At 50.6% G+C, this 141618-nt stretch overlaps 2 protein-coding genes across 2 annotated transcripts; both read left to right on the top strand.

Annotated features, from left to right (window-relative positions):
- The first annotated feature begins 48546 nt into the window (after positions 1-48546).
- ELN (elastin) lies at positions 48547-91180 on the top strand. Its single transcript, XM_031967940.1, has 34 exons — positions 48547-48921; positions 50608-50709; positions 51376-51408; positions 54318-54347; positions 57224-57244; positions 58856-58945; positions 59167-59268; positions 59374-59448; positions 61129-61176; positions 62694-62765; positions 63799-63828; positions 64421-64492; positions 66723-66764; positions 67260-67328; positions 67797-67841; positions 69640-69720; positions 71350-71403; positions 72145-72285; positions 73322-73375; positions 73494-73631; positions 73821-73871; positions 75218-75334; positions 79342-79401; positions 80386-80604; positions 80715-80771; positions 81051-81137; positions 81480-81518; positions 83995-84117; positions 84762-84821; positions 85209-85340; positions 85982-86035; positions 86463-86555; positions 89290-89334; positions 90571-91180. The coding sequence occupies exons 1-34, from the start codon at positions 48834-48836 to the stop codon at positions 90606-90608; spliced, it is 2562 nt and encodes an 853-aa protein (XP_031823800.1). The 5' UTR covers positions 48547-48833; the 3' UTR covers positions 90609-91180.
- Positions 91181-119641: 28461 nt separating this feature from the next.
- Positions 119642-141019, top strand: LIMK1 (LIM domain kinase 1). The gene is made up of 15 exons (XM_031968747.1): positions 119642-119888; positions 124286-124424; positions 125244-125353; positions 126140-126346; positions 128902-129007; positions 129116-129303; positions 130117-130300; positions 130783-130989; positions 133567-133667; positions 134450-134699; positions 134930-134995; positions 136373-136529; positions 137480-137535; positions 137921-138078; positions 138195-141019. The coding sequence occupies exons 1-15, from the start codon at positions 119842-119844 to the stop codon at positions 138355-138357; spliced, it is 2139 nt and encodes a 712-aa protein (XP_031824607.1). The 5' UTR covers positions 119642-119841; the 3' UTR covers positions 138358-141019.
- Positions 141020-141618: the final 599 nt, after the last annotated feature.

The following is a 141618-nucleotide window of genomic DNA, read 5'->3' as shown; positions in this document are numbered from 1 at the left end:
AGTGCCCCCAGCTCTGAATTAATGATCCCTCTCTGAAAAGATGGGAAGAGCAGACTTGAGGCACTCAGAGTCTGGAGCCTCGCCACCCGGGGACAGGTGGTCAGCTAACGGGAGGGAGAACCAGATGGTTCTTCTCTGGCTAAAGTTAGAAAGTGTTAACAGTGTGGAGTGGACAGTGTTGGGCTTGGAGTCAGGAAGGCTTGGACTGGAACCACCCACCCCACCCAACCCTCTTGGAAACATTGGCCATGTTGTCTGGGTCTCCGTTCCCTCTTGTTAACCTGAGGGAGGTTGGGCCGGGTGAGTGGCCATGTTGTCTGGGTCTCCGTTCCCTTGTATTAACCTGAGAGAAGTGGGCCCAGTGAGTAGCCATGTTGTCTGGGTCTCCATTCCCTGTTGTTAACCTGAGGGAGGTTGGGCCGGGTGAGTGGCCATATTGTCTGGGTCTCTGTTTCCTTGTATTAACCTGAGAGAGGTTGGGCTGGGAGATCTTTACGGTCTTTCTCACGAGCCTAGGATCAGCCCGGGGTCCAAAGTCCCAGATCTGCCCCCAACCATCTCAGGGATTTAAGCAGGAGTCACTTTCCCAGGCTACGTCCTAGTTTGAGACATGTCTCAATGTCTCAGAGAGCTTATGGAAGCAGGAGTCGGGGGTCCCTCCTAGCTAAGCGCCAAAAGGGCCTCCTCCATCAGACACTCCTTCCTCCATCTTTCCTCCTAACTCTCCCCGTTGCAGAGACGAGATGAAGGACACCAACCTGTGAGGAGGTGACCCAGATCCAACCCTGGGGGGGGGGGGAGGGCAGCCTCCTCAGCACATTAAACGGGGAACTCCTGGAGGAAGTTAAGGCGGCCTTTTCTACCCCTGGTTCAGAATCAACCCCTCAGCAGACAAGCATTTACTAAGTACCTGCTTCCTGATGAAAGGAAGACAAAAGTAAAGGCGCTTGTGTATGTGTATGTGTGTGCACATGTACGTGGACTGCTAATTCTCAATGAGCACAAGGTTCGGTATACAGAGGTCACTTAATATATGTTTAATAGAATTTGTGAAATCATAATGTATAAGATATTGTTGGTGGAGTTGTGAACGAATCCAACCATTCTGGAGAGTGATTTGGAACTATGCTCAAAAAGCTATCAAACTGTGCATATCCTTTGATCCAGCAGTGTCTCTACTGGGCTTATAACCCAAAGAGATCATAAAGAAGGGAAAGGGACCTGTATGTGCACGAATGTTTGTGGCAGCCCTTTTTGTAGTGGCCAGAAGCTGGAAAATGAATGGATGCCCATCATTTGGAGAATGGCTGAATAAATTGTGGTATATGAATGTTATGGAATATTACTGTTCTGTAAGAAATGACCAACAGCATGATTTCAGAAAGGCCTGGAGAGACTTACACGAACTGATGCTGAGTGAAACGAGCAGGACCAGGAGATCATTATATACTTCAACAACAATACTATATGATGACCAATTCTGACAGACCTGGCCATCCTCAGCAATGAGATCAACCAAATCAGTTCCAATGGAGCAGGAATAAACTGAACCAGCTACGCCCAGAGAAAGAACTCTGGGAGATGACTAAGAACCATTACATCCCTCTATTTTTGCCCACCTGCATTTTGGATTTCCTTCACAAGCTAATTGTACAATATTTCAGAGTCTGATTCTTTTTGTACAGCAAAATAACGGTTTGGTCATGTATACTTATTGTGTATCTAATTTATATTTTAATATATTTAACATCTACTGGTCATCCTGCCATCTAGGGACGGGGGTGGGGGGAAGGAAGCGAAAAATTGGAACAAGAGGTTTGGCGATTGTCAATGCTGTAAAGTTACCCATGCATATAACCTGTAAATAAAAGGCTATTAAATAAAAAAAATAATAAATAATAAAAAAAGAAATCATAATGTAAATAGTATGCTTGAAGAAGAGACTTTTTTCACCTTCAGTTTACTGTACGTGTGTTATTTGTGTGTACATGCATGTCCACCTCTCCATACACGTGTATGTCGGGGAATACATCGTGCTGTAAGGACAGATAGAAATAGAGATCGAGACAGAGACTTATGGTGACAAAAAAATCTCTCAGGTTCCTGCATCTAGAGTCAGAAGGCATCTCAAAACTCATCTAGTTTGATCTCCCTCCAACCCCATTGTACAAATAAAGAAGCAGAAACCCAAGCAATTGACTTTGCCCAAAAGTTTATATTTGTTCATGGTAATAGGGAGCCACTGATGTGTACTGAGTGGGTGAGAAGAGGTGACCAGAACTTTCCTTTAAGGAAATCACAGGGCAGTTAGGTGGTATGGTGGATAGAACACCAGCACTAAAGTCAGGAGGACCCGAGTTCAAATCTGGTCTCAGACACCTGCAAGTGTGAATCTGGTTTTCTGCTTCTGTCTGGGATCCAGATCCGGATCCATGGATGGGCAGGTTTCTTCCCTCCAAGCAGAGGGATTAGCAGCGAGATGTCAGCAGGGGCCACTGGCCCTGGGCAGGACTGAAGGGGCCAAGATTCCCTGATTCTTTGGGCCCGATGGAGTGCTGGGCAGCAGTCCTTACACACATGAACTCTGCCACCCGTCGTAGCGTCAGAGGTGCCCGTTGCTCCGGGGCTCTTCTGGGTATATTGGGGAACAGGAGGGGGCCGGGGAGGGCTGCCATCTAGGAGAGGGACTGGCCGAACTGGGAACTCTGGGTGCAAGCAACCAAGAGACAGCGTCTAGCTTCATTATGAAGAATGACCGACTAATGATAGAAGCAGTCCCCAAAGCAGAACAACAGCCTTATGAGGTAGTGAGCTCCCTGTCCATGAGGGTATACAAGCAGAGGCTGGCTACCTCTGCCAGGGGATGTCCTAGAAGAGGCACCTGTATTGTATGGAAGTTGCATTAGGTGACCTTGGGGAGATTCTGTGGTTCCGAGACACGGAGCACAAGGCCTGGTGCCCAGTAGTTATTTAATAAATGTTTCATTAAATTTGTGGAATTATAAATAATAAATGTGTAATTAAATTTGTGAAATTATAATGTAAATTAGGCACTTGAAGAAGACAGAGACTTTTTTTCATCTTCAACCTTGCCTACCCTGAGCCTCAAATTACGTTTTGCTCTTAGTAGGTGCTTAATAAATGCTTGTTGAATTAAATCAAGATAGTTCTGGGAAGGAGAATACATAAAGACTATTAGAAAAGCTTTAATATGTGGGAGTTCCTCAGATCTTCCCAGCCACCATTTGCATGACATGTCAAACATATTACATACATTATAATTTTTGATCTTCATTGTAAGTGCTATTATTATCCCCATTTTACAGATGAGGAAACTGAGAAAGACAGAGGTCAAGTGGCTTGCTTATGGTCATGTAGCTAGTAAATGCCTGAAGCAGGCAGGATTCAAATTCAGGTCTCCCCCGCCCAAGCCCAGTATTCTCTCTAGGCCATCATCTTAAAGAGGTCAAGTGACTTGGTCCCAGTGTCAGTGAGGATGTAAGGCTTGAATCTAGCCCTTCCTAACTCCAGTTTTCTCCCCGTTCTGTATCGCTTCCTCTCTTGCAGATGGCCACAGAGAACAGATGTTACCCAGATGTGTGAGAGTGTGAGGGGAGTGATGGTCACAGCCACCCAGGAAGAGAGGGAAAGCCTGGGTGAGAGACCCTGAGAAGCTGGGGGGGATGGTGGGAGGAGGTGAAAGGCTTGGGGTCGCCATTTTGCTTCGGGCCCCCTTTCCAAAAGGGGAGAAGGCTCTAGCTCACCTCCAAACGCTGAGCTGGGAAGTCCAGGAAAGCTGTCATAGAGGTCAAAGGCCCTTGAGCCCAGAGGGAGTCATGGTCAGCCTCTTGATCTGGGTCATAAAGCAAGTCAAGCAGGGCTTGCAAAGTGGCAAAATACAACCCCTGCCCCCAGGGAGCTTACGCACTACAGGGCAGCCAGCAAAGCTTTCCAACCAAGTCGTACCAAGGAGAAATAGGAGACAATTCGTAGAGATCCCAGAATGGGGAGGGGCTGGGAAAGGCTTCTCACCTAACAGGAGATTGTGGCTGAGACTGGGAGGAAGTCAGGGAGGTCGATCAGCGGAGGCGAGAAGGGGGGACGTTGTGGATGTGGGGGGCAGCCAGAGAGAACGTCCAGAATGGAGGGTCTTGTGGGTGGGACAGACAAGGGAAGGAGCCCTAACCCTGGAGCTGGGAAGGCACCTCAGGACCAGCCCTTCATTTTACAGAGAAGTGGAGGTCCAAGGGAAAGGGGGAAAACTTGGCCAAGGAAACTCAGATTGTGATTGGAGCCCTATCCATGATCCCAGTTGTTTGCTTCCATTGCATCAAGCCACCATTTTCCCTGAAGGCGAGTCAAGCCGCCATTTTCCCTGAGGGCCCTCATTCTCTACCTCTGTCAGATGAGAGAGTTAGGACTCTCTTCCTGACCATGGACTAGTCTCCCCTGGTGACAGGTGTGTCCTGTGGGGGCAGCCCGGCTCTCCCCTGTTCTGGGGGTCTGCCGAGGGCAGAGTCGGGGAGGACGGGGAAGGGGGAGCCGCCCGGGGCTCCCTCTGAGGTAGGAATCCATGTTGCTGCAGGAATGTCTCTCCGGAGAGCCAGCCCCCCAGCCGGCGTGGGAGACAGATACTAGTCTCCCCAATCCACCCCGATCTGCCAAGTCGCCCCTCCGCCATGGGCCCCCTCCTTTCCTCCCGCGGCCGTGGAGGAGCCAAGGTCAACAAGGCCCTTTCTCGCCGCCCCCCGGCCCCCCCACCTGCCAGCATTTGCTTTGGCCTGACAGGCTCTCCGACTTTACAAGCCTTGTGAGCCGTGCCCCAGAGCTGTGTTTGGCCGGGATACAGCCACATCCGACAGTCGTCTAAACATAGGCCGGGAGGAACTGAGAGACCCGGTGAAAGGGCCCAGGGGGGAACCAAAATAACATCTGAGTCACCCATCCCCGGCCCCTCCTGCCCCGTCTCCCTGAAGAAATCACCTCCTGCCTCCTCACCCCTCCTCCACCCTTGCCCTGGGGAGAGCCTGGACCCGCCAGGGGAAGGAGCGAGTGCCCAGATGTTCCAGACGGCTGTCGGGCCGCATCCCAGGGCATCCTCCGGGTCAGGTCACCCCGGCGGGCTGGAGATGTCTTCCTTGGCAAGCTGGGCTTGTGGGAAGGAGAGCAGAGGAGGGAGAGATGAGCAGACACTAGTGTCTCTATTTAGGGATGAACTGGTGCTCCGAAGTCAGCCAAGAGCAGGGGGGCTGCTGCAAGCGGGGACAGGAGGAGGCAGCGGGAGGGCAGCCGGGGGAGCCTCCCGGAGCGCACGGTCCTTTCCCTTGGGAAACTTCGGTGGAAGGAGGCAGCCATGACCTCAGAGGATCCCAGTTTGATCGGAGTGACACCCTTTGTAGCTGTGGGGAACCCCTTCTGATGGGGAAGACATTGCTCTTGCATTCAATCTGATAAGGGAGACCCACTTCTATCTATGGGGAGCCATGGGGAACATAGGTCGTTCCCTCACGGAACCATTGCTTTGATGAGACACATTCTTAACCACAAAGTGCCAGCTGGGCAGGGGAGGACGGCCCGGTCTTTAACACGCTGCCGTCCCTGTCACAGAGGCTCTGACTCCATGGCAGAGACTGTCGTCCCCAGTTCTGTCTGACGGAACCCTTAGGGAAGCTCCAGGATTATAAGGGCACATGTCCTCTTGGGAAATTCTTGAGAACGTTTGGGAAATCACCCAAGGGTCCCCTGAAAATGAAGAAGAAAGGGACACAGCATGAAGGATGCTGGAAAACTGATAGGCTGATCCCAGAAGCCTAGAATCCCCAGAAGGCATCTCAGAGTCCATCTAGGCTCGACTACTAGGTAGCACAGGGCAGAGAGCAGTGAGTGGGCTTAGAGATCCCGAGTTCAAATTTAGCTTCACTTGGGTAAGTTACTCTGCTTCAGTTTTCTCATCCATCAAATGAGATGGAGAAAGAAATGGCAAATGAGTCTAGTGTTTTACCAAGAAAATTCCAAAATGGGGGCATGGAAGGTCAACACAAGTGAAATAACTCACCAATCCCATCCTCGACCCCCATCTTGCAGATACCCCCAAAATTTCGTGGGTCACATACGTGGGATCACAGGTTTAGCGCACGGCCACCCAGTCTAACCCACTCATTTCCCAGAAGAAGAAATCAAGGCCTAAGGGATTCAGTGGCTCACCCATGTTCCAGGGGTAGTCATGGCAAACTTCCTGGAAGGGATGATCCGAAGCCGGGGCTCTGTGTGTCAAGCGGAGAGAAAGGCCCATAAATGGCGGAAAGCCAGCTGTTGGGAGTGGGAGGGGTGTTAGGGGCCCTACTTTGGCCTGGGGTGGCCGGAGTAGAGATCAGTGACTGACCCCCTCGGAGGGTTTCCCCACAGAGCCAATAGATAAGCTCTGGGCCTTCATGTCTGGTCATAGCCGAACTCTGCCCCTTGGGAGGCAGCTATTGAAATCTAGAGCTCATGGGAGTTAATGAACATTTACGATTGGTGGGCATCCTACCCACCCACATCTTACAGAAGAGGAGACCAAATTCCAGAGAATTGGGGATACGTCGAAGGCACATGACCCGGAAGCGGCAGAAGTGACATTTCCCACCCACCCCCGTCCTCCACACCCTGCTCCCTTCCTCTTCTCCCTCAGCTCTGCAGCCCACTCTGAATCCAGCTCCTGAACAGCTCTTCTGATAATGTTCTGCTTTCCTCGCCATCCAATACAACCTGTGCCCCTCAATATGCCCAAGCCATTCCTCACCCACTGGTGGCAAGGCCGGCTCTGAGGGGTAGTGGAGTCTCCAGCATCGAGCTACCCACCACCTCTTGCCCAGCCCCCCCAAGTGGGATCTGAGACATTTGTGAGGTTTTTGGTCAAGAGCTGGAAAGGACCCCGAAGACCATCCCCTTTATTTTACAGAGGAGGAAACTGAGTTCCAGTGAGCCAAAATGGGAGCTTTATTCTAGGAATAAAGATCCCAGAAGGCAGGATTTGAACTAAGTCTGTTTTCTCTCCATCACACCGTCCTGATCGTCAAAGTTGGCTCTCACGGTGTGGCCAGAGCGAGGGGTTTGTCTGTGACCAGGGATGGGGAAGGGGCCTGTGGCCAAAGTTGGGTCCTGACCCCTGTAACCCCGAGGCGATTAGTCTCTCATTCTCCTCGCTGAGATCACCCACAGCCCAGAGCCATTTGTGAAGCCTTTCTTTAACCTCTTAAGGTTTCATCCGCCTCTGTGATCTCATTCTCCCCTCTTCACCCCTGTGGGCTGGGGAGGGCTGGGGAGAGGATTTGGATCCCTAAGGCATGCAATCTGTCGACTTCTTAATCCTATAGCTTTCCTGAAAATAGCTCTTATGTTCTTGGCTCGGGTTCCCAGCCTGAGCCTGGCACGGAGCTGGGCCCAGGACTTGGCACTCAAAAGTGATGTGAGTTCTTGGATGGGGCCCAGAGCAATGGGAATGATTCAAAGTCGGGATGGGGGGGGGGGAATAACCCCCGGGAGGGGAAGGACTGAGGACACGATTCCTTAGATAAAGGAGAAGAGAGGAAGCTCACAAGTACTCAGAGATTGGATGGGCCGAGAATGGAAACTTGTAGAATTCTCAAGCCTGTTGGGTGGTTGAGATCAAGTGGATGCTCGGGATACTTGTGAATCAACAGCGAGATTTTAAAAAGATATGAAAAGTCGTTTGGGGCCAGGCCTGCCTTGGGCTGATCCGGTGGTTCAAGTTCAGGATTAGAACAAAACAAGACGTTCACAGACCATATGGTCATTTAGCAAAAGTTGACTTCACGGCTCTCCTCACATTTGCCAAGGTGTCTCACTCAGTCAGATTGGTGGGGGCCTTCTCGGGTCTTCAGGGATATGGTTGTGGATCGTCAGGACCTGATGAATTGTTGATCAGTGAATTTACTGATGAATTTTCCTTTAAAAAAATCAAATCTATGTTTTAAGAGACGGCCCTCTGAGAGAGGAAGGAGAGGGAGATACTTTGGGAAATATAAGTAAAGTAAAAACAAAATATATGAATGGAAATTTAGTTTTAAAAAATCAAAGCTTTGAGAGGAGAGATTTGCCTTGAATTTTCTCCCATCTCACCTCCTCCGCTTCCACACTTCCTTCAAAACTCAGTTCAAAAACTGCCCTTTCCTGTTCTCCCCCGACACCGATTCCTCCCCTTGACCATATTAATAAAACTTTGCCATTTCACCTGGCCCTGCAATAAAAATGCATTATTCCCGGGACAGGATGGCACAATGGAGAGAGCCGGGGATTTGGGTTCAGACGCCCTGGATTCATATTCCAGCGCTGATTTCTAGCTATGTGACTCAATCTCCCCGACCTCGGTTAGCTCATTTCTAAAAGGGCAGTAACAGCAAGCACTGCGGTACGTACCACCCAGTGTTATTAAACTCTAAGGAGGCGACGAACATCTGGCACTTTGCAAAGTCGGGAGGAAACTAGAAACATCAGCGATGATGGCGGCCCTAAAAGCTGTGACTTCCTGGGGTTCATTAAAACAGACAGGTCTTCCAGGAACGGGGGGAGTGACTGACCCGCTGTACTCAGCCAGGCTCAGGCCACATGCAAAGGACCGTTTCTGGCTCCCAGCCTCACGTTTGAGAAAGTACATCCTCCTTTAAAGAATCTCCTTCCTGAAAAAGGTGGGACTAATCCTTCCCAATTCCTGGAAATGAGGTCTCTTCTACAGGGACATGAGAGCTCTCTCCAAGCCGGAGAAAGCTGTTAGGTAGGGAAGGGTTAGCATTTCACTGCTTGTCCCTAGAGCTCAGAACCAAACGGCAAGGGAAAGTTCTAGGAGTTTCAATGTAGGGGGAAAGAGCCTCTTAAGTCGATCCATCCAAAGGTGTCAAAGGCCGCCCAGCTGAGGCTAAATAAGCCCTGGGAGATGTAGGTCAGATTCTTTTTGTTATTATTTTATTTTTCCTAGTTCTACATGTATATTAACTTTTTAAATACATATTTCTTTATGAATCATGTTGGGGGAGAGAAAAATCAGAACAAAAGGAAAATATCACGAGAGAGAAAAAAAAACAGAGAAAAGAAATGAATTTTTTGTGTTGATTTACATTCAACCTCCATCTTTCTCTTTCTGGATGCAGATGGCGGTTTGTATGCAAAGCTCACTGGGATTGCCTTGGACCATTGAAGCCCTGAGAAGAACAAGTCTTTCCTAGCTGATCCCTGCGCAATCTTGCCATTTCTGTGCACCCCGGTTCTGCTCCTTTCACTCAGCATCATGTAAATCTTTCCAGGCCTTTCTAAAAGCAGCTTGTTCTCTCTCATTTTTTATAAAACTATAAGATCCCATTACCTTCACAACTTGTTCAACTATTCCCCAATTGATGGGCGTCTCCCCGTTTTCCAATTCTTTGTTGCCACCAAAAGAGCTGTGTGGGCAGGATTCTCCCTCAATTATGGGTCGTTTCATGATCAAAGAGAACTAGTTCTAGTTACTGGCCACCAGCGAGGGAAAATACAACTTTCGGGGGCTTGAGCCAATGGGAGTAGAGAAGAGATACTCCCAAACCCTTTGAAGTACCCTGAGAACCCAGGAAAGCAGACACAGCCATCTCACTGTAAGATCCTGAGCCCATACTCACCTGCCAACAAATATAAATCTTTCAATATGCAAAGAATAGAAAGGAGGATAATACAGGAAGCTATTAGCTTTGTTTCCACACAGTTTGAACAAACCCAGCTCTTCACACGATGATTGACCTTTAATAACAGTAGCTGCTAATTGAAGGACTTCTTCCAATAGAACAGAAGTTCCTTGACAAAAGAGACCATTTTCATTTCACTTTTTGTGCCAGACACAGAATCTGGCACGGAACTGCTGTTTGATATATTTGCCTGCTGGATAATTGATTTATTTCTTCACTGATATTAGAAAGAGACTTTTTATTGGAGTAGATGATGGACCAAGAGATGGGGGTCCAAAGTTTACCTACTGAAGGGCTAAGATGTATATATAATACATAAGTTTTATATTTTATATTTATATATATTATGCATAATATATATAAATATAATTATTATAGGTAAGCAAAACAGTGATAATTACAGTCATATCATTAAAAGGATCCCTCTTTAACAGATTTATTGAACTAGAGTTGGGCAATGACCCTGTCACGGGCAGAGGAGCCACGGAGAATGAGAGCCAAAAGCTTTCATGTCGATAGCATCCAATGCCAGTCGGGAGCGTGATGGAGAAAGCCCCTTCCCCGCAGTAAGTACTGCAGGTGTAACAAAAGCAGGGCTTGCCTTCTGCTGCTGAAGCAGCCAAGAGATGCTCCTTCTGGGGTCCTTAGGCCAGGGAGGTGGGGTCCTTGTCTCACGGGGCCCAGCTGGGCTGCAGGATGTGGAGGTGGCTGAGCCTGGGTGATGACACAATAAGGTGGGAACTTGGGAAGCAGGAAGCCGGTGTGTAGGTGTGGTTCCTGGAGCAACTGCTTCTAATCCCTTCCCAGAGCTGGGAATTGGAACCAGGCCGATAGAAGACAATGTCGGAGCTCCTTCTGAAGCTGGTGCCCTTCGCACAAGCATCTCGGTTCTGAGTATTGGCGTAGATCCTGTGCAGGGATCGTGGGCCAGGTGTGGGCCCTTCCCTGCCGAGAGCACACCGGGACACATCCCTCCCCATCTCCACCTGCCTTGGGCCTGGAAAAGTTAAAGCTCCATGAGGTGCTCGCGAAGTAGGAAAGGAAGAACGGGAGCCAAAGCTGGGGAACTTCTGCCTTGTTGGTGGTCTTGCATTCCCACCGTGACTCACACTTGTGCATCCTTTCTTAGGACTCCCTTACACAGATACCAGAGACCAGCGAACAGTCTGTCCGTTGCTTCCACAAAAGCAAGTGTTCTTCACGAAAGACTTGTCCTGTTGATCCACAGACCATGGATGCGAATCAAACCCCTCAGATCATGGGGGACCCCGTTGTGACACAAGCAAACTGGACTTTTCCACGCCACATGTGCTCAGAAGGGTCAGTTTGTTCCACTTCCTCCCTTTCTCACAGAAGAAGAAGGATGGTTCAGGGGGCAGAGCTCTGGACCCGGAGTCAGGATCTTCCCCCTACTCCTACGGCTGTGTGACCCCGCTAAGGCACTTAGCTCCTGGGCTTTGGTTTCTTCCTGTGCAAAATGATGGCGCTGGACTTGGTGCCTTCCGAGGTCCATTTAAGGCTAAATTCTGTGATCTTCTGAGCAGGTGTCCTGGGTAGCCATCTATTACTCCAGGACCAAATAGAAAACTCTCGGATATTTAAGGTCCTTCACAAACTCACCCCTTCCCATGGCTTTGCTTTCCTTCGACTTGGGATCCCTCCACGGATGCTCCGGCTGCACCACGAAGCTGCCATCATCACCCGACCTGGCCCCTCTTCTCCGGCTGCCCCTGGCACCTCAAAGGCTCCCCCGTCTCACCTCCTCCATCCCTCACTTCCTTCAAAACTCAGTTCAGACCTGCCCTTTCCTGCTCTCCCCCACTTTACCAATTCCTTCCCTTGACAGTCGTGTCCATCTTGCACACACGTGGCTATTGTTGTTGTTTGTCCTTAGTTCTGGAACAGGACCGTGACCTCAGGGAGAGATGCTTGGACTGAAGTGGGGGAGGGCAAGGTCACCTGCCTCGCTCTCCCCTCCAGACCATCTGGTGCAAGTGCCAGATGTCCCCGGTCATGGAGACATGGCTATTTACACATCGTCTCCCTCAATAGAACGTAAGCTTTCTGAGGGCAGGAAGTCACTTTTTATCTTTTTGGCCAGTAGCACTGGCACATAGGAATCACTTAATAAAAACGGGTTGACTGTCTGACCCATGGCAGACCGTATGACCAAAGGCAAGTCATTTCCCTTTTTCCTGGGTCTCCAGGATTAATAATGGGATTAATAAGACTTTATCACTTCACACGGCCCTGCAAGAAGCATGAATTAAATGTCAACTATGCGCCAAGTTCTGTGGCGTGGGATGGGGATGCAACTTGTCTGTCAGGACTTTATGACCTGAAAAGTTTGGTTTTTAGAGCAGAGATATCATTCCATTTGCATATGAAACTTCCGGACTCGGAGGGTGGCTCTTTATATGCTATACTGTGCACAGATGCCTTATTCAATGGATGCGTCTGACTCGTCATGGCTCCATTTGAGGTTTCCTTGGCAATGATCATGGAGCCATTTGCCGTTTCTTTCTCCAGATCATTTTACAGGTAAGGAAACTGAGGCAAACAAGTGACTTGTCCAGAGTCACACAACTAGTAAGAGTCTAAGGCTGGATTTGAATTCAGGTCCTTCTGACTCCAGACTCAGTGCTCTAGCCACTAAGCCATCTACCTACTCAATTCAATGGACAAAAGGAAGTAAATCATTAAAAAAGGCTGAGCTTATCATCTTTTCTCCGAAATATGTTCTTATCCCTCATTCTGCTTCTTTTTCTGGTCTTAGGATCCTCAATCTAGAGCTGAAAGGAAGCCCAGAAGTCCTTGAGCTCAGCGCCACATGTTAGAGAGAGAAAACTGAGACTCAGAATGATAAATGATGTGGGATTTGAACTCAGGTCCTACAACTCTCTGCTGTTCTACTATAGAATGTTCATGTCCTGGCCAACTTCTCAGGAAGCCTGAGAAGAGACTTTGCTCTATGACCCCATTCACCAAGTCCTTGAAGGATTCTACCTTCCCAGCATCCCTCACATCCATCCCACTTACAGAACAAGACCAGGACCTCTCACCTGGAGATTGCAAAGGATCCTTAACTGAGCAACCCATTGCACACACCCTTCTAAAGTCATTCTAAGGATTTTTCACTTTGGAATTTCCATATTCAGTGCTTAGCATGGTCTGTGGTTCATTGTAAATGCTTAATAAAGACTTCTTGCTCGGTAAATTACTAAGTCCTACCAGACTCCTTCCTCATTCAAATACCTTTGGTGGCTCCCCATCGCCAATGCAGTGAAGTCCAAATTCCTTACCTTGGCAGTCAGGGCTCCTCATAATTGTCTCCTTCAGCCTTCCCAGTCTTAGTTGTCCTTTATTCTCTGCTCCAGCCAAATGGAACTACTTCATTGTCCCTTCGATGTATTAAATCAGTAAATGTTTACTAAGCCCCTACTCCGCAGGCGACTGATGATATAAAAAAAGAAAGCTCCGAGGATGGAGAGTCCGCTCTCAGGGAGCTGACATTCAGTTCTGGGAATCAACTCATACACATAAAAATATAATATAAGCGAGGATATGACAAAGGAGCAAAAAGAGGACCCAGAGGACGTATTTTAGAAGGATGTAAATCGGAGAGAACACTTTCCTTCAAGACAATCTGAGAAGGCTTTCTGGAGGAGGTCACACCAAAAATGGGGCTTGAAGGAGGAAAGGGATCCCGAAAGGCTGGAGTAAGGAGAGAATGGCCCAGGAATGGGTCAGGGTTGGGGAGGAACATTTAAGTGAACTCCCAGAGGCAAGAGGGGACAGGAAAAGTACAAGAAACAATCAATATTCTAGAGTGACGGGGACAATGTGAAAGGGAAACAATAGGAAATGAATCTGGAAAAGTACATCAGAGCCAGATTGAAAAGAGACAGTATTTTATCCTGGTAGCAATAGGGAACCATTTCAGATTTTTAAGGAGGGTAGTAATGTCTTGAGATGATTATTCTGGCAGTTGGGGAGTGGATAAATGGTGGAGAATGGAGGCAGAGAGCTCGAGGAGAGAAAGGAGAAAGGTTAGGGTAGCAACCATGTGATGGAGAGAAGGGGACAAAGAGGCAAAAGAGGATGTGGAGGTGCAATTGACTAGATTTGCAACCGACTACGAGGCAAGTAAGAAAGGGAAAAGTCTAGAACAGGAATGCTCCCCCTTTGTGTCCTGGATCCCTTTGGCAGCATCTGGTAAAGCTTATGAACTCTTTTTCAGGATCGTGTTGGTAAATGGATAAAATAAATTTCAAAGGAAATTGATTCTACTGAAATACAATTATCAAAATATTTTATTACATATGTTTATGTATATATACATACGGGAGTACATGTGTGTAGATATATATGTATATGCATAGATATATAATAAAATATATATGACATAATTTATATTTTGTATATTTATGTAACATTTTCTATAATACAGATATACACACGTGTGTGTGTAATAAAGGTAAAAATGTAGCCCAACCTGTTTCCCAAAGAGATCATAAAAAAGAGAAAAGAATCGACATGTATAAAAATGCTCATGGCGGCCCTTTTCGTAGTGGCAAGGAACTGGAAACTGAGCGGATGCCCGTCAGGTCAGGGATGACTGAGTAAGTTCTGGTACATGAATGTTATGGAATAGTATTGTTCTGTAAGAAATGACAGGATGATTTCAAAGAGGCCCAGAGAGACTGACATGAACTGATGCTGAGGGAAGTGAGCAGAATCAGGAGATTGCTGTACACGGCAAAGTCGGTATTATACAATGATCAATTCTGGTGGACGTGGCTCTTTTCAGCCATGAAGTAATTCAGTCTCCACTGATGTGGAGAGAGCCATCTGCACTTAGGAGAGAGCACTGTGAGGACTCAATGTGAATCACAATGTAGTTTTTTCACTTTTTTGTTGTTGTTTGCTTGCTTTTTGTTTGGTTTTTCTCATTGTTTTTCCTTTTTGATCTGATCTGTTTTGGACATTTTGAACTATGTATAGGAGAATTACCTGTTTAAGATATATTGAATTACTTGCTGTCTAAGGGATGGGTTGGGGGAAGTAAAGAAAAAATTGGAACACAAAGTTGCAATGGATGAATATTGAAAACGATCTATGCAAGTATTTTGAAAATAAAAAGCTTTAATAAAAAAAAAAAAAAAAGAAAGAAAAAAGAAAGAAAGAATCAAAGTGCCCAGAGGGGAAAAAATTGTAGCCCAAGAAGTGAAAGAGAGTGACCTTGTCTCCTTCACTCAGATTTCATTCTAACTCAAATTCATTTTGAGTTCATATTAAGACTGATATGTGCTTTGTAGTTTCTAGATTTCCTGTGAATTTTCTTGGGAATATCCCCCTGAAAGGGTTTTGAGAACATCAGGATCTCAAAAAGAGGAACAATTACTCAACAAGCATTTATTAATCACTTATTATGTTCTCCATGCTGTGCACTGAGAAGACAAAGTAAAAGTAAAAATAATCTTGCCTACAGAGAGCTTACATTTCAAAGAAGCAGCAAAACATAAATCAGAAAATATAAGATAAATTGGATTTTTAGATGAAAGGTAACCTTAGGGGAAAACATGGAGCTGAGAAATCAAGAAAAGATTTCCTAGAGAAGCTGGTACTTGAGCTTAGTCTTAAAAAAACAAACTAACAAACAAACAAAAACATGAATTTTAAGAGATGGATGCTACCTACACAAGAGTGTCAAGGAATTTCTAATATTAAATCAGAGAGTTGTCTGGAGAAATGACAGTGACTCAGCCCCAGAAACAAGGAGTTCAGAAAAAAAAGGGGAGGGGGTGTAAAAAAAAAAGGGGGGGGGTAATCTTAGCTTGGAAGCATTCTCCTGGAGCTTTGTTAACACCTTCGTTGAATATAGTGTCTTATAGTCTCAGACCAGGATTCAAGTGCCATCATCTTGCTCTTATTAAATGTCTGATGTTAGCAAAAGAAAAACTAAATGAAAATAAAAATAAAACAAAAAACCCTTGATTTGGTGCTGTATTTTGTCTAGCAAGAAGAAAACAACCATTTCCCAATATGTCCCTGTGCTCCAACAGCTTAGAGTCTACTCAGGTTGGGGTGAGGGGCAGGATGCTCGTGCACATGAATAATGAAATAAAGGGTGATTTGAAGGAGAGACTTCCTCATGGCCTCCTTGGGAAGCTAAGCACTAATTCCAGAAATGTCACCATTGCTCACTTATTGCAGAATCTTTTTGCGGAACTGCCCCTGACTCCAGTTCCCGAGCCACATAAGGAGCTCAAAGCCTTTCCTTCAGAGTCTCACTCATCGCTCCCACTGTGTCAATCTATTTGTTCCATTTCATCCAGTAACAGTCATTTTCGAGTCTTAAAAGATTTGACACAATGTGAAAAAATGTGTCTTCAATGTCCAAAAGGAATGTCCCACAAATGTCCCCTGGATAATAGAACTTAAGAGTCGGAAGGATCTTTCTCAGCAATTCAGAGCTGGATGACCGGGGTCAAATCCCTTGACTGACGGAGGACTCAGTTTCTTCATTTGTAAAATAGGAGAGATGGACCTGATAATCTGGGATGTTCCTTCTAGCCATGACCTCTGACCCCGATTTCCCGAGGATGCAGGTGAGGCTGCCCAGGATGTGCTTTGGATATGCTCTTGTTTGGTATAAAAGCAGACTCATTATCTTATCAGCACACCTTGTGTATTAAAAAACAAAAACAAAAGTCACTTTCCTGCTGCTGGAGCACTGGGAGATTAGAAGGGAACTCTGTCCCTTACCAGGGAAGGATCTCACCGGCCATCCCCAGCTCTCATCTTTCTCGTGACCCGCAGCATGTACGAGATGGCCAGCGGGGCTTTGGAGTAGGTCTGGGTTTGGGATTAGAGGCCAGTCTGTGACCGGGTTTGGGGCCCAGCCCGTGGCCAAGGCATCCATAGGAGTTTGCCCAGGGCTGCGTCTAGAAACCATTAAATAAAGATCCTTGTCCCCAGCTCACTCTCTCATGCTCTGATTGTGCCCCAGGCCAAGCGGCCTCTGGTGCATTGTGGATCTGGGTAGGCTCAATACATAAATGTGCGCGAAATAAGATACGGCATGAGCTCAGTTCTGTGGCTTCTTTGATTTGCTTTCCTCCCCTTGTTTCCTCAATCCTATATCTTCTTGCCAGCTCACGGCCTCCTCCCTCCTCCTGCCTCCATTCCTTTTCCCACACCTGGCTTGGTTTTCCAACACACCCAGGTCGACAAGATCCTGCCAAGCCCTCCCTCCCCGGGGCCCTCCCCCCCCCCCCTTCAAGTCAGCAGCCACTTTCAATCCCCCCTTTCCTCCAGGTTGGGGTGCTTCCCTTCCTTCCACCCCCCATACATTCTCTTGACATCTTTTTTCCTTCTGTTTGACTAACTGAGCTCAGCATTACTGGAGCAAGCTGACTACCGCAGGGGCTCCAGGAATCCTAACCCGCTCAGGAATCCAAAATCCCCCTTTTAGAGAAGCATCTGACTTTATCAGAGACAGTGTATACAGTTGGAACAGTTCTCTCCACTCTCTTTCTCTACTCCCCCCCCCCAACTCTGTCTCTCTCTCTCTCTCTCTCTCTCTCTCTCTCTCTCTCTCTCTCTCTTTCTCTCTCTCTTTCCTGTGCTTGGGTTTCCAGTAAGAGGGAAGGGAGGATAGATGAAGAACTGGGATCACAAGAATATGTCCCACAGAAGACCATCCCCTGTGCCCAAATCCATGGAAGATGCTCCAGTTTAGGAGATGGCAGAGGTGCTCCTGATCAATCCCATTACAAAGAGATAAAATAGTCTGCAAACTTTAAAGCCGGGTGAGCGGACAGCTCCCTTAACCTCTCAACACATTGTTTTCCTCATTTGTCGAGTGAGGAGGCTGATCTCCAAGTTCCCTTCTGGTTCCCAATCTCTAAAAAAGCGCTATAGGAATGGTGGCTATTGCTGTCACCCCACCCTGAAAGGCAGTTGTGGGCAGACAGTCTCTGACCTGATTTGAGTATCCCCGAAAAAGTCAAAGCAGCTAGAGCAGCTGAATTCAGTGTGTCAACAGAGGGTCTCAGTAAATATATATGCACATATATGTTTGATTGTGCACATGTTTATATGGGATGGAAGGAGGAGTGCGACTTTAGCAGCCCCAGGCTGACCTTGCCCTTGCTGGTCATAAATCAGAGCCCAGCAAGGAGAAGCAGCTTCCTCCCAGAATCCCCAAGCAGAGATAGATGCCTGATACCAAACCGAATGCTCCTCCACCCCCTGGAGTGTGTTTCCTCCTCCCTGGAGGAGCAATCCTGGCAGATGAGCTCACTCTCATGTACTTAACTCTGTGTAAACAACTTGATAACAAATTTCTTCATTAGAAATTCTCCTTCCCCAGAGGGGATGTTCTCAGAAAGCAGCATCCCTGCTGAGTGTGTCCCTCAGTCCTTGCAGAGCACAGACATGTCGGGGAAATCTTCCCTTCCTTCCTATTCTCCATGAATCACACCCTTTCACACCCTGCAGAGCAAACTGCTGTCTGCATTGGCTCATTATTTTTTTTTTTTATGAACCAATGATTTCATTGATTTTGGGAATTCCAGGTGAGAAAACTTCCTCAACCATCAAGGACAGACAACTTAATAGTCTTAAAGAGTTCTTTTGAGAATCGAAGGGTTCTCATCGAAGTCAGAGGCAAGACTTGAACACAGATCGTGTGGCTATAAAGCTCTCTATTCACTCTATTAGTCTTTATATAAATCTCCCACCAAATATAACAAGGGTCTTTTATCAATAAGCCTTTCCAATGTCATTGCCCCATTGTTCTTTACTCCCCATGAATAGCAATGGAGAGGGGGAGGAGAGGGAACAAGAATTTATGTGACATCTATTATCAAGCGTCAAGGACTGGGCTAAGGGCTAAGATAGTCTTATTGGATCCTCACAACAATGCTGTGGAGTAGGTCTTACTATTATCCCATTTTACAGATGAGGAAATTGAGGCAGGCAAAGTTTAAATGACTTGTCCTAACCCTACTATTGAGTGTCTAAGGTCAGAATCGAATTCAGATCTTCAGACACCATGGCTAGCACTCTGAGCACTATGGCGCCCTCTAGCTGCATCCTTTTCTGGTGACATCTTAGTGGAAAGGACAAATTATTTGGACTCTGAGGAACTGGATTCAAATTTGTAACTCTTTTATTTATGACATTAAGCAAGTAAAATTAGGCAAATGGCTTCACCTCCATGGATCTTACTTTCTTCCCCTGTTAGCTGGATATGGGCTTCCAAGGAAAGCCCATAATCCGATGACCCTAAGATTCTTGCACTTATGTCATGGCTGATTCTCAGCTGCAACCTGTTCACATTAACCTGCAACTGAACGAAAAAGGGGTTTATTAAACAATAATTATAGGTGAGACCCTAGGCAAGCCTCCATTGCCCCTTGAAAATCCGCCATGTTGATTCCTCAGAGATGATGGGGGTTTTGTTCCATTAATCATAGTTTTGCCATCTTCCCAGAAGGACAGTGCTGTTGGAGGACAGAGGGATTTTATTTGTTTCCGAGAGAAAATTGGGGGATTTTCTGAAAGCAATCTAGACTGTGACTTTCTTCCTTTTAATATTTAGGTCCAAAAAAAATTTTAAAAAAAATATTTAGGTCCAACTCTGCAGTGTCTAGTAGATAAATAGATAGATAGATAGTAAGAAAGTTAGAGAGAGAGTATTAGTGAAGCATTATGTGCCAGATACTGTAATAGTAATAATTATAGAATTATCAAACAGATTTAATCTCTGTACTTGTATCTAAGAAGAAATTTTCTTTATCTTATCATTTGCATGGGTGACATCATGATAGAAGAGAGGTTTTAAAGTTTGTTTTGTACCGAGTCAAATCCTTTTTTAAATTAGCAAACAATAAATAGGATATAATCTTACATTCTCAACATCTTAGTCAATTATGTCAAGATAAAGACAATCTACTGTGGAATACGACTACAAAAGATTGTGTGTTCCTTTTAAATTTTAGCCAAGAATACCCTCTAGCAATTGATCAACAAGTAAAGAGCCTACAGATACTAGGAATTCAAAGACAAAAATGGTTTTTTAAGAGTTTACATTCCATCAAATTGATGCATTGATCATTTTCATAAGGATTTTATAGGAGAGAGAAAATAAGTACATAGGTAGGTCATTATTAATGCTCTATTTCTTTTTTTTAGGAATGATAGTATCCATGGTTTTTTCCCCAATTATTTATTTTCTCCTCTTTCAGAAATCTTGAGAATGAATCCCTCAAATACCCTCAAAATTGTGTAATCTACATCAAGCATTTCCTCTGTGTCTCCTTGTCTAGTTTACTTGTTATTTCTGTCTTCATTTTCTTTTGTGTCATTTCAACTTTCTCATCAGGAACTGAGCTGGTAATGTCCAGATGCAATGAATGGATCCACTGTCATTGATGAAGAAGACAGTTTGTTATACAAATGCTCGTAGATCTCTTCCATTTTGACATCTATTTGTTGTCTTCCAGTTTCACCTATAAATTCTCTTAAGATGAGCTAACTTAATTAAGTCTTATGCCAAGTTTTATCCAAACTCATTTTTCTTTGACTGCTGTTGGCTGTTTTATGAGGTGATAACTGTTCATAATCTTCCACCATTCTCCTCTCCAAGATTTTGCCATAAACCTATAAACTGATATTTTCTTTCCATTTAGCAAAGAGATCAACTGTCTGCTGACTGAACTGGTTTCTGGACTCTTATGGCCTCTCCATTGTGGTGATTGCATTACAATGGTTATAGAACAACCATGTATTAAGCACCACTATATCCTAGGTTAGAGTTCCACGCCTGAAATCAGGAAGACTTATTTTCCCGAGTTCAAATCTGGCCTCAGACCCTTATAACTTGGGTGACCTTGGACAAATTATATAATCCTGTTTGCCTCAGTTTTCTCATCTGTCAAATGATCTGGAGAAGGAAATGGCAAACCACTTCAACATCTTTGCCAAGAAAACCCCAAACAGGATCACAAGGACTTGGGTGTGACTGAAATGACTTAACAACAAATATGTTATTAAGGACTACTTTGGTTCTAATGTTAAGAAAATCAATCCCAATTCCTCAAAAGCTTACTAAAGAAATAAGAATAAACACAGGAAAGTTAAATTTAAAAAAAGGTAGGAGACACAAGCAGTTGGAAAGAGGTTTGGTATAAAAGGCAAAGCGTGTTTTGCATGATTGTACCTGTATGCTGATTATCTCAAGGAAGGGAGGGAAGAGAGGAGGAGGAAGAGGGAGGAAGAAAGGGAGAGAGATTTTAGATTCAACAAAATTTTTTAAATGTTGAAAATTGTTTTTACATGAAATTGGGAAAATGTAATGTTATTAAAAGGCAATGTTTTGTGATAGTCTGAGTCAATGTTGGTTCCTTTTTCCATTTCCCATTTTTTGCTAATAGTATAGATTGAGTGGAATGATTTCAACTGGATATCATGTCTTCTTTTTGTCTCTTCTAATTTGATACTAATTCTGATCTTTGTCCTATCCAGTCCATGATCTGACTATGCACAGACAGCTGATTTAGACAGTAGCCAGTGATTTTCTGACTTTTAAAAAAAGATATAGTCCATTTCTTATTGAGAATATGACATGTGATATTCTTCAATACTCACCATGTATAGAAGCTTCCAAATCACATCTCGAAGAAAGGATTTATGACATGTAGGTATGAGATTTCTTTGTTTAGTAAAAAGCTCTTAGACTCTTATTTTTGGCTCCTGAACCATATTTTACAACACATCTTTTGCCATCCTTTTTCTATGTTCACATTTGTACTGGTGCACTAAAGTATGTATCGATTTAATTTGAAAAATCATTTTGAATTTTGGGGGGGAAAGTCTCTGCTTCTTTGCCTTCTACAACTGAAGGTACATAACTCGAAATTATTCTTATGCTGATCTGTTTTCTTGTCCTCATCACAAATACTGAAGGCAGGATAACTAAATGAGCAATGAAATGATACTGATTGCCTTTGGATGCACAATGAAAACAGCTCCAGCAATTCCTCCATCTGCCTCTCTGAGGAGGTCCTGAGATCCATCTTTTCATTTACAGTGAAAATGTCAATAACGGAATGATTCAATTCCTCTGGGATGTCTTTGGTCATTGGACAAGGATCTCATATTCAGAGTAACAAAGTTAAGTGGACATTTATAGGTGAATGTCCCAATCTCTTGCAGCTGCTCTAAGGAACTTGGAGGTTTTCACAGAAGAAGCAGATTAGCCAATGAATGCTAGAAGCAATAGTTCTTGGTCTGGCACATTTGTAGCTCCCAAAAGGGAAGGCAAAAAAGAGTCAGTCTGAGATACCCCAGCAATAAAAAGGGAGCTGAAAAATGGTATCAGTGTTCTAAAACTGGAAGGGACCTCATCTAGTCCAACCCCTTCATTTTACAGATAGGGAAACTAAGGCATGTGACGATTAAATGACAATATCATAGGAACATAGATGATGAGTTACAAGGGACCTCAGAGGTTATTTAATAAACCTCCTCATTTTACAGATACAGGAACAGGAAGGTTAAGCTCCTTAAGGGTAGAGATCATTTAAATCTTTTTATTTATAATGCCAGCTCCAACACACTGTTGTGGTTGAGTCATTTCTGTATTTAACTCTTCATGACCCCCTAGGGAGTCATAGGAACATAGATGATGAGTTACAAGGGACCTCAGAGGTTATTTAATAAACCTCCTCATTTTACAGATACAGGAACAGGAAGGTTAAGCTCCTTAAGGGTAGAGATCATTTAAATCTTTTTATTTATAATGCCAGCTCCAACACACTGTTGTGGTTGAGTCATTTCTGTATTTAACTCTTCATGACCCCCTAGGGAGTTTTCTTGCCATTACCTCCTCCAACTCATTTTACAGATGAGGAAACTGAGGCAGACAGGGTAAAGTGATTTGCCCAGGTTCTAGTAAAAGGTCAAATTTGAATTCAAATGTTCCTGACTCAGGGCCCTGGTGCTCTATCCACTGCTCCCAGCTCCAACAAATTTGCTGTTTAGTCATTTCAGTATGTTCAAGCTTTTGAGGGTTCTCTTGGCAAAGTTTAATAAATGCCTGCTGATTGATTGATTACTCAAGCTCACACAGGTAATAAATAAGGGAGCCAGGATTCCTGACTCCAAGTTCAGCTCTTTCCATTAGCCCATCCTGCTTCCCTTGATCTTAAAGAGGCAAAATTTTTTTTAATTACCCATAAAAACCAGGGTTTTTTTTTCAAACTACCTCAGTGTTCTAGACAGTTTCTTGGTACTCTCTGCCTCCCATCACTTCACAGGACTGACAGGCTAGCTACCAGCTTATAAACTCTTAGTCCGTGGCAGCCCAAGGAATCCACTGAATGTTGTTCTGTGGCCATCAGAGTGACTTCCCCGAAATCACCCCGCTAGCCCCAGGTGCTGGCTTATCCCCCCCGCTTTCCCGTTGCCAGCACCAGCTCTTCCCCCTGCATCTTGGCCAGCAGCAGCAGCTCCGTCCACTCTCATTAGCCCCCTGCTTGGGCCAAAGGCTGACTCCGTGCCTGAGATTTGCCGGGAAAGATGAAGTGGGGAAGGGAGGGAGGCAAGAATGAATGAAAGCTCAGGGCAGGTGGTCCCTGGGGAGAGGCCGAGCGTGGTGTGGAGGGGGATACTGAGATCAAGCTTCAGGCAGTAGCTGCACTCCCCCCAGCATTCCCAGGCCTTCACAGCCCTTGGAAAGATTCAGGAGCACGGACAGTTCGGGAACAGATAAGGGTGGAGCTGCACAGCTGTTTGGCAAGACCCAGGGAGCTTGCAGGAGTGTGTGGGGAGCCTGACAGCATTCCGAGGGAGTGGGGAGGGGCCTCCAGGTGGGCCTCCCTTCTTGGCCCCATGAACCTGAGGGACTTTGGGATCCTCCCCCCATGAGGGAGGATCCTTCAAGCCCATTCTGGGTAAGTAGCCCCTTTTGCCAGGGATGGGGGCAGAAAGAAAGCAGGTGATGTCCCTGCCCTCAGGAGGCTTCCAATCTGATGGAACTGGAATGGGACCTTAGAGATCCCTAGTCCAACTCCTCATTTGATAAAGGTAAAAACTAAGGCCTGATCTTGTGATGGAGAGAGCCATCTGCCCCCAGCGAGGACTGTGGGAACTGTGTGGATCACAACATAGCATTTTCACTCTTTTTGTTGTTTGCTTGCATTTTGTTTTCTTGGTTTTTTTTTTTCCTTTTTGATCTGATTTTTCTTCTGCAGCAAGAGAATTGTAGAAATATGCATAGAAAAATTGCACATGTGTAACATATATGAGATTACTTGCCATCTAGGGGAGGGGATGGGAGAAGGGGGGAAATTGGAACACAAGGTTTTGCAAGGATGAGTGTTGAAAAATTGTCCATGCAGATGTTTGAAAATAAAAAGCTTTAATAAAAAATAATACTAAAATGGGAAAAATTAAGACCTGAAGTGGTTAAAGGCACTTGTTTGCATCACCACTCATGAAGTAACCAAGTCAGGTGGTGGAAAGGCCTATGGACTTGTTGTTACAATGCCCGCTCTCCAAATTAAGCCTGGCTCATCTTCAGCAGGTGCGCCATACGACGGATAAATCGGCCCTGGACTCAGAATTGGGGCCTCAGACACTTAAGTTTCCTGATCCTGGCTTGAGAACATCCAAGGTTCCTTAGTCCCTGTGAGTTTATACTCCTTCCCAACATAGGCTCCATTTGCCTCGATAGGCCTCGTCTCGGAATACCCGGTCTACCACGTCAAGGCGAGATATGGATGAAGGCTTGAGGAGGAAAGATTTGAGCTGGGCCTTGAAAGACAGGATTTATATGAAGGAACATGGAATTGGAGGGAAGCAGCGAAAAGGGGAGAGAATATTGTATATATGAATAATAGCATGGAGACAAGTGCTGAGAGTGAGGGGAACTTGTGGAGCTTATTTGGGGTCCCAAGAAGAAATAAAGCTGCTAAATGAGGAACAGGAGTGAGGTGACTTCCTGTATCATGCATGGAGAAAGGGGGAGAAAGCTGCAAGGGGTCACGGGCCTGGGCCGCACTTGGTGGGGGAAGGAAGGAGCCTTCCAAGATGGCGGGAGCCCCCCAGATCGTCCTTCCAGCTGCCACAACCCTGCCGTCAGCAGATCCTCGTCTCTCCTCTGTACTGCTGACGGGTCCCTTCCCCTTCTGCCTCCACCGCCCCATCTCCATTCGATTACAGGGCAGGTTCCTGGTCTGGCTCAGGGGTCGGCCTTTGACCAGAAGTTGGATTCGGTAACTAATAAGGCTCTGGCTGGTCCCTCCAGAATCAGAATCAGACGTACTTGTCTCGTTAAAGCTCTTTTATTACACAATTGAGTGGAAACCTCAGGAGGGTCAGCAGCCCTTGGAGGTCATCTTGAGTCTGCTGTCCATCTTCTAGAAAGTGGGGTGTTTGGACAAAGGGGTCCCTAAGCCCCGAAGCCTGCACTCAAATGCTCCCTTCTGATGGGGCCTTTCCTGCCCGTCCCCCCCACCAATAACCTCAGATCTAATTCATACAGAGAAAGAAAGGAAAGGTTAGGAGCTGGAATGAGGAGATCATCTACTTCAAGCCTTGTTTTACACTTGATGTCCCCCAAGATCACATAGGATAAATGACCGCCTAAATTCTGCTCATAGCTTATATCAAGACAAGGCCAGCCTGAGATTGTAATTAGCATTAGGGCCGGGGAAGATTCCCAGCTCACATTCCCACGCGGCCCACGCTGGCGAATATGTCCCATTCACCCCGGCTCCACAACTTCCACCTCTGGCTTGGGGCCCAGTAGTCAAACCAACCGGTCCCATAATTGTTTCTGGAACGGGCATGGGACGGACCCCCAGCTGCCGTTGACCCCTACCAAGGCTGCCACACTCCCCCACAGAGAACTCTCCTCCCCATGAGAAGGGGGCATCCCAAAGGCAGGGGTCTCGCCTCATCTCCCCGGAGCTGAGTGTGGTTGTTGGTGCTGGCGTAAATTGTTCTGTCTTTGTGACCCCTTCAGGGTTGGCAAAGATACAGGTATGGCTTGCCTTTTCCTTCTCCAGGCCATTTTGCAGAAGAGGAAACTGAGATAAGCAGAGTTAAGTGAGTGTCTGAGGCTGGATTTGAACTCAGGTCCTCCTGCCTCAGAGCTGGCGCTCTATCCCCTAATGCTGGGGGTGTGAGTCACACCCTATAATTGAGCCTAAGGAGTTGCCAGGAGAAGGCCGAGAAGGTTCTTGGCCCTATGCGACCTTCAAGCTGACTCTAGTCCGGCCCATTGTGGGAACTTAATCTGGCCGAGTCCTGGGGGACCGAGCCCCTGAAATCCTGGGTCATGTTATTTGGATTCATATTCTGCATCTCCAAGGAACCGTAACCAATGGCCATGTTTTGCATAATTCTAACTTTAAATAGCCCCATTCTCAGGCTTCCTTGTTCACACCAATCCGATTGTGGCTATAAATGGCTTTTTTATATCTACTCGTTCCCTTCTTCCAGGACAGATGCAGGATTTGAACACAGCTCCTCTCGTTTCAAATCTCACTTTCCTTCTAGAGTAGCCATCATAATGACAACAGCATTCTATGGATCAGTCGGACATGCAAAGCGCATCACAAGTATCTTCTCCTGTGACTCTCACAGCTCTCGGAGGGCAGTGCCATTCTTACCCCCATTGTATAGATGAGGAAATCGAGGCAGAATGCAGGAACACCCAGGCCCCTGGGCCCCTGAGATGGAAGGGGAGTAAGGCAGGGAGAGTCCCAGAAAAAGGGAGGCAGGAAGAAAAAACACAAACTGTCTGCACGCTGCTTCGGTCTCCAGCCAGCTCTGCCCACGTGTGCCCCAGCTGTGGCGCCCCCCGCTCCACACACAGACGGGCAGGGGCCCATGCTCGGGATGGTGACGTGTCTGAGGATGAGGGCGAGTGCGCGCGGGAACAGAGAACAAGGAGGGCTCTGTGCGGGTGAGCGTGAGTGTGGGTGTGTGGGTGAGTGTGTGTGTGAGAGTGTGTATGTGGGGGGGAGATTTGGGTGTGAGTGTGTATCTGTGTATGTGTGTGTGAGTGAATGTGAGTGTGTGTCCACTCCCTCCCTCGAGTCCTCTGGGCCTGAGCTCTCCCAGCGCCTGAGTTCACACCTTGCTGCAGTTCCTCCCCCGTCCCCCTGATGGCTTCAGTTTCCCCATCTGAAGAAGGACAGGCTGGGCAGGACGACCTTTGGGCTCCTTGTGACCCCCACGCAGTTCCGGTCCTTGGCCCCAAACCTGTGACTTGGGTCCGGCCCACGTGGCCTCGGAGGCGACGCCTCCCCAGGACCCACCAGCTTTCTGCTTCTGGGAGCCTTCTTTAGGGTCTGTGGTCAGGGCAGCCTGACCTGAGGAGATCCCAGGGAAGAGCCAGCTCCCCCATCCTCACGGTCCTCCCCGGGCCTCCCGCTTCCCCCGTTACAACGTACCTGGGGCAAGAAGATGCCTCTGATAGAGAGGAGAGCACAAATGGAGCCCCCCATGGGGGCTCGGGCAGGAGGGCCTGGGGGATTCAAGGGACCCTCGTTCCACTAGGTGGCGCTACAGTGGATAGAGCGTAACCCTGAAGTCCGGAGGGCCCGAGTTCAAAACTAGCCTCAGAACAAGCACTTGATAGCCGTGTGACCCTGGGCATTTGGCCCCATTTGTCCTGCAAAAAAAATAAATAAACGAACAAATAAACAAATAAATGAAATCTAAAACCTCAAAATTAGGAGGCAGCTTAATGGGGCCGATAAGTCTGTGGCCCAAATCAGGGCGGCCCTAGTTCAAATTCTGCTTCAGACCCTTCCTAGTGGGTCAGGCTGCCTGCCCAGCTTCTGTTTCCGGCCGGCCTGGTTGTCACCGTCCCCCACATTCACTTCACTTCGGGGGCCCCGAAGGGAGCCAAAGCCGCCAGGTTTATTCGGCACAATAAGTGTGGGAGCTGCAGTTGTTACTTGGGTCCCCCAGACTCTCCATGCTGGGAGGGGTCTCTCCTCTGCACCAGCTCAGAGCGCAGGGACCGGAGGGAGAAAAGGGGGCCGGGAGCCTCCGGGAAGCAGAGGGGCTGCCCCTGGGCCCGGCCCCCAAGCCAAGCAGACTGCGACCGGCCCCTCCACCCAGCCTCCAGGAGTCCTGGAATCAATAAGCGCAGCCCTGATTGTGGTTTGCAAGCCTGTCAGCCTGTTCCTGCTCTCGGCGGCCAACAAAGCCAGGGCCCTCTCCCTCTTCCAGCGCTAACTCATTTTCCCCTCTTCCTGTTTTCCCTTCTCGACAATCCCCTAACCTTTATCCCAGGAGAGGGGCCAGGGGGAACATGTCTGCAGAGACAGGGAAGGAAAGAGCAGAGGAATTCGTGAATCCTCCAGCCTCTGCAGTACCTGAGGGCCTCCCTCTCATCCCCAGCCCTCCGTCCTCGGCCCTACCTCCACCCCTTACATGGAGCCTCCATTTCAGCCTCCACCCCCCCCCCCCCATCCCTGCTCTGGGGCTCCATTCTTCACGCTGAGCCCCTCTCTCCATCTTGAATCCCCAGCGCTGAAACAGCTCCATTTTTAATCTAGGCTCCTTTCCAGCACTGAGTCCCCTAAACTCTCCCATTCCCAGCCCTGCCCCTAGACATGCAGAGTCTATCTCTCTGTCTCTCTCTCTGTCTCTGTCTCTGTCTCTCTGTCTCTCTCTCTGTCTCTGTCTCTCTCTCTCCCTCCTCCTTCTCTCTCTCTTTCTTTCCCCATATATGTACATATACATACATACTTATGTATATATATATATGTGTGTGTGTGTGTAAATATATATATACTTTTTGAAGATGGCTGGACTCAATAATCTCTTCCAGTTCTCAAACCCCATAAATCTTTCTTTCTGTCTTAACTCACAACCAATCAGTCAAAGAACGTAGCAGTTCCCATCTCTGGAACTCAATGTTTACAACATCCCTCTCCTCCAACCACCCCATGAACCTCAGCAGAACGAGGCTTATCGCCTCCATTTGACAGGTGAGGAAACTGAGACTGAGAACTTCATGGCTCACGATGTGACTTGGCTGAAGTTGAGTGAAGCTGCTTCCCAAGCACCTGAGGCCGGGGGGGCAAAAGCCCGGCCTTCCTCCTTGGGATGCTAGAAGTCTCACCTCGGAGATAGGTCAGAGATACAGTAAAGGAAAAAAGCAATCCGGGGGATCAGGGATGAATGGGGGGCTGGGCATGGGCTCCAAAATGAGAGAGCACCCCCCGGGATGACTTACTCAATGTCTAGGAAAGGCTTCTTGTTGGAGTGGAAGCTTCCTGAGGGCAGGATCTGTTTGCTCTTCTTCTGGACCCTGGCACATAGTAGGCTCTTAATAAATGCTCAAGGACTGGTTCCTGGAGGATTGTGGGACTTGAGATGGACTTCGAAGGAATGGGTTTCATGTTTCCTCGATCGGGCTGGATCATATTATGTCATTTCCCAGCCGAATGCCAGGAGAGCAGCTCCATCACGGTCACTGTCGTCTCCCCTTGGAGAGTCGCCCAGGACGAGACCCTCTGATGGACGCCCCCCCCCCTGAGAATTAGCAGTCGGGGGTCTGGGGAGGGACAGGGGAGCAGGGATGGTTTTCTTCTCTGAGGTTCTAGGTCTTCTTCATGACCTGCATGAAAGGGCCCAAGCACTGGCCAGTCCCTTCCCCGTTAACAGATGGGGCTGAGCCAGAGTGAGGGTTCCTAGCTCCCCAATGGGGACCTGACACCCCCAAGGCTCTGCTGGTGCTGGTGGCCTGGGGCTTTGGGGGCCTGGGGGTTTGGGGGCCTGGGGCTTTGGGGGGGCCTGGGGCTCTGAGGGCCTGAGGCTTTGGGGCCTGGGGCTTTGGGGGAGGGCCTGGGGCTCTGGGGGCCCCTGAGGCTTTGGGGGCCTGAGGCTTTGGGGGCCTGGGGGTTTGGGAGCCTGGGGGTTTGGGGGCCTGGGGGTTTGGTGGCCTAGGGGTTTGGGAGTCTGGGACTTTGGGGGCCTGGGGTTCTGGGGGCCTGGGACTTTGGGGGCCTGGAGGTTTACCGGCCCTGAGCCTGCCTCACACCGGCCCGGGCACTTGGGCCCCAGAAAGAGCGAGCACCCTATGGGGGGGGGGTCTCACAGAACCATAGCCGGAGGCGGCTCAGAAGAGACCCTGCTTCCTTCAGACGGGGACACTGAGGCCCGGGGGTCACACCGCCCTCCCAGGGGCCCCGCCCCCCCAGCCCGGCTGCTCAGGGATGGCCCTGGGACCCGTTTCTCCAGAACAACAGCTGGGGCTCCTGCCAGGCCCGGGCGGGGGCGGGAGGGAACAGGCTGCTTTCCCCTCAGAACCGGCTCCGAGGACAGTTTTCTGCACCACAGGGGCGCCCCCTCCTGGCGCAGGAGGGAACGGCGGCCGGGCTGGGAGCTGAGCTGGGGCTGCTGCCGGGGGGTCGGGGGCAGGAACTGGGGGGGCCGGGGCCGCTCAGCTGGGGACCAGGTGGGCCCGCGCCCGCACGGAGGGCTGGGCCTCCTCCCCAGGATGTGGTTTTGCTTCCTCCCCAGACGCTGAGGTTGGGATCCTGCCCGAGAGAGCCAGAGGGAAGCTCAGAGACCCCCCGGTGTACCCCATTTTACAGGGGAAAAAACTGAGGCACGGGGAGGCTGCTTGCTGAAGGCCACACAGCTGGCAAGGGCAGGGGTGGGATTTGAACTCGGTGCTCTTCTCACTGGGTTTTGCTCCCCAACCTACGAGAGGGAACCAAAGGACTCTGGTCTGGCTTTGCAGCCCATCACCTGCTGTCTGGACCCTGAAAGGGCAGGTCAGTCGCTGATGCTCTGCAGAAGCACTAAGCAGGGAGGGAATGAGCACTGGCTCTGCAGGGAGGGGACGGGTTCCAATCCCACCCCGAGATTCGGTGTCTGGGTGACCTTCCCTTGTGTGCCTCAGTTTCCTCTTCTGTAAAAACGAAAGACCTCAGACCCCTCCCCTTCTTGGAGCTGGTGGGTCTGAGTTTGGACCAGAATCCCTTGAGCACAGTCATGGGGCAGGCCCCGGGGCCCGGCTTTCCCGGGCACACCGGTTACAGGCTTCTCTCCCCGGACCCCGCTCCGCGCCCTCGTGCTCGGGCCCCCAGCAGAGGGGTCAGCCGTGCAAAGGACCCTGGGGAGGGGGAGCAGGGAACAGGCCGGAGAAAGGATGTCCTCCCCCAGACACACAGGTAGCGAGTCGGATTCAGAGCCGTGTTCTCTGAGTCACAGACACTGTCCCCGCGTTTTCTCATGGCGCTGGGTGGCAAACGGGACCCTGAGCTTCCCTCTCCCAAGGTCCCCCCACCTCAGGGTCCCGCTGTTCCCGGGCCCCACCCGAAAGCCCCTCCCCAGCCAGGACCAGGAGGCGGGAGCGAGGCGAGATGAGCCAGAGTGAGGAGGGGGCTGGGAGGGGGTGGCAAGGGGGGCCCGGGGCAGCTGGCCCTTGTCCCCAGGCTCTAGGCTCGGGGCCCAGTTGGGGCGGGGCGGGGCAGGGTGGGGCGGGCGCTGGGGCCTGGCCATCACGGGGCTCGGCTAGAGCCAGGGATTTTTGGCAAGGACGAGAGCCCTCCCCTTTCCTCTCGCTGAAGGCTGTTTTGGCAGCGTCCCCCCCCCCCCCCCTCCTGCTGCTTTCTGGCAGGCCCTGGACAGGGCTGGAGAGAACAGCAAGAGAGAAAGGGGGGAGCAAAGCAGGGAGAAAAAACCCACACAGTCCAGTCTGGGGAGGCTTGTGTGTTGCCCTTTTAAAATGTGTTCCTGAGCTTCCCCCCCCCCTCTCCCCCGGCCCGGCCCCTCCCCCTTTTTTCTTCCTCCTCTTTTCCCTCACATCCTTTGGAAGAATTAAGATTGAGGATAAAACAACAGCCAAGAGGCATGAGGCTTTTCTCCCCGAGATGGGAGGGACAGCCTTTCCCTCCGAGAGGAGTTTTCCTTCCTCCCTCCTCCTTCCATCCTTCAGCCACGAGGAAGGAGGTAAGCCCTGAGGGTGGCCGGTCCGCCTGCCCGCCACCCCTCCCATTGCCTCCGGGCCCCTGTTCGGCCCCGGCCCCCCCTGGCCCATCCCACTTCCCCCTTAGGGCCGGGGGCCCCTCAGAGAGTCCCCATGACAGATTCCGTTTCTAGGAAGGAAGGGACAGGTGGGAAGGGGGGAAGAGAAGAAGTGAGAGATAATAGAATAGAGAAGAAGGATAAGAAAAGATAGAAATAGAGAAAGAAATAGAAGAGAGAAGAAGAGATAAAGAAGAAAATAGAGAAAGAGACGGAGAGAAAAGAAGAGAAAGAAAGAGAAGAGAAGAGACAGAGACAAAGAGAAAGGAGAGAAAAAGAGAGAAGAGAAAAAGAAGAGAGAGAGAGAGAGAAGAGAGAGAAGGAGGAGAGAGAGAGAAGGGGAGAAGAGAAGATAATAGAAAAGGAAGTGGATAGAGAACAGAAAAGAGAAGGGAAAAGGGAAAGGAAGAAGAGAGGAGGGGAGAAAGAGAGCGAAAAGGCAGGGAAAAAGGAGAAGGAAGGGGATGAGAAAGAGTGAAAGGAAGGGGAAAAAAACCCAGGAAGGGACCGGAGAAATAGAGAAGAGGAAAAGGGGGGACCAAGGCGGGGGAGGAAGCGGGAAAGGGAGAAAGGGGGGGGCGGACGCAGGACAGGCAGAGGGCGGGAAAGGGAGAAAGGGAGGGGGGGAAGGGAAACAGGCGGCAATAACCTGGGACCTCAAGGCGCTCCCGGTTCCCTTGAGCCCAGCCAGGGGCCCCAGTAAGAAGAGGGAGGGGCAGTTGTGGGAGGGAAGCCCGCTGGGAGCCCCTCCCCTTTGGGCCAGAAAGGGAGGGGCGGGAAGCCCACCCTGGGGCAGGCGCCGAGTTTGTTAGAAGGACCTTCCCCCCTCCCTCCCTGGGGCCCCCACTGAGCCAAGCCCCAGTCTGGGAGGGAAGGTCCCGGGAAGGTGCAGCCTGGGGCTCTGGACTCCTGGACTCGGTCAGGGCCAGCCCTCAGACTCTGAGAGTGGGGAAAGCTGGGGGCCGCACTGCCCCTCCCGGGCCGTGTTCGGGGGAGGTGAAAAGCGCTTGCTCCCGTTAGTGCGTGTCTGAGCAAAGGGTCCCGGCTCTGGGTGTGTCCCGGGCACCTGCGAGCGGGGCACATGTGTGGGCATGTCTGTTGGCGGCTAATCCACCGGAGAAGGGGAGGGTGGGGCGAGGGGGACAGGCCGGTCCCACCCTGGCACGCTGTGTGACCTTCAGCACGGGCTCCGCTGCCCAGGTTGCCCATCTGAGAGAGGAACGGATGGCAGGGTGGCCCCAGGTACCTGAAGCCCCAGGGCGGGCATGTGTGTGGCCCAGGGAATGCTGCTGGGCAGGAAGGCGGGGTCATGTGCCCCTGGGCAGATTGTGTGCCAGGTGGCAGTGGGGAAGGCCGAAGGGCGGTTCAGGGCACGGCAGGGACCGGAGTTGTGTAGACAGGACCAAGTTGCGCCCCCGGGTAGATGTCTGTCGATGAGGGGCTGAGCATATTTCCGTGCGTGTGTGTCCGTGTTCTTGGGCACATGCCCGGGGGAGCGGGCACGCCGTGGGGACGCATGCCCGTGTGGGTTCTGGCCCAGACTGTGCCCATGGCGGAGCAAATGCAGAACATGGAAGGTGTCCTTGTCCATCACATGGGCTGCTTGGCCATGGAGGCCGGTCTGGCAGGGGACGGAACAACCACTGATGGTGATGGGCAGGGAGGGAGGGAGACCGGCGGAGGCTCAGCCTCTAAGGGGCAGGGGAGCCACATCTGGCGCCCAGAAAGTGTGAGCTATAAATGTCCAAAGCGCATCACATGCCCACGGGGTGGGTCTGGGGGCCAGCCTCCTGCTGGGGGGCAGAGGGGGGCCCTCCCATTGGTTCCGTGGGCAAGGTCAGGAAGGAAGCAGAGATGCCCACAGGGAGACAAGGAGACGGCAGAAGAGCCGTTCTCGGGGCGGTGGCCAGATGGGGAGGAGGGGGACCTGAGGGGAGATTGGGAAGAGTCATAAGGACTTAGGGATCCTGAGCAAGAGGGGGCCGAGAGGGGGCCGAGAGGGGGCCGAGAAGGGGCCGGCTGAACCCGGCTCCCGACACATCCTGTTGGCGGCAAAGTCCTTAGGAGCGGGAGGAAGGGTGCCCAGCTGGGGCCCAGCTGGGCTCCAGGAAGAAAAGAAAGGCCGGGGTGTCCCTCGGCCCCGCTGTGGGCTCCTTTTCTGGCTCCCTCTGCCCTTGCCCCAGTCAGCAAGAGCCCTGGCCGAGGTCTCTGTTCCTGGGGCTGCGGCTCTGGGGTACGGGAGGAGGTCCCCAACACAGGGATGACAGAACGAGTGGAAGCAACGGGCCGGGAACAGGAGGGGAAGGGGGGCTGAGGTGGGGGGGAATTTGAGGAGAGAGGAGGGAAGGAATGGGGGGGGGAGATAGGGAGCAAGTGTTTTGGAGATTGGAGTGATGGGGGTTATGCAAACTTTCCTGGAGAGTGAGTTTGTTGAGGGACCCGGAAAGGCCAGGCCCACTAAGTGCCCCCGCCCCTTCCCCTAGCCCTCGTTTCCCCAGTGTTGAGCCCCCAGCCCCAGCCCCAAGGAGGGAAGGGTTTGGGGGGGGGAAAGGGTTGCTTAATTCCCCTTCTTCCCTTTAGGTGGGAGGAGGGGACCCCTGGGGGGGGGTGAATGGATTGGGGGGGAATAGGGGAGAGACCAGTCCCTCCTTCCCCCTCCCCTCCTCCCTTTCCTCCCTTGAGAGTGGTTTTCTTGGGGGAGACCCAATCCCTCCCTGTTTTGCACAGATCCCCCAGACCAGAGACTGTGGTTCCCTTCAGGGGTTGTCCAGGAGAGGTTGTCCTCCCGGTTTTCCTTGGGTTTTCCCGGAGAAATTTTGCCCCATCCCAGTTAAGCCCCACCCTGTGCCCCCGCCTGTCCCCAAGAAGCCCAGTGCCCTTTTTGGGTTTGGGGGGTGGAAGTTTGGGGTTTCCCCTTTTTAGTGTCTTATCATTGAGAAACAAGTCAGTCTTTTTCCATCTGTAAAAAAATAGGGGTATCCTCAATGGTGGGTAATGCATTTGACAGATAAACAGATTTTATAAATGTATATATACACTAATATAGATACATATACTCGTAAATATATTTATATATAAACACACACATCTATATAAGTATATATAATAGATATAAATAGTAGCAATATATAGACACAGGTTACATATAGATACACAGAGAAATAGAGATATATACACACACAGAGATACATATACACAGAGACATATATATGTACGAAGAAATAGATACATCTACACACACAGATAAACACAGATATAAATGCATATGTACATGCATATATATACATTTATATGTGTATACACAGAAAGTATACATAGAGAAATAGACAATAACAACATATATACACAGAGAGAAATATAGATACATATACACTGATATAAATACATATATGTACTGAGAAATATATATATACACAAAGATAATATACATACATAGATATAAATACATATATGCATACATATACATGCATATATTTATATATTTATATGTGTATATGCAGAAAGTATATATAATAATAGACATATAGATAATAGCACAGATATATATTACAAAGAAATATAGATACATATACACACACAGATAAATACATATATACAGATATAAATACATATATATGCATATATATGTATATACACAGAAAGTAAACGTATAGATAATAGACATATATATAACAGCAATATATACACACAGAGAGAAATATAGATACATATACACACTGATATAAATACATACAAATTAAAAATGGAAAAAATATAGAACATATATAAAAAATATAATACATAGATATAAATATATATTAATTTAATATAATTTTATGTATGCAGAAAGTATATATAGTAATAGACATATAGATAATAAGAAATATATATATATTAAAACAAATAGATAATAACAACAGATAAATAATATATACAAATAAATAATATAATATATATATACATTTATATGTATATACACAGAAAGTAAACGTATAGATAATAGACATATAGATAATAGCAATATATACACACAGAGAGAAATATAGATACATATACACACTAATATAAATACATATACACACATATATGTACGGAAAAATATAGATACATATATACACAAAGATAAATATACATACATAGATATAAATACAAATATATATACATGCATATATTTATACATTTATATGTGTATATGCAGAAAGTATATATAATAATAGACATATAGATAATAGCACAGATATATATATTACAAAGCAATATAGATACATATACACACAGATAAATACATATACACAGATATAAATACATATATACATACATATACATGCATATATATACATTTATATGTATATACACAGAAAGTATATATATAATAGACATATATATAATAGCAATATATACACAGAGAGAGAAATATAGATATGTAAGGCTCCTGGAGCCGTCTCAGTGGCTTTCCCCATCCCACCACACTGGGCTCTCCTAAATGGTCTTTAAGGCTCCGTGGAACGCTAACATTCCCTAAGTAAGTAGCCCTATCACTGACCCCTGTGCTGGGAAATGAGGTCAGAGAAGGGAAGAGATCAGGACCTGCTGGTCCTCCAACTTCAGGTAGAGTTGGAGTGGACAGGAAAAGAAAGAGGCTCCAAGGAGGGGAGAGCTGGTAAGCAGAGGCATGGAGGTAGAAACTGGGGAAAATGGCAGCGGATTGTTTCTCCAGAAAGAAACGCCCCTTTGCTTTAGTCTTTCTTCCTGAGCCGTCCAAGTCAAGGCTCCTTGTCCTCTCTTCCTGGGAAGCTTCTGGAATCAATCTCTGGGGCCAGAAACACAAAACTTCTACCAGGATAGGAAGCTGGACAATGGGCATGTGGAAGCTAATTAAGAATAATTAATATTAAGAATATTAATAATTAAGAATAAGCATTATTGGGTAAACAATAACAATGATAATGAGCATTTATAAAGCTTTTTAAGGTATATAAATCACCTTGCCAACCTCATCCCTATCACCACTTAGGAGGTAAGTACCATTATTATTCCCAAGTTAAAGATAAGGTAAACTGAGGCTCAGCACACAGCTAGGAAGCTAGGAAGAGCTGAAGCCAGATCTGAGCCCAGTTTTCTCCTGACTCCAAACCTCTCTCTCTTTCAACACGTCCATGTCACCTCCCCAATATGGTCATGGCAATGACATCACTTTTTATAGCTCTAAACCAATAATCCTGGGATCCCATAGTTTTATGAACCTCGCTCCTCAGAACCCTATGAGACAAACAGTGCAAAAAGGGAGACCTCCATTTTACAGGTAGGGAAAGTCAGGTCTCGCAGCTAAGAAGTGGCTGAACTGGCCCCTGAGCTCTCATTCCAAGTCTGAAGCTCTTTCCATTAAAGTGCATTGTGTCCTGGTAATGGGCACAAGGAAGGAAAAGCAATCCCAGAGTCCCACTACAGGCTCATTTCTGCCGTCCAGAAAGGGTGGGGTGTGCCAGTGGGGTGTGCCAGTCCCTTGAGGGAATTAGGCATCCGCCCGCCTCGTCTTACAACTCCCGCCCCTCTCCATCCTGAAAGAAAAACTCAGAAGAAAAATGTATTTTCATCCTTTTAGGAAGTAGCTGAGCTCTTGAGGAGCTGTGGGTAGGCTGGAGAATCATGGAACCAGGGGATGTTAGAAAAAGCAGAGAACCCAGAGATTACCCAGGCTAATTTCTCCCAGAATCACCTAGTCGAGAATTGGTCATCTCGTCCAACCTGTATCCCCAAAGAAATCCCCATTGTACCACCAAACCAGGGCTCTTCCCTGCCCCTTCTCAAAGACCTCCAAAGCAGGGGAGCCCACTTCACACAGCAACCTCCCATAGCATCCCTTCCACTTAGGGATAGCTCTGATTTTTAGGTGGTGTAGAGTAGCTGGCCTAGAATCAGGAAAACCTGAAGTCAAATCCACTCACTTATTAGAATTGTGACCCTAAGAAAGTCACGTGATCTTGTTTGTCTCAGTTTCCTTATCTGTAAAATGACCTGCAGAGGAAAACAGCAAGTCAATTTAGTATCTTTGCCAAGAAAACCCAAATGGGGTCCTAATAGTTCTTCCTCAAGACAGCCTTTCAAACACTTGCGGAGGAATCTCTCCCTGACCGCACCCTCAAGTCTTTTTTTGAACCTAAACATCCCCAGTTCTTTCAACCATATGATATGGACTCAAGACTTTTGATCATCCCACTTGCCTTTCACTTGAAATTTTCCAGCTGAAAAGCCTTTTAACTGTGGCATCCAGAATGGAAGGCCAGATGGAGTCTAGTACAAAGGAACTATCATCACTTTATTCCTCTTTTTATATGGCCCAAGATCAAATTAACTTGTCTGCTACATCCCATTGCCAACACTGACTGAGCCTGCAGCTCTCTAAAATTCACAGATTTCTTTTCAGGCAAATTCCCCAAATAAACTAACAATGTTGGGGTTTTGAACCCAACTGGAAGGCTTTACATTTCTTTCCTTTCCTTCAATTAAGAATCTTTTTTATAAAGCATCAACTTTATGCCAAGTACTGTGCTCGGTGCTGAAAGTATAAAAACAAAAGTGTAGGTCTTGGCCCCCAAGGAGCTTCTTTTGTCTTCTTAGTGGATTTGCCCTGTGCTCTCAAAGGGTCTTGATCCCTTTGAGAGTCTCATACCTGGGTGTAGGGGTCATGAAATTGCAATTAATTATCGGTAGATGTTTGATTTTCCAGCTTAATTCATATACCCATATACCCATATACTCAGAGTCATGTACAAATTTCTCAGAAAAGAGTCGTGAGTAGAAAATGTTTAAGAAACCCTGCAATCTAACCCATAAATATTTCTTTCTTGCCTGATCTTTTGTGTCATCGGTGAATTGGATCAGCTTTTCTTTCGTGCTTTTATCCAAGACACCACTGGAAAACTCTTGGCAAGTTGACCTCAATGACTATTAATTAATGGCATTAAGGATGACATTAATTGCTATCCAACCTGTACTGGATCCATCAAATTATATCAATATTAATAATAACAATATTAATAGCTTTCATGTAGCATTTTAAATTTGAAAAGAGCTTTACACATGCTATTTCATTTGATTCTCACAACCCTCATTTGTTGTGGTGGTGGTTGCTGTTGTTACTGTTGTTTAGTCATTTCAGTCATATCTGACTTTTTCTGATCCCAATCTGAGGCTTTCTTGGCAAAGATACTGGAGTGGTTTGTCATTACCTTTTCCGTTTCATTTGACAGATGAGGAAACTGAGGCAAACAGGGTTCAATAACTTAAATACAGTCACACAGCCAGCAAAATGTCTGAGGCAGGATCTGAACTCAGGTTTTCCTGAGTCCAAGAGCCATTTATTGCCTAAGCTATCTCTATTGTCTCCTAGATAATTGTATGAAATACTTTATCAAACACTTTGCTAATATCTAGGTAAAGTATTCTTCTCTCCTAATTTACAATAATAATTTCCAAGAAATTAATTAACATGAGTCTAGTATAACCAGTCCCTTGATGAAGCCATGATCACTGCTTCCTTTTCTAGATATCCATTAACCATTTCTTTAATGTTTCATTCTAGAATTTTTCTTAGGAACTAAAGTCAGATTCCCTTGTGTTTATTTCAAAGATCTCTAGTGGAATGTCCCAAGGAATCTGTGTTTGGCCCTGCCTGTTTTTTTAGCATTTTTATACTCAATGACTTAAATAAGGCATAAATTCTGTGCGCACCAAACTTGCTGGATGACACAAAGGCTAGAAAGATGGAAGGAGTCCATAATGCTCTCTTGTCCTTTTTTTAATTTTAAGATTACATTTGCCTTGCTCTAATCCAGGAATCTCTCTCTAGTTTTATATTACCTGTCAAATGTTATGGAACTATATGCCTTCTTTATATATAGGGGAGCTCATATGGGTTTCTAAAGTACATATAGGGGAGCCATAGGTCCTATAGGAGACATATAGATGCTAATTCTCAATCTCTTGACATAAGTTAGATTTTTGTAACTGAAAACTCTGTTTCCAATTCAAAAGATTTGTTAAATAACTATTTAACACAAGGCAGAGTGCTTGGTACTAGATGCTACTAGGTACTAAGGATAAAAACACAAAAATGGAGTCATTCCTCTAGAAACTCAAATTCTATGCCATAGCATTTCAATTTATGGAATAAGGACTAGACTCTGTAACTAGACCTATTGAGCACATTTGGAATCAATGGAACTTCCCCAAATTTAGAATTGTGCTGCCTTTTGAACACAGTGAGGCTCTATCCCTGGCTGGAGAGGCATTTCAGCTGGAGATTTTCAACTGGTAATTCTTTCTCCCTATTCTACTTTCGTCTCTATCCCTAAAAAAGAAAAGTATGTATTCCAAAACCAAGTAATAAATAACTTAGATTTTTCTTAGTTTAGGACTATGTATGTTAATGCTCCTATGCCATTGGAATGAATGGTTTTAAACAAAATTCAGAAGGTTAGTCAATTAATTTAATTGATCAAATGTATAAGCATTTACTATGTGCCAGGAATGGTGCTAAGCTCTGAGGATATGAAGAAGGGCAAAAACAAAGACAAAACATGGTCCCCACTCTCAAAAAGCTTGAATTTAATGGAGGAGAATGCATACAAAAATGTATATACAATGAAGGTAGGTTTGGAGAGCTCTCACAAGATTCCCTGAGAGGATAAAATTCAGGACTCAGTGAAATCCACAGGGTCCCCATCTTCTTTGCCCTCAAAGCTTGAAGTCAGAAGAAATATTAGATATAATACAGATCAACCTCTCACTTTACTAATAAGGAAACTGAAGCTTAAAGAAGTAACATGTATGAGGTTGGACTAGATAGTCTAATAACAATGATAGCAGCTAAGATTTATATGGTGCCTACTACTGGCTAGGCACTGAGTTAAGTGCTTTACAAATATTACCTCATTCCATTCTCACAACAACCCTGAAAGGTAGGTCTTATTATTATCCCCATTTTACAGTTAAGAAAACTGAGGTTAATAGAGGTCAAGTGACTTGCCAAAAGTCACACAGCTAGTAAGTGTCTGAGTGAGATTGGATTTGAATTTGGATCTTCCTTACTTCCTTACTGCACCACTTAGATGAAAATTAAAAGTGTTTGACAAGATGACCAGTGAGGGTTCTTCCATCTTGATGATTTGCTGAGGTTCCAGGAGATCCTTTTTTTTTTCTGCTGAAAGTATCAAGAATTTCTTAGGATAATGCAAATGCCCCAGGAGGGGTTTAGATAAACTAATACCCTTATGAACCATCACCTCAATAGATAAATAAAGCAGAAAAAGGTAGTATTGTGAGAAAATGGAAGGCAAGGTATAGCAGTACTTAGTTGTGTCAATAACAGGCTTTTAGAAACCTTCTGGCAAAGTTTGGGGGGCAAAAAGGATGCTGAAGTGACAATTTGCTAATTACAAATTTGAGAAGGAACAGCCTCATCATAGAGTCACAGGGATTTCCCTTGGCCCAAGGAGATCCAATATTTTTATCATTGATTTTGAATGAAATATAAAAGGTGTTCTAGTCAACTTTGCAGATTACAGGAAACTGGGAGGAATAGCTAACACATTGGAAGAGAGAGTCCTTATCCGAAAATAGCTTGGTAGGTCAAAGCATTAAGCTGAATTGAAGACAATGAAACTTTAGCTAGAATCAATGTAAAGTCTTAGCTTTGGGATCAAAAAATCAATTTCATAATTATAAAACAATGATATGTCTAGCCAATATCTCTTTAAAACATACAAACTAGGGTTTTAAGAGCACTACCAGCTAAATATAGATAAGTGTGATGTGACAATAAAAAAAGTGAATGTACCCCTAGACCATGTTAAGAAAACTGTAGTATCTGTCCACTATGCTCTTCTCTGGTCAGATAACATTGCATTCAGGTCTGAGCATCGCATTTTAGGAAAGACATTGACAAAGAAGCAAGAGACCAGGATGGTGAGAGAAGCATAGAACCAATTATACGTTATAGGAACTGGGATGGGGGGGAAAAAAAAAAAAACATTTGGCCAGAGGAGAACATGACAGCTGTTTTCAAGTCTATAAAGGGCTAGTCTTTGGGGAAAAGGATTAGCCCCACTAAAAACAACGGATCATAGTTTCAGAGAAGTATATTTAAATTAATGCCAAAAAAAAAAAAAAGTGTCCTAAGGGGAAGAGCTCTTCCATGATGGAAGGAGCTGCCCTCCAAAGGCAATCAGTTTCCCTCATTGAAGGTCTTGAAACCTTCAATGTTCAAATGAAATCTATTCAGGGATGCTGTTGAGAAGTTTCTTGTTCTTTCTAATTCTGATCTTTGTTTTAAGAGAGACCTCAGAGATCTTCTAGTTGTCCAAGCCCCCATTTTACAGATGGACAAACTGAGGCTGAGAAAAGTCAAGCGATTTAGGTTGTATGATATCTTCTGGCTTACCTAAAGTTACATAGGTTGTAAATCACAGATTTCAAGAGTCAAACCCTGACTGTACAGATGACAATTCTGGACCCCTCACCCAGAACAACTACAAAATAGTATCAGCCATCCAGATATCAGCCTCTCTTTTCTTCGACCCTACCCATGCCTTCAATTTTCTTGATCCTTCTCTTCCCTGAGGAAACTCTCCCTTCTTACCGTGTACGTGTCTACTCTGAGCCCACTTCGTCTCTCCCTATCATCTGTACCACCTGAGCCCATATAAATCTGCCCCCCACCAAGGTTTGATTTAGAAACTCAAAATCCTGCCAGCAGCTCTCGACAGTGGTTAGAACGACAGAGGAAAATGGAAACGTGGAAAAGTGTAATAGGAAGGTGTAAATTCCTAACCGCTCTGTATGAATGAGCTTATCAGACCATGTCCTTGTGGGCTAGATCGAGCATGAAGCCAAGTTCCCCTATCTGAAGGGTGGTCCATTACAAGAGACAGCTCTGGAGGGCAGCACTAGTGCTGACGGGTGGCAGGTTTTAGTTTGGTATGAAGTGCTTTCAGTCAATTAGAGGAGGAAGTGAGCTCCCTGTCCTAGGAAGGGTTAGAAGCTAGATGGCCCCTTGGCAAGGACACTCTAGGGAGGATTCCTCCTTGGGGAAGATGAAGGAGAGGAAGAGAAAGAAGTTGCCCTAGAGAATCTCCAGATTGCCTCCCCATTAAAAGGAAGATGAAGGAAGAAAAAGGACATGGGCTCCCAGAATCCTAGAGCTCTCCAATCCCCTTCTGGCAATGGAGACGTCAGCACCCCTCTAGCTCAAACTAATTGGGGTCAAGGTCAGTTTTATTTCTGGAATACTATTTTATTATTTTCAAGTACAGAGAGTGTGTCGCACACTCATTCCTAACATAGTGTTTTCAAGTACAAGCTCTGCTGGACCCATTTAACAATGAAGAGATAAGCTTCTTTGTAATTAACCGCAGCTTTTGGAATATAAACAATCTCTCAAATGCCTTGGAGATAGTTTAGTCTCAGAGCAGGTTAAACATTCCCCTTAAATCTCAGATGAATCCCTTATTTGCTTAGCTGGGTTTGGTTTGTTTTTTTGTTTTTTTTTTTTTTTTTTAAAGGAAGGGAGGGGAAAGGGAAATGCTGGCTCCTCTCCGGTCTGGGTTAACAAGGTTAGTTGGATCTCAATTCTGGTCTGCCAGAAACGACTTAGCAACAGTCATTTGGCAAGACATTAAAGAGCAGAACTTCACCCTCCCGTCCCAAGACTCTAGCGTGCTGACCCCCTCGATTATTTCGGTTGACTTCAGATGGGTAAATGTTCCAGGGATCTTCAAGCTCTGGTTCAGATCTCTGAGGGAGCTTGTGACGGTCCAAGATCATTTGGAGGATGACTGTCAGAGGTGAAATTTGAACCCAGGCCCTCTGATTCCAGAGCCAAGCATCTCCCTTTCATTTGTCCCTTTAATGTGGACTGTCCCAAAGCTTGGGAAATAAGGCCGATCCACGGCATCTAGAGTCTGACAAACATCAGTCTAGAGACTACAAAGGAGGGTCAAAGTGGGGAGGGACGGAACTCCTCACAATAGATCCTCCATAATCATGGAGGCAGTTTTTTAAAGGACTTGGGTTCAAACCCGGACTTTTACTGTTTAACTTTGCCAGATCCCTTTACTTCTTTGAGTTTTGCCTCGGCTCTCTTAAATGACTCCAAGTCCCTTCAAATCGAAGGCTCTGATTCCATGATCCTTGCTGGGTCCCCTCCTCCAGTCACCTTAAAGTAGAATGTGCTCAGGAAACACTAATTAAGTTAAATATCAGCCCAGCCCCACCCTCAGCCTCCAAGAAACAAAGGATTGGGCTCCTTGGGGGTTATCTGTGAGGCCGCCATCTTTGGTCTTCTCCATTTGGCTCCCACCATTTCCATGAGCTCTGCCTTTGACCTCCTTCCTCTTCCTCAGTGGAAAGTTACCAGCTTTTAAGCCGCCCAGGCTGAGCCAGGAGATGACCGCCCTCTTTCTTCATCCATTCATCAGAAGAGACCTCCTCGAGCCCTCCCCTTGGCAGAGAACGCCGCCCCGGCTTCGTTGGCAGGGCCCACACTGATCCGATGGCCTTTCTTAGAAGAGGCCTAGAAATCAGGCTCTCCCGGGTCCTGGTTCCCTTCCCTAGGTGCGCTTCAGCAGAAAAGGCTCAGGAAGTCAGGGGCTGAGTCCGGCTGCCTCAGTTTCCATCTCTGTAACCTCAGGGATTTGGACTGTATGTTCCCTTCCAGCCCCACATCTACTATCCCATGACCTCTCTGAGTCTTGTTCTCTGTTCATAATTAAGTGGAATTAGGGGGTTTGGTTATCTCTGTTTTGATCCCCATGGCAACAGCGCTGGCTAGATGCTGTGGACCAGGGCTAGCCCCAGGGAGAGAGCTGGAAGCAGGGCCTCTGTCTCTCGCTGGATTTGGCCCTCGAGTTCAAAGGCTCACAGAGTTAAAGCCGGACAGGGATTGAGGGATCAGTTAGACCTGGAGAGCTTTCAGAGGCTCCAGGGGGGAGAGTGCAGCTTAACACTCCAAGTGAAACTTAGCGTTTCCTTCTTTTAAAGAAGCCATTGTTCTTTGGAAACCCCCAAGACCTCACCAAAGTATCAGAGGGTTTATGACGAAAAATCCAGAGCCCCTGGTCTGGGTTAAGTTACTTGTTTTATAGACTGACATGACTTCAGGTCACCCAGCAAGTGGGAGGCAGCAAGATTCGAACCCAGATCTGGATCCTGTGGTTCCCCATTCGGGCTCATTCCATAAATCACAGGGACCCTGAATCCAAAGCCAAGGGGAAGGAGGATGGGGGCGGCTAGAACCACAGCGTGGGGGGAGTCACTGGCTGGTGTTCCTAGAACCAGGAGGGGTAAGGAGCAATAGCAAGCCCAGATCTTGGGGACAGAGCGCTTCCTGGGTCACAAAATCATGGGAGAGTCCCCCAGAGAGCAGGTGAGGTACATCAAGTGCTCATGGACAGAGGCCCATTAACTGGCCACTCGTTTCATAACCGCTAAGTGGGCGATGGAGCACAGTGCTGCCCTCCGAGGCAGGAAAACCTCGGTCCAAGTCTGGCCGTGCACCCTTACCAGTGGCTACTAGTGGATAAAGAACTCTGAGACTCGGTTCCCTCATCTATATAATGGGGACAATCTTAATATTTATCCAAAGGTTTCTGTACAGATCAAATGGGTGTTTTGTAAGCCTCAGAGCACTTTCATAAATGAGCTACTATCGTTAGTTGTAGGGGCCTGGGGAGAGGAGAGTCACGTTCTATGTATGTGCCCCGGACGTGGTGGGCGCTGGTCCAGGAGGAGGCAAAATTATCCAAGTGTGGAAGGATGAGGGTGACGGAGAGCGGAGGGAGGAGGAAAGGGTGCTCCCCAGCTGGGGGGGGGGTGGCTAATAAAAGCTGGGAGGCGGGAAAATGCAAAAGAAAAAGTGAGTGTGTGAGTGTGAGTGGGGGGGAGAAGAGGGGATATGGAGGGAAGAAGAGTGGGAGAAGTAAATCGGCGCCAAATCAGAGAAGGCCCTGAATGCCAGGGGAGGACTTTGCTCTTCAGCTAACACAGCTGAAGGGGTCATGGGGCCCTCAGATGCTCCGAGCGGCTCCCCCTTACCTATAGCCGTGGCAGCCAGAGAAGGACGTGCTGAAAGCCCTGCTCCGGGACACTGGTCTGATGGATTATAGGGAGGAGAAGAGGGGCAGGGAGGCAGAGAGGCCAGCCTAGGAAGGAGGCCCAGAGTCCGGCCCTGACCAGTCAGGCTGGGAGGACGGACTCGCTTGGACTTGGAGAGGGAGAACGGGCTCTGGAGACCCGGCTGTTTCTGGAAATCCTCTGGCCCGTCTTGGAGTTGGAGGTGGGGGGAGGGGAGCTTCCATCTCTGAGCAGGGAGCCCCCTGAGGCAGGGAGGGGGAGACATGGGACAGAAGGCTGCCCCAGACTTGCCTCGGACTGGCCTTGGGGTGTCTGGGGTCCCAGGCCCCGGGCAGCCAAGGGGGCTTCTGGGAGACGCTTGACCTCAGGCTCGTTATCTCCAGGGATGGTGGTCCCCTGGCCAGGTGACAACACACACACACACACACACACACACACACACCCGGCACAAAGGGAGTCCTGGGCCCAGAGGACTTGGTTTGGGGAGCCAGAATGGAAGAGAGGTGGGAAGGGGAAACTGAGGCCTCTGTGCACATGTTCTGGCCTGGAACAGGCAGCTTGGGAGGGAGAGGAGGGAAGGGGAGGGAGGTGAGCCAGAGAGCCAGAGATGGCAGCAAGAGCCCTGCTGAACCATACGGAGCTTTTGGCTGCAGAAGACAGAGAAGGGGCCGCTTCCCAGCAAGCCAGGCCCGGAGGGAGAGGGCCTGCAGCCCAGGCTGGGCTTCAGAGAGGCCGCGGGGTACCCAGGGGCAAGGGGAGGGGGACTGGCCCACCTCGGGACTGGGGGCTGCCTGCCCCTGCCTCCCTCCTCAACCTTCGGCACCCCCCCCATATTCCCACTTCTCAAGGGGACTTGTGGGCCGGGGTGGGGGAGACCCCGAGTCCACCCTAAGCAGGAGCGGGAGGAGGCAGGGGCTTCTGATCTGGGTGGACGAGGTGGATCTCAGATGCTCCAAGGTGATGATGGGCGGCAGCTGATGGAGACCCTGGTTAGCCATCCAGATGTGCTGGCTCTGGCTGGTGGAGAGCAGATGTGGCTCCCACCTCTCCTCTCTGTCCCTGCCAGCCCATCTCTGTCTCTCTTTCAGTCCCTGTCTCTCTGTCTCTAGATCTCAGTCCCTGTCTCTCTGTCTTTGGATCTATCTCTCTGTCTCTCCCTCCTCTCTGTCTCTGTCTCTCCCTCCTCTCTGTCTCTGTCTCTCCCTCTTCTCTCTGTCTCTCCCTCCTCTCTGTCTCTGTCTCTCCCTCCTCTCTGTCTCTGTCTCTCCCTCCTCTCTATCTCTCAGTCTCTGTCTCTAGCTCTGTGGATCAGTATGAATCTCTGTCCAGCCCTGAAGTGAAGGCTGAAACGCCCTCCCCTCATTGGCTGCTGGGTCCCCTGAGAGGACGCTTCTGACCCAGACTCGGTTGCCCGGGGCTGCCCACGAGGGGCAGTTGATGCACCTGAGACTCTCAACCTCATTCACCCAGAAACTCCTAAGACCAACAGCCCTTGTCTGTGAAGGCCTGTGAGGGACTGAGGGGTCAGTCTGTGACCTTGACAAGGGGGTCAATCTGTGGTCAAGGGTCAATCCATACACCATAGAATCCTGCCGATTGGCTGGGAGAGCTTTAAGTCCATCAGGTCCAGCCTTACCCCCTCCCCACCTCCCCTGTAGGCTCCTGAGTGACTGGGGCAGAATCCCAATGTGCCTCCATCAGACCCCGCTGTCTCGGGGGTCACGGTCAGGCTTGGGGGCCAGCACTGGGTGAAGGGTCTCTGTGCCAGGCTCAGGGGTCGACCTATGACATCTTGAGCTCAGCCAGGGGCCGGGACTGGAGCTCTGTCTGTGGCTGGAACTGTTGTGACAGCAGGGAGAGACTGGGCTGGAGCTGGAAGCTTCCTTCTCGTCTGTGGGAAGCCAACTGACCCACAAAGGGATGGGGCCCCTGACCTCGTCCTCTGGATGGAGCCGCTGGCTCGGGGCCCTGCCCACCCAGGAGGAACCGGGGCTGGGGGACCCCACGTGCAGGGGCCGTACCTGGGCGCCCCCCGCTCGTCCCCGGTGTCTCCCTGGGAGCCCCAGCGCTGGGCCGGGCCTTTCACCAGCCCCGCTCTGTTCCCAGAGCCGGACTCTCTCCTCTGTTCCTGGCCGTCGTCCCGCACGAGCTGGGCCGAGGACAGTGACCTCATGCTCGGCCCTATCAGTGTGAGAACAAGAGTATTTTCTCTGGAAAGTCCACCAGGGTGACCTCATTGCTTAATCATTAATGGACCGGGATCCCAGAGAGGCCAGAAGTTTCTTAAGTTCTTTCTGTGGGCTCAGGGCTGCCTTGGGGGGAGGACGGTGGAGGAAAGGGGAGGGAGCACGTTGGCTCTGGAGCCCAGTAGGTGGAATAAGGGAGCTTTCCACAGAGAGGGACTCTGGGCCTTCTGACTGAGCACAGCGTGACCTCTGTCCCGTCCCGGAGGCCCCAGCCTTGGGCAGAGAGCCCTCCTCACCCTGCTCTCGACCTCTGACCCCCCTGCACCAGACTGACCGCTCCCCCAGCACGAGAGCATCCCTGACCTGAGAGAGGGAAGGGCCGTGTCCCCCACAGGCCTTGCTTCCTTCTTCTTACAGCCTGGGAAACTGAGGCCTCGAGCCAGACTCTCAGGTTGGCTGATTCTAAATCTGGATTAGTTCTTTACTTCCTCTCAGCTCAGAATCTCATGGCTTTAGTCACAGGGATAAAGTGAGGAGACCAGAGGCTGGAGGAGCAGCTGCCAGTGTGGCCTCCTCATCGGCTGTGGGAGAGGCAGGGTCTGGGCGGGGGGACGGGGTTTCTTCCTCACCCCCTCCCCCCAAGACCCCAGAGCAGAAGCTCACTGACTCAGGCTCGGTGTGCACTGGGGCTTCCTGGTCATCTCCATCAGCACCAGCACAGGCCGGGGCTCCCAGCTGCCCAGAGGCCAGCCTGATGGTGACTAACAGCGCGCTCCCTCTTTCCTTTGTAGGGGTCCCAGGGGCTGTTCCTGGGGCTGTTCCTGGAGGGGTCTATTATCCAGGTAAGGCGCCCATGCTTCCTCCTCTCCCCCTGTGCTCTACCCATTGCCCCACCCAGCTGCCTTATTATTATTGCCTCTTATCCCCTAAATCAACCAACAGGCCTTTATTAAGGGCTTCTGGGAAAACACAAAAGTTTTTAAGAGTCTCCTATTCTACATAAGGGGAAAACCTCCTAATGGCTCTTGTTTTGAAGTGCCTTTTGTTGGGGGGGAGGGGGCAATCCCAGTTAAGTGACCTACCCAGAATCCCACAGGTGGTCAAGTGTTAAGGGTCTGAGGTCTGATTTGAACTCGGGCCCTCTTGACTCCACTACCCCTGATGCACTCTTACACAGCACTTCCAGAAAGAGATTTAACTCGCAATCCCGGGAGACTATTGTCATCCCGGCTTTAGAGATGAGGGAGCTGGAGCCCATAGCAAGTCTGCTCGCTCACTACATTGTATACAGGTGTATGGAGCAGAGAGATTATGGAATTACACACAAGGTAGATCGGGCAGCTTCCTGTCCGCGGTACTTTGAGCAGAATCTCAAGAAAAAAAGACGTGATTTTTCCCTTTTCTTCTGATTTTTCTCTCCCAATATGATTCATAAAGAAATGTGTATTTTTTAAAGTTAATACACATTTATAACCAGAAAAAAACAATTAAAATAAAAAGAAAGAAAGAGAGGATCTCTTTGAGGGGCAGATAAGGAGGGAGTAAATTCCAGGCATTTAAACAAAATAAATATATAGAAACAGGGGGATGGAGGTGGGAATAATCCAGAAAGGAAGAGGAAGCATTTGGACTTGGACTTAGTTCTCTCAGTACTCCATCACCACCGTAAACACTCCAGAACCGAGAAAGCGGAAGCTGGAAGGAGTCTTAGAGTGATGCTGACCCTCCTCATTTCACAGAAGGGAAATGACTCATCCAAAGTCACACAGTTAAGATCAGAAACCAGTATAATTCTTCTCAATATGCCCCTAACCCTGCCTTAGTTCTCCTAGTGCTAAGTGGTTGGAGGGAGGGGGAGAATGACAGAAAAGAAAGAAAAGAAGGGACTTGTTTTCTCCAGGAAGCCCTCTCTGTTCTGGAATCTCCCCTTTCCTCTGCTCTCCCAGCCTTGAGAGACAGTGAGTGATGATGGGTAAATTAGCTCCCCTTTTCCTGGGGAACATAAGTGTCACTGTCCAGCGACCATGATTCCAGGGGAGCGACGCATGCTGCCCATGTCCTGACAGAAAGGTGATGGACTCAAGATGTAGGACGTGTGGTTTTTTGGACACGGCCAATCAGACGTTGTTTTATTTGACCGTGCTTCTTTTTCCCCGGGGAAAGGAGAGGAAACAAATCCTCGTTCACTGAGAAAACACAAAACTAAATTTTCCCCAAAATATACAAAAGCATCTTTTATGGGGAAGGGCTGAAGGTGGGATTTTAAGGGGAGAAAGTTTAAGAGAGAGACCTCTGATCACCTTGTATGGGGCCATGTATTTGGGGCTTGGTCAAAATCAATCCAACCGCTCCCACAAGGTTTCTGATGTTTGGTGGGCGGCCATTTCCTCCCACTGAGAAGGGCTAGAACTCCTTCCGGTCCAGAGGTCGGGACTGAGTCTAGTTTGTGCAGAAGGAGAGATGGCAGCAATTGCACTAGGGCTCATGGAAAGGGAGCTAACAGAAACTTTCCTTCTGCTTGGTTGTAGGAGCTGGCGGTCTTGGAGGCCTTGGAGCTGGAGGCCTTGGAGCTGGGGGTCTTGGAGCTGGGGGTCTTGGAGCTGGGGGTCTTGGAGGCCTTGGAGCTGGAGGTGAGGTTGAGAACCATGTTATATGCAGGGGAGCAAGAGAGCCAGATCTCTGGTAGCCACGCTCACGGCCAGGGAGAAATATGCTATCGAGTGTTTTCTATTCTAAACACTTTCCCAGACCTAGATGGGAGCTGGATTTCCTCCATTATCCAGTAAGAGATAGAAAGGAAGTTAAAATCATTTTGTTTCAATCTGTTAATTTTACAAATGAGGAGAATGAGACCCATCGACGTCAAGTGCCTTGCTCAAGATCACAAGGCAAGATACTAGAATAAGCCAAATTTCTAGTTTGTTCTCCAGATGAACGCTATGTTCTCCAGATGACATTGGGGTTCTCAGAGGGACAAGGCAAGACAGAGACTAGAATAACCCAGACTTCTAGACACCCTTGTCCAGTATTATGTTCTTCAGATGACTTTGGGGTTCTCCGAGGGAGAAGTCTAAGGTTGAGTTTCTGTCCTGTAGGAAAATGGAGGAAGGGAGTTTGGGGGTTGGGGACAAGGTCAGTGGCCCTCCCTTTGGGAATGCAATAGCCATTTTTGTCCCTCAAAGAGCAGACACGATATTCCCCACGGTAGAAATGAGGACCACGGTCTAATAAATAGGACTCTCTCTTGGAGAACTTAGCACCAGGGTAGAGTTGATACATTTTTCTTCCTTCTCCAGGACTTGGCGCCGGAGGCAAACCACCCAAACCAGGTAAGATAGTCTCCCTTCTAACCCTCTCAGACTGCCATCTTTGACTGCATTTAAGGGCCAAAGATGTGATGGGGTGAGAAGGAAGGCTGGCCGTTGGGGTGGGGGCAGGGACGGTTGGGAAAAAGGGAAAGTCCAAAGGGGAAAGTGGAGCAGATGGAGGATTCCAAGGAGGGCAACAAAAAATGTCTGGCTAGAAAGCTGCCTCTTCTCTGCAAGACCATTAAGGCTGGAAGAATAAAGAGACAGATGAGCAGTTAGAAGAGGATTAGGAGGCTGTGGGTCTCTGAGGCTTCCTCAGGGAGGATTCCAGAATGCATCCTTAACTTGGGGAAATGACGCATCTGGAAATTCTCTGCAGACTGAAGTCATTACTGTCTGTAGAATCTTTGATCAAAATGGTGCAATTATATAGCACTTTATGCATTCCATAGCGGAGATTTAGGATGAAAGGGCCTTCTGGGGCTGGGGCCCAGAGCGGGAGAGCGCTTTACCCAAGATCCCACAGGCCTTAAGCAGTACTGCCTCCATTTGGATTTCAGCTCTCCGATTTCAAGTTCAGTTGCGGCACAGAGCAACAACAAGGATAGAAAGAGCATTTTTAGGGTGCTTTCAGGTTTGCAAAGTGCTTTGTAAATGTTATCTCCTTTTATCCTCACAACAATCCTGCAAGGTAGAGGCTCCCATTATCCCCATTTTACAAATGAAACTGAGCTAAAGTGACTTGCTTAAGGTCATCCAGCTGGTGAGTGGCTGAGGCTGAACTTGAGCTTTCTGATAAAAAAGGAAAGAGCAGGGTCCAAGTCAGGGAGGAGGGATGGGAGCTGAGGCCCCACTGGCCCTCCTCTGGAGGCTGCCGTCATTGGAGACCTTCTCCACACGGGCTTCGGTGCCTCCTCGGCGCTCAGCATCCGTACCTGTCTCAGAGACACACGTCCGAGGTGGCTCCGGCTCCCAGAGAACGTCAGGGGGAGCCCAGTGCCAGAATCCTTTGAAAAAACACCTGGATTCAGTTCTCAAAAATCCCTCTGGGCTCAGCCATTCAGGGCCAGGGGGGCTAGAAGAGGGTAAGGTTTCTTTGGGACCTGAGGAGAAAGGGGAGGACCAGCCCTTGCCAAACCTCCAGAACCAGGTTCATAAACCCAACCCCCTCATTTTACAGATGGGGAAATTGAGGACTGAGAAAGGGAATGAATTTCTCAAGGTCACACATGCTCTAAGCTTATAGAATTCTAGTTCTAGAAGCCATCTAGTCCAATTCCCTCGTCTTACAGATGGGGAAACTGAGGCCCAAGAAGGAAATGAGTTTTTCAAGATCACAAATTTTTTTCTAAGTTTATATCTTAGATCTGGAAGCCATCTAGTCCAATTCCCTCACTTTATAAATGGGGAAACTGAGGCCTAGGGAAGAGAGTGATTTTTTCAAGGTCACACATGCTCTAAGTTTATAGGATCCTAGATCTAGAAGCCATCAAATCCACAACCCCTTTGCTTTTAAAGAGGAGAAAATCATACAGATGAGAAAACTAGCCTGACTTCCTAAGTGCTGGCCCCTGGGCGGCAGCAGGCATCAGATACTGTTAGCCCAGGTATTGCTAATAATAATAATAATTGTTAATAATAATAATAATTGTTAATAATGTGCTGTGAAGGAGCACAGAGCTGAGACACCCTGCCCAAGTCACATACATTGCGTTAATTCCCCAGGGTGCAGACTTTCTGACTCCATGGGGTAGACCCTGGATGTCGAAAATAGAAGGGACAACAGAAATATATACATGTACAGTTTATAGCATAAATGTGCAGTCCAGCACGGCTTCCAGGCAGAGAGAGAGAGACACCACGGCTTCCCGAGGTTGTCTGTATAGAGCACTGCTGTGAGAGGGAGGGATCTGAGTTCAAATCCTGCCTTTGAATGGTGTGACCTTGAGCAAAGACCTTGTTGGTTTCCTCCTCTGTAAAACGAGACGTTGGGATCCCTCCAAGCTCCATATCTGGGCTCCTCTGATCCTTTTAGCCCGAGGATTAGCGGTCTGGGAGCCGAAGTGGTAACATTTGGGTGAGCTTGCTTTCTGGAGGCCTTCCTGGGGCTGGGCCGCATGTTTGGGACTTGGGAACAACTAATCCCCTGGCTCAGGGGGAGAGGGAGGAGAGAAGCACAGCTGCCTCAGCTCCACTGACGGCCTCCTCCTCCGCCCCCCCACACAGACCTGTGCCAGGGATCCCCAGCAGGCGCCCACTGAGGAGCCAAGCTGCCACCCGGCACAAGCCCCCACCCCCAGGGGCACGGCGGGAGGCCCGGGCAGCTGAGAGCCTGGGTGACTGGGGGCTGGGGAGCGGGCATCTGGCCTCCAGCATCCTACACACAGGGAAGCGGGGGGAGAGGGACAAGGGGGCGCAGGGAAAGAGACAAAGATAGAGACGGGGACAGAGGCAGGAGGAAGAAGAGGAGGACATGGAAATAGAATCAGCCAGAGAGACAAGCAGATATGGAGACAAAAAACAGAGATGAAAACTGGAAAGAAGAAAAGAGATGATTAGGGGGAGAGAGAGCGAGACAGAGACAGAGACAGGGACAAAGGCAGAAAGAGACAGAGAGAAAAAAAAGAAAGAAAAGAAAGAAAGAGAAAGAAGGAAAGAAAGAAAGTGAGAGAGAGAGAAAGCGAGAAAGAGAAAGGGAGAGAGAAAGAAAGAGAGGGAGCAAGGGAGGAAGGAAGGAAGGAAGGAAGGAAGGAAGGGAGGGAGGGAGGAAGGAAGAAAGGGAGGGAGGGAGGAAGGAACTTAGGCATCCCTTGTCCATGATTTCAGTCTTGTCTGATTTCAGTTGGGGGATGGGGAGGGTCCTGCTGGCCATCCTCCTCTCCTCCCCTCCCCTCCCTGGCCCAGGTCACTCAGTCCTTGTCCTCTTTCAGGTATCGGCGGTCTTGCTGGACTTGGGGGAGGTAAGTCTGAGACCCTTCCAGACTGTGACTTTCTATGTGCTGAGGTTGGAGGGCGCACTAGTGAGGACTATTGGGGGCCCAGAGCTCCTCCTGCTCCTCCCTGGGGTGGGGGGGTAAAAGAGCAGGCTTAGCCCTCTCCCTCTCAGGTACATCCCCCCACGAGGAAGGCAGGGCAGCCTCTAGCCTTACCCAGGGACACCCCATCCTCTCCCTACCCCACAGATGGCCCATTGACAAACCCTAAGAGGTGCCGGTGCGGATGGGCCCTCCAGAAGCTGGAATGGTCACCCATAAAGAACCCTAGACAAACCCTGGACTAGACCTTTTCAATCCCCCGGGAGCTTAGATGATCTGCTCTCTTTTAAGGGAAATCTTTCCTTTCATTTCCAAAGGCCTCAGGTCCAGTGAAACCCTAAAAGGACATGGGCCCTCAGCCGGTCCAGAGCCATTTCCCCAAAGGCAGAAATGAGACCTCACTCCCATAATACACTTGACTTTTCCCCTCAAACTTTCCCCCACCTTTCATTATTTATTGTCTCATCACCAAAAGCCAAGACAGTGGACATTAGGACTGCTCTTTTACGATTAAGGAAACTGAGGCTCAGAGGCCTGTTGCCCAGGGACACATAGGTAGGAAGGATCAGTGGCGGGATTTTTACCCAGGTCCTCCCACTCCAAAGCTCGGACCTGGGAAAGTCTCCCACTGTTTCTCGGACACCATTGACCTCCCAGTCGGGGGAAGCTACAGAGAGAGAAAAAACGTCCTACATGAACTATCCAAAAGGAGAAGGGACTGTTCTAACCAGGAGTGAGCTCCCCGTCATTGAAAGTTTCCAAAGTCTGGCTCTTTATGGGCAGCTTTCCTCTTAGTCAGGGACTTCTGAGATGACTTCCAACTCTGGATTGTGATTACTCGAAAGAAAAAGAGACTGAAGGTCAGAGATGAGTCTCTTTCTCAAGAGACTGGTCAGAGAGAGGGTCGGAGAGGCCATCCATTTATGTCTTTATCCTTAATGGCTAGAAGGAGGTCTGGAACCCAGATGGGGTTCTCCCCGAGTCCAATCCCGATCTTCCTACTTTGTCCTTTGTCCTTTGACTTCCATCAGAGGTCATCGACACGGCCCTTTTGGTCACAAATCCAAAGGTTTCTTTTCCATCCTTAACCCTTCTGTGGCATTCAACACTGTGGCCCCTCCCCCTTGGCTTCTGTGACACTGATCCCACCATGGCCATCCCCTTAATTCTTCTTTAACTGTTTCCTTTCTCTTCCTCTTGGGATCAGGACAACAAATCAGCTAGTTTTGAGGCAACTCAGCCTTGTAGATGGCGTGGCAGATTTGAAGTCAGAAAGATTCATGAGCTGTGTGACTCTGGGCAAGTCACTTAACTGCTCAGTCATGTTCTCAGAGCCTCAGTTTCCCCATCTGTAAAAAATTGAGGAGTTGAACCCAATGGCATCTTCCCACTCTAGAGCCATGACCTTCTAATCCCTTTCTTGAGCTTTTCCCACGTACCCAGCCCTGTGTTGTGAGAAAGGCACCAAAAGATTGGAGAAACAAAGACCCACATATATCACATAGTAAATTAACAAGCATTTTTAAAGCACCTACTATGTGCCATCTGTGAGGTTAGGTGGTGGGAATGCAAAGACAGAAATGAATCAGACCCTTGCCCTCCAAGAGCTTACACATGGATAAAAAGCATGGCAATGGTAAGTGCTAGGTGGTCTGCCTCCGAGCACTCCGAGATCACAGCTGCTCTAGAGGAATCCAGGCAGGCTTCCTGGTGGAGGTGACAGTGGACCTCCCCAGCTCCCCAGACATGGCCAGTGGGCTCTGTAGCCTCTCCTAATGGCCGACCCTGTCCCATTAGTGCTGTGATTCCCTCTCCTGGTAGAGAGACAGAAGGCTCAAACAAAGCCTGTGTGCCCCAGTGGGTCCCAAGATTCTTTCTTCCCATAATTCCCCTTCCACATGAGTCAAGGAGAACCTGGGCCCCATTCCCGAAGGGCCGTGCAGCAGCCAGGTGTTCTGGGATTCGTTCTTCCCCTGCTCTCTCTCACCCCCTCACTCCAGTCTGACCCAGCCACCCTCTGCCATTCACGAGAAAGGGTCCGAGCCTATCGGGTCTCTTGTTGAGTGGCCCCCTGGGGCTCAGCAGCCCCAGGCTTTATGTTTCCCGTTTGTGGAAAGAAAAACAAAGAGCGTCCTTCCATAATTGAAAACAAACTCTGTACAGTTGTGAACTCCCATTGCCCATCAGCTCCTCTAGCCAAGGGCAGTGGAATTTCTGCCTGGAGCAGGGAAAGAGGGAATGATTAGCCCCAGATGTTGGAAGGGGAAAGGAGACCGGAGCCAGAGGGACCCATTCCACCCCTCATAAACATTTCCGTTTCAATCTGCTCATGGATAGACTCCCCAAGCGAAAGGCCCGCAGGAAAGAGTGCAGGAAGGAGAAAGACTGCAGGGTTTGGGAGGGATGGCCAAGCAAAGGCAGGGAATGAGGGAGGTCAGAACGGAGCAGGGAGACATGGGCGGGAAGGAAAGGAGGCAGACGGAGGCAGATGGTGCAGAGGGACCAGAACAAGGCCTCAGCTCAGCTACTGGGGATTCTGAGAGCCCGAGCCCTAGCTTCGAAGCCTACCTTTCGTTCTGATGACCACTTTGCTGGGCCTCAGTTTCCCCCTCTGTAGCACAAAGAGGTTGGGTTTCATGGCCTCAGAGATCCATTTCAACCCCACCTCTGGGATCCTTTCTCAGTCCCCCCACAAAGAATGCAAGAGAAGGCAAGTTACTGCTGGGGGAGGCGGGAGATGGGGGGAGAAATGGGGTGGGGGGGTCCTGTCCTATGCTCACTTCATCTCTTCCTCTCTCCAGGCCCTGGAGGACTTGGAGCAGGTGAGTATGAAAAACATGGCCCAGAGACGGCTCCATCTGGAGCTGTCGGATTTCATCTTAAGCAAAATGAATCTGAGCAATTAACCAAGGGTGGATTATGTCAGATCTCATTCCCAAATCATAGAAATCTGATCCCGGAGGATCCCAAAGGATCCAGTATACAGAAGGTCAATTCATCAGCAAGCGCTGATTAAGCCTCCCTGTGGGCCAGGCACTGGGAAACAAATAGGAAATAATCCAAGGGAGGCTATGTGGAGGAGATTTATGTGTGCATCCGCATGTAGAATATAAAACCACTTATGTAAAGCTATATGTTTGTGCATATATACACACATGCATATATATATACATTATATATACATGTATTTGGAAATTTATTTATGAAGATTTTCTAATAGAGGAAAAAGAGAGAGAGAGAGAGAGTTAGAGAGGGAGAGACAGAGACAGAGACAGAGAAGACAGATGGAAAGAAAGAGAAAAAAAGACACAGAGAGATAGAGAGTCAGAGACAGACACAGAGAGAAAGACAGAGAAGAAAGAACTCTTCATTTCCTCCCTTAAACAAGGAAAATTGAGACCAGGACAGAAAACAACTACCTGAGTTCAAAATTGCCTCCCTAGTGACCCCCGGGCACCTGCCTCCCAGATCTTCCTCAGATCTCCTTTTCTTCTTTTGTTCAGCCCATTCTGTGATTTCTCTGGTGTGGGGAATTCCTAGACAAGGAACTCCGCTCTTACCAGGGCAGACGAGCCCCTGTGTGCAGCTCACACTCTCACAAAGCTGTCCAGGACCCTGGGACTTGCCCACGATCCCATAGACGGGATGTGTCAGAGCCAAGTCTTGCACTGCATCTACTATCACTGCCTTCTATATACCACTCTGCCCTTCCGAATTTGTTCAGATCATTTAGTCATACTAAATTTTCCCAGAATCCAATGGGAGAGATACAAGACAATGTTCCCAGCCTCCACATGGAGAGAAAAGACCAAAGTATCATTACAGAACTGGGTGAATTTGCACGTCACCTTCCCTCTCTGAGCCTCACTTCTCCCCACAGCAAATGAAGAAGATGGCCTAGATCAGGGGTCCTTCATCCTTTTTGTGTCACAGACCCTTTGGGCCATCTTGTAAAAACCTACAGACCCCTTCAATGGCCCCCTCCATTCATGGGCGAATGCAATGCTCAATATCAGAGATTAATGAAAATTAAAATGTAATTTTTTTCTCACCCAAGTTCAACGTCTCCCCAAAATTTCCCACGGACCCTAGGAGGACCTGGACTAGCCCAGAGCTCCCTTTGGCTTTAACAGCCAGAAGAGAGAAGGAGATAAGACAGTCCAGGATTAGCTTCCAAAGCGAGTGCCCCTTCCCCACAAGCCCCCACAAGGAAGGGGGAGGGGAGGAGAGGCTGCCTAGAGGAGTGGGCTTTCAGGCTGGGCAGGATTCGAATGGGGGGAGGACCATGGAGTTTGGGATTCTCTGGACAAGGCGAAGGCCTGACAGACAAGGGCATGATTCCCAAGCATCTCCCGGCTCTCATTAAGGGCAGACAGGATCCTGGGTGAGATCCCTGCCTCCAGGGAGAGTGACTCACTGCTTCTCTCCTGCAGGGCTGGGCGGCTTCCCAGGGGGAGGCTACCCAGGGGGACTGCTGACGGGCCCCGCCGCAGGGGCAGCTTACAAAGCAGCTGCCAAGGCTGGTGAGTATTTCCCCCTCAAAGGAAGGAAGCACATCCCTCCCTCCGTGGCCACTCTGGGGAGCCTGCTCCTGCTCATCTCCGACAGGCCTCACAGAACCCGATTTACACATGGGGAAACTGAGGCTCAGAGAGATGCTCTGACGTGTCCATGATCGTGTGGCTGATGAGGGCAGAGCCAGGATCGGCTTCTCTGACCCCACCTTTCTCTTCTGATCCCTCAGGTCTTGGGGCCGGTGGCGTTGGAGGCGTCGGAGGCGTCGGAGGGGTTGGCGGTGTTGGAGGGGTCGGAGGCGTCGGAGGGGTCGGCGGAGGAGTGTCCACAGGTAAAGTCCCTCTGTCTGTCTGCATCTTCACCGAGGACCCTCCGTGCCCAGGAGGCCTCCCCCGGAGTCGGCTCTGATGGGCCGCCCTCCTCTTCCTCCCCTCAGGTGCCGGGTTGCCCCAGACTGGGGCCGGAGTCGGGGCTGGAGTCGGGGCCGGAGGGAAGCCAGGGAAAGTTCCAGGTCAGTCCTGAGGTCTACACTGGACACGGAAGACGAGGTCAGCTCGCGGGATCCAGGGAGGGCAGGAGGGTTTGGGCCTGGCTTCCAGTCCCAACTCTGCCATTCAGCCCCGGCCCTGATAAACCTGCTAAATTTCCCCTGGGTCTCAATTTCCTCCTCCATAAAATACAAAGTTTGGATTAAATGGTCTATAAGTCTCCTCCTTGCTCCAAAGTTATGATTCTGTGCTTTCTATAAGTCAAATGGGACCATGATTCCATTCACCAAAGCTTCCCGGCCCAGCTATAAAAATCAATAAAATCTGCTCGTTTAATCCAACTCTGTCATTTTACAGAGGAAGAAACCAAGACCCAGGGAAAGAGGGGAATTGGTCCAAAATTCACACCGTAAGTGGTAGGCCTGGGAGGAGGACCCCGCCCCCGTGGTGTTTTGTGACTATGCAATCAAGCAATGGGCATCTATTAAGCGCCTACTGTATGCCAGACACTGAGATCATTCTGTCTGATTCGCCTCCCCCAAGCTCATGGGAGGTGATTTTAGGACAGAAAGCCCTACTTTGCTTATCGGGGAGCCAACATCTGGAACTCGTCATTGGGGGAGGGGGGACAGACTGGAAATAGAAACATGTTTCAGAAGGCTTTGGGTAAACTCATGGACAATGGATCCCTAACAGGTCATTTAGGGAAGGGGGGGGGAATCTTGAGGAGGGAGTGGGGCTGAAGGGTATGGAATCTATCTGTGACCTGGGAGAAGGATATCAGAGGGGACAATTGCAGCCTTCTGAACATCACTGAGACAGAGACAGAGACACATGGAGGAGAGACAGAGATGGGTGGAGACAGACAGAGACATTCAGAGATAGAGAGAGACAGAAATAGAGAGAGATTCAGAGAGACAGAGACAAGTGGAGACAGAGACATGCAGAGAGAGAGAGGGACAGAGATAAAGAGGAACAGAGAAAGAGTCAGATGGAGACAGAGACATTCAGAGATAGATACAGAGATAAAGAGAAAGAGACAGAGTCATTCAGAGATGGAGAGAGACAGCGATAAAGAGAAACAGAGAAAGAGACAGATGGAGACAGAGACATTCAGAGATGGAGAGAGACAGAGATAGAGAAAGAAATTCAGAGAGGGAGACACGTGGAGACAGACAGACAGAGACAGAGATAGAAACAGGCACAGAGAGAGATAGGGGAAAAGGGACAGAGACAGAGAGAGACAGAGATAGATACAGATAAGCAGAGACAAAAAAGAGACAGGTGGAGACAGAAACATTGGAGATAGAGACAGAGAGACTCAGACAAATGGAGATAGACAGAGACAGATATAGATGGAGACAGACAGAAGCAGATACAGAGAGAGATAGGGAAGAAGGGACAGAGACAGAGACAGAGAGACAGGTAGAGACAGAGAGACAGAGATAGGTACAGACAGACAAACAGGCAAAGACAGACAGACACAGACACAGAGAGAGATAGGGAAGGAGGGACAGATTCAGAGACAGAGAAAGTTAAAGAAACCAAGGAAGGACCAGCCTGAGAAAATGGGGCAGCAAAGGTATATTTGGGATGAATGGGAGATTCCGGGCCTTTCTCAGGGCCAAAACTCCTCCCAGTGGCTGTTGCTTCTCTCTTTGGGCCCAGCTACTCACTCTTCGCCCTCGTTTACTTCTTTGTAGGTGTGGGCCTTCCAGGAGTGTATCCAGGTGGCGTTCTTCCAGGAGCAGGTAAGAACAAGGCCGGGAAGCAAGAAGGGTTTGGGGAGGGAGGCGGGGCCTTGCCCACGGGTCAGGGACAAGACGCCAGGGCCCCCAACCCCACCCCAGAGCCGAGTCTTCAGGAAATTTTCCCTCCAGGATTTGAGGATGAGGCTAATGGAAAAAGGTCACAGGGCTTCTTTTCCTATTTCTTAGAATCAAAAAATATAGATAAATGAAAGCTTCATAAATGATAGCTAGGGAAGAGAAAGACAGAAAGAAAGAGAAACAGAGACAAAGACAGAGAGAGACAGAAAAAGAGAGAAGGGAGAGAGAGACAAAGAGAGGAGAGAGAGAGACAGAGATAGACAGAGACATAAAGACAGAGACAGAGAGAGACAGAGAGAGAAAATAATTGAATGGATGGATGGGTGGATGGAGGTCAGGGAAGTCGGATGGATAATTTGGTAAGAGCTTCCTGTGTGCTGAGGCCTGTGCTAAGATTAGGGATCTAAAGGCAATTGCCTGCCCTCAAGGAACTTCCATCCCAAAAGGGGAAGACAAGGGATGCAGGAGTATTAGAAATGAAGAGAGGCCGGGGACGGCTGGAAGTGGAATGGAGACCTGGCTCTGGGCAAGACAGGCCACAGCCCCCCACCTCCCACAGCCTGGCCCCCCACTCAGGGGGCTGGCGCGGGGGGAAGGGGAGAGTGATGGCGGGCGAGGACTCAGCCTGCTGGGAGATGGCCGTCCCTAGGGTGTTGGGTCCTGAAGCACAGCAGCTTCTCCCAAAGGCAGCTGGGACGGCGGTGGGGGAGGAATGTGGATGGCCCAGCACCACTCGTCCCCACTTTAGGGGACGCGCCCCGAGCCCTTGTCCCCCTTCGGGTGTCAGAAGCCAATGTTTCCGCTTGAAGGATAACACGCTTCTGGTTCTGGGTGTGGGGGGATGGCGAGAAGCCACGTCCTCTCCTCCCTCTCCCACATCTGAAATCCCCTAAAACCCCTGTTCTCAGACAGTTTGAAAAGGCGTCCCGAGGAGAAAGCCCCTCTGCCTCGTCTCTCCCAGGGACTCTCCCCCCCACAGGGCGCCCGGCTGAGGGGACGTGCTGAAGGGCGGACCATGATCCCTGCCCCCAAGCAGCTTCCCTGGGGGGATGATAACAATAATAGCTAATACATGGCACTTTTTAAAATACTCATGTGACCCTCACAACAACCATGGGAGGGAGGAGTTCTCTATTGTCCCCATTTTACAGATGAGGAAACTGAGGCGAGCAGAAGTGAAGGTCAGGGCCATAGGGCTGGTCAGGGTCTGAAGTCACAGCTGAGTTCCAGTGCCGAATCTGCCTAATTGATACTGGCAAGAGTGACCAAGAGGAGGGAGAAATCATTGTCGGCTCCTGCGGTCACTCCTGGCTCCCCTTCCCAAGGGGTGAAGCTCAGGGGCTGCCGAGCCAAAGCAGGACCGCGCCAGACCAAGGGGAGTTCTGGGTTGGGGAGCGGGAGGACTCACTCTCAGTGACTGGGTCTCCTTTCGCTTTCAGGAGGACGGTTCCCCGGCGTCGGGGTCCTGCCAGGTGTGCCGACGGGGACCGGAGTCAAGCCCAAAGCCCCAGGTACGGTTCTAATTGCAAAGCCCTGGGACCCGTCACTCAGAGGCCCTCGTCCCAAAGCTCCGGCCATTCCTGGAGAGCTTGTGATCTTCCCAGGGGATAGAAAGGAGATGATTCTCCCTCTATCGTAGCACTTAAAGGCCAAAATCATTAAAGGACCTTGGGATCCCAAGCAAAGTAACGAGTCTCTCAGTGGCGGAAATTGAGGCATCGGAGGAGCATCCGAAGGCTCTTGGTGGGAGGATGGGGGGGGGGGGAGAGAGATAGCACACTTCTATACTTGCGTCACCTCCCCTATCCCAGAGGCGCCCAGAATCCTTTCCCACTGAACATCAGGAGAAATACCCACCTCTCAGCCCTCGAAAGAAAGCTCTCTTTGTTTCTCTGCTTTCCCCAAAGCCTCCATATTCCTGGTTTTCCAGAGCCCCCAATAATTCTCAAAGAGCAGGGCACGGTTTTTAGCTCTGATTTTGCCCCTAGAGGTAAAATAACTTGGCCAAGGTCACGCAGCAAGGGTGGCAGAGGCAGGTGTCCCAGAAGTGCAGTGTTCCTCCCTCCCCTGAGAGCGAGAGCCCACGTTTGGTCTGACTGGGGTTCTCCCAGACGGACGCCTCAGCCCGCTCGGGGTCAAACCCGTAGAAAGGAAACTTCATGGGGTCCCACTTGGGACAGGATGTGTTTATGGCCCCCAAATAGCCAAATATCTGGATATTTTCAATAATCCGAGGTGGGTTAACTCACACAAGGTCTCCTAAGTGGGAAATGATAAAGGGAGGATCTGAATGCAGGTCTCCTTGCTTCAAAGTCAGCCTGCTTTCCATCGCTCCAGATGGGAGCCGTGCCTACATGGTACCCAATGTCAGCGATCCCGATGAGAAATCCCCTTTCTGAGCTAAGCCCCTCTCCCCCTCCCGGAGCTTCAGCTTCCTCCTCCGTAATATGAGACTGGGACTAAATGAGCCCTTTCAGCTCTGATGTCCCAGGATGCTAGGACATCCTCGGCCCCAGGTAGCCACTCGCTTCTCTTTTGTTGCAGGAGGAGGCGGAGCTTTTGCAGGAATTCCAGGTGAGAGAGCTGCTGCCACCCGTCCCAGCCTCCCCAAGCTAGGGGTTCAGGCGCCCCGGGGTAGACAAGGCAGGAGTGGGGCTCCCAGCCTCCTTGGGATCTGGGTCCCTGTGACAGAGAAAGGATAAGAGAACTCTCAAATCTAGCTCAACAGTCACTGACCGAGGGCCTGCCATGTAGCACAATGCTGGGCACTCTGGGGGGAGTAAGAGACGCACTCTGCTCACTGGGGAGCCGGGATTCTGACCCATGAAAATAAAAAGAAGTCATCCTAGTCATAAATACAAAAATTAGGTAATGCTGGGTGTCCAAAGAGAGGGGGGCTGGGGTAGTGAGGGAAGGCTTTTTGGGGTGGTTGGGATCTGTGGGGCTCCAAGAATAAGTCTGATTTGGAGAGGGGCCGGGGAGGGAAAGGGCACGGCAGGAGGCAGGGCAAGCTCTGGAGGCCGAACAAGGAAGCCAGCCTGGCCTGAGGGTAGTTCTGGGTATGGACAGTGGTGATGGGCACAGGTCATGGAGAGCTAATCGGGCCTTTCTAGAATGGGCCAGGAGGGTCGGAGAGGGGGGTTTCATGGTTCTCTCTCATGTGTAGGAGTTGGACCTTTCGGAGGTCAGCAGCCAGGAGTTCCCTTGGGCTACCCTATCAAGGCTCCCAAGCTCCCAGGTGAGCCACTATCTAACTAATCGGGGTTAGGGTGGAGTCGACATTAAACATGGAAAATGCTTTAAGGTTTACACTCACAATGTCTCTATGAAGTCTTAAAATGCACCAAAAGTTTGGTTCTGGGGGGGTTGTCTGCAAACCCATTTTACAGATGAGTTAAAGTGAATTGCCCATAGTCATACAACCAGGGTCAGGGGACAGTTTGTACCGGAGTGTTCCTGAATTTGAACCTGCCAGAGGTCAGATTTAGGAGCTACACCCCCATGTGCTCCCAGGAGGCCTTGAGCTGGAGAAAGAAAGCAGAGGAGATACCGGTAGGTCACAAAATAGATATCTCTTGGCCATGAAAGGTAGGGCTTAGAGCGTTAGCAATATGTACGTTTATAAGAAGTCGGGTTAAAAAGTACCCTCTGGGAGTAGCTAAATGGCACAGTGGATAGAGCACCAGTCCTGTCAGGAGAACCTGAATTCAAATCTGGCTTCAGACATTTCACATTTAATCCCAATTACCTAGCAAAAAAAAAATTCTGTTGTAGATCTTGTAATTTTGTGCCCTAGGGGCTGAGCCATATTGCCCACCCTTAGTTCTAATTCTACAACCCACTCTCCTATCCACCCAGGATAGGAGCCCAGATTCTCTCCCAATCTGACAGCGTCACCTCCATGAGCCTGATCCTATTCCCCAAATGTTCGGAGCAGCCCGCCCCATAGAGAGACAACATGGGAGAGAGGAGCTCACCAGCAGGGCTGAATCCCCATGAAGCTCGTTCCTCAGAGAGGAAGGGCAGCCTCAGTCCTGACTGACAGGACCATGGGGAGGGGTGAGGGTGCTTAGCCATTGTGAATAATCCCAGCTCCTTCCCAGAATGCCCTGGGTGACCTTGTCCCAGGCAGAATCCAGACCTGGACAGGGCGCTGCTATGATTCCACTTAACTCAATGGACATTGATTAATCACCTACAGTGTACCAGGTCCTAGGCTGGGGGTTGGGTTACAAAGACAAAGGGCAAAAAAAAAACCTGGTTCCTGCCTCCGGGAGTTTATCGTGAGCACAGACAAATGTTGGGGAGCAAAGGACAGAGCCAGAAAATGCTCTAGGAAAATCCAAAGAGGAAGAAAAGTGAGCTAAGAGCTGAATGGATCCGGGAAGGCTTCCTGGAAGTGAGGGCACCTGCACGGAGCCTTGAAAAAAGATCAGGATGCTTAAAGATGAAGCAGGCTTGGAAAACAGCTCATGCTGAGGTGGGGGAGGAGGGGATTCTGAGTTCAGGGAGCATAAGCCCATTGACTAAGACTTGGACAGGACCTCAGAGTCCATCTAGACCAACCCCAATGGGGAAACTGAGGCACAGAGAGGTTAAAGTGATTTATGAGATTCTAGATCAAGGACTAGAAAGCACCCAAGCTATCAGATAGTCTAACTTCTAATTTTACAGAAGAGGAAACTGAGGTTCAGAGATGGGGAAACAGTAATTCTTAACTATGAGCCAGGAAGAATCATGGCGCCCCAGTCTTAGAGAATGATCTCAAGCGTTGAAGTTAAAGAACTTGCCCAAGTCACACAGCCAGCGGGCACAAGAGACAGATTTTGGACCCAGGTTCTTTAACTATAAAACCAGGGGTTCTTCCCCTGACAGGACAGTGAATTCTGCCAGTGTTATTTCCAGGGCACCCAGCCTTCAGAGCCATGACTCCTCCTTTGCTGGAGTTCAGTGCTCTTTCTGTCCCCTCTTCCTATTGAAGCCCAAGCTGGGGAAAGGCTCTCGCCCCTGGGAGGCTGGGGGTCGGTGACCAGACTCCCTCTGCCAGCACCATCTGCACCCAGAGCCAGAGCCCACAGAGGGGGAAGAAGAAGCTGGGGCCCCGTCCCAGGGGTCTCGTGGAGCCAGAGCTAGAAAGAAGCCAGGAGAGACCCCCTTCCTTCAGCATATCCCAAGACTCTGAGGACCACATGACTAACAGCTAACTGGTTCAAATCCCCTTCAACGTCCCTTCCCGTCCTAAATCGGGGGTTCTATGAGACTTGTGTGAGGTGAACGAGCAGTCCAAGGTCACGCAGATTGTAGGAAGTGGGTCCCATGTTTCTACAATAACTCCGGAGATGGAAAGGATGCTGGGAGCAGAGGGGCCTTCCTGTCCCCCCTCCCCTGAGGTCTGCTCCTGGGCTCCGGGCTCCCCCCCCGGATGGAGCAAAGAGAAACCCCCTCAGCAAGTCTTATCTTCCTCTCAGGTGGCTACGGACTACCCTACAGCACTGGAAAGCTGCCCTACGGTGAGTATTTGCCGGTCACCCCCTCGGGTCCTAGAGATCCCCAAGACCCATGGAAATGGAGGAGGGGACTTAGTCCAGCTTCGGAGCTGATACTCAGGGCCATGATCTGCCCCTTGGGAGTGAAGGTTCCCAGCCAGGAAGTCAGGTGATTTGGGTCAGCATGTGTCCAAGGGGACCTTCCACCCCAGGTCTTCTTGACCTTCCAGACCAGCTCTCTAGCCATGTGGCCACTGGATGAGCTGACAGCAGTCAGTATTCACAGAGACTTTTTAATTAATCATTTGCTCAATCAAGAATTTATTTTAAGCACCTATTATAGTATTTGTCAAGTTTATAATAAGAAAAAAATTTTAAGTTAAATGAGCCGATCTTGTGTCCCGGAGGATGCTGGAAGCTCAAAGACAAAACCCAAAACATTTCTATTCATTTATTGGGGAGAAGCAGTGAGAGGTCCGATTAATCAAAGGCTGACCCTCTTCCTTCCTGCCCTCAAAGGTTATGGCCCAGGTGGGATCGGCGGAGCCGGGGCAGGAGCGGGGAAAGCGGGCTACCCCACTGGGACAGGTAGGACTCCTTTTTCTGGTTCATCTACAACAGTGGGAGAGGGCGGGGAGACATCATCTCAGTCCTGCACGTGGATCCTGGCCAGACTTCCCTCCAGAAGTCACCCTTCTAATCACGGCCACTGGGCTCTTCTATCGGCATCTTAGCCAGGGTGGGGGGTAGGGGTAAGGCTACAGGCCGGGTCTCCATCAGGACCGTCACCTGCCAATAAAGGGCCCGTTCAGCCAGGATTTGACCTCCCACCTCTTGGTCACATAGAACGGGGTGAGAGTGCGGGTGGTTCGGGGTAGCTTTTAATCCCTGCCAGAGAAACACGCACAAGATCAGAAACCTAAAGGTTTAGGGACACACCCCATTTTTCCATCCTCCATGGGAGGGGTCTCTTGGGGTGGTGTTCTCAGGGCTGAGGTGGGGGGGGAGAGAATCCCCCATCCTATAATGGCTGAATCTCCTCATTTCCAAACCCAGGAGTTGGTTCTGCAGCAGCTGCAGCAGCAAAAGCAGCTAAGTATGGTGAGTCACCCTTCCAGCGCCCCACCCTAACCAGTTCCCCTTCTCCCCTTCGTTCTCTTAATGAGCGGACCCCCACTACCTCCTTCAGCCAGTCCCCAGCACCAGAATCACTCCGACAGCTCCCAGCTTTCTTTAGTCTGCTCTTCCCTCATCCAGGATTCCCTGGTCCCCCGCCCTTTCACATCAATGTTTCTTACCGCCCAAGTGCATGGTGGTTAGAAAACTGAGCCAAGAGATCCTCATTCAAATCCTACTTCAGACACTACTACCTAGGTGACTGCAGCCTTTATTTGTTCATCTATAAAATGGGGATAACAATAGCACTTTACTCACAGGTGTTATAAGGAAAATATTTGGCAAACCTCGGATAACTTGAAAAACAAGGCTTTATTTCTCTATGTCCGAGTGCCTCTTCCCCTCCCTGGAAGAGCATAAGTTTTACAAGGGCAGGGAAAGCTTGCAGATTTTCGGTCTCTGTATTCCCTGATGCTTTTTACGGCAGCTTGTTGAGTTAAGTGGAAGAATTCCCTCTCTAACATATCTGACAAACAGCCCCGCATTCATTGAATGCATTGGGAAGGTCCTCGGTGGGAGGTCACACCCTCTCCCAAAGTTCTTTATAACACAGGCGAGGTTTTATTTCTTATTATTAAATGTTATTTCTTCCTTTCCAAAGGAAAGCAAGAAGTGTCAAAGATGAATTCAAATTATCAACCATTTATTGAGAACCCACTACCAGGGGTCCTCAAACTACGGCCGCAGCTGAGGATGATTATCCCCCTCACCCAGGGCTATGAAGTTCCTTTATTTAAAGGCCCACAAAACAAAGTTCTTGTTTTTACTATAGTCCGGCCCTCCCACAGTCTGAGGGACAGTGAACTGGCCCCCTATTTAAAAAGTTTGAAGACCCCTGAGTTGTCAATTCGCTAGATACCGAGGGGCAAAAATAAAATGTCCCTCCCTGATCATAGGGACTGAGAGACTACCTACTCCAACTCCCTCATTTTACAGAGGTGGAAACAGAGACTTTCAGTGATTTTCCAGAGTCTGTCCCAGTCTTTCCCCCTCCTTTTTGAGAACCTGACACCCCCCTACCCATACACTGGGAATGTTCTCCCAGTCTCTTAAACCCCAGGAGAAAATGGCGTATGTGGGCCTTACAGTTAGCAGGGAGGGGAATATTAATATTTGAGCAGGAGGCTCATTCTATTTGATTATCATAGGCCCCAGCTTCAAGGGTCCCCACCCTCTTTCCTTAAGCATCAGCCTGATGGGGAAAGGGGGCTGGGGATGAATGGAATTCTCTAATGGGAGAAGGGAAAGCAGGAAAAGGGGGTGGGGGAAAGGGCAGCACAATGGGGAGGGCGGCCAAATCCCAAGGACTGGTTATATTACAAAGTTGGACGGCTCTTAGGAACACTGGGAAGAGAACACTCAACATTCCTGCTGAGGCCCCTCTGGCCAGGGGACTGAGCTGCCTGCGGTTTCTCAGTATGTGGCTGTGATTAAAGTGGGATTTGTTTTAAAACACACAAGTCTCTTAATGAGTGTGTTGAAAATGGGTGCATTGGGGGTTTTGTTGTGTGTGTGTGTGTGTGTGTGTGTGTGTGTTTTAATGTTGTCCCTGAAGACCAGCCAGTGGGGTCACATCTTACTACTGGGAGCTGCCCCTTTTATGCCTTTCATAGAGTTGAAATGGATGGAATGGCCAGCTCTTTGAGGGTTCTCCCCAAGCCCCTTGCACAGCCCCATCCCACTCCATTCCACCCCTTGGACGCTGACGCATCTGTCTCCGTAGGTGCTGGGGCCGGAGGGCCTGGAGCACTTCCTGGCTTTGGGACTGGAGCTGGAGGACTTCCTGGCATTGGAGGCATTGCTGGTAAAGTGATTCTGGGCTAGGGCACGGGGGAGGGGAGCAAGTGAATGGAACGAAGGGAGGAATGGGCACGGGCTGAGCTCCGGCCCAGGGTTAGAAATGGGAGATCACTGACTCTGAGCCAGAGGGCCTGGTTAGCTTTAAGCTCTATCTCAGCCTTACTTTCCTGCTCTGTAACATGAACTCGATGATCTCTGGGAGCCCTTTCAGCTCCAGATCCCTGGGTGTAGGAGTTGAAGGTACAGAGACAAAATGAAGTCATTGAGGCAGCTGGTTGGTATAGTGGATGGAGCCCTGAAGTCAGGAAGACCTGAATTCAAATCTGGCTTCAGTCACTTAACACTTCCTGGCTCTGTGACTCTGGGCAAGTCACTTAACCCAAATAGCCTCAGGGGGAAAAAAATGAAACCATTTCTGCCTTCAAGAAGGCATTCTATGAAGGGAGGAAGCGTGTACATGGCATCCAAAATGTATACAAGTTAAATTCAAATAAGTTTTGGGAAGAGGGCATTTGCAATGAAGTGACCCCCGCCAAATAATCAATTAGGATTAATTAAGGGGCTTTTGTGGACCAGGCACCTTGTCAAATCCTGGAGATACAGAGGCCAAGATGAAATAGTCCCTGCCTACAGGAAGCTTACATTCTATGGATGTGATTAAGTGTATATATGGAAATATATGCAAATATATTCAAATATAAGCTAATTTGGGAGGAGGTATTCGAAGGGAATGTGGGTCAGGAAAGGTCTCATGAAGAAGGTGATCCTTAAACTGAGTCTTGGGATCCCAAGAGACTCAAGTGACAAAAGAAAACATTCCAGGAAGCCAATATAAAGGTAAAGAAAAGGGGGATGGAGTGTGGGAGGAACATCAAGAATTGAATGACTGGAGAGGAACCAGGAAGGGCTACCTGGCCAATGTGTACCAGTCATCACCCAAAATCTACCCTCAGAAAGTATTAAAAATGCACATTTTTAAAAAGTGATATTAAAACTGTTAACTTCAACCAATTCAACTAATACGTACGAGGTACCTATTCCAGTAGTGTTTCAAACTTTTTAAATAGGAGGCCTCAGATTGTTGGAGGGCCGGACTACAGTAAAAACAAAAACTTTGTTTTGTGGACCTTTAAATAAAGAAACTTCATAGCCCTGGGTGAGGGGGAGAAACATCCTCAGCTGCTGCATCTGCCCTGCGGCCGTAGTTTGAGGACCCCTGATCTACCCATTATTCCACATATTGTACGGAATGTACCCCTGCAATTCCATGCCATCCTAAATGTTTGGATCCTCGGAGCAAAGAAAGGATAACTGTACCATGAGAATGAATGAAGTGAGTGAGTGAGTGAATGAATGAATGAGAAATCAAGTAAATAAATGCTTGAGATCCATTAATGATCCCTAGTTATGGTACACTATGCCAGATGCTGAGAGAGATGCAGACCTTGGTTAAACACTGGTCCCTGACCTCAGGAGGCTTGTCCTTGTTCTTTCCTTCTGTGTAACCCCTCTGTAAGCGACTACTTGCTTCCCTACCCCTAGTTCTGGCCTTTGTATTAGAAGAGGAGGGTCCGGTTTTCCTGAGAAGACAGGCAGGACCCTCTGAGCTCCTTCTCTCTTTATGTCTTTCCAGGAGCCGGGTCCCCAGCTGCAGCTGCAGCCGCAGCCGCCAAAGCAGCCAAGTATGGTGAGTGTTCTCAGCACTATTCCCATCATCCTCCCTGAGTCCCTAAGCCAATCTCAGGCCGAGAGACTTAAGTTTCACCCATAATCCCTATTGGAGAACTGATCTTGGAGGCAGGTCTAAGTCTTGTTTCTGACACATCACAGTTGTGTGATTCTGGGCACGTCCTTCAGCCTCTCGGTTTTCTTGTGGAGGAGAGATATCCTCTTCCAGAGAAGACTTGTGTTTGGTAAAAGGGAGCCCCTGTTATTATACCTTTTGGGGGGATCCCAAATCCTTAGAGTCACCTGTTGGGCCTTTCACCCTGAATTAAGATTCGCCATCCACTTTGTCATTATCTGGGAGTCTGTACTGGAGTTCAAAGCAATGGACTAGGTATCATGCAAATTTTCATGACTCCCAGGCAACAAGGAATGAACTCTGCTGGTCCCAGTTTCCAGATCCTCAGAGATCTTATCCTGATAGCAAATCAATCTGTTTCTTGGTCACCCCTTCTGGGGCCAAGCAAAGAAATCCTCATCTCTCCTTGACAAGATAGCACCTGATAGCAAACGATACATACCCTCCCCACCTCTGAGTCTTCTCTAAACTAAATATCCCTGATTCTTCATGTGGCTTGAACTGAGACTGTTCCAGGAAAGGGTAACCACTCTGATTCCTGCCTTATTCCTGAGCACTTGGGTGCTGAGAGATCCTCCTCAGAATCTCATAAAAGGAAAAGACAATTCCCTCTTCTCTCTGAAGGAGCTGCTGGAGGCTTAGTACCAGGTGTTGGTGGCATCCCAGGTATCGGAAGTGTTGCAGGTGTCCCAGGTGTCGGAGGTGTCCCAGGTGTGGGAGGTGTCCCTGGTGTCGGAGGTGTCCCAGGTGTTGGTGGTGTCCCAGGTGAGAGCTATGGTTTCTGAATTCAGACATGACTGAATTCAGACATGTGACTCTGTGTCTGTCTGTAGAGCTGAGATTGGAGTAGAGAAAAAAAGGGAAAGAGGGTGGTCAGAGGGTGGTCTCCTGAGTTTGAGGTACAGCCGACCAGGAACCAGGAGGACTTGAATTGGAATCCCTCCTCTGACCCCAATCAGCAAATTGGAATCCCTCTTCTGACCCCAATCAGCAAATTGGAATCCCTCTTCTGACACCAATCAGCAAATTGGAATCCCTTTTCTGACACCAATTAGTAAATTAAAATCCCTCCTCTGACCCCAATCAGCAAATTGGAATCCCTCTTCTGACCCCAATCAGCAAATTGGAATCCTTTTTCTGACCCCAATCAGCAAATTGGAATCCCTCTTCTGACACCAATCAGCAAATTGGAATCCCTTTTCTGACACCAATTAGTAAATTAAAATCCCTCCTCTGACCCCAATCAGCAAATTGGAATCCCTCTTCTGACCCCAATCAGCAAATTGGAATCCTTTTTCTGACACCAATTAGTAAATTAAAATCCCTCTTCTGACCCCAATCAGCAGTGTAACCATAGGCTTCTCCATGAATCTCATTTTGCTCCCTTACAAAACAAGACCTGCGGTCCCTACCCACAAGATTGTTGAGTACCTCGAATCAGATCCTATACGAAAAGGTCCTCACAAACCATAAAACCCTGCATAACCTCGGTGGTGATTCACGGGAAGCAGCCTGGCACAGCGGACTGAACCCTGGATATCGGGCCAGAAAACCTGGATTCACATCCGGTTGCTATCACTTAATGCCTGACTTTTCCAAGTCGGCCTCCCCAGGTCTTCGTCCGCTCACCTGTGACGTGGGGAGAATAGACGAGATGCCCCCTTAGACCTGTGCTCCCATGAGTTGGAGTCTGACTGCCGTCTAATCTAACCCCGTCGTTAGCAGGGGCAGGAACGAGGTCTTTTTTGTCACTATCGTTCTCTTGCCCGGAGCCCTACTCTCTCCCTGTCTCGTTTCCCAGGAGCAGTGAGCCCAGCTGCAGCAGCCAAAGCAGCAGCTAAAGCAGCCAAGTACGGTGAGTACCTCCTGGGTATCCCGGGCCAGCTCACCCTGCACTCCAAGGGCGCCGGGGAGGCTGGGAGTCTCTCTCCCCACTGGCCACCTGCACCCAGGCCATCACCTTCTTTCTGCAGGGGCCCGAGCTGGCACCGGAGTCGGGGTCCCTGGTTTTGGCGTGGGTGCCGGAGGCCTTCCCGGCTTTGGGGCTGGCACTGGAGCTGTTCCTGGTGCAGGAGTCGGTCCTGGAGGCATCCCCGGGGCAGCGCTTTCCCGTGAGTTGGGGTTCAATCACCAGGAAGGGAGATAGAATCCTGGCTTTTCCATCCCCAGAATTCTGCAGGGGGGGAGAGGGGAGCCTGCTTCTTGGGCTGCCCCAAGTACCAACGCTCTCTAGCCAGAGCGTTCCATCACAGGGTGATTTACTAGTCCCCAAGTCTCCCTCTTTTCTGTCTCTCCTACAGCTGCTGCCGCCGCCGCCGCCGCTGCCGCCGCCGCCAAAGCAGCTAAGTATGGTAAGTGCCCAGAGTGTGCCCTCTCCTTCCTCACCCCCCGCCAGGGATCTCTCCCCACTCCTCCTTCCACCACAAGGAGGCACTTTAGGACCCTAGAAGCCAGTGGGCAGATCCCAAAGAGACAGCAGCACATCCCATCAGTCTGGGCCACAGAAGCCATGGGATGCAGTGGAAATAATACTAGCTCTGGAGTTAGATGCTCCAGATTCATGCCCCAGTTCTGCCGCTGACTACACAAATGACCCTAAGCAAGTCATTTTCCTTTCTTTGGGTCAAAGCTTCTTTCTCTGTAAAATGAGGTGGCTGCACCAGAGGCTCTGAGGTCAGTCAATTAGTCAGCAAGTATTTTTATTAAGTATTAAGGAAGTATTTTATTAAGTGCTTACTACATGCCGGGCCCTGGTCACATTACCTTCCACTTCTAGATCCGTGATGCTGTAATCCCTTCCCCGCCTGCCTGGCCGTGGGCCGGTGTCAGAAGAGCTTAGGAAGCTGCCCACTAGTCTCCTGACCCCAGACGGGCTGCCCTTCCCTTCTCCACCCTTCTTCATTTCTTTCCTCCTTCCTGAGGATGTCTCCCCCTCTACCCCCTGTTCCCCCCTGATCCCCAGGAAGCCAGAGCTGAGATCGAGCCCGCCACTGACATCAGGAAGTGTTTGACAGGCAGGAAGACTTCTGGAAAGACCTCAAAAACCCCACCAGACTCCAAGCTAGGTCATAGCTCCAACATAGAGCTGATGTCATGGGTCCCTGGAAATACCCTCATGGGAAATAAGCTGAGGTTAGAGGAAGAGCAGGAAGTACCGGCGAGGAGTCTGGCCATAGCTGAAGCAACAGGGTTTTTGTTTATTATTATTTTCAAGTACTAAATGTTTAAAAAAAAAAAAACTCCCTTATTTCCCACCTTACTGGGGTAAAAGACAGAAATGGAGGACAGAGAAAGGAGAGAGACAGAGATGGAGAAAAAGAAAGAAAGAAGAGATGTTCACAGACTTCCTCTCTCTCCCTCCCTCCTTTTGTCCTTCCCTCTTTCCTTCTCTCTCTCCCTTCTCTGTCTCTCTATCTGTCTTTCTGTCTCTGTCTCTTTGTCTCACTGTCTCTGTCTCTCTCCTTTCTCTGTCTCTGTCTTTCTGTCTGTCCCTCCCTCCCCACATCATGCTGCTTCTATTACAGTATAATTCCAAGCAGAATGACTCGCCATTTATCCCTAATTTGCAGTTCCCTGCATCTCTGCTTTCTTCTTCTGCCTCCACTCCCCCTGCTCCCTCCTCGAACCCAGCTGGCTGAGAGTTGGCTCTCATGCCCCTGTGGGTTAGAGCCGGACTGACTTCCTTCGATCCCCTCAGGTGCTGGAGGTCTTGGAGGAATCGTTCCCGGCGCTGGCATCCCGGGTGTGGGGATTCCAGGCGGCGTTGGAGGCGTTGGCGGGATTGGAGGCGTTGGCGGGGTTGGAGGCGGTCCAGGTAAGCTGTTGTTTCCCCACTTTGGACACTGTCCATCTCAGGCTCTCATTTGTCAGGGGTTCCCGGGGGCCCGAGGAGGATACAAGTTATTTCCTAAAACCATAGAATGTCACAGCTGGACGGGCCCTTGGAGGCCCCACCATGTTACAGAGAAGAAAACTTAGGGGAAGAAGCTTCTCCTTTGTGAGCAAAGTTCTCAGTGTCTGCAGAACATCCAAAGCTAGAAGCCAGGTTTCCTCACGCCTCTCTTGAGCCCTTTGCATGTGCCCCTGGCTGCCTCCTTCCTTTCATTCAGGGCTCATTATTCTCCAGGACAGAAATCCACAAACTTTTTTATCTCGGGACCCCTTTACACTCTCAAAAATTATTGAGGAATCCTCTAAATAACTTTTGCTTTTGTGTGTTTCATATTCATAGTAACACAACATTATAAATTTAAAATGTCTTAGTATTATGAAAATTGGTCTTAGGGACCCCCAGGATTTCACGGGTCCCACTTTGAGGATCACTGCTCAGGAAAATCCCAGGATCATTGAACTAGAGTGAAAGGGAACCTTAGAAGCCAGGCCACCCAACACCCTCACTTTACAATGAGGAAACTGAGGCCCCGGGTGGATAAAGGAGCTTTCCCAGGGTCACAGAGTTGGTGAGTGACTGAGATAGAACTGGAGTCCAAGTTATCCTAACTTCAGATCCAGAGCTCTATCTGCTGACCACATGTTAACTGCATCACTCAGATTTAACCTGGAATCTAGAACTGTAGTGGTGAGGGGAAAAAAAATCCACAAGAAATTCACGTTCTAAATCATGAGAAATTTTACACAATTTTCCCCTCTCCCCGGGAGGGTGTGCTTGACTGCTGTCTGCGCTTTACCCATTGTGCTCACTGCAAAAATCAGCTGAGACATTCTGCCATCACTTCCCGTTTGTTTGCCAGAGTCAAGGTAGATTGATATCAGTGAGTCGCGTGGCCTTCTTTGAATTTGTGGCCCCAATATCCAAGAAGTAGATGGATAGACAGACAAGAAAGAGATAGGCAAGCATAGATGAATGGATGATAGAAGGAGAAAAGAAAAAAAGCTAGACAGATGGATAGATGGATGAATGAATAGATACATAGATAGACAAGAAAAGAGATAGGTGATGGTAGATGAATGGATGATAGAAGGAGAAGAGAAAGACAGATGGATAGATAGATGAAAGAATAGATAGATAGACAGACAGACAAGAAAGAGATGGGTGATAGTAGATGAATGGATGATAGAAGGAGAAAAGAAAGATAGGCAGATGGCAGATAGAGGAATGAACAGACAGCTACATAAATAGATAGACAAGAAAGAGACAGATCATAGGTAACTGGATAGATGATAGAGGGGAAAAAAGATAGATAAATGGAAAGATGGATAGATGGATGAATAGAAAGAGGTAGATGATAGGTGAATGAATGGATGATAGATGGAGAAGAGATAGAGACAGGTGGATAAATGGAAAGATGATAGATGAATGAATAGATAATCTGATGGTAGAAAAGAAAGAAATAGATCATGGATAGATAACTGGTTGGATGATAGAGGGAAAAAGAGAGAGAGAGAAGAAAAGAATAGGTAATGGATGAATGGATGATAGAGGGAGAAAGAGATGGACAGATGGATAAATGGAAATATGGATAGATAGATGAATGGATAATCAGATGTATAGATGGACAGCTAGACAAGAAAGAGATGGATGATAAATGGATGAATACATGATTGCGGGAGAAAGAAAGAAATTGATAAATGGAAAATGGATAGAAGAATGAATATCAGATAATCTGATGGATAGATGGATGGATAGACAAGAAAGAGATCATAGATGGATGAATGGATAATAGAGGGAGAAAAAGACATACATAGATATAGATAGAGAGGAAGAGAGAGTATTTATTTAAGCTCTTGCTCTGTGCCAATACTGGAGATACAAATACAAGCTATCAAGATAGTTCTTACCCCCAGCTTACATTCTACTGGGAGAGACATAATCTAAAAAGGGAGCTGGAAAAGGATCGGGATTGACAGCATTTAAGCCTGGTTCCCAATAAGCTAAAGTAAAAGCTCATTTATGTGAGCCATAGGACCCAGTGGTGTGGTCCTTTCTGAGGATGCAGGAAAGGGGACAAAGATGAGGAAGACCTGAATCAAAGGCCAATGGTGAGATGACTGGGAAGGTTCAGTCACAGACTAAGTCAATAGGGTGAAAAATGAATGTACTTTTCCTCTAAATGATTTCTCAAACCACAGGTAACATTTCCTTCTAGGAGATGAGTTACAACCTTGCACCTTTGTCCCCAGTTCAGAACTATTGTGATCACAGTCTCATCTAGCCCCAATATGACCACCAGATAATCTCGCGCTCTCCTGTGTTGGGAGTTAAATGGCTTTCAGGAGAGTTTTATGTCTGAAGGCCCGCGTGACTTCAAAGTCCTTCCTGGGAGCTCCCTGCTAAATGCCCGTGGCTTCCTCAGTCTCTCTTCTATCTGGTCATTAGAGAACACCTAAGTTCGCTGTTCTCAATTCCTTGAGGAGAGGGTCTCTCTTCTTAAGGCCCAGAACCTAAGGCCCATGCCTACCTTTTCCAATCAGAAGATGATCATTGCAGGAATTAACTTTTTCTTTTCTTTCTTCTTGTTCCCTCCACCTGCATTGATTCCCCTTAGATCCTTAAAGTAGGGGTGTGTGACCTTTCCAAAGATAGTTTGATAATTAGCTTTCTTTGTAACCCTTTATATTTTGTTTTATGCATTTAAAAACATTATTCCACTGCCCAAAGGGTCCATGATGTCCAGGAAAGACTGAGCCCCTGCCTTAGAAACTATGATTTCTCTTAAACATGGACTTTTTTCCAAATTGTTTCAGATGCAAATTATTTTAGAAAAAAAATCCATTAAAACTAATTTTTCTGTTAAGTTTTAATGATGCATTGGGGTTTTTTAAAACTTCCCCATCATTTCTGGCACTATACCATCCCTTCATCCTTCCCCTACTTCCTAGCTGAATTCTCCCTTTGAACAAAGAAAACCGAAGCTGTTCGGTCATTTCAGACTCGACCCTATTTGGAGTTTTCTTGGCAACCCCTGGAGCGGTTCACTACTCCCTTCTCCAGCTCACTTTACAGATGAGGAAACTGAGGCAGAGTGAAATGACTTGCTCGGGGTCACACAACTAGTAATGGTCTAAGGCTAGATTGGATTTCCTTATTCCGAGTCCAGCGCTCCATCCAGGGCATCTCCCAGCTGCCTTTTAACAAAGAAAAACATTCACCCCCAAACTCGGTTCTGCGAGCTTGTCTGATAATGGACACAGCACTCCCGGCCCCCCCAGTAGTTCCTGCTCCTCCGCCAGGAGGAAGGGCCATCGTTGATATTCCATTCTCTAACAGCTTTTCAATTACTCAGAGTTCAGTTTCCTCTTAGTGACCTTTCCACTTGCGTTATTGTTCAACATCGTGTTTATTGTTCTCCTGGTTCAATTCCAAACTGATTTCTCAAAGAGCTCATATTCCAACCAAAATAAATATTTCCAAACGATTGGGCGAAGCCGGCGGTGAGGGCCAGGACCGTCCTGGGTGGGGTGCCGACTCCGAGAAAGGCTACGGGGGATTAGGAGAACAGAAAACAAAGTTTAAGTGCAGATTTATACTTGTCTCTTCCACTTATCATATCTGGGAGGCGGGTGTGGAGAGAATCCAAAAGCTGGAAGGGCCTTCCTCCGGCGGATCTGAGCCCTTCATTTTACCGATAAGAAATGGGTCCATGAAGGACAAGGGCCTTCACTTTAGGGAATTAGAAATAAAGCTAAGACTTGACTCTCCTCAGAGGCGAGAGCCTGCTGGAGAAGGCTTCTGGAGACCCCTGGAAACGTGGCCTGTTTCATCCAGGGGGCAGGAAGGGTGAGGAGATGGACACTCCTCTGTGGGCCCCCTCCACCTTCACTGCCTTCACTCAACGTGGCTGCCCTTCTCTCTTCTCACAGGAGCCCCATCAGCCGCCGCCGCCGCCGCCGCCAAAGCCGCCGCCAAAGCCGCCCAGTACGGTAGGTACCCTCCGGAAACCGTCCCCTCGGCCCTAACCCATCCTTCAGTGTGGGTACCAGGTATCCCCGGGACTCCCCAGGCCTCCACCAAGGGCCTGACTCTCTAAAGGGTTACAAGGGATGGAGCGTGGGGCCTGAAGCCGAGAACTCAAACCTGGCCGCAGACCCTGGGCACGGCACTTCCCCTGATTTCCCCATCTTGGGGAGCTTTCTCTCCATCACAGTCCTTTTCCTCCACATTTGCTTCCAGTCTCCCACTTCCTCACCAGCCATTCTCTCAAAGGGCTCCTGGAGGACTATTTGGGGATCTGAAAAGTTCAGATCACGTGGGTCCCTCTTTACTGTTTATAAGAAAAGTACAATATAGATTTAGATCTACAGGGACCTTGCAGATGAGGAGACTGGGTTCCAGTGAGAGCCAAGGTCAGCCACGCTGCTGCTCAGTTCCTTGCGATCCCAAGGCCACACAGGCAGTGCATTTATAGGTTTCTGGCTCTAGAGCCAGAGGTCCCTCCAAGGACTTCATTCTATAAACGGGGAAACTGAGGCAAGTGGTGGTTAAGTCATTTGCATGGGGTCAAATAGCAATGAAGAGTCTGAGGATGGATTCAAACTCAGGTCTCCTGGAGCCCGATCCAATATGGATTCCAGCATGGAGCTGGGAGAGACTTGGGTCCAACTCCTGGCTCTTCACTTACTAGCTATGGGTCTGGAGCAAGTCCTGTAACTTCTCTGGCCCTTGGTTTCTTCCTCTATAAATGGGAGAGTTGGACCATCCAGATGGCCTCTGGGGTCCCTTACCTTGTGACTCTTGCCGGGACCCCATACACTCCATCTCGCATCCCCAAAACTTTGGGGAGCGATCCCCTCCCATCTAGTTCCTGTGTCTCTTTGCCCTCTGCCCAGCCCGCTTCCAGGACCCCAGGATTCCCATCCCCTGGAGCTCAGACGTGGATTCTGAGTCCCTCCTTTTGATCTCCACAGGGTTAGTCCCAGGTGTGGGAGGACTAGGAGGAGTCCCCGGAGGACTAGGAGGAGTCCCCGGAGGATTAGGAGGAGTCCCGGGAGGACTAGGAGGAGTCCCGGGAGGACTAGGAGGAGTCCCGGGAGGACTAGGAGGAGTCCCGGGAGGACTAGGAGAAGTCCCCGGAGGACTAGGAGGAGTCCCTGGAGGTGCTGGTGCTGGAGCCGGAGCTGTCCCAGGTAAGGGGGAATCCCTGCAGCATGGGATTGTGGGAAAGGGTTGCTCATACACGGCCCCCCCAAAGGACAGATGGGCATCCCTGACCCCATCTCTTACTTTGTATCTCTAGGAGCAGGGACCCCAGAGGCCCAGGCTGCAGCCAAAGCAGCCGCCAAAGCCCAGTACAGTAAGTACCACTTTGGACAACTTGCCTCCTGGCCAGGCCCAGAGACCTGACCCGACTAACTAGCCACTGACACATGGATTCTGCTCTTTTCTGCCCCCCACCCCGAAACCCTGAAAAGAGCAGAGGTTGCCTCAGCACTGGGTTCTCCTCGCCCACTTCTGCGCTGGCTCCCTGAGAAGGTTCGGGGCCGTCTCCCTGGCCACTTCCCTCCTTTTCCATCCTGTTAGCTTTCCCTCAGGTCCCAGCCCCTGAGTCCACCCGAGCCCTTTCTTTCCCCAGGAGCTGCCACTGGGATTGGAGGCCCTGGCTACCCAACCAGAGCCGTAGATGGCTTCGTTGGTGGTCCTACCTTCGGGATTGGTGTAGGTGAGTGTCCCAGAGGGGCCGGGTTTAGGGATGGAGGCAGAGCAGCCGGCTTCTCTTGCCGGAGGGCCACAAGTGGCCTGGGGTATTGCCGGAGCCATCCAAGGTCATTGCTGCAGTTTAGCACAGGGACAGATACTGGGGATGGGAGGCAGCTGGTGTGGCCGGGGCCCCTCCCAGAGGGAGAAACTTTGCCCCAAGCCTAAAGGTCCGGGAGGAAGCTGGGTAGGGCTTTCTGCTCAGTCTGATCCCGGCCACGGCCCAGGGTCCCTTGTTCCGGCCCCTGAGCCTGCTTACAAATCAGACCGTGTTATGGACCCTCCAATTCTGTCTCTTCCTCCCCAGGCCCGGGATCCCTGGCAGCGGCGAAAGCAGCTAAATACGGTGAGTGTCCTTCCTGCTCTACTCCTGGCCGAGCCCCAGGTGCCCCTTCTGTGCCCCGAGCCGTCTCCTGACCCAGTCCCATGGGCCCTGTCCTTGGAGCTGTGAGGTGGAAGGTCCCCTTCTTACAGGAAGGATTAGCGGGGGCGGGGGGGGGGAGAGAAGTATTTCTCAACAGATGCAAGTTTGGCATCAAGGAATAAGAGGCAAGCCAGGAGAAATCGGGAGGCTCTGGGAAGTGAGAAAAGGCTGATGGGACTGGGGCAAGAAGAGCGCACACTCAGAGAGCACTTTGGGTTTACAAAGCCCTTTACAGACATGATCCTGTTTGAGCACCAGAGCAACCTCGTGAGCAAACCATGAATTTGTATGTTAGAGCAGAAGCTTCCTGCAGGCAAGCCTTATTCCGTCTTTGTTGTCGGAGTCCCAGCACCTAGCACAGTCAGTGTGGCTGGTACATAGCAGGTGTCCCATAAATGCTGATTAATAATTGATCGATCAGTTGCTCTCTTAGTTTCCTAAAGCTGTTTCAGCCTATGGGACCCCAACGATCCCAAATGAAAACCACAAATAGCCTGAAGTCTGAGACTCTCCTTTCCAGCCCTAAGGGATTTGTCCCAGGAGTTTCCAAGTCCAGAGCTCTTAAAAATCAAGACTTTTTACGGCTTCAATTTTCCTCTTCTTTAAAATGGGTCGTATAGGGGTAGCTAGGTGGCACTGGAGTCAGGAGGACCCAAGTTCAAATTTGACCTCAGACACTTGACACTCCCTACCTGTGTGACCCTGGGCAAGTCACTTACCCCTGTCTGCCTTGGTTTACTCCTCTGTCAAATGCTCTGGAGGAAGGAAATACAGACCACACCAGTGTTTCTGCCAGGACAATGTGACCTGGATCTTAGACCGTGGAGTGCTTTAAATGGCTATTTGAGCCCTGCGTGCAGAACGGGTTGTGGGCTCAGACCCGGGTTTGCCAGGGATCCAATCATTTGATTGTAGGCTCCTTGAAGGCAGTGCCTGTTTCATCCCGCGCCCCCCTTATGTCTCCAGTGCCCAGCAGTCAGTCAGCCTTTTGCCTTTTTTGTAGCCCCTCATGCATAGTAAGTGCTCAGTGAATGTTCACTGACGAGCTGAGAGTCCCCGAGCTAGAGAACCCGCTTCCCTTGGTCCAGATCCTGACCTGTGACCATCTGGCCTGAAAGGTCTCCCCCCCCTTCCGAGGCTGCAGTCAGCTCCTGGTCACGTCTGCCCGCACCGTGGCCAGGATGCTTTCTTAGATCTGCTTGGTGGGGGGACGGAGGAGGGGCCCTCGGGGCCTCCGAGGACGTGGCAGGAGTGACGGCATCTCCAGGCTGGCACGTCCCTAGAGCCAAGCCCTCGCCAGCCGCCAAAGGGAGCAGTCGTTCCTGGCCCGTCCTGTGCTTGGCAGGCCAACAGATGATTTGCAGCTTGCTTTATTGGGATTCTGCATGGAGCAAGATTCTTGGATGTCTCAGCCCATCTCAAGTCCACCAACTGGCCCACACTTGTAGACCAGGGGCCCAATTTCCATCCTGGAGAACGCTGTGCTTTTCCATCCCCTCCAAAAGAGGGGAGCGGGGGTTGCTCATGTGCTTCCACGTCCGCTTGGCTGGCCCAAAACTCACCAGCTTTTGAGGAAGGTCACCCTCATCTCCAGGTCACTGAATTAGTGCCAGCCGGGCGGGCGCAAGGTCATTCAGCCTGACCCCCTGCTCTTAGAGAGGAGGAAACAAGGCGGATCTTAGAGAGGAAACAAGGTGGAAGGGAGGGGATCTGCCCAAGGCCTCCCGGCCAGTGCGAGCCAGAGGCACTCCCAGACACAGTTCCTACCCTCGAGGAGCTTCCCTTCTCCTGGAGGAGAGTATTTTTCTCTTTGAGCAATAAGAGCTCCTGGAGCTTCTTAAGCCCAGAATGCCTCTGGCTGTCTTGTAGGATCTCCGCCATCATTCCTTGCTTCTGCTCAGCATTTTCCCAGTTTTGTTTGGTTCTCCAGGTTAAAATAAAAAAGAAAGTCTCCTTTTCTGGCAAGCAGGGACAGACATTATTCTCCCCCATCATCTCCCCCCATCTGTTTACAGATGGGCAGCAAAGTGGCAAAAGTGCCTGCCCGGGAGTCAGGAGGAACTGAATCCGAATCCAGCCTGAGACATTCTCTGGCTGGGTGGCCCTGGGCAAATCATTTAATCCTGCCTGCCTCGGTTTCCCCATCTGGATTAGCTGCCCTTCCACGGTCCTCCCAGTCCTAGATTACGCATGAGCCTGGACCTGCAGAGTAAAATAATGGCTTCGGAGGCCCCATCCAGCCCTAGCGAGATGAGACTGGGAGGAGGGAGAAGGCCAGGGTTACTTCTTAACTCCTCCAGTATCTGTCTCTCTCTCTGGGGATGGGGAGAGAGTCGGACGAGGGCCCCACAACCCTGTCTCTGGGGCGCTAACAGGGGTCCTGCCTTTCTTATCCCAGCAGCGGCCGGAGGAGCTGGAGGCTTGGGAGGCCTGGGAGGCCTGGGAGGGGCTGGAGGCGGCTTGATACCTGGCGTGGCCGGAGTCCCCGGTGGAGGGGCTGGAGGTCTGGGAGGTGTCCCAGGTGAGCACAACAGCCAGGTCCCTGTCAGGCAGCCACAGACGCTTACGACGCATTGACCGTGTGCAAGGGGCTAAGAAGGGCTGAAAAGAGCCCCTCAAAGTGGCCGCCCTCAAGGGACGGTGGGGAAGACATGGGCAAATGCCACGTGCAAACAAGATAACTTGGCAATAATGACTAGAGGGGGGGTTCTGGCGTTACCGGGAAAGGTTTCCTGCAAGGGCCAGGTTTTAGATGGGACTGGAAGGAAGTCAGGGAAGCTGGGAGAAGATGGGGAGCTCAGCTCTTCCAGGGATGGGGAAGCCTCTGGCCAGCGAGGATGCACTGAGTCAGGAGCATCTTGTCCAAGGGCCGGCCAAGAGGTCAGCGTGGCTGGACATAGAATAGAATAGAGAAGGAGCCTGGAAAGGGAGGAAGGAGTCAGGTTGTGAAGGGCTGGGAAAGTCAGACAGAGTTTTTTCTCTGGAAGCAGTGGGAGACCAGGGGGATTTCCTGAGTTGGGGTGGGGGGCACGTGGTCAGATCCACAGTTTGGGAAGATTATGTGATAGCTGGACTGGGGGATCTCAATAGTCAGGGATGAGATGATGGTGGAGGAGCCTCCGGAGAGGGGCAAGCCTCCCCTAGCTCCTCTGTCTGTTTCCCCAGGAGCAGGTACCCCCGCAGCAGCTGCAGCCGCCAAGGCCGCCGCCAAGGCCGCCCAGTATGGTGAGTGCCCTTCTCCCCAGGCGGCCTTTTCCCGCTGTGTCTCCAGCCCCCAGCCACGGGTCCTCTTCTTCCTCCTCTACGCCTCCTATGGCAACATCCCCTAGGATGTGGTTCACTGGAAAGAACCCAGGCTGAGAAAGGAGCTCTGGGCTTCGTTCCTGACAGTGCTCGCTTGCTGTGGGTCCCTAGGCCGGAAAAAGGATGATGAAAGCCATCTCCATGGCGCCTAATATGTGCTGAATTATTATCTCAATAGTTCCTCACAGAGGGGAACCTCATTTTACAGATGGGAAAACTGAGGCAGGGTGATTTTACCAGGATGTATGAGTTTCGGAGTGTGTGACAACGATGATGATAAGACGGCTTTGTTCTCTTCACACTCCGCAGGCGTTGGAGGAGCTGGCGGGCTCGGAGGCAGAGGCATCCCCGGCATTGGTGGTGTCCCAGGTGTGGGCGGCGTCCCAGGTGTAGGAGGCGTCCCAGGTGTAGGAGGCATCCCAGGTGTGGGAGGCGTCCCAGGTACGGGTAGCCAGCCATCTTTCCTGAACCTGTGTGTGGACAGACCCTCCTTGTATTCCCCTGCTCACTTCCCACTCATTCCTTCCTCCAACCTCCACTCGGACCCTTCCCCAAGCCTGGAAATCTTTCCCCTCAATTCCAACAAATCCCAATGATCATTCCCCATGCAGTGGGCACCTCCTCCCCAGGAAGACTTCCCCAATCATCCCAATCCTTCGCTCACTCCTCTAAGCTCCTCAGCTCTGCCTTTCTGGGCCTCCCTGTGGCCTCTCTGCCAACTGCGTTAAAACCATCTTTTCATGAGATTCAGTCTTCTCTTCTTTAGTGAACTCTAAACTCCTCAAGGTCAGAGCCTCTACCTCCTTTCCCGCGTCTCCCAGCCCATCGGGTACAAGACAATAACAGCCATAGATGCTGAAGAGAAGCCCCATGATAATGGAGGGGTGGGGGGATGCGTGTGTGAATGGGGGAAGGAAGGAAGGAAGGAGGGAAGGAGGGAAGGAGGGAAGGAGGAAAGGAGGAAAGGAGGGAAGGAGGGAAGGAGGAAAGGAAGGAAGGAGGGAAGGAGGAAAGGAAGGAAGGGAAGGAATTCAGACAGGATGGGCTGGTAGCAGAAGTCTGAGCCTCTCTTTGGCCCACAGGAGCAGGATCTCCGGCTGCAGCCGCCAAAGCCGCTGCCAAAGCAGCTAAGTACGGTGAGTGTCCGCCTCTGCCCCGGCCCGAGCCTCTCCCACGCACTTGGAAGAACTCTCCCTGTCTCTTCCCCACCTCACTCAAGATGCTCCCAGTCCCTGAGAATCCAGTAACTGGAGATTCCAGCCTTGGGGCCTGTTCATTTGAGCTAGGAGATGGGGAAGGGGGGGAGGGAGGGCTGATCTTAACATTCTCTCTTATACCAAGAGATCAACTGCTTTGGGAGAAAGCTGGGGGTGGGGGAACCCCAAGAAACCAGAGACTTGTGAAAAGGAGACATGTAGAATGAATGGGGTGTCTGGGGAGAAGACATGGCAGCTATGGGATCTTGGGAGAGGAGCAGCAGCTGTGCTGGGGACCCCCAGGCCCACTCTCCCAGCAGGCCCCTGTGTTCGGGGGCCCACATTTTAGCTTCTCCCTCTCCCATAGGTGCTGCCGGTGGCCTCGTGCCAGGAGCTGGAGGCCTCGTGCCAGGCTTTGGAGCTGGAGGCTTGCCAGGGACCCGAGGGCTGCCAGGGGCAGGTGAGTCCTCTCTGAGACCGAGTTGTGTTTCAGCCCAAATCGATAAACAGCAAGTCCTTGCAAGTGCTTACTCTGTGCCCGGCATCGAGCTAAGTGCAGGAGAAAAGGGAAAAAGTAAGAATGGCTCCTGCCCTCGGAGAACTCGCATTCTAATGGCACGGGACTGGAGCAGCCCAGGTTCCTCCCAAGCCAACCTGCCAGAGGTTCCGGAGCCCTGTAGCTGGGTGTGGATGTGGAGAAGAGCAGGGAGAGGGAGAAAGGAAGCTGGGGATTATTTCCTGAGGGCTTCTGGGTCCTGACTCACACTGAGCTGGACCCTCAAGGGGGGAGACAAGTGCCTCATCCTTGGGGGTCGGGCAGTGAGTCCCTGTTACGGGAGAGCCAGGAGGCTAATGTAAGGGGAGCCACCACCGCCGCCCTCAGAGAGCTCCTAGGCTGAGGGTCCCCAAGCGCCTCTCCTTGGGGAGCCCCCATCTGATGGACAAGCCTGCCTTCAAGGTCCCTTGCCTGGTGCGGGGAAACATGGAGCCCTTAATCTCACACAGGCACATGAGAAATAGACAGACAGACAGACAGATGGATAGACAGACAGACACAGACAGATGGATAGACACAGACAGATAGACAGACAGACAGACAGATGGATAGACAGACACAGAGACAGACAGACAGATAGATGGATAGACAGACAGACAGATTAGATAGATAGATAGATGGATGGATGGCTAATTTCCCTGGAGTTCAGCACTGTCAATGGGACAGCACAGAGGGAAGGGGGAGGGGAGTCCAGGAGCCCAAGGTGACCCTGAACAGAGCCAGCCATTGATTCTCCCCTCCCTCTCTCTCTCCCTCTCTCCCCAGCCCCCTTCTCTCCCATCCCCCAGGCCAAATAGACTAGTGCCCATCCGGGCAGCCGAAGGGAGGCTCCCTCCCTTAGAGCACCCCCCCCCCACCATGGGGTCCCACCCCCATAGCTCCACCAGGGAGGATGATGGGAGGCAGCTGTTCGGGAAGTCCCTTGGCATCCAGACAGTCACTGCCCAGAAGGCTGGGTCAGAGGCCTTGGCCAAGGTCTTCCAGACTTCCTCCTTGCAGGAGGCTGTGGTGGCCCTGCGGGACCACACCTGAGTCCGGGAGCTTCCCTCTCTCACCCCTTCCCCCAAATCCAGGCAGTCGCCAGATCTCGGGTCTGTCCTCCCCCATCCCCTCTCTCCATTCACAGCCCCTGACATCACTTCTCTGGGTTTTTTCTTTTTCTTTCTCTGTGAGGAAATTGGGGTTAAGTGACTTGCTCAGGGTCACACAGCTCCCAAATGTCGTGTCTGAGGTCACATTTGAACTCAAGTCCTCCTGCGTCAGGGCCGGTGCTGTCCACTCTGCCCTTTGGCTGCCCCCATCACTTCTCTACTGGACTCTCCTAATCACCTGCTCCTCAGCCTCCCTGCCTCCTGCTTCCTAAACTTTTCCACTTGAGACCCCTTTTCACCAGAGAAATTTTTATGCAACTCCAGGTATAGAGGGAGATAAAAACAGAAATACACATCCGACATTTACTGATAATAAATCATGAAGAAATTTGTTTTAAAACAATTCTTTGAGATCCACCCAATTTTACCATGTATTAAAGATGGAGACAAAATCGCATCTTAGAGAAATGGATGTGCTTGTTTATTTTTACATGAAGAATTAAATCTTAAATCTGGCCTCAGACACTTAACACTTCCTGGCTGTGTGACCCTGGGCAAGTCACTTAACCCCAATGGCCTCAGGGGAAAAAAATAATTAAATCTTGGTGGAATATTTGAAACTGCAGGATGTGGAGCATCTTTCATGTGTTTCAGAATCGATCAATACTCTGATATTTTGTAATCCTCTCATTCAATTGCGTGACCCATACTCTGCTCAGTAAACTCCAATACTTCCATGTTACTGTTATAATAAAATATAAAATTTCTTATTTATCTTTCAAAGCCCTGGCCCCTTTCTAGTCATTACATTAAAGGCAGCGAAGTGGTATGATGGATAGAGTGCTGAGCTTGAGTTTGGGAAGACCTGAGTTCAAATCCAGCCCCGACAGTTACTAGCTGCCTAACCCTAGGCAAATCCCTTAGGGTTAAGGGGTAAATTCTGTCTGCCTCAGTTTCCTTATCTGTAAAATGGGGATAATAAGAGCACCTTATGTCCCAGGGCTGTGGTAAGGACCAAATGAGATAATATTTGTAAATTTGTAAAATACTTAGCATATATGTGTTGACTATAATAATAATTATTACTTTTCCCTTCCCACAATGCAACCCAAGCAACCTGGAGTTCTTGCTGTTTCCCACACGTGGCTCTATCTCCCATCTCCTGTGCCTTTGATTGACCATCCCCCATGCCTGAAACCTACACCATCCTCAACTTCACCTCTTAAAATCCCACATTCTATCCATCAGTCAACATGCATCTATTAAGCGCCTACTGTGTGTCAGGCACTAGAGGGAAAAATGCAAAGTTGCTCCCACTGCCTTATATGGCAGAGCTGGAGTTAGGGAACGAGAGTCCAACTATTCACTGTCAGTGTTTCTCTGAAAAACCCTGAGAAGTCAATATATCTCTGAGACTCGGTTTCCTCATGTGTAAAATGGGGGATTGGGCCAGATGGCCAATGACTCTGTGGTCATTCTGGCTCTAGAGTCAGCGTCCTATGTTCCCACCATCCCAGCCATCGCTCACTCGTGCTTCCCTCTCTTAGCAGGTGCCCCCTCCCTTGGCTATGGATTTTCACCTATTTACCCAGGTAGGTGACTTTGGCAAGATCCACCCTCCATTCATGTTCACAGATTGGGGCATTCTCCTCCCCGACACACATTTAACTACTAAACCACTAGCTATCAATGAGCCCCAACTTCCTCATCTGTAGAATGGGAATAAAAGTTCTTATTCTATCACCTCCCTCCCAGGACTGACATGAGGAAAACCAAGTGCTATAAATGAAAATGCAATTGTTACCCTCAATGTGTCCCCTCCTTTTCCTGGACCTGATGGCCCTGTCACACATGAGCTGGAGCCCACTCTGCTTTCAGCCCGGAATCTTGACAAAAGGGATAAAGACTTAGGTTGGGCAACAGTAAAGCTACGCCCCCATCTCCTTCTCCCTCCTTCCCCCTGCCTCTCTATTTCTCCTATATTCTTTCTTCTCTCTTCTCCTTTCCTCTCTCCTCCCCTTTCTTTTCTCCCTCTCTTCTTTTATTCCCTCCTTCCTTCATCTTCCCACTTCTTTTCCCTTTCCCTCTCTCCCTTATTCTTATCTTCTTTCCTCTCTCTTTCTCCTTTCTTTCCCTTCCCTCTTTATCTCCTTCCTCTTCCCTACCTATTTGCTCCATTTCTTCCTCTCTTCTCTTTTCCCTTCCTTCCCTCTTTGTTCCTCTTCTCTTTATTTTTCTTCTCTTTTCCTTTATTTCTTTCTTCTTTCCTTCCTTCATCCTTCCCTACCTCCTTCATTCTTTTCTTCTTTACCTCCTTCCCCTCTCTCCCTCCTTTCTTTTTCCCCTCCCTCTTTGTAATTCTATTCTTCCCTCCCACACTCCCTCTATCTCTTCTCCCTTTTTACTTTTCTTTTAGCTTTTTTCTTTCTTTGCCCTCACATATCCCAATCATTTTTTAACTTTGGCAAAGCACATTTCACATATCGTCTTTAACACACACACACACACATACACACACATCTCTGTGAGTTGGGAAGGGCAGAAATGATTCTTCCCATTTTACAGAGGAGATAAGTTGAGTCCAAAAAGATTAAGTGATACAGGGAAAGTCACAAAATGGCAAATTCCTGGCAGAGCCAGACTCCCGACTACAGAAATGTGTCCACCAGAGATCCTTCTCCAGCCACCCTCCCCAGGACTTGGACTCAGTTTTTTCTATCCTCAGGAGTCCATGGGTCGTCCTGTTTCCAGGCAGGATGGGAGAGGGAGCTGAATGCTTGTTGACTGAATGAAAAGTAGACTCATTTTCCTGATCTTTTGCCTTACAGGTGCTTCAGCTGCTGGGCTGGGATTTGGTGGTAAGTAAACCTATCCCAAGATGGCGACATCCATGTTACGGGATTCAGACAGATCTAGAAAATCTACTTTCATTGGCTCGGCTTTTTTGTACTGAGCATCCCTTACCATGAGGCACTGGGATTGCTCCCTGAGGGATCCAAATATGGCCAAAATAGGATCACACACTCAAAAAACTTATAATCTAGGAGCTAGACAAGATGTACAATGCAGACGTGATTCCTAACTCAAGATAGAACGGGAAGGGGAGAAAATCCCGTAGGAGATGAGAGGAGGGCTGGACAGATCAGGGAAGACTTCCTAGAAAAGTGGGTCTTGAAGAATGGCTAGGATTTGGAGGGAGAGAACATTCGGGCCTGGACAAAGGCCCAGAGGCAGCAGTGGGACAGACACAGAGCATTCAGACTGAAGAACGGCAGCTAAAGCTGGCAAGGCCAGATTATGGAGGACCTCGGATTCAGATCTTATCCTCTTGGCCACTTTGCTCTTAAAAAAAGATTGAGAACCTCCCCCCAAAAATACTTCTTCAAATGTGAGCTCTGTCTATCAACATTTACCCTATTAGAGATGAAAACTGATCAAGTTTTAAAAGATTGAAATATTCAAAATATTCAAAATTATTTAAAATATATAAAATATTTTAAAAGAATAGCAATGTCATCTTTATGAAAATAACCGTTTTATGAAATATTTATTTTTATATTCATGAAAATAACTATTTTCCAAAACAAAACATAATGAGAAGAGTAGCTTTGTTTTATATATTTTTGCAAAACTCCTTAACATCTGGCCCAAGAGAAGACTGCTGGATTTTCCTATCTGTATCCCATCTGTTGGGATATGTTGTTTTGGATTTGTATATCAAGAAAATCTAGCCTCGAACACGTATGTAGTTGGTGAAGGGAAGAGTATTTTAAAAGGCAAATGATGTCTTAGTATGAAAATATATTAGATTTCCCAGACTTCCTGAAAAGGTCGCAGGAATCCCCAGGCGGAGGTGTGATGGAGTCACTAAAATAGTGCAGAACTGAGTGTGAAATGTTCAGTGTTTATATTTACACCTTAGAAATGATCAAATACGACAAATCAGGGCCTCGTTGATCATTTTGTTGATTTCTAGACTGAAAGTGTTGGAGGAAATGTGAATAATGTAGATTAAATTTAATAGTGTGCCCTGAATACATTTTCTTTCCCTGGAGAGCTGGTTATGAAATATTTGCCAGCACACTCTTGCCTCCTTAAACTATATTCTGAGAACTGGTGCATTAGATCATGGGGAGCCATCAAAGGTTCGGGAGTGAGATCATTACCATCTGGCAGATTTTAAGGAGAGAGACTGGTAAGAGGGAAATGTGTGCACAGACTTAACGGCCAGAGGTAATTAGGCAGGCATGGATTAGGTACGGAAGAAAGGGTATGGGCTCTGGCGGTGGGTTCAGATCCTAGCCTGATGTTTGCCACATGGGTCACTTTGGACAATTCCAGATTGTTTCAGGGAGAAAGGGGGGAGGGGGGCCGGTTTCGATTATGGTCCTGTGAAAGGCTTGGTCAGAACTCATCCTGATCCCCAAGGAAACGGCCCAAAAGCCCCTGGGGATGCCCCGCCCCTCGGTCCTTGCCTCTTTGAGCTGACCAGGTCTGAGGGAGGGGTGGAGCCACTAGGGCCCTGATTCAAGTGCCCCCTTTCCCCTTGTCTTCCAAGGGAAACCCGCAAAAGAGGAGGGGCCCTAGGGAGCCCTGGGGATATCGGGAGTGGGGAGGGGGGTGCCCCGCTGAGTGGGGAGGTGGTCACCCAAAGCCCAGCCACCTGCTGGTCCAGTCCTGGGCCCTGCCAGGGCAGCCCCTCTGGCCCCCTGGTGTGAGCGAGGGAGGCGAGGATGTGTTCCACCCTGTAGGAGCCGCCTTCCAGAGCCCTCCTCCCCAGAGGGGCCCCATCCTCCTCAGCGATTTTCCAAAGGGGAGGGAGAAGGGAAGACAGAGATGGGGGGGGGGGGGGTAGGGAGAGAGAGAAGAGAAGTAAAAGAGAGACAGACAGAGACAGAGAAAGAGAGAGAAAGAGAAGAGAGAGACAGAGAACAGAGAGAAAGAGACAGAGAAGAAAGAAAAGAAAAAGAAAAGAGAGAAGAGAAGAGATAGAGAGAAGAAGAGAAGAGAAGAAGAGAAGAAGAAAAGAAGAAGAAAGAGAGAGAGAGAGAAGAGATAGAAGAAGAAGAGAAGAAAGGGAGAGAGAGACAGAGAGAGAGAAACAGAAAGAGAGAAAGAGAAAAAGAGAGAGAAGAGACAGAGAAGAGAAAGAAGAAGAGAGAGAAGAAAAGAAGAGAAGAAGAGAAGAGAGAGAGAAAGAAGAAGAGAAGAGAGAGAAAGAGAGAAGAAGAAGACAGAAGAGACAGAGAGAGAGAGAAAGAGAGAGAAAAAAGAGAGAGAAGAGAAAAGAGAGGAAAGAGAAGAGATAGAGAGACAGAGACAGAGCAGACAGAGCAAGAGAGAGAGAGAGACAGAGAGACAGACAGACAGACAGAGAGAGACAGAGACAGCAAGAGAGATGGAGAGAGAGAGAAATACAGACAGAGACAGAGACAGTGAGGGAAGAAAAGGAGGGAAGGCATGACAGAGAGACAGTGAGAGGAAGGACAGAAGAGACTGAAAAGAGAGAGAAAAGATAGAGGGGGAGAGAATTAAAGGAGAAGGAAGGAAGGAAAAGGGGGAAAGGAGGGGAGGGTGAAGAGAAGGAAAAAGGGAAAGAAAGGGAGAAAAAAAGGGACTGAGTAGAGGGAGGGGAGCCCCGAGCCCATTTATCTCGCCAGCCCCATTGGGGGGGAAAACGGGAGAGGACTGCGCCGCCAGGGCCGGCCTGAGATCTCGGCCCGTCCTTCCATCCCACCCCAGCAGGCCCCGGGGCAAGGTCCCGGACCAGCCAACCCCCGGGGCGCAGGGGCCCTGCCCCCGGCCCCGCCACCAGGTGGCGGTAAAGAGTCCACGGGGACCCCAGGGTCTGAGCGCCTGGCCTCCTGAGGCCCGTGGGGAGGGGTGGTCACGGGGAGGGGGGGGGGACGCCTAAAGTGGAGGAAAAAAATTGGGCTGATTAATGGGTCCCCGAGGCCTGTTGCAGCCGGAGGGCCAGAGCTCCATGGCACCCCCAGAGCCTGGAGCCTACCCGGATACACGTTTGGTGGACTGTGGGGTGACTTGAGGGGTGTGACTGAGGTGACTGAGTGAGGGGAGGGGACTGAGTGTGTGGAGGGACGGAGGTGTAACTGAGGTGTGTGGACTGAGGGACTTGTGTGTGGACTTGAGTGACTCTGTGGACTGAGGTGGGGTGGAGGGTGTGTGACTGAGTGTGAGGTGACCCTTGAGGTGGACTGTGTGTGACTGAGGTGTGAGGTGGATGAGGTGGATGAGGTGGGGAAAGGATGGAGGTAGTGACTGAGGACTGTGAGTGGACTGAGGTGTGTGGACCTGAGGGACTGCGTGGACTTGAGGTGTGTGTGATTGAGGTGTGTGTGTGACTCGTGAGGACCAGTGTGACTTGAGGTGTGTGTGACTGAGGGAGGGGACGGAGTGTGTGTGTGTGGACCTGTGGGAGGGTGGGACTGAGGTGTGGGGACTGAGTGTGTGGGACTGAGTGTGTGTGTGACGGGGTGTGTGACTGGAGTGTGACTGAGGGTGGACTGAGGTGAGGGACTGTGAGGTGTGTGTGTGTGACCTGTGAGGTGTGACTGAGGTGTGTGGAGGGGACTGGGACTGAGGGTGTGACTGAGTGATTGGGTGTGATCGGAGGTGGACTGAGGTGACCTGAGTGTGACTGAGGTGTGTGTGTGACTGGAGTGGACTGTCAGTGGACTTGAGGTGTGACTGAGTGTGTGTGGTGTTATTGGAGTGTGACCTTGAGGTGACTTGGTGGGACTGAGGTGAGGACGTGAGTGTGTGTGACTGTGAGTGTGACGAGGTGGACTGAGGTGGGTGGACTGTGAGTGTGTGATTGGTGACTGAGGTGACTTTGTGTGACTTGATGACTCGGGACTGTGTGTTTGGAGGGTGTGTGTAGGGAGTGTGTGTGGACTGAGTGGAGGGTGACTCTGGAGTGTGGACTGAGGTGTGACTGAGTGGGGAGGGGACTGGAGTGTGACGAGGTGTGTATGACTGGAGGTTTTGGGACTGAGTGACGTGGGGGACGGAGGGACCGAGGTGGACTGTCAGTGACTTAGGGAGGTGGACTGGAGTGTGTGTGGAAGGGTGTGACTGAGTGTGGAGGACTGATGTGGACTGAGTGTGTGGGATGAGTGACTTGTGTGACTGACTGAGGGATGGGTGTGGACTGTGAGGTGACTGAGTGTGTGTGTGGACCGGGGAGGTGACTGTCAGTGGACTCTGAGGTGACTGAGGTGGACTGTGTGTGTGACAGGAGTGGACTCTGGAGGTGACTCTGAGGTGACTGAGGTGGGGACGGAGTGTGTGTGGACTGAGTGGGACTGAGGTGTGGAGGACTGAGGGGACTGAGGTGTGTGTGACTGTGAGGTGGACTGTTAGTGTGATTTGGGTGTGACTGAGGTGACTGTGTGGGACTCTGAGGACTGAGGTGACTGAGTGTGGTGGGACTTGTGACTGAGTGGGGGTGTGACCCTTTGTGTGACTGAGGACTGTGTGTGACTGACTTGAATGGACGAGTGTGACCCCTGAGTGGACTGAGGTGAGGTGTGCCTGTGAGGTGACCCCGAAGCCTTGCATTCGCCCTCCCACAAGAAGGTCCCGCCGCCTGCCCCTCCCCCGCCCACCTTAGCCCCGGAACCCGGAGCCCGCACTGGGGGCCCCTCGACCCCTGGGGGGGTCATGCTTTCGGCCTTCTGAGCTGAGCTAGAGCTGGGGTCCTCCCCGCCGGCCCGCTGACCGCCCCCTTTCTGGGAAGGGAAGAAAGTAGATGTTCCCAGAAAACCCGACCCGCGACCTCATGAACTTTGGTGCTACTGCCTAGTCTAGAATGTATACCTTGAGTGACCCCCCTCCCCCTCCCCTCCCCTCCCCCTCCCCCAGGTCAGATCCTTCTCCCTGCAGGCCCCGCCCATCGGGGTGGGGGTGGGGCGAGCGGACCAAGAACCAGGGCTCAGCTTGGGATTCGGGCCCTCCCCTGAAAGAACCCGGGGAGGGGAGGGGCCAGCCCCTCCCCCCATTCCCACCTAGGAGCTCTCCCCTCCGCATTCGTGATCCCGAGGGAAATATGGTGCTACTCGCTGGTGCTTCTCGCGTTCTTGGGGGCGAGGGAGGCGGGAAGAGGGGAGCCCCCGGAGGAGCCCCGCCCCCGCCACGCCCCCCGGGACCGCCAGCCTGCCCCAACCTGAAGGCCCAGTCCTGGTTCCGCCCTGGACCGCCCTCGGAGGGCCGTGGCCCCCGGCCCTGGCGCCACCGGGAGCCGGGGCCGGGAGCCACCTTTGGGAATCCCCCCCCCCCCCCAAAGGTCTGGCGAGAGGCCCTGCCCCAGCCTGAGGTCCTTTGCAGCCCCCCGGGAGGCCCCCCCCCCGCGGGGGCCCGCCCGGGGAGCGGGACGATGCGCCTCGCCATTGACAGCACCCGCCCGGGGGCCCCGGCCCGAGCCTGGGTTGGGGGGGATGGGCCCCGCCCTCTCGATCTCCAACAGCAGTACTGTATCCTGTCCCTTGAGCCCCTGGGCGCCCGAGCAACTCTTGCCAGCATTCAGGCCCGTCTCCGTGTCTCGCTGTGATAGATCAATAAATATTTTATTTTTTGTCCTGGACACTTGGGGTTATTTGGGGGGATTTTGTGTCTGGTTTTGTGGGGGGTTGACTTTTTCTGGTTCGGGGAGCCGCATTCCCACAGAGGGGAGCTGACCCCCCGCGTCCACTTTAATCACTTTGGTATCACTTTGGATGGAACACACTTTTTTATAAGAAAAGGAAAGTAACTGCTTCAGAAAACAGACTAATAAATGAAAACCTTTTCAAGGAAACGGCCTCCTGGTCTCTTTGGGCTCAGCTCGGTCCCTCGTGATCCATCGTTGGGCCCACGGAGAGCCGGGGAGCTGCCGGGGCCGGCCGAGACACTCCTAGGGAGCTGGCGGGATAGGGGAGGGAGCAAGATCCACGGGAGGCCTTCCACAAGCATCCTGGAAAGGGGGCGGTGGTCAGGGCCTGGGCGGGGGTCACACAGAAAGGACAAAGAGAACCCCTGCCCTCAAGGAGCTTACTTTCTAATGACCTAGAAAAGAGTCGCGGGTTTGCTGTGAAGCAGTCAGAAAGGGGGAAGGGAAATGGAAGGAGAGGAGGATTTAAACAAGCAGAAAAAATCACGGAATCCTAGATGTCGGACCCAGAAGGGACCGTCATGGTCGTCCAGGGCAACAGATAAGGAAACTGAAGCAAAAGGTGGGATTTGAACCTGGCTCCTCCAAAACCAAATAATTGCCTTTTCCCATCATCCCAGACATGGGAAGCTTATTCATCGGAAACTCCATTTTAGAGTCGGAAGGAACGTTTGACATAAAAAGGCTCAGAAATCTAGAGCTTTGAAGGAGCTGAAACTATCTTGTCTGACTCCTCCTTCCTTCTCCAAATGAAGAACCCGGAACCCAAAGAGAAGCAGAGGCTGGCTCAGGCTCACACAGGTAGTAGCTAGAAATGCCTGGATTTGAATCCAGGTCTCCAGATCCATGGTTATAGGATCATGGGAGTCTCGGTTTAGAACTTGGAAAGGACTTGGCGGGTCCCCAGGTCCAAGCCCATCATTTTCCTTAGGAGATTATAGAAAGGTTAATGAGTCGCCGAGAGCCAAGTGTCTGAGGCAGGATTTGTACTCAGGTCCCCCTAATTCTGGGTTCTGTATTTATGCCATTACAGCAAGAAATGTCTTGTAATTGCCTTTGAGGGCTACAGTGTTCTAGAATCTGCAGCCATATAGACAAGTTAATTGATTAATTAACAAGCGTTTTTAAAGTGCTTGCTCCATGATGCATCGGGCACCGAGCTAAGTACTTTCTAGGTAAGAAAGGCAACAGCACAGTCCCAGATTTCCTGACAAGACAATTAAGTGAGGGAGGTCACCTGCCTCACTTTCCCCTCCAGAGGAGGGGTCCGGTAGCACATACAAAGTGCTTAACAAACCTTATCTCATCTCATCCTCACAACAATCTTGGTTATTATCCCTCTTCTTGAGGTGAGTAAACCGAGGCTGAGAGAGTTTGTGACCCTCTCCAGAATCACATCTGAATTAGGATTCGCACTCAGATCTTTTTGTCCAGGTCCAGCATTCCCTCCGCTGAGACAATTGGCTACTGCCTTCGGCAGAAGGGGGAGTTAGGAGGATATTGCCCATGACAGTAATCCTGCCTTTGCATCTCTCCAAGGCTTCTCCCACCTACTGGTGAACACAAGAGGGAAAGAGATGGGCAGGTAAGGGAGGAACACAGTCCTTCCATGGGTCTCTGAGTTCCATGTGGATTTATCCCGTGACCCTGTCCCAGCTTCCTCATCTCTGCTTCTCTTGTCCATGTCTATGCAGTCTCAGAGGCAACCATGTGCAAACTCCCCCCTCATGTTATGTCAGGAAAACGCATCATCCTGAGTTCAAGTTTGGCCTCAGCTACTTACCAGCTGGATGATCCTGGCCAAGTCACTGACCCCTATTTGCCTCAGTTTCCTCATCTGTAAAATGAATTGGAGAAGGAAGTGGCAAACCATTGCAGTATCTTTGTCAAGAAAACCCCCAATGCGGTCACAAAGAGTCAGATATAAATGAAATGACTGAATAACAAAAACGTGGACAAAGTCACACCATCTCACCGGGTCTCAGATTCCTTCTTTTTTTCAAAAGAGGAGAATTAGCTAACTGAGCTTGGAAGTCCCCTTCCAGTGCTAGATCCACGATCCTTTCAGTAAAGCCAGCACACCTCACATGCTACGTGCCTTTGTGTCTCATGGAGTCCTTGGTGAAGCCCCCGGACCTCAGTCAAGATTCCGTGTCTGTTCTGAATGGAAAGAAATATGAAATTTCAATGGGTTAATGAAAATAAAGATGTCATTTTTCCACCCAAGTTCCCATGAAATTGAGATAGAAGCCCCTACTCTAGATCCCCTGACACTATATAAATGGATGAATGAAAATGAACAGATACAGGAAAATATGAAACCCCGACGATGAGACAGACACTGGGCTAAGAAACAGGAACACAACTGTTATAACATGTGCCCTTGTGATGAACGCATATTTTAAAATCAGCCAAAGTCAGAATAAAGGAAAATCCTTTATCCTAATTCTTTGTGGAGGTGAAGGGGAATGGCGATATGAAATGAGAGCAGTTGTGACTGCTGAGTCCAGCCAGCAGTGCCTCTGCCTCTCACTCCACCCACCAAATCGTCTACACAATCTCCTATACAACACATCCAGCTTGCACTGAGAGTGGGCGGGGCCATTCTTTCTCCAAGCAAATATTAATAGAATATTGTCCAATTGCTATTTAGCCTCACATGCTTGGGACCTCAGTGCAACAACTCAAGAGCTTCAGTCCATTACATCTCCCGCTTTCTTTTGTTTTAGAACCCAGGTAGTCATGCCCCCCCCCCCCAACTTCCCAGGAAGGGAGGTAAAAGCACTAAAAAGGAGATGATCATGCCCTCCCTGACATCTCAGGAAGGGAGATGAAAAGCACCAAAGGGAAGTGGGGGTTGCTAGCAGGTTTCTGGGCTGAAGGGTCTTATTAGAAACAGGTATGCACAAACCCATCAGCATAAGAGGTATTACACAAGCACATAGCAATAACGCAGAGGCTATCAGTGATGACTCTCCCCACAGTCAGTGCAGGCTCGATGTGGTGCAACAAACATGAATTGTACACGCAAGTGGCGGAATAGCAAACAATATGACTCAACATGGTGTTGTAAAAGATTTCCAGAAGTCCTAGAAGGAGGGTATGTAAACAACAGTCACACATATGCCTTCTTCAGCAGCCAAGAAATAGTCCAAAACCAATCTATTGTCCATTGCTTCATGTGGCAGGGAATCCAATGGTCTCCACAAGTTTTTGAAATCCTGCAACAGTCCTTTTATGTGTTAGGGAATCCAATGATTCCAGCAGATTTTGAAGTCCTGCAACAGTCTTATCATTTCTCAGAAAATCCAATGATTCCTGAGGGCTTTCAGGTCCTACAACAGTCTTATCATGTCTCAGAGAATCCAATGATTCCTGAGGGCTTTCAGGTCCTACAACAGTCTTATCATGTCTCAGAGAATCCAATGATTCCTGAGGGTTTTCACGTCCTACAACAGTCTTATCATTCTCAGAAATCCAATGATTCCTGAGGGTTTTCAAGGCCTACAATAATCTTATCATGTCTCAGAGAATCCAATGATTCCTGAGGGTTTTGAAGTCTAACAATTTTTGATGTCCATGAGTCAAACGCCATAATAGCGAGGCTCTTTCAGTGGTGAGCACAATCAGTGACGGAACCACCTGATGTTTCTTGGGTCTTCTCCTTTGTTTCAAGGATCTGCTCCGTCTCTCTGCAATGGACAAGGCAAATACGGTTCGTTGGCACCCATCTGATTCCTTCTCCACCTGTAGAGATACAAGCAAACCCTCTCCCCCAAGAAGTTAGCCTATCTGGTCCCTTCCATTCACCACTTTCTGGGTCTTTCCACATCACCTGGCGATTATCTAAAGATAGTGGAGCTGCTCGCACTGGACACTGCCCTTACGGTGAGTTATAAAACCTGTCTGCCAGACCCAGCAAATCTTTATCAAAAATCAAGAAATTAATAGTATAAAGAGCAAGATTTAGACGTTCTCTAGTGTTACCTGTGGCTCCCCCTTTGTTTTGTTTTTGAAGGAGCGTCTTAATGTCTCTGTTTCTCCTCTCTACTAGTGCCTGTCCTTGGGGATTAAAAGGTATGCCAGTGGTGTGTAAAATCTTATACTGTGCACAAAAGTGTGCAAAATGTTTAGAAGTATATGCAGGTCCATTATCTGTTTTTATTGCTTGTGGCACACCCATAATGACAAATGCTTGTGTGAGGAATTCAGTGACCACTCGGACTGTCTCTTTTGCTGCTGGTATTGCAAAATGAATCCTGAAAAAGTATCTACCACAACATGGATAAAAGACAGGTGACCAAAGGATTTATAATGGGTCACATCCATTTGCCCATATTTCACTGGGTCTCAAACCACGAGGGCTCTTCCCTGGAGGCAGTGTAGGAGCATGGAAAGGAAGGCAAGCTATTTTTCATTCCCCGTGGCAAAACTGTCCATTCCTATCTTTTATAAGGCTCAGCTAAATTAACCCTGGGCCCTGAAAAGGCAAATCTTTTGGTATCCTCCTTATCCAGAGGGATAGAATAAAAACAATCCTTAATGTCTATAACCCAAAGAGGCCATTCTCTAGGCAATTGAGTAGGAGATGGAAGTCCAGGCTGAAGAGTTCCCATAGTTTCCATCTGTTCATTCACCTTTCTTAAATCAGTCAACAACCTCCATTTTCCAGATTTCTTTTTTTTATAACAAATACTGGGGAATTCCAAGGACTTAGAGAAGGTTGTAAGTGTCCTTGGTCAAGTTGCTCCTGTACTATATCTAATAAGGCCTGAATTTTATCTCTACCTAAGGACCACTGTTCTATCCACTGGTCTACCAGTTTTCCATTGGATAGGAACAGGTGAAAGTGTTGGCAGGCCTTCAACAGCAGCCCTGCTTAAAAAACCAAAGTACTCATTTTTAACCCTAATTGTTGTAAAACATCCCTTCCCCACAGATTGATGGGGATTTTTTCAATTATAAAAGGAGTAAAAACTCCTGTTTTGCCTTCAAAAGTCCATCTCATAGGGGCAGCACTAACTTCAGCTGCTATTGATCCTCCTATGCAAGACTTGTAGGTGTCTGCTTTCATCTTTGGCCAGTGACTGGGCCAATTGGCACCTCTAATGACTGTATGATCTGCACCTGTGTCTACCAATCCTTCTAATGGTAGGCCATTTATATAGATCGTGAGCATAGGTCAGTCAGCTGTTACAGCTGCTGTCCAGTATATTCCTGGATTTTTGTGGCCTGGAGTCAGAATCTGGGTGACTATCACCAGGTTGCTTATTAGGAGTCTGTATCAGTAAACCTGATGCTACTACTTCTCCTGGGTGATAAGTCACACATTGTCTACTTGTATTAGTGATTGGGATATTATCTACACATTCCCACATCCCACATCCCACAAGTTGCCCACAAGTGTGGATGGACACTGTTTTGTATGTACAAAAAGGAGGTGAAATGGTCAAGCCTACTGTGCCTGGAGGCAAGGGATCCATAGGCTGGAGAGGAACAGATTTCACCTCTCCAGGGGATATCTCAGTTGTCCCAGCTGCATACAACTCTATTCCCCCCAATTGTAATCCCTTTCTCCCATTAGGTTGCTTCCTGGCTGATTGATCGTGTAATCCCTTTCTCCCATCAGATGACTTCCTGGCTGATTGGTCATGTCTGGGTACTGGACTTTTAGGCATTCTCTGGTATTTTTTTTCCTGGGGCCCTGGGGCTGGGTCCCTCATCCCATTTCCCTGAACCTGTCTACATTCTGAGGCCCAATGGAAGCCTCTGTTACATTTTGGACATGGGGTATTGGGTCTTGTTCTCCTACCCTGTTTTCTCACTCTGTCTCTACACCAACATTGAGCTTTCAGATGACCTACTTTATCACACTAAAAGCATTGATGAGTATCCCTGGAAGTCCCTTGCCAAAAGGGACCCTGTCTTCCCATGTTGGGATCTCGGGAAGTCTGCATCATAGCCTGGCTATGAAAGGCATTTGTGGCCACTATGGCACAGCATTTTATGAGCTCCTCTAAAGGAGCATCCTTGCACAGTCCTAGTATAATTCTTCTGCAAACCTCATTAGCATTTTCCTTAGCAAGTTGCCCTATCATAATGTCTGTTACTGCATTTTCACCATTAGTTCTTGTGATAGCTGTCTGCAAACGTCCCACAAAGTCAGCAAAGAGTTCATGTGGCCCTTGTGTTATTTTTGTGAAGGCCTCACCCTTGTCATCTTTATTGTGGCGAGAAGCCCACGCTTTGATAGCATTAGCAGCAATTTGCTCATATGCTGCTATGGAATAATTAATCTGTACTGCGATGTCTGCATAGGAACCTACACCTGTTAGTAGGTCACAGGTGACTGCAGCATAGCATGAACTCCACTTTGACTATTTTGTTGGGCTTGTATCCTACAGAGCTTACTATATTCAGAAAGCCACAAGTAGATGGCGGAGAAGGCACACACAACTTTCTAAGGTCCTCTCATTCCACTCATAACCAACTATTTAGTTCAGCCTCAAAAATAGCTCTTCACTGCTTAAAAAATCTGAAGATCAGAAGCATACAACTTACCAGCTGAAGTCAATCTGGAAGATCACCAGGAAAGGTTTGTCCTGAGGGGCCAGGAACAGACTAGCGCAGGCAGTGAAAGACTAACATCCTGAGCAGACCAGGGGCGGGGGTGATCTCTGTGGCTAGAGAAGTTATAGATACCACTCTGCTATAGGCTAACTGCTCTGCCTTGATTACAAAGCAGTAAATTGGCAGAGAAATTAAAGCCTAAAACAGAGGGTACTCTAAAAAACGCCAGAACTTAACAAGATCTGGCTGTAACTACTCAAACCTGGAAGTGACTCAGGCAGACTGAAACACAGCCCTGCAGCCACATCCTGCAGTTTGGGGATTTGGGGGGGGCAGTTATAAATCTGCACAGCAGGGGGGCACAGCCTGGCAGCCTCTAATGGGCACAGAGGGGCGCTCAGCGCAATAGAACTTACCCAGCAGATTGTGTTTCCCATAGCAGAGACACTTCCGGCCCCTGCAAATCCATTCACTGCTCAACTGCTAATACCCACAGCCCCAGGGTGGGTTTTGGCTTGGGGTAGTGAAACTCTCACTGCTCAGCATCTAGCCCCAGCAGTCATTATCTCACACATCTGGGGTTCTTTTCAGTGAACTTTCCCAGCTCTGCCCTGTAGGCCTGAGTTACTTCCATGTGGGGAACTCTTTCCCAGAGCACTCCAGTACCTCCCTGCTTTTTGTAGCTGGCTAGCAGGACAGTACCCATCCATACACCTTTCACTGCTCTGCAGAGGAAGCTGGTAACATCCTGGCCCTGAAGGCAGACCCTAGAGGCTTTAACAAAATGAGTAAAAAAAATCAAAAGGATGATTGATATTTTCTATACAGAAAGAGAACAGCTTTTCAATTCTGAAGAGACTAATAGAACACAGTTTCCAGACAATTGTTGGTTCCCAATACAAAAGGCTCTCCTAGAAGAGACTATTAAAAAGCTTAAAAGAGAACTAGAAGAAAAATGGGGAAAGGAAAGAGAAGCTATGCAAGAGAGTACAGAAAAAGACATATAACTCACTAAAAGAAAAATTTGATAAAGTGGAAAAAGAAAACAACTTCCTGAAATGTGAATTGGAAAAGTTAAAAAAGTCCCAAGAAGTGCAGGGAAACAGAATTTGTGAATTAGAGAAAGAAAATAACTCACTAAAAAAAAAATTAGTGAAATGGAAAAAAATTCCATAGCGCAAAACAATTTATATAAAACTCAATTGGACATATACAAAAAGAAGTAAAAAAAAAAGCTAATGAAGAAAATAAGTCACTAAAAATCAGAACTGAATAAATAGAAATGACTGATTCATTGAGACAGGAAGAATCAGTCAAGCAAAACCAAAAAAATGGAAGATCGGGAAAAAATGTCAAATATTTACTTGGAAAAACAACAGCCTTGGAAAATAGATCTAGGAGAGATAACCTGAGGATCATTGGACTATCCAAAAATTATGATGAAAAAAAGAGCCTAGATACTATTTTACAGGAAATCATCAAAGAAACTGTCCAGAAGTAATAGAACCGGAAGGTAAAATAGGCATTGAAAGAATCCATCGAACACCTTCTGAAAAAGACCCTAAAATAAAGACTCCGAGGAATATTGCGGCCAAACTTCAGAATTTTCAGACTAAAGAAAAAATTTTACAAGCAGCCAGGAAAAAACAGTTCAAATACCGAAGTGCCACAATAAGGGTAATGCAAGATCTGGCTTCCTCAACATTAAAGGATCGAAGGGCCTGGAATCTGATATTCTGAAAGGCAAAAGAACTTGAAATGCAGCCAAGAAAAAACTACTTAGCTAAGCTGAGCATTTTTTTCCATGGAAGAAGATGGACATTTAATGAAACAGAGGAATTCCATCTGTTTCTAAGGAAAAACCCAGACTTAAACAAAAAATTTGATCTCCAACAACAGGACTCAAGAAAAGAAGAAAAAGGTAAAAGGAACTCTTGAGAACTGTATTTCTGTTGTGGATATACATTTAAAACCACATATATAATTTGATTTTACTGATATAACATAAAAAAGGGAAGTAGAAATGGAAAGGGGATAGTGTCAAAAAAAAAAAAAAAAAGGGAAAAGGGGAGATAAAAAGAAGGAAACTACATGTGACAATGAGGTAAAGGAAACCTATCATAAGGAACTTAGAGAGGGAGAAGAACATTGTGTGAATCCTACTCTCATCAGAGTTGGCTCAAAGAAGAAATAATTGACATATTTGTTTTACAGAGAATCTTCTCTCACCTCATTAAAAAGTGGGAGAGAAAAGGGGAAAAGGAAAAAGAGTAATAAGGGAAGGGTACAAGAAAGGGGAAGGGATTCAAAGGGAGGAGGAAGGGATACTAAAGAGCTGCGTGATGCAAGTGGGGCCAATAAGTTTAATACTAGGGAAGGGGGGAAGGAGGGCAAGAAAAAAAAAGAAAGCTACAAGTAGTTTTGTCCAGGTTCTAAGCATATCCTTGCTACAGATTTCCCAGTCATTACGGGTCAAGATTTCAAAAGCCAAATTCTGTAACAACATCTTAACATAAGCTGATGTAACCCCATAAAGAGTGCAAGCCTTTTTCAGATCTTTGAGGGTTTCTATATCAAAAGGAGTGTATTTTCTACTTTCTTGACCTGAAGAGTTAAACTGTTGGATCACAGGGAAAATGTGTGGTCTTAACTCAGCATCTTTCCCTTCTTCCACGGCTTTGAGTAGTGCCTTTTGCAATCTACTCATAAGAGCCGTTGGATGCTGGGAGGTGCTGATGATGTCACTGTCCCCCCCAACTACTCCTTCTCCCTCCATCCCAGAAGGTGGAGATGATGAAGGAGAGTCAATTATCTGCTCTGTAGGCTGTGTTGAAGCTGAGCCTCACTTAAATTTCCATACCCTGTGAGGATATGGTAATTAACCTGTTCATTGTCTTCCTCATTTTCCCCATACTTCCTCATCTGGCTGTTCCTAGAAGTTTTCTTTTTTCTATAGTTTGCAGGATTCTTTAAGGCCAACTCTATTATATTGTATACATAGAATGCTTCAATGGAAATTGAATGAGTACCTTTTTCGTTGTAATATTCAGAGATCTGTTGTCCTATTAATCTTCAATTATCTGGAGAGATTTGCTCTTCCTCTAAGAACCAAGGGAAGGTGCGTTTTAATGTATCCAGAAGTCTAGCTATCTGTTCCCAAGTTATAAGTAAGCCTTGTCCTTCTATCAACTTAAGCATGCTTTCGATAATGCCACTTTGGGGCAGGGGTGGGGTGGGGATGGAGGAGGATCTTTTCCCAATATCTGTCCCATTTCATCCAGAAAAAGTTACTAGTTTAGCCCTTAACAAAGTAAGGTCCCTGTTTGTCTATTAAAATACTCACCTAATTTCCTGGTCACCAGAGAGTTCTTTAGTGAAAGTAAGGTCCTTGGTTCCATGTTGGGCGCCAAATGTGATGACCAAGTATTTTAAAATCAGCTGGAGTCAGAATAAAGAGAAATCCTTGATCTTTATTTGAGGAGGTAAAGGGGGATATGGCGATACGAAGTGAGAGCAGTCACAACACAAATCCAGCCAGCAGTGCCTCTGCCTCTCTCATTCCACCCACCAAATCATCTCTATGTCATCTCCTATACAACACTTCAAACTTGCACAGAGAGTGGGCGGGGCCATTCTTTCTCCAACCATATATTAATAGAGTTTTGTCCAATTGCTATTTAGCCTCACATGCTTGGGACCTCAGTGCAACGACTCAAGAGCTTCAGCCCATTACATGCCCTGAGCCACAGATGGCATGTTACAGGAATATAATAGTGAAGGCAGCTCCCGCCCTCATGGAGCATACATTCTAATAAGGGGAGTCAACACATAGAAGGAGACACAAGGAGGGCGTTTTGGAGAGCCAGTGGAGCCACATTCTCCTCACCATGAGCCTACTTTGCAACTGACACCAAAGAGTTTCACACTGAAACACCCTTCTCACCACCATTCTCTCTCAGCCCCCATCTGACAGAGTGAGGTTTTCGATCTTATCTCACCAGGAATCTCAACCATCTAGAGATCTCCTTGCTTTGGGCACCTTCTCCCAAACCTGTCTTCCAACTCCCTTTTAGGTACCGGCTTCACCCCATTAGACTGTAAGCTCCTTGAGGATAGGGACTGATTCTGTTGCTTTTATTTATATCTCCAGCACTGAGCACAATGCCTGGCACATAGTATGTTTTTTATAAATTCTCCGTTTAAACTAAAAACTGAGTGGATGCCCATCAGCTGGGGAATGGCTGAATAAGTTGTGGTATATGAAGATTACGGAATATTATTGTTCTGTAAGAAACAACCAGCAGGATGATTTCAGAGAGGCTTGGAGAGACTTACAGGAACTGACGCTGAGTGAAATGAGCAAGACCAGGAGTTCATTATACACAGCTAAAACAAGTTTATAGAGATGATCAATTCTGATGGACGTGGGTCTCTTCAATAATGAGATGATTCAAGCCAGTCCCAGTGATTTTATGATGAAGAGAATCAGCTACACAGAGAGAGAGGATTGTGGGAACTGGGTGTGGATCACAACAGAGCATTTTCACTCTTTTGGTGGTTGTTTGCTTGCATTGTATTTTCTTTCTCATTTTTTCCCTTTTTGATTCGATTTTTCTTGTGCAGCAAGATAATTGTATAAATATGTATGCCTATATTGGATTTAACATATTTTTACCATGTTTAACATATATTGGCTTACTTGCCATCTAGGGGAGGGAGTGGGGAGAAGGGGAGAAAATTGGAACACAAGGTTTTGCAAGGGTTAATGTTGAAAAATTATCCATGCATGCTTTGAAAATAAAAAACTTTAACAAAAAAGCTTCATTTCTCTATTAATCAATCTAGGTCTATCATCTATTCATCATTAATCATCTATATCTACCTATATCTATCCATCTATCTCTCTATTGATGAATCCATCAATCAATCTATCCATCCATTTATCTATCATCTATCCACCTCTATCTCTCTATTATCTAGCTATCATTTAGCTACATCTACTTAGCTCTGTAGCTTAATATGCTTTTCCTAGTAGTAATAGCAATAATGATTTGATTATGGTTCCAGAACTGGGAAAGGGAGGGAAAGAGATGGGGAAAGGAGGATCAGAAATGGGAAGTCTGGCTGGATCCCACTTAGATGCAATGAGTCACAACTAAGTGTAAGTAAGAGTGTGAGTGGAGGGAGGAGACCTCAGGGTTCAAGTTCTGGACCCAAAAAAAGTTCAGTCCTCTGGGTCCTGGTCTCTAGTCCTAGAGGGAAGACAGCTGGTAGGATGAAGAAGAAAACAAGTGGCCCGTTTGGGCCTTGCTCTCTCTATAGGATCTGCCCACTCCTTGTACAAGCTCTTCTTATTACCATCTTTTTGTGCACTGATTACAAAAATAAGTGACCTGAAATTATATTCCATTATATTGAGAACGTGCTATGATCTGCTCCCACCCACTCTCTCCATTACTCATCAGGTGCCCAGCAATTTTGATTCTGTTGTTTGACTCATTGACTTTTCTTTGGGATTCTGTGGTTCCATGTTGGGGGCGAACTGGGGTGTGGGGGAGGGAAGAGGCATTAAGGAAACGTGTAGCAGCCAGCACGGAGGAGGTTGAAAGCTCAGAGAAACCCCTTCCATTGGTCTCATTGCTAGAAACTTCCTTAAATCAGCCTCCTGGTACCTTCCACTTATTGGTTCCAATTCTGCTCCCCAGGAACTGGTCCATCATTGATGACGAGGACTAAAGATTAAGTCATCCTTTGAATAGAAAGTCATCTCTCCTGATCTTGGCAAGATCAGGAAGAAGTAAACTATCTGTTGGAGCGCTGCCTTAGGCAAGTCCAAGAAAATGTGCCCTCACCTCAGTGCTTTAAGGAAAATTTCTTTTAGGGAGTCTCAGCAGGGAAGCTCTGAGACACAAAGTTCTATGAGGCACCCTAGGCTACACAGCCCCATGGAAGTCCCATGCATCATGGGAGTATAGCATCCCATAGAGAGAAGACAGCTTCCAATCTCTTCATTTTACAAAAAAGACAACTAAGGAACAGAAGGGCCTAGGATATCCTTGGGGTGCTGGTGAGAAGGTTTTTGGGGTGCAGACTCTGAAAGAGAAAGTCTGCCTTGAGCTAGCTTTCTATCATTGATTTTCTTTTTTTTTTTTTTAATTTTTAGGAAATTTTCATTGATCTTTTGTTTTTTCCATTTTCTCCTCTCTCTCGTCCTCTTCCCCACTCTAAGCCATTCCATATAATAAAATTTTTTAAAGAAAATGAGAAAAAATCAGCAAAATTAACCAATAGAACCAAAATGTTTGATGACTCATCCAGCGTTCTGCACCTATAGACCTCCCACCTTTGCAAAAGGATGGAGGGAGGAATCTTCTCATCCCTCTTCTTTGAGACCAAACATGTTCTGTGTAATTTTTCACAATTCATCCTCAGTCATTATGTGGCATTATGGTTTTTTTCTCTATTTTCATTATTGCATATGCCATTTTCCTAGTGGCACAGTGAATAGAGCACCAGGTCTGGAGCCAGGAAAATTCTTCTTGAGTTCAAATCTGGCATCAGACATTTACTAGCTGTGTAACCCTGGGTGAGTCACTTCATCTTGTCTGCCTCAGTTTCCTCATCTGTCAAATGAGCTGGAGAAGGAAATGGCAAACTACTTTGATATCTCTGCCGAGAAAACCCCAAATGGGATCACGAAGAGTTGGACATAACTGAAGAGCATGATTTTCCTGGTTCTGCTTACTTAGCATCATCAGTTTGTGTAAATCTGTCCATCTTTCTCTATATCTATCCTATTCATTGCCATCCCGTCATATTCCATCCCATTCATGTAGCACAATTTAACTATTCCTGTTAGTCGATGGGCATCTATTTTGTTCCCAGTTCTTTGGGCTGCTACTTCCTACCGTAACTCATTATTCACGCTAACTAGGTTCTAGTTAGCTCCTACAAAGTTGACGGACTATCAGTAAGAGCTAACAGCCACCATCACATTTTGATGCATTTTCTGCATCCTCATCATAGTTCTGCTCCTTAGCAAGAGGGATGAGCTAGCCAGCTCGTGACATCTATCACTGTACTCTAACAGGCCCTGACAGGATCGGGGCCTTGCCATCTCCCACTAAGACACACCAATCACCGAGCTCATATAGACCATGCTCAGTTCTGGGGAAGTTTGACTCCTTAGAGAAAATCACGTTCTTTCATTCTCTCTGATTCTTTATCTTCCACCCCAAAGTCCAAGGGGAAAACCACCTAAAACTAAAGTCTAACTCATGTTTAGGGTCTCCTCAAAGGGAAGTAAAAAAGTACTCAATGTATAATGTAGATTAGATATAGGACAACTATTTATTTCATGAAAGAAACAACTAAAATATATAAGACATAGTATTTTAACAAAGTCTTAAAAGCTAATATAATGACCTACATATACATTATATATAACCTGTTATAAACTCTCAGCACATTAAATTAACACATAAAAACATGAAACTTTTTTTAAATAATAGGTGTTTTTTTTCAAAATACATGCAAAGATAGTTTCAACATTCATCTCTGCAAAACTTTGTGTTCTGAATTTTTCTTCCTTCCACCCCTCCTCCCTACTCCCCTAGACAGTAAATAATCCAAGATAGATTAAACATGTGCAATTAATTCTTCTAAATATATTTTCACATTTATCATGCTGCATAAGAAAAAATCAGATCAAAGGGTGGGAAAATGAGAGAAAAAAGATAAACAAGCGAGCCACAAAAACAACAAAGGTGAAAATACTATGTTGTGATCTGCATTCAGTCTCCATAATCTCTCTGGATGCAGATGGCTCTCTCCCTTATTGGGATTCCCCTGAGTCCCCTCATTGTTAAAAAGAGCCATGTCCATCACAATTGATCATCACATAATCTTGTTATTACTGTGTACGATGTTCTCCTGGTTCTACTCGCTTCACTTAGCCAGTTCCTGTAAGTCTCCCCAGGCCTCTCTGCTGATCATTTCTTATAGAACAATAATATTCTATCACATTCATATCCCATAATTTATTCAGCCATTCCCCAAGTGATGGGCATCTTCCTGGGTTCCAATCCCTCACCCCTACAAAAAGGGCTGCCACAAACCTTTTTGCACATGTGGGTCCTTTTCCCTTTTTATGATTTTTATGAAATACTCAGTAGAAACATTGCTGAATCAAAGGATATACAGAGTTTGATAGCCCTTTGTACATAGTTCCAAATTGCTCTCCAGAATGGTAGAATCAGTTCACAATTTCACCAACAATGTATCAGTGTGCCAGTTTTCCAACATCCCTTCCTTCCAGCATTTCTCTTTTATGATCCTCAGCCAATCTGAAAGGTGTGAAGTGGAACTTTAGTTATCTTAATTTGCATTTCTCTAATTAATAGTGATTTAGAGCATGTTTTCATATGACTAAAAAAGGCTTTAATTTCTTCTTGGAAAATTGTCAAAACATGGAACATTTAGAAAAAATTGTTAAATAATCATTCTACCTTCATGTTGGTTCTGCCTTAAACAAACAGAACCCTCAAATTCTAGCCGGATCAGGGTTTAGATCTATCCTTCAGTCTGTGGTCATCCTCTCCCCTGAAAGTAAACATATGCTAAGTGAAATGAACAGAACCAAGAACTTATGGGATGATCAACTGTAATGGACTTGGTTCTTTTCAACAAGGAGGTGATTCAAGGCAATTCCAATAGATTTATGATGGAAAGTTTCATCCCCATCCAGAGAGAGAGCGATGGAAACTGAAGATCAAAGCATAGTATTTTCACTTTTTTTGGTTATTGGTCGTTTGATTGCTTTTTTTTTATTTTTTATGTCTTTTTTTCTTTTGATCTGATTTTTCTTGTGAAGCGTGATGCATAAGGAAATTCATTTAGAAGAACTGCACATGTTTAACCTATTTTGGATTATTGGTGTCTTGGGGAAGGAAGAAGAGAGGGAGAAAAAAAATTGGAACACAAGATTTTGCAGAGGCGAATGCTGAAAACTTGGAAAACATGTACTTGGAAAAATAAAGCACTTTTTTAAAAATATCATCCTATTGGCTACAAGGAGGACCTTCTGCAATGAAACTGGGATTGAGGGATTTGAGAGCTCCCAAGTTCTGAAACATCCCTCTCAGGATGCACTTTGGATCACAGGCTCAGGGAGAGAAACACAAAGCAGAAGGGATCGCTTCGATTCACCTGACACTACAGACATTTGCTACCATTAGTGAGAGGGAGGAGTGGTGGAGACTCTCCCCTCCCCTTCACCCTTCACCCCTTGGAAAGCCCCAGAGAGAATTCATGAGAAAGGAAGATAAAAAGGTCAGAGGGCAGTCCCTCCTTTTAAGGTCTATTGAGCAGGCCGTTTTTCATGGCTCAGTGACCAATTGTCTTGGATGCATCACCCCTTCATGAGGGGAATCGCCGTCCCATCCCCCATGGGGCCAAAGCACCTCAAAGCACAATTCCAATATGTTGTTACAGTCACATGTCAGAGCCACGGACAAGGGAGATCAGCCTTTCATTTTACAGGAGTGGACATGGAGGCTGGGGAGTGAGCCCTAGGCAGTACCAGTGATAGAACAATAGAGCCGTAGAAGGTCAAGAGCTGAAAGGGACTTTAGAGACTGTTTGACCCCAAGTCTTCAGGATCTCCTGTGCACCTTCCAATCCAAGTGAAGGGCTCTCTCCAAGCTCTGCTTAATGCACACACCCCAAACACCCATGCACAGACTCCTGCACACTCACACACATTTCTCATAGACACACATAGACACACACACAAATACATGCAAATGAACACGAATGCACACACACTTTCTCATGGACACTCTTATATACATGCAAATACATGCAAATGCACACGAATGCACACACACTTTCTCATAGACACTCTTATATACATGCAAATGCACACGAATGCACACACACTTTCTCATGGACACTCTTATATACATGCAAATACATGCAAATGCACACGAATGCACACACACTTTCTCATAGACATGCTCTTGTACACACACACACACACACCCACTCACATACTCCAATGCGCACACACACACACACACACACACACTAAGCCCCGTTCTCCAAATGGCTTAGCCAGGCTCAGACAGGAAAATCGATTCGATTAGTGCCCACTGGCTTGAGCCATAAACATCCCATGCAGGCTTTTCCCAGCCGGATCTCCGGGCCACGTGTTGGGGGTGGGGGTGGGAAAGAGGGCGCAGGCTCCCCCTGGCCCAGAGCTGGGCCTCCTTCAGCGTTCTGGGTCCGAGCGTTCTGAGAGACGGGCAGGAGGGCCTAAGCCGCCCTTCCTGGGCATCCCTTGAAGCCCCGGCCGGCAGCGAGGAGCCGGAGACCCCATTCCGGGCCTCAGGCTGGGAGAAGCGAAGCCGGGCCGCGAGTCCCACACGCAGCTGCACATGTTAGCGGGAGATGGGAGGGGGGAGAGGGGAGCAGCGGAGAGAGGAGGGGAAACTGCACTTGGCAGGGGGAGCCTTTTATCCCTTCCCAGGCTGCTCATCACTTCCTCCCCCTCCTTTTCTGTCTGCAAAGCGAGGGGCCGGCTTCAGTGCCCTGGTCCTCTCCAAGCCGTGGCTCCCGGCTGCTGGGAGGGCAGCCTCCCCTCCTGGGCGCTGGGGGGAGCCGGACGGGAGTTGTCAGCGCGCTGGCCCTTCCTTGGGGAGACAAGGCTCCAGGCCGCCCTCAGACCATCAACCGGCCAACGTTGCCTAAGCAGAGCTTGGGGAGAACCTGGGATACCCCGGGCAGTCCCTCGCCCCTCCCCGCAGGGCCCCGGGCTCCTCTCCCGCGAAGCCGCAAGGAAGCGGCCGATCTGCTTCGGGGGAGGCTTTGCTTCCCGGGGTCTCTTCCCGCCCCCGCATCCCCGCCCGGCGCTGGGGGAGGGGGGGTCTCCGCCAACGCCGAGGACTGGGGAGGCCGGGCGCGCCCGTCTGTCTCCGCGCCGTCCTGCGCGGGCCGGGTGGGCCGAGGCGACCCCCAGGCTGGGGAGGGGGCGGAGAGGAGACCACGCGGGGGGGGAGGGGGGGGCCATGGAGTAGCGGGACCCCCGGGAGGCGGCAAAGGGAGGGGTGAGGCTGGGGCCGCCGGAGGCCTGGGCTCCCGGGGTCCCGGGAGCGCAAGGGCAGGGACCCAGACGGGAGGCGGCGGCCGAGACCGTGAGGCCCCGCCCCGGGCCCGCCCTCAGTCCTCTTCAAAGCGCTTCCAGGCCGCCCGGATCCGCCCCCGTGCGCAGGCTCCGCCTCCAGACCCTCCTCGAGGCGAAGCCTGTGTCTTAGACCCCGCCCCCATGACAAGGCCCCGCCCCCGGATGCTCCGCGCCGGCGCAGTCAGGGTCCTCAGCCCCGCCCCCAAGGCCAGGCCCCGCCCCAGGCTCTCCGCGCCGGCGCTGCCAGGGTCCGACACCCCGCCCCGGGCCGGGCCCCGCCGCCGCCGCCGCCGCCGCCGCCGCCGCAGTTCGGTCCCTGGGATCCCCGCTGCCAGGCCCGCCCCTCCCCTGCGTCCCTCCCCTCTCCTCCCGGCGGCGGCGCCGGGCCCGGAGCGCCCGGCAGCAGCAGCAGCAGCGGCAGCAGCAGCAGCTCCCGCAGCGGCAGCGCCCGGCCCCCCAGCCGCAGGGCGCCAGGCCCCCGCCCGCCTCCGGCTCTCCCCGGCCCGGCCAGGGCTGGTGGCCTCGGCGCTGGGCGCCCGGCCCGGCCCCGGCCCCGGCCCCGGCCCCGGTCCCGGCCCCGGCCCCGGCCGCCAGATGCATGGGTTGATGCTCCTCTGCTGCACCTGGAGGGAAGAACGTAGGGAGAGGGAGGAAGGTGAGCCGCGTGCGAGGCTCGGCCGGGGCCCTCCCGCCCCGCCCCAGGGGCCCCCGGCCCTCCCTCCCTCCCCCTGCCCTCCTGTCCCTCCCTCTGCGCCGTGACCGCTGACCTGTCTCCGAACTCCCCTGCCCCCAGCCCCCTCCCTCCCTCCCCAGTGGTGGGGTCCCCGACTCAAGCTCGGGCCGGACGCCCCGCAGCCTCCTCCGCTCTGCAGGGGGAAAGGGGCTCAAGGTCGCCCGGGGAGGAGGCGGCAAAACGGCGGCGGAACCGGCCCTGCCCGTCCGGGGCTCCTGGCGGCCGCTTGTTCGGCCCCGAGTTCGAATCCCCTGCGCAGTCCCTGCCGGTGTGACCTTGGACGAGGCACGTGACCGGCCAAGCCTCAGTTTCTTTATCTGTAAATCGGAGAGCTTGGCCCGGACGGTCTCGGAACTCTGAGCGGGGCCCAAACCCGCCCGCGCCTTCCCTCGGTTCCCCGACCGTTGTCCGTAATCCCACAGCCCCATTGTCCCCGACTCTGGGAGCTGCTCTGTTCTTTCCGTCGCTGCTCCCCTCCCCCGCCCATCCCGAGCACACTCTAAAGGGGGGCCCTCGGATCCCGGCCAGGCCGCCCTCACCCCCCTCCCTGCTCCGCGGGGTCCGGCCTCCAGCGGGAGGCAGCCCCCGCTTCTCCCGTCCCAGGGCCCTTCCCCTCCTCCTCCCCGGCCGTGCCCTCGCTGCCAGCCCCGGGCCCAGACCTGCCTCCCGGGAGGCCCCGGTGCAGGAGGAGCGCTCGCTCTGAGAGCCTGGGGGCTGCCGCTGGCCCCGCCCCCGTGGGCTCTCCCTGGGCCTCGGTCCGCCTCTGCCCCCCCAGCCCCGACCCCCGCGCTGCGAACACGCTCCGCATGTTGGCGGGAGGACGTCGCCTGCGGCGGGGGATTGGGCCGAGCAGCCCGTGACGGGGGAGGACTGGGGGCATCCCTGGCTTCCCCTTTCTGGGCCCTCTCCCTCTGCCTCCCCCCCCCCCCCAGATCTCCGGGCGCCTGGCTTTCCTCTCACCAAACCAGGCCCTGGAGGAGCCGAGATGCAGCTCCCTGCCCCCCACGGGGGCTTCCTTCGGGGATGGAGGCTCCGCTCCCTTGTCGGTTGGGGAAGGGCGAGGCCTCCCATAGGGGACAGCAAAGGGCTCTTCTGGTCCTCCCAGAGCCTTCCTGGCCGCAGAGCGTGGGCGGCTGGTGATGGATCCCGGGCTCACCTGTGCAGGCTCCCACGCTCTGAAAGGGCCCGCAGGCAGCGCTGGCCCCGCTTCCACACACAGGGAGACGGAGGAGTTCCGACTTTCCCGGGGTCTCACGGGTTCTCACATAGAGTTGGGGAAGTAATCCTTCCCGTGCATCCTGTCACCCCCAGCCACATCCGGGGGGCCCCAAGGATGCAGATTCTGTGCATCGGGTGTCTCTGCGGCCAGAACCGCCTCCCTAGCTTCTCCAAACAGGCCGAGGGAAGGTCAGGGGCCTCGGAGGGGCTCAATGGGGCACCCTGGCTCTCGGTCGCATCACCACAGAAAACTGAACGTGGTGCGCTGGGACAGCTGGAGTCGGGCCATGTAGGGGGACAGTCGCTCACTCTCCGGGTCTCAGTTTCTTCATCTCTGAAATGGGAGAGATACTACTTGTTCTATCTCCTGAGGGTTGTTGTGAGGCTCAGAGAGAATGAATGTTTAAAAAGGGTCATGATGTCCTTTCCAGCACCAGCTCTGTAATCCTAAATGTTCCTTATTTTTTCCTCCCCTGGACCGCAGCTTCTGTCTCCATAATGTAAGGGGATCGGTCCAATTGATCCCCGAGGGCTCCCGCACTCTGTGGCTAGTGTGGGGAGAGCTGGAGGGATGACTAAGCAGGAGGAGACCCTCACGTGCCCCTTTTCCCTACTGCTTCTCCGAATCCTCCTAAGAGGAGCCCTCTGAGCGCTCCAGGGTCCTTGCCATCCTTTCCTAACATCCCTTCTCCTGGCTCAGCTGGGACGTTGGGACCGCACTGGGGGCCAGGACACACCGGCTTCTCAGTACCCTGGGCTTCTGGCTCCTTTCCCATAGTCTGGACATCAGTCATGGGCTCCAAGCTCTCGAGTGGTGGGCAGCCCAGAGGCCGGCTCATCTGATACTACATAGAAGTCACATAGGAGAAACTGAGGCCCAGAGACAGAATACAACAGACCCCAATCCCCCCGACCCACCACCTCTCCAATTCCAGTCTCCCTTTCCAGGGGACGCCGCAGAGGCCGTGCCCAAAGGCAGAGGGTCCCACACACTGGCTCCTCTGGGGATGGATGGGCTGGGACGGGAGAATGGAAGAACCCCCCCTTGTCATCTTTCTGTTCTCAAGTTGAACCATAAGCCTCAAGGGCAGGATGGGGGCTGGTTTTGTCTGCCACGAGGTAGGCCCTTCAGGAGTGACTGGTTCCACTCTTTTCCCTCCCCCCCTCCCCCACGACTAATCCTCTCTGCACGCCGGGTCCAGATGGCCCAGGAAAGGGTCTCGCTCGGCCCCAGCCTGGCATGGGGTGGGGGAGGAGCGGGCACCGTGCCAGGCTGTCTCACTCACTGTCTCCCTTCTCCCCCATCTGCTCTCCCTTACAGGAAGTGACCTGCCCGTGTGTTCAAGCTGTGGCCAGAGCATCTTTGACGGGCAGTACCTCCAGGCCCTGAATGCGGACTGGCATTCCGACTGCTTCAGGTAGGGCTGGAGGGGCAGGGTGAGGGGAGGGCAAGGGGGAGGGAGGGCATCTCCTGGTCTTTGTTAGGGCCCGGCATCCCCAGCACGGCTCAGAACTGAGCACACCTGGGACTGCTTCGATATGGGCAGCTCCCAGTGAAAGGATTCCCTCCACCAGGCCAGCCCCAATCCCTGTCTGGCAGTTTTCAGTTGTAGAAAGTTGCCTGGAAAATGAAGGGACCGACCCAAAATGTTCCAGAAATGAGACTTGAATCCGAGCCCTTCTGTCTCAGAGGTCAGTTAGCCGGCCATCCCCTACCTCAGAACGCACCTCAGTGGCTACTCAGAGAATGTCTAAGCAAAATGTCCAAAGCAGTCAGAGCCACATAGAGAAGAGGCTGGATGCGGAAGCTGGAAGGCTGGCCGGTCCTTTGCCCACATCAGCCCCAGCATCCCAGGAGCTGCCCTTTAGTCAGGGGTCTCACTACTTGGGTGCCTGCAGCCTCTGTGGCAGAGTCTGGCGAAGCTCCTTCCCAGAATCCTCTTCTCCCACGCACTAAATAAAAGCCCAGGGACATCCCTAATGTTGATATTCTGATTTTGATATTGGTTATCAGAGTATTGTTAAAAAAAACAAGGGCACAGACCCCCAGCTGAGGGCCCGGGTCTAACGGACAAAATGGAAGGAGATGGAGGGGGCAAGGGGTGAATTCAGAATGACCCAGCCGACGGGAAGGTCTCTAGTGGAGAGAGTGGAAAGCGGGGAGATCTGGATCTCCTTCTCCCTCTGTGCGGCCTGGAGCAAGTTAGTGGAGGTCTGGCTACACAGCTGGAAGGGAGCTCAGAGGCTGCCTTAGTTCACGGAGGAGGGAGCTGCATCCCAGAGCTGTCCCGTGGGGGCAGGGGCAAACTGCTCTTGCCCCCAGACCGTGGTGGGAGCGCTGAGAAAAGGCTCTCGATGTTCATCTCCAAAAGCAGAAGCTGCCCCCAAGAGCCCTTGCCCCTTCCAGCTGTGGGTGCTGTGGGCCCTGTGGCAGGGATGGGCCGGCGCCCAGCGCCCGGCACTTGGGAGCGTCCTGGATGCCTTCTCGGCTGCTCGTGTCTCATGCCTGCCCAGGCTGGGAGTGCTCCCAGAGGCCTGGCACATCTGGAGTCACAACAAGGGCCTCAGGAGGACTCGGGTCTCCCTGAGCCACCCATTTCCGGGCACCCCCTCCCGGGGTCCTGGTACCCCCAGAGCTGGAGCCAAAGGGCCGAGCTCCGGTGACATGCAGACCACAGGGTAGACAGCAGGAAGGGACCCAAAAAGCATTTCTTCCAGTCCCTTCACTTTAAAGAGGAGGGGGGCTGAGGCACAAAGGGCAAAGGGGGCTTGCCTAAGGTCCCCAAAAAATAAACATCAGAGGCAAAATTCGAACCCAGGTCCTCAGGCCCCTCACTCTCCGCTTGGGCGCCCTCTGGGCCTTGGCTCCCTGGCTTGTAAATGAGAGATGGGGGGGGGGGATTCAGTGGTCTTCAAGGCCCCTGGGAATCTTCTCTCTCTGAAGCCCCCTCCCCCAGCAAGGGCCCATCCCACTGGCCTGAATCCTGTGCAGGAATTATTGTTATTGATCACTCCACTAAAGTCACATTTCTCAGCATTAAGTGATCGGGGGATACTCTTTCCTTCCATCTTATTGAATTTAAATTTAATAACCATAAATTAGATTTCAGGAAATTGATCAGTAATAAATTAAACAATAGTAATAAACAAAAGAATGGATTGAATTTCCGTACTGACTGTTTCCCCTCTCCGGACCTCAGTTTCCTTGGGTGTAACGTGAGGGGGACTAGCTGGCCTCTAAGCTCCCTTCCAGTTGCGTTCTATGACCCCATATTGGGGACGGGGGCCACTCAGCTTCTTTCCCAGGGCCTCAGTTTCCTTAGTAATGCCGGGGGTGGGCCCTGAAGCCATGATGCTGGGGGAAGGGCCTCAATCCTAGGAGTGGGAACCTGCCTCAGTTTCCTGGCCTCTGTGGCCCTGAGGTCCCTTCCAGTCCTAAATCGGTGGTCCTGGAGACAGGGAGAGGTGAGAGGTGAGGTACAGAGGGGGCCCCCCTTCTCTGAAACAGGAGCCTGCAGCCACTTACACGGGTGCCCTTGGCAAGCTGGGAGGAGGGGAGGCCCCTTGCCCACATTTTCTCCCTTTCTCTGGGCCTTCCGAGCCTTCAGCCCCACTGGCCCCACCCCTGAGCGCCTGGTCTCTAAGTTCATAGCCTGGGGCTGGAGGCGGGGCTGGAGACCCAGCTTCCTCTTTGCCCGGATCCCCCCCAGAGACCGCAGCTACCGGGGATGCTGGCCTCCACGCTCAGGAGACGCTACTTCCTCGCCAGGGCCAAGTAAGTCACCGCCACAGACCCTTCTCCCGCTTCGGCTCGGCCGAGGGGCTTCTTCATCCGAGGGGCTCGGGGCCTTCCCTAGCACCCCCAGGGCCGTGGCAGAGGGAGGGGGGCAAGGCTGGGAGCCTCAGAGAACCGAAACATGTCACGGAGCACTTGTCGGCCTTCCGGGCCTCCCCCTCCCATTCTAGGGACACTGGGACTGTCCGATGGGCGATCCATCCCCCGCCCCCTGTCGTCCTGGCCAGAAGTCCTGCTCAGACTCTCCGTCCCTCTCCTTGTCTGCAAGGACGGGCTGGCCCAGAGCAGGTTCCTTGCCAGGCTCTGGGAATTTTTCTGAAAGAATGTCGAGAACTGGATGTCCCGGGCTTAGTTTCCTCTATCATTCTGTACATTTTATTTTGTTTGTTTACAAATGAGGGCCATGGGCTTCCTGGGGCTGCTGCCAAGGGCACCCCCTCGCCCCTGGGCTTCATGGTCTCAGAGGCCTCCAGCCCCAAACTGGGCCCCCCGGCCTCCCTCCCAGTGGAGCGGCGGGACCAGGGGCCGTCTGAGGGACGGCCTGGGCTGAGGGACGGCGGAGCGGCCTCCTGGGAGGGGGGATACGCAGGAGCTCCTGCTCTGCTCTCCGAGAATGCCTGGGCACCTGCCGGAGAGCCTCGGTGTCTGTAGCGTCACAGCTGCTCCATGAGCCGAGAAAAAGCCTGGGCCGGGCTCTGGAGCTTAGTTGGTGGCTGGCCCAGCCTCCAGCCCAGCCCCGTTCTAGATTGGAGAGAAGAGATTCTCACTGTCTTATCTTCCCTTACTCCCTCCCCCAGTATTATTATCTCCTGGTTTATCTTGGCCTCGTTTACCCTTTTGTTTTATGTCTCTGAGAAGGGGGGGGAATCTCTGAGCAGGAATTAGTCGAGCTGGACCTGGCCTTTGGGGGCTAATCCAGGAGGCCGGTGACTTCCCCACCCCTGGGGCCCTAAGGGGTCCCGACCTCAGCCCTCCCCTCCTTCCGGGGGCTCCCTGGCTGTTCTTGGCCAGTTACCCGGCAGGCCTGACCCAGACCCCTTGGCTGCTGAGCATCTGGCTCCCTGCGGGCTCACCCACCCGAGGCTGGGGCTTCCTTGCCTCAGGGCCAGCCTCCCAGCTGCTGCTGCTGCTAATTCCCCCCCACCCTCCCCCCAGCTCCCTTTCTGTGGAAAAACCATATTCCCCGGGAGGGAGGAGAGGGATCCAAGTGCAGTCCCCTCAGAGGCGGGAAGGATCTCCTGTTACCCCGCTCTCCTTCTCCCTATCCCCGGGGCCTGTCGGGAGCCCCTCCGGGCTGTGTTACGGGGGTGGACAAGTCAGCCCAGTCCCACAAGCCGCTATTAAGCACCACTTGTTTGCTGGTTGTTGTGCTGCCCTTTGGGATGTCGTTGTTTTAGAAATGCAATGGCCTGGTCCCTTACACTCTGCTTGGGGCAATAGCGTGAACTTAGATACAAAAGACTTTATTTCTTTTTGGAGATGAGAGAGTTTCTGGGGGAGTCATGAAAAACCAGCTGAGTCTTCAAGAGAACCAAGGGTTTCTGGGGAAAGGCCGTTCCGGGAGTGGGGAAGGAGGGACAGGACAAGCCGGGGGAGTGGGGCCGCAGGCGCTGATACAGCGGGGAGGCTGGGGGGCCGAGCGGCGGCTTGCCTCAGATCTAGGGGCCTGGCTTCTGAGCAGGGGCCTGGCGGGCTCAGGGGGGCCCGGGAGAGAGAACTTGGGAAAGGACCGGGCTGCGACTGGGAGCGGCCCGGAGCCCCAGGGGTGCCGAGCCCAGGGCCGTTTGTGTGAATCCAGGGAAGGGGTGAGATAGGAAGGGAAACGGCTGGGGTCAAGGAGGCCGCTCAGGAACAGTGTCCAGGGAGACAGGCGGCGTCCTGAACTCGGGGTGTTCCAGTGAGCCAAGCGAAAGGCCTTGGAGGGAGGAGTACAAGGGGGAAGGGAGGACCGAGGGAGGACCTGCGGCCCCCAGGGCAGCCCACGGGTCGCTTCCCTTTCTGGGCCGTTTCTCCCAGAGTGGGAGGGATCAGACGGCCTTGGAGGGAGGAGTACAAGGGGGAAGGGAGGGCGGGCTTTCCCCCGCTGCCTGCTGAGGATGGGCCCACGCGCAGGGTTTCGCATCCGACTCCTCAGGATGTCCCACTGTCTGGGGAGGGAGGCTCTGACGTCACCCGCACCCGGCGAACTTGATGACAGAAGCTAAGATCAGATCCTGCAGGGGGCGGGGCGGGGCTTCTGGGCTCCCCGCATTTCCAAGAAAGCGCCGGCCAGGGAGAGGGGCCGGGGTCTGGCGCAGGGCCAGGTGCGGGCGCCATGGCGGGGAGGGGAAGGGGAGGGAGAGGGAAGGGGAGGAGGGAGGGAGGGAGGGGGGTGTGGCCTCCCCGGGTTTTTCTGGCCCGGGGTGGGGTCGGACCGTCCTTTCCTCCCGCCTCCCAGGCCCCGGCCCCATCCCTGGAGCAGCCCTTCCTTGGCCGAGGCCCGGGAGGGGGAGCAGGCTGGGCCGGGAGCCAGCTCCCCTGGAGATGCGCCGGGGAGTTAATGGAGTGGCTGAGCCCCGCCCCTCCCTGACCCAGCCCATTTGGCCAAAGGCCACCCCAGTCTGGGTTAAGTTCACCCCTGGCTCTGGGATGATCGGGCCCCGGCAGGGGGGACCCGGCCCGTTTCCGGCCCTCCCCGTGCGCAGCTTTGGGCTCCCCCAGCCCGCCCGGGTCGTTCTCTCCGCCACCTGCCTTCCCTGCTAAAGGGCTCCGGTGCCCCCCAACCCCGCCCCTGCCTCCCTTTCCCCTGGTGCCTCCCCGGGCAGATGTGCCCCGGCCCCTCCCTCCCTCCGGGGCCCCATTCAGCCCGGACTGCAGCCTTCCCTGCAGAGCTCCTTGCCGCTCCGGCCTTTGGGGGGGGGGGGGCTTCGCCCCAGACAATGAGGAACTGGCCGGACGCCTCTTAAAGAGACCGCTTCTCAGCGGCTCCGGTGCCATCTCCCCTTTCTCCCTCCCTTCCCTCCCCCTGTTGGGCCGACACCCCTTTCTGCCCCTCCCCCGCCCCAGCTCTGCAACTTAATCAGGCCTGAGCCCGGGGTCCCCACTCCGGAGGGGGAGCTCGAGTTGCCAGTGACGTCATGCGCCAGGCTCCGGCCTCAGGCCCCCCCCCCTCCCGGCTGCGGGACCTTGGGCCAGGCTGAGGGCAGCCTTTCCCAGCCTCGGTTTCCCCATCCGCTGGGAGGGTTTGGGCAAGTCTAAGTGGACTGTTCGGTCCCACTTTGCTCATCACTGTGCCATAGCGAGAAGGGCAGAGCCCGCGGGAGCGCCCCAGACCCGGAGCCTCTCCCGACGGCCCCAGGGGGAAGCCGCCGCTTCCTCTGGGGGAGTTTGTCCCTGGCCTCGGTTCCCTTGTCTCCTAAATGAGACCCCCAGAGGCTGGTTCTTACTGCTTTTTTGTGTTTCTGCCAAAAAAAAACCCACCAAAGTCACCAATCTGTTCAAGTCTGTGGATTCCTTGAAAACAAATTTCTAGTATCACAAAGGAAACCATTGCAATCCCCCAGCCCGGAGCCTCTCCCCAAGGCCCCAAGAGGAAACGCTGCTCTCCTCTGGGCGAGTTTCTCTGGCCTCAGTTTCTTTGTCTGCTAAATGAGGAGACCCCCAGAGGCTGGGCCCTAAACTGCCTTTTGTTTGTCTGCCAAAAACAGACACGCACCCCCAGAAACCCCCAGTCTGCTCCGGGCTGTGATTCCTTGACATCAAACCTGGAGCATCACAGAGAAAACTATGAAATCCCATGATCGTAGTTGATTTTTAAAAGCAAGCTCCGGGACCCCGGCGGGGAGCCTCTGGTACAGAGGGTCTCTAGTCTCTGCCATTTCCAAGCCTCCCAGATAACAGAGTCCTGCAGAGAGCCCGGGATTGGGGGTCAGAGGCCTGAGTTTTAACTCCAGCTCCGGGAGCTCTCGGCAGATCTTGTAGTGTCAGTGAGGCTCAGTTTTCAGCTCATGGATCACTCTTCTCTTCTTACAGATCAGGAACAGGCCAGGCTCCTCAGTCTCCATTTCCTCCAAACCACTGGTCCCACCTCTGTAGAATGAGCGCAAAATCGGGCCGAAGGATCAAAGGACTCAGAGATTCTCTCAGATTCCTCCTAGCCCTGAATTCTGTGCCTCGTTATCTAGCTCTGGCATCCCCCTCCCCACCCCCAGACGCCATCCCAAGGCCTTTGAAGTTCCCTCTGTAGGCTGTGCTGCTGTAGATTAGGAGTGTCCCTTCCGGGGCTGATGGGCCCGCTGGCCAGCGGCCCTTCCTGGAGGCTCGGGCTGCAGAGGCGCAGGGATGGCCGTGTGCAGAGGCCGGGCGCCCACCCAGCTTGCTTCTTTTCTCTGGCCCAGGTGCTGTGAGTGCGGCGCCTCCCTCTCCCACCAGTACTATGAGAAGGATGGGCAGCTGTACTGCAAGAAGGACTACTGGGTCCGCTACGGTGAATCCTGCCATGGCTGCTCCGAGCAGATCACCAAAGGGCTGGTCATGGTGAGTGTGCGGGCACGCACACACACACACACAAACACACACACACACAAACACATACACACACAAACATACACACACACACACACAAACACACAAGCATGGGACCTGTTTTTCCCTGGATTTCTCTCCCTGTTTCCAGAACACACTCCACCTCTTATCTATGCTTGATCCTGCTCTGGCCTAGATTCAAGACCTTTGCGATCACAGTTCACCTTTCAGAATTTCTGATCTCCAAGGAGCCAGGATAAATATGATTCAACCTTCTCAGAGCTCTCGGCCTCCGTAAGGGGAGCTTGTGACCCATGAACTTTGTGCCCCCTTTAGTGCCTAACAGCATTCTGCACACGGTGACTGCTTAATGAAAGTCTGTAGGGTAGATGAGTGGATGGATGATTGGACAGATGGATGGCGAAATGATGGAGTTTGAATGAATGGATGAGTAGATGGATATTTGGAAGGATGGATGGATGGATGGTGAAGTTTGGATGACTAGAGCAGATGGGTGATTGGATAGATGGATGTAGATTGAGTTTGTCTGAATGAATGGATGTTTGGATGGATGGATTGGTGGATGATGGGTGGCTGGATGGAGAGATGGATGTTTGGATGAATAGTTGAGTGGATGGAGGATTAAATGAATGGATAAATAGATGAATGAATGGACGTATGGAGGAATGAATTAAGTTGCGTCACTGAGTCAGTGATTGGCAGGAAAATATGGAGGCCCCTGGCTTGGAGAAGGGTATAGAGGCTAAGATCATACCGATCATGAGGAAGAAAGGAGATTCCCAATTTTGGTCTTTCTCCCTGTGTCTCCAGGTGGCAGGGGACCAGAAGTACCATCCTGAATGCTTCATCTGCCTCACATGTGGGGCATTCATTGGGGACGGGGACACCTATGCTCTGGTGGAACGATCCAAGCTCTACTGGTGAGTTTAAGCCCAGCGAGTGGCCAAGACAGACGGTTCTGGGTCCTAGCCCTGGCTTTGCTTTTAAAAAAAAAAATCCCCCTTATATTGTGGAACACGTCATTCTTTGGGTCTCAGTTTTTCCCTCTCTGCAAACTGGGAAAGACCAAACTAGATTATTGTTTCCTAAGTCAAGGCAGACTAGTAAAATAGTTAATCTTCTGCAACCCTCTGTCCTCACCATTGAGAGCCTTCCAGAGCCTCAACCAGTCAATCAACTAGCATTTATTAAGCCAGGTAACACAAATATAAATATTGAAAATATAAAAAATATATTTGTGGAGACACAAATATAAAAAATGGAGCCATTTCTACTCACAAAGGGATTACTTTCTAATGTGGGAGACAAGTCCCCGTGAAAATATAGGCAGTAGCAGTTACAAAGTGAAGATATGTATACACATCTGCACAAAGTAGTGTGGGAGGAGGGCAGGCACTTGAGCTTGAGAGAAAGGAATTAGACCAAGAAATGGAGCCCTAGAAATGAGGGAAAAGGAAATCTGAGATTGGGAGGAAAAGCAATCAGTTATTTGTAGAGTTTGAAAGTGATGTGATTATCCTGATGACATTTCTTTTCTGTCCATAACAATTTGTTCCCAGAACAGTGGATTGGCCAGTCTTTAGGGGGCCTTCCAACTGTCACATATGATACAGGCTGAGGGGTTGACACTAATTAGGACCCATTTTACTCCTTTTTTTCTCCTTTTGTCTGATCTCTGGCTTTCTCCTCTCTCCTGCCCCCAACAGCGGACATTGCTATTACCAAATGGTAGTGACTCCGGTCATCGAGCAGATCCTGCCTGACTCACCGGGGTCCCGCCTCCCGCATACGGTCACCTTGGTGTCCATCCCAGCTTCTGCTGATGGCAAACGGGGGCTCTCTGTGTCTATCGACCCACCCTATGGCCAGCATGGCAGCGGCTCTGAGCACTCCCATACTGTTCGCGTTCGGGGGTGAGCATCCCTCTTGGGGTCCCCTCAGGAAGTGGGAGGGTGAAGGTGGGTCACCCTGAGGGTGCAGCTCATGTGGTTTTACTTCAGCCTAAGGACTGGGAGAGGAGCTGGCCCTGGAACCGGGGATTTTGAAAAGATGGGTAAGGAGTCCTTGTGAACAACAGCTAGGAGATTCAGGCTAAGTGTTGAGGAAGAAGCCAAAGCCCCCAAATCTCAGAGTTTGGCCTTGGGGCCTTAGTTCACTGTCTTCTTTCAGGGAATATGGGGCAAAGTCACAGGCTCACAGAACTGCAGAGTTTGAGGCTTGGAAGGAATGTCATTGGCCATTATGGTCCGTCCAGTCCGTGACTAACCAAGAATACAAGAATACACACACACACACACACACACACCCATACCTGATCATCTAGGATCAGACAGGGCACTCATCACCTCCCCAGGCAGACGGCTCCACTTTGGAACAGCTCTCATCATTAGGCAGTGTTTGCCAACGTGAAGCCCAATGCCCCTTCCAGCTCATTACTGTGGTTCTTCCTTCTGAGGTCAAACAGAACCCCTTTGTCCTTGTGACAGCCATTCAGATCTGGAAGAGAAGGATCACACTCTCCCTGAGCCCTCTCTTCCTCAGGCGAAACATTTCCATTTCCTCCCCCCTTCTCCATAAGGCCCTTAATCTCGCTGGATGTCTTCCTCTGGACACGTTCCACTTCATCATGGTCCGCATTAACCTGCGGTGTCCAGGGCTAAGCTCCAGACACCGTGGGCAGTCTGAACAGTCTGTGCGGTGGAAGCATGAGCTCGTGATTCCTAGAAGCTCGGGCTGTCTCGATGCTGCCTCATCATGCTCCACAGCAAGAAGCAGCCTTCTAACCTGGACTAGCATCTCCATTTCTGGGCACAGACACTTCCAAATTGGAGGCTGTCCAGACGAAGACAGCTAGAATGGTTGCCAGGTCTGGAAACCGAGCCATTGGCTGAAGGGAATGAGGATGTTTAGACTGGAGAAAAGAAGATGTGGGGAGGGACGGATGGGGATGGGGGAGGGCAGATGTCAGGAGGACCGTGATCTGGAACAGCAGCGGACTTGGCCTGCATGCCCCCTGACAATGGACCTGGGAGCGATAGGTGGAAGTTAGAGAGAGGAAGATTTTGGTTCAATCGCTGAAAAAGTGATAGAGATAATATAATGGTGAATATTTATTAAGTATCTACAATGTACCAGGCACCGCGCTAAGCACTTTACAAACATGATCTTGTTTGGGAGGTAGATGCTATTAAAATTTTTCCAATTGATGAAACTGAGGCAGATGGAAGTTAAGAGATATTTCTTAAGGTCACACAGCTAGTTACTGTCTGAGGCTGGATTTGAACACTGACTCTAGGGAATCAGACATATATGTCCTTCATGTATGGTCTGTGAGAACTATCCAGCAGTGGATTTAGGCACTTCCTGAAAGTACTGAGCTTCCCATCACTGGAGGAGAGACATAGATGTAAGCTGGGCAGGGGCAGGAAGCTTTGCAATCCAATCGTGTAGCTCTAGAGTGGGCGACCCAAGAGTCTTGCTCACTCTTGGCCCATCTCGATACTCCCAAGCCCATCAATGAGCATTCCCCAGCCCCCAAAGAGGCACTTTTATTATCTACCTGCCCTGGGCAGGACACTGGGGAGACAAGGACAGAGGGCCAAACTTGCCTGCCCTCAGTGGGGAGACACCATGTGCATGTATGAGTCTCTAAGCCAAGGCCCAACAGGAAGGAAGCAGAGCCTGCTGTCGGACACTTCAACTTCTCCAAGTTTGGGGCAGGAGCTTTGTGGAATGGGACGCATCTTCTTACCCTCTTCCCTTCCCATAGCTTCCCAGAAGGAAATGCATTTCAGCCATGGCTCCTCAGTCTTCTCCATGAATGCATCTTTTTAAAATTAACTGGAAGCATGATTGAGCAGAGAAAATGTGGAGTTTGCAGTTAGAGCCCTGGATGGACAAATCATTCCCCCTCTATGGGCCTCAGTTTCTCCAGCTGTAAAATGAAAGGGCTGGACTAGGGAGCCTCTAAGACCTTCCAGCTGGCTTTAATAGGCTAAGGAAGTTAAATGGCTGGGTCCTAATTGGGCAAGGGAGAACACTAATTGGCAATTGGGGACTTTAGTCTTCCTCTCTGCAGGCCCAGGCCCTGCCAATTAGAAATAGAAACACTGCTAAGTCTTCCTGCTGCTCCTGCTCCTTCTTTCAGGAACTGAGGGAAATAGGCCAAATCCCTCTTCTGGGTACTAAGAGACAAGGATCCCCCAATGGACTTGGCAGTGGTCTGATTGCCAGGACTCCTAGTGGGTCCCGAACCTGGCTGCTACCCATCTAGTTGTTGGTGCACACGGTCCGGCTTTTGCCAGTAGCTAAGGTTTGCGTCCAGGCTTTTGTTGCCCTCTAATGATGGCTCCCTCCTCTGCCTACTGTACGACTTGGTCCATGATTCTTATGGTCTCTCCCCATAATAACATGCCATGATCACGTGGCAGCCGCTTGTCTCCAACTCTTTCTGTTCTGTGCCCTGTAGAGTGGACCCAGATTGTATCAGCCCAGACGTGAAGAACTCCATCCACATTGGAGATAGAATCCTAGAAATCAATGGTACTCCCATCCGGAACGTCCCTTTGGATGAGGTATTCCCCACAGTGGGAGGTGGGTGGGTGGCTGGGCTAAAGGGGGCAGGGGAGGTTGAAGGGTTTTGGACCTTCTCGCTCATGCATATCCATGGCTGCTCCCTGCAGATCGACCTGCTGATCCAGGAGACCAGCCGCCTTCTCCAGTTGACCATTGAGCATGACCCCCATGACGTCCTGGCTCATGGCACAGTGCCGGAGGCCAGCCCTCTGGCAGATCTGCAAAGCCCACTGTGTTCCCCAGCCCAAACACCCACCACAGAAGCAGGGGGGCCCGTCCGGCAGAGACCTGTCCTGTAAGTCATCTCCAGGATATTCCCCTGTGCTCTGGGGCTTCGGGCAAGGACCACCTTCTGCCCTGTTACCTTTTCTGGCCATTTCCCAATTTGAGAATAACCATAGGCTCCTATTGAAGAGAAAATTATTTTTGTACGGCTCCCTCTGCTGACAATTAGCAAATTCTGTGAATGGAATTGAGGGTAATTACCTCACTAGCCCTTCACTCCCGGGTGTTTGGCTAAAACCCTTTGAAAAGTAAACCCCTTAACACATGGTCTTCACTACAGTTGGTGTGAATTCAGGAGGATCTGGAAGATTCCTTTCCTCCATTTTTCTCTTACACTAAACAGTTAAGGCACATTTATTAAACACCTGCTGAATGCATGGCACTTTGCTAGGAGCACATGGACTATCCCCTGCTTACATTACCCAGTTAGGACTCAAGCGCAGATTCAGACAGCTCTGCACATGGAGTTCTCACTAAGCATGAGGAACTGGGCAGGGTTTAATAAAGTGAGATCTGAAACACTGAGACTATTGATTCCTTAGGTAAGTGAGGGAGCCGCCCCACTGTGAGGAAGGAACCCCATTTAGAGGCAGGCTTGTGTGATTTAATCATTTTGCCAAGAAGTGGCTTAAATACTCTGCCATGGATGGATGAAGCAGGGAAGGAGAGAGTTATTATAGGATAGGACTGAAGGCAGAAGGAAGGACTAAGTGGTTCTTGAGGCAGAAGGAGGCTCTAGCCCATCCCCACCCACCTAGGTGGGAAGTAGAGAGCCAAAGAGCTCCACCCTAGTCCTACAGGTCTGTCTTATCTGTGCCCGCAGGAGAAGCTGCAGCATTGACAAGTCACCCTGTGGCAGCTCCCTGGGTTCCCCAGCCTCCCAGCGGAAGGACCTGGGCCGTTCTGAGTCCCTCCGAATTGTCTCCCGCACCCACCGCATCTTCCGGCCCTCTGACCTCATTCACGGGGAAGTGCTGGGGAAGGGCTGCTTCGGACAAGCCATCAAGGTATGGGCTCTCACTTTGCCCTAGGGCCGGTGGGAAAACCCGGGGAGGTGAAGACATTGCTGAATATCCTGAACATTGCCCTCGCCTCAACTTTCTCCCTTACATTTATGGCATCAAATCATCGTGCTAGAGGGCCCATTTGGGTTCCTTTACTCCACAGCTTTCCCTTTACAGAGAAGCAAAATAACACTCAGAGAGGCACAGTTATTAACTCAAGATCCCACAGCAAGCTAAAAGCAGAAGCAGAATGAAGAACTCTGTCTCTCACCTCTTTTTCTTTCCCCTGTACCGCTCTGGCTGGTGCTGCCCTAAGGATTATACTGGTCATTAGTGACTTCCCCTTCTCCTGCTTATGCTGCAGTTCCCCTGCGTGACTCGGTTGTGACCCAAAAGGTTTTTCTTTCCTTCCACTCCGGAGGAGTTGGAGCAGGTCCTCCTGAGGCTTTCCCTCCGGGCTAACCCCTGCTTGGTGCTTTCCCCAGGTGACTCACCGGGAGACCGGCGAGGTGATGGTGATGAAGGAGCTCATCCGATTTGACGAGGAGACGCAGAGGACGTTTCTCAAAGAGGTCAGTCTGGCTCCGAGGGGGCACCTAGCAGTTCGTAGACCCTTACTGGCCTCAGTTTCACTTCTAGCCAAACCTTGCTTTTGTTTCAGTTTTCATTTGTTGAATTCACTTTTATTTTTATTTATTTTTTTAATTTTAATTTTATTTTCAGATTTGTGTCCCCTTCCCACCTCCCCCCACTATCCCCTCAAAACCAAAACCCAAAAAACTCCAAGTCTCGGTTATGTGATGTGTAGATGATATAGAGTCGTGTGAGCTGGAGGTTCAATAAGGGGAGGACCCTGAGATCACAGACTTAGAGTTAAAAGTGATCTATCCAACCCCTCATTCTACAGCTGAAGCAGCTTGAAAAATCACTTATCCAGTGTCACAGTCAATGGGAATCACAGAGAGGCGACCTCTGACCTTAGAGCCAAAGGCGGAAAGAATCAGCACCGCCATATTATTCATTAGTTTGGGAAAAAACCTACTGATGGGAAGCCAATAATTACTTGCTAAGTAATTGCTGTGTACTGGACTAAAGGCTGGGGAGACGAGGAAAGGCAAAAAATAATCCTGCCCTCAAAGAGCTCATGTTGTATGGGAGTAACTGAGTGCAAGCAAATGTGTCCATAGTCAGGATGGGACAGAGATCAGCAACGGGGAAGGGAAACTGGGCCAGGCTCCTTGGAGAAGGAAGCTGAGAAGAGCCGGGATCGAGTCCGGAGACTGGCTGCCTTTTGGAAGGAATCCAGTCCAGATCCAGAAGGCAGTTGGGTAAAGGAGACTAGAGGGGTCAGAGTGAGCCAGGTTGTCAAGGGCTTTCCCGACCAAACAGGACGTTATATTTGATCTTACAGGGATTGGGAACCCCTGGAATTTATTAAATGGGGAGGGGGGAAGGCAGGGAGACAGTCCAATGTGGACTTTGGTAGCCGTGAAGGAGGATGGCCTAGAGTGGGGAGAAGCTTGAGGCAGGGGAAGCAAAGGGATGAGGGCCTCAGTCAGGCACTTGGGGATAGGAGATTGAGGGTTAAGAGAGAGGTTAGGGCTGGATGTTCCATTCACTTCAACTTTTCCGACTCTACAAAGAGATGATGATTGACTCCATGGAGCGGATGAGGTCCCCGCGTGAGACAGTATCAAGAGGGAAAGAAAGAGGGCCCAGAGAGGGACACTCGTGGTTAGCAGGCAGGACCTGAGTGAGAATCCACCAAATAGGGGGAGGGATTGGGCAGAAGCCATTGGGAGCCAGGCATTGAGGGAGGGAGGAGAGAGCCCGGGGAGATGTAGGAGATTCTCAGTTAGGTGGGAAATGAGAACTGAAAGATCTCCAAGGAGGAGAGGCTTCTGGGTGATGGTAGTAGAGGAGGGATGTGGAAGTGGCGATGGGGGTGAGGGTTATCCAACTTCCCCACCGTGACCAGGGAGTGGGGGAAGGGATATTATGAGTGAAATGTGGGAAAGAGTGGCCGGAAAGAGACGCCGTGATCCTGAGGGGGATGGGGGGTGTCGTCTGATGTGGGGCTGGGGTACGAGGGACCCCACAGAGGGATGGCCAGTGGGGCTGATCCGGCGACAGCCGGGGCTTCAGAATCACCGAAAGGAGGCGTTTGAGGGGGTGGAATCTGCGCCCATCCAGGAATGAGTGCAGGCAAGTTATCGTTGTTCCCAGGGGGCTGGAAGGCGGGGGTGAGGTGGGGCAGGCCAGTGGGGAGGGAGCCCGAGACCGGCCCTTCTCACAGCATGGGGGTCCCAGCAGGAGAGCCAGAAGGGGGCTCCGGCCGGCCTGGAGCCCAGGCTTCTGAAACGCTCACTCACGACTCCCTTTTGTGCAGAAATTTTTACAAGGCCCGGGTATGTAGGTACATAAAACAAGTAGCAAATCAACATTTCCTAATAATTAACCGCAATTTGGCAACTATAGGGGGAGAGGCCCCAAAAAGCTGAGATCTGGCCCAGCCGCCTCCTTTACAGTGGGAAACCCGAGACCCAGAGGCGCCAGGGACTCCGCCCAAGCGGGCAAACCTCGGGCGCTCTCTAAGGCTGCCTGAGAGCAGGGGGGCGGCCGTTAGCCTTGTCTGCCCTCGGGTCCCCTCCGGGCCGGCCCCTATGCGGGCCGTCATGCCTTGCTGCTGCTTCCGACCTGGCTCGCTCCCGGGACCCAGAGCAGAGGCTGCTTCCCGGCTTCCTCCGCCCGAGGAACCCTGCCCGGGGGCCGCTGGGAGCCCGCAGGTCCCGCGGCGCCTCTGCTCAGCCTGACAGGGGGGGCCCGCCCGGGCCCCTCTGTCCCGGGCCGGTGCCCGGGAGATGTGCCTGCGGACCCCCGGGCCTGGGGCCCGCGCCCCGGGACACGGGGCCCCGCCCGGGGCCTGGGAAGCCCTCCCGGCGCGCCCCTGGCCCAGGGCCGGGCCCGCCCCGCCGGGCCGCCCCAGGCCAGGGCCGGAGGGGGCCGAGCCCCGGGGGGACATTGCCCTCCTGGGGCGGGGAAGAGGGCCCCGGCCCCCCATGTACCCCCCGCCCCTCCAGGCACAGCGCGCCCGGTGGGGAAAGGTCGGGCCGGAGAAAGGGGGCCGAGGGGGGGGGCCGGAGCCGCGAGGGGGGGCGCGGGACCGGGGGGGGCGGGGGGGGCTGCGGGAGCCGCGGGCCTGGGGGACGGGACCCCCGCCTTCTCCCCAGGGCTGCCCCTCAACCCCTTCCCTGTGTCCGCCCCGGAAGGCTGGCGTTCAGACCCAACGGCTCAAGTTCATCGGCGTGCTCTACAAGGACAAGCGGCTGAACTTCATCAGAGACCGGGCGGCGGGGGGATCAAAAGGATGGTGGGTGGGTGGTTTGGCCCAGGGGAGGGGCTGAGGGGGTGTCCAATGGTTAGTGCCTGGGGCTATAGAGGGTTCTGTCCCAGGGGTTGGTGCTTAGGGGAGGGGCTAGAAGCAGTGTGCCCAATGGTTAGTGCTCGGCGGGGTGGGGCTAGAGGTAGGTGTGTCCCAGGGGTTGGTGCTCAGGGGAGGGGGCGGGGCTAGAGGTGGGTGTGTCCCAGGGGGAGGGGCTAGAAGCAGTGTGCCCAATGGTTAGTGCTCGGCGGGGTGGGGCTAGAGGTGGGTGTGTCCCAGGGGTTGGTGCTCAGGGGAGGGGGCGGGGCTAGAGGTGGGTGTGTCCCAGGGGGTTGGTGCTTCAGGGGAGGGGTGGGGCTAGAGGTGGGTGTGTCCCAGGGGTTGGTGCTCAGGGAGGGGGCGGGGCTAGAGGTGGGTGTGTCCCAGTGGTTAGTGCTCAGGGGGGCCAGCAGCGGGGCCGGGCTCAGGGCGTGTCCAGGGATAGCATCACTTTGTCCCAAGGCCTAAGGTTGTCTGAGGGCAGGGCCCTGAGCCAAGGGGTCGGTCTGAGGAAGGAATGCTGAGTCGGCATCTCTCCGCGTGGGGGACACTGAGCTAAAAGCGCGGCGGCCCCGCCCCGCGGGAGGAGAAGAGGCAGAAAAGGAGCCGGAGGGGGGGGGGGGGTCGCAGCTCGGGCCCTAACTCTGAAGCCCAGAAAACGGGAAGGGGCGGGGCGGGCGGGGGGAGCTCACCCAGGAGAGGGGGGGGGGGGGGTTGGTCATTCTGGGCAGGGGTCAAGGGGTCAGCGTGGGGCAAAGGTCAGGGCCAAAGGGAGCTCGGCCGGGAGCAGGAGCCAGGCCGGTGGGTGAGCGGGCCAGAGGCGGCCGGTTCTGCAGCCGGGACAGCTCGCGCCCAGACGTGGCCAGGACCCCCCAAAGAAGCTCCCGTCCCAGCTCTGACAGCCCCCTCTTTCTCCCACAGGACAGCCAGTACCCATGGAGCCAGCGGGTCAGCTTTGCCAAGGACATCGCCTCGGGAATGGTAAAAGGGGGGGCAAAAGGGGGGGGGCCCAGGGCCAGGGGCCACTCGGGGGCCCTTCCTGGGGAGGGACCCACAGACTCCTTGTGAAATTACAAGCGGCTTCCCCCGGGTTTGGGCTGGGGGAGGAGAGGGGAGCCCTGAGAGTGGGAAGGGTGGGGAGCAGTGGGAGGGCAGAGGTCAAAGGAGAGAGGTCACAGCCCAACCACCCACCACCCACCTCTGCCACACAGGCCTATCTGCACTCCATGAACATCATCCACAGAGACCTGAATTCCCACAACTGCTTGGTGCGAGAGGTGAGGGCGACACCAGCGGGAGCGGGGCTGGGGGGGGGCCTGGGGGCTGGGGGGCCTCATCTGGCCTGCAGACTTGGTTCCTTTCTCCCTCTCTCATCTCTCCTCCTCCTCCTGGAGCTTCCTCTTTCCCCTCTATCTGTCCCTCTCTCTCTTGCCCTCTTCTCTTCACTCCTCTCCTTATTTCTCTCCCCTGCCCCCATCTCTCTGTCTGCCTGTCTCCCTCCTCTCTCTGTCTCTCTCTCTCTCTCTTTCACCGTTTCTCTGTGAGTTTGTCTCTTTCTTCTCTCTCTCTCTCTCTCTGTGTCTCTCTCTTCTTTCTCTTCTTCGTCTCACTCTCCTCTGTCTCTGTGTGTCTTTTTCTCCTCTGTCCCTCTCTTCTGTCTCTTTGTCTCTCTCTCTCTGTCTCTGTCTCTCTCTCTGTCTCTCTCTGTCTCTCTGTCTCTCTCGGTCTCTCTCTTCTCTGTCTCTGTTCTCTCTCTGTCTCTGTCTTCCTCTTTCTCCCCTGCTCTCCCCCTCCTTTTCCTCCCTTTCACTCCCTCTGTCTCTTTCCCCTTCCCAAACAAGACATCTGTGTCCTCCCCAAACCAGGGCCCCGGGGGGATCCCCAAAGCTGCCGAGCTTCCCCAGCTTCCTCCGGAGAGAGCATCCTGTGTGTACAAATAGAATTTATTCTCTTTCCCACTAAATGACCTTTAAAACACAATTTATAGTAACTGTGGGGGTACCATGCAGTGGAGGAAACACCGCTAGGCTGATAATGGAAGGGGCAAAGTTCTATTTCCTGCTTCACTGTGTGACCTTAGGCATGTCGTTGGCTGCCCAAGGTCTCAGTTTCTCCGTCTGTACAATGGGAGTGGTGATTCTTACATGTGTGCCCAGTCCTGTGCCAGACGCAGCTGTGGGGGAGACAGAGAAACGAGGGGCAGGATCCCGGCCTTCCGGGAAGTCCCAGCCCAGGGGGCCCCCAAAACATGGGACGGCCCCGAATGCCGGCTGAGAAGAGAGGAGGTCGGTGGAAGCCGGAGCCACGTGGGCAGGCTTCCTGGAGCAGAGGGGAATTGAGGGAAGGCCCTTGAAGCTCAGTCGGATTCGGGTGGGAGAAGAAGGGGGAAGGAAGAGATGGGCGTGCTCAGAAAAGGAGACCTCAGGAGGAAGGGGAGGCAGGAATGACCATGGAAAACTGCCCTGGAATTAGGGGCCGCCTCCTCCCATGAACATTTATCCTCCTGAAGGTCGGGGCCAGGTCATTGGGGCCAGCTCCTCCGATAGTTGGGAAGGGTCTGAGGCCCTTTGAACCCGCTCTTGTGGACGCAGCATCGTGTCTGGTGCGTGCTCCTCTTGGCGCCATGCCTGATGGATCCCCTCTCTGCCTCCCAGAACAAAACCGTCGTCGTGGCCGACTTTGGGCTGGCGCGGCTCATGGTGGACGAGAAGAGCCAGCCCGACCAGCTGCAGAGCCTGAAGAAGCCCGACCGGAAGAAGCGGTACACCGTGGTGGGGAACCCCTACTGGATGGCACCTGAGATGATCAATGGTGAGTGGGGCGCGGGTTCTCAGGCTCCCCCGTTGCCTCCCTGGGCCCCAGAGGGGCTGGCGGGGGAGAAGGCCAGCCTTGGGCAGGCCCTAGGCCTCTGCCTCTCTGTGCGATGGGCGCCTTCTCCTCATCAGCCACCAGTGAGCATCTGCTAGGCACCTGCTGGGTACAACTGCCCATGCCCGCCAGGCCGGGTAACCTCCTGGTGCCCGAGCATCCTCCTAACGTAGAGAGCAGGTGCCCATCTCTCAGGGCTTCCCCAGCAGCCCTTCCCCGTGGCGATCAAAGCCTGGCTCGGAGCCAAACGGAAAGGACCCGTGCCCCGCGACCCTTCGGTCCTGCCGCCGGGTGTCGGCCTTTGAGGACACAGAGCAGTGTCGAGCTGGCGGGAAGGTGCTGTAATGGAAAAATGCCGCTCCAGGACAGGGAGGAGGGGCTTGCTTCCGACCTCTGGGTCTTGGCAAAACAAAACTCACAGCAAAAAATAATTAGCTCCCGAAGGGCTTGCCACACAGCATAGTCACTTCTTTGTTGCTGTTTGCTCGAATTTTATTTTCTTTCTCATTTTTTTCCTTTTTGATCTGATTCTTCTTGTGCCGCAGGATCATTGTATAAATACATATGCCTGCAAAAAAATAAAAGGGGGCAGTGGGTAGAGCCCCAGCTCTGAAGTCAGGAGGATCTGAATTCAAATTTGACCTCAAACACTTAACACTTCCTGGCTGTGTGACCCTGGGCGAGTCACTTGACCCCATTGCCACAGGGGGGAAAAATCTTAAAAGGGTTAGAACATGGAGTCATAAAGATAAATGTAAAACCTTAAAAAAAAAAAAAAAAAAAAGAGTTTAATTAAGTGATACATATGGACCCTGAAAAAAAAAGAAAGAAGAATTAGGACCCCTAATAGTCACAGTCCCTCCCTGGGTGACCATCCCCGTCTCTTCCCCCAGGGCACAGCTATGACGAGAAGGTGGATGTCTTTTCCTTTGGCATTGTCCTCTGTGAGGTAGGTTCCCGGGGTGCTGGGGGTGCGAGGGCTTTGCCTGAGGTTCCAGCCCGGGCCAGCGGGGGGCCCAATGCCGGAGTATGGGCGCTCCTCCCCGGGGATGGAGATATTCCTGCTGGCGTCTTCCTGACTCCAGGCCTGCCCCTCCACACACACACAAGCTTCCTTGCGCCGCCGTCTCACCCTTAAGGTCAGAGACTACCACAGCGGCCCCCAGGCCCTTTCCCTCTCTAAGTCTGGCCCTGCGGGCGGCCTGTGGGCTTTGGGAACCTCCCGGGCCGTCCCTCGGGCCTTGCTCGGCCAGGGGAATGTTAGAGCGGGTGCTTTGGCCGTTGCCGTGACCGGCCGGCGGCATCTCCGGGACTTTGGCTGTTCTGTCTGGTAGATCATCGGCCGTGTGAACGCCGACCCCGACTACCTTCCCCGCACGATGGACTTTGGGCTCAACGTCCGAGGCTTCCTGGATCGGTACTGCCCCCCCAACTGCCCGCCGAGCTTCTTCCCCATCACCGTCCGCTGCTGTGACCTCGACCCCGAGAAGAGGTGAGTGGCTGGGCCAGTGGATCAAGGGAGGGCCGGGTTCCCATGAGAGCAGGGGCCAGTCCTGGGGAGATAGAGGGACCCTCCCTCAGGGAGTCTCCCTTCCCTTGGCTCCTCAGGCCATCTTTTGTGAAGCTGGAACAGTGGCTCGAGACCCTCCGCATGCACCTGGACATCCACCTCCCCTTGGGACCACAGCTGGAACAGCTGGAGAAGGGGTTCTGGGAGACCCACCGGCGGGGCGAGAGCGGGCTGCCCATGCACCCGGAGGTCCCCGACTGATCCGCCCGGACAGCCCTCGCCCTCCTGGCCCCTGCGGCGCAGGAGTCCCCATGTCTGACAGTATCAGCATCCGCTAACATCGACAGCAGAGCAGGAGGGAGGGGAAGGGATACCTACCCCTGCCCTGTCCATTCCCGCTCCCTCCAAGAGCCATCTGAGCCCCCCAAAATGAACAGTCATCATCTCCTCGCAGCTTGCCGTGCCCGGGGTCTGGCCCCACCTCAGGAGCCCTTCCTTCCCCAGAGGACGTAAAGCCAGGTTTGTCCACTACAGCTCAGGATCTCCCGGGGAGGGTCACCCTTCCCCGGGAAGTCTGGGGGGACGGAGGGGCAGAGAGAAAATGTGTCTAGGTCGCCATCGGTGACCACATTTCAGCATCCGTGCCCCCCTCCCCCCTTCTCCCTACCCACCAGGCCCTCTTGACCAGACCTTTCACTCCTGTCCTTGACCTTCCATAGTTTGTTCCTTCCTCGCCCTCACTGTGACTGCCCTTGGCTTCTAGTAGTGGCTGCTCTCCCCCCAGCCTTGCTATAGCTCACTCGCTCCTGCCCCTCGACTCGGATCGACCCAAAGGGCGGCCCTCTCTGGCACCTTGGTTCCCGGGGACGCTTCTGTTCGGGTCCTTTTTCCCCCCGGCTTTGGCCCTGCTTTGTGAGCCACGATCTCCTCTCCTACTGCCGGCCCCTGTCGTGATCTCGAGGCACAGCTTCCCTATTCCTCCCACTTGGGATGGTGATGGGGGCAGTAAAGGTGGGCCTGAGAAAGGAACAGAAGCTGCCCCTGGCTCTCCCCCGCCCCGCGGGGGGAACAAGGAAGGAGTTGCCCCGTCTCCGGAGAGAGAGCCACGGGACTGGCACCGGCACTTCGGGCGCCCCCAGCATGCTCTGTCCCGGCTGAACGGGGCCGTGGGGTCAGGGGATTTGCACTGGAAGGGAATGAGGAAGGCTAGAGGCACAAAACCCTTAGATTCTCCTTTTATTTTTAATGAATTTTTTTCAAACATAGAACTTCCAGGAATCGTCCGTAAGGTTTTGTAGGCTTTGCTCCAAGTGTGTGTTCCCTGAGGTTGGATTTTGGGGGACGTCTCCCCGTCCTTGTTTCAGGGAGTACGTACTGTAAGGGGAGACAGAGACGAGAGAAACAGAGAGACAGACAGGGAGAGAGACAGAAATAAAGACGGAGACAGGGAGACATGAGCAGACACAAAGTTGCCCACAGCTCTAGAAGGACAAGCACGTGGGGAGCGGGGAGCGCCTCCATGGCCGTCCCTGCCCAGGCTCTGCCCGGCTCTCCGCCTTTCAAAGCCCTCTCTTTTGCATTTGTTCCCTTGTTTGAGCCATAAGCTGCCTTGGTTGTCCGGCCCCCAAGCATCCTTCCCACTGTCCGGACGGACACGGAGTCCCAGGCCTGCGCCTATGGCCGCACCTCGGGCCTGAGGCTGAGCCGGGACGAGAGCCATATTGCCGAGGAGTCTGAGCTAGAAGGACCCCGGGAATCATCTCATTATCTCATGCCCTTGGGCTCACAGATGGGGGGGAGGCCCCCCGCGAGTCTGGACCACCAGAGCCGGCTGCCAGTTCTCTCTGTGTACAGAAAGGGGGCTCCAAGATTAGAGCCTGGGTGTGAGCGTGTGAGTGTGTGTGTGTGTGTGTGTGTGTGTGTGTGTGTGTGTGTGTGTGTTGGTCACTTGGACACAAGGGGCAGCAGGTGGACAATTCAGCTCCAACAGGGCCAGGGCAGTAGAGAGAAAGGACAGAAAATGGGTCAGTCCAGGCCTGCCAACCTGGCCTCCTGGGAAGGCCCCGCCTTTACCTGTCCCTGCCGTCCCTGTCGTCATGGAGATGGGAACAGAGGTTCCCAGGAGCCCTCCTCCCTTATCCCAGGGGATGTTTGGGAAGCCTGGGCAGGCGCCTGGTGACTGCCCTCGTCCCCGGCACAAAGGGTCCCCTTCCTGTCTGTCGGTAGGTAGTGATCCTTGGGGGAAGAAACCCCTTTAGCTAGAGTATTCCCCCTCCTCTTATTTTCTTTTCTTTCAAATCACATCGGAAGTCACTCCATCCCTCCGTGTCTCAGCACAGCCCCGGCAGCTGCTTGAGCGGGAGCGCCCGAGGGGCCCTTGGTGGCCCAAAGTGTCTCAACTTGGACCCCAAAAGGGCTGGAAGTGATCCAAGGGGAGGCTGGGGGCGACCCGATAGGAACGGGCTGGGGAAGGGAGACAGCAGGGGTCTGCCAGCATCACCCCCGGACCTTCATCTCCCTCCTGGCCCCATCTTTGATTTCCCTCCCCCAAGGAGGGACTGATGGGAGGTGAAGGAGCAAGGGAGTCTTCATGCTACTGTTTACCCAGGTTCTTTTGTGTAATATATTTTTTAAAAAGAGTTTGTATTATTTTTTCATACAGGGGCTGTAGGGGTGGGGGGGGGAGTCGGGGGGTGTTGTTTTGAGGGGAGAAGGGGTATCTTTTTCTTTCTTTTGGGGGCCATTTTTTTTTTCCCACTCTGCCTCAGCTTACAGGAAAGTATTAAAACTGTGACGCATTTCTCAGTGCACTTTGACCTGGAAGGAAAAAAAAACCCTAAAAATGGGATTTTTCTTTAAGGAGGTGGGAAGTGCGCCCTCCAGACCTGTGATAACACACAATAAAATCCATACTTTCCACCCACCAGCCTTTGACTTCTGCAAGTGTGTCCGGTTTCTCTGGGTGTCTGGAAATGGATGGGGGCCTGGCCAAGAGAGTTCATACACTGGAAGGTTCATAGGATCTTAGAGCTAGAGTGGGCCATGGAGGCCAAGTCACCCATTTTACAGATGAGGAAACACTTGTCCTAAATCACCAGGCTGCTGGACTCGCCACTGGGGTCAAAGTTCAGTAGAAATGGGGGCCTGTACATAAAGATATCCACAGACATATGTTGACTTAGAAAATCACACTTTAACATTATCTCTGATATATTTTAATTTTATTAAATATTTCCCAATTTCAATATGGTCCAAGTTGCCCAATGGGGCCATGTCAGGTAAGTGCCTTTCCTGCTCCCTCCCTTGTAAGGGAAGAGAGGAAGAAAACATGCATGTATTGAGTGCTTACTGTTTGTCAGACACTGCTGAGTTCTAGGGACACAAATATAATCCCCCCTAAAGGAGCTTACAACTAGAGGGAAGCTTAGAGCAGCTAAACCCTTTATTTCACAGGATCTGTGATAGGTCAAATAGTAGAAGAGGCAAAATTTGAACTCGGGTTCCAGACCTCCAAATCCAGTG

The sequence above is a fragment of the Sarcophilus harrisii genome, chromosome 4, assembly GCF_902635505.1.
Source record: "Sarcophilus harrisii chromosome 4, mSarHar1.11, whole genome shotgun sequence".
Classification (NCBI taxonomy): domain Eukaryota; kingdom Metazoa; phylum Chordata; class Mammalia; order Dasyuromorphia; family Dasyuridae; genus Sarcophilus; species Sarcophilus harrisii.
This window is presented reverse-complemented; position numbering and strand designations above follow the sequence as displayed.

Coding starts and splice junctions, on each gene's coding strand:
- ELN (XM_031967940.1), top strand. CDS start 48,834: ATGGTGACTAACAGCGCGCTCCCTCTTTCCTTTGTAGGGGTCCCAGGG. Junction 67,329..67,796: donor GGGCTACCCCACTGGGACAG/GTAGGACTCCTT, acceptor TTCCAAACCCAG/GAGTTGGTTCTGCAGCAGCT. Junction 79,402..80,385: donor CGCCAAAGCCGCCCAGTACG/GTAGGTACCCTC, acceptor TGATCTCCACAG/GGTTAGTCCCAGGTGTGGGA.
- LIMK1 (XM_031968747.1), top strand. CDS start 119,842: ATGCTGGCCTCCACGCTCAGGAGACGCTACTTCCTCGCCAGGGCCAA. Junction 119,889..124,285: donor TACTTCCTCGCCAGGGCCAA/GTAAGTCACCGC, acceptor TCTCTGGCCCAG/GTGCTGTGAGTGCGGCGCCT. Junction 129,304..130,116: donor GTCCGGCAGAGACCTGTCCT/GTAAGTCATCTC, acceptor CTGTGCCCGCAG/GAGAAGCTGCAGCATTGACA.